The sequence below is a fragment of the Indicator indicator genome, chromosome Z (assembly GCF_027791375.1).
Source record: "Indicator indicator isolate 239-I01 chromosome Z, UM_Iind_1.1, whole genome shotgun sequence".
In the NCBI taxonomy this organism is placed as follows: Eukaryota; Metazoa; Chordata; class Aves; order Piciformes; family Indicatoridae; genus Indicator; species Indicator indicator.
In genome coordinates this window covers 33,151,863-33,273,758 of record NC_072053.1, presented here as the reverse complement: position 1 = coordinate 33,273,758, position 121,896 = coordinate 33,151,863, and the positions used below count along the sequence as shown (strand labels likewise).

The 121,896-nt window shown below is 40.4% G+C and overlaps 2 protein-coding genes across 3 annotated transcripts; both read left to right on the top strand.

Moving 5' to 3' along the window:
• The first annotated feature begins 3,140 nt into the window (after positions 1 to 3,140).
• Positions 3,141 to 37,373, top strand: TENT2 (terminal nucleotidyltransferase 2). Of its 2 annotated transcripts, XM_054397251.1 has the most exons (14): positions 3,141 to 3,292; positions 3,910 to 4,035; positions 6,201 to 6,420; positions 7,388 to 7,502; positions 7,603 to 7,691; positions 8,447 to 8,513; positions 13,660 to 13,729; positions 16,331 to 16,407; positions 18,841 to 18,969; positions 21,972 to 22,015; positions 25,311 to 25,447; positions 32,089 to 32,180; positions 35,320 to 35,399; positions 37,299 to 37,373. In XM_054397251.1, the coding sequence occupies exons 1-14, from the start codon at positions 3,141 to 3,143 to the stop codon at positions 37,371 to 37,373; spliced, it is 1,473 nt and encodes a 490-aa protein (XP_054253226.1). The 2 variants fall into 2 exon arrangements, with proteins under 2 accessions (XP_054253226.1, XP_054253227.1); XM_054397252.1 differs by lacking the exon at positions 3,910 to 4,035.
• A 5,325-nt stretch (positions 37,374 to 42,698) lies between these two features.
• On the top strand, positions 42,699 to 93,173 carry CMYA5 (cardiomyopathy associated 5). Its single transcript, XM_054397312.1, has 15 exons — positions 42,699 to 42,967; positions 49,495 to 51,593; positions 51,924 to 52,573; positions 52,640 to 60,772; positions 64,169 to 64,264; positions 64,922 to 65,155; positions 67,331 to 67,353; positions 69,091 to 69,212; positions 73,575 to 73,724; positions 74,726 to 74,872; positions 78,223 to 78,367; positions 86,230 to 86,363; positions 89,455 to 89,548; positions 91,435 to 91,611; positions 92,420 to 93,173. Exons 1-15 carry the CDS (start codon positions 42,795 to 42,797, stop codon positions 92,670 to 92,672), a joined length of 12,630 nt encoding a protein of 4,209 aa, XP_054253287.1. The 5' UTR covers positions 42,699 to 42,794; the 3' UTR covers positions 92,673 to 93,173.
• Positions 93,174 to 121,896: the final 28,723 nt, after the last annotated feature.

The following is a 121,896-nucleotide window of genomic DNA, read 5'->3' as shown; positions in this document are numbered from 1 at the left end:
TAGTGTGCACCACCGAAGAGCTTGGTCCCCTCCACTTGACACCCACCCCTCAAATATTTACAGACATTAATGAGATCCCCTCTTAGTCTTCTCAAGACAGCCCCAGAGCTCTCAGTCTCTCTTCATAGGGGAGATGCTCAAGTCCCCTAATCATCCTCGTGGCTCTCTATTGGATTCTCTCCAGATCCTAACTTGTTCAAATACTATCTTTCTGACACACTTCTTAACAGTAGTACTACAGAAATAATTAAACTACAATTGGCCAATAACTTTAGAAAGCAAAATATGTTTACTGTCTTGTCTATCTCCAGAACCAGTGCTGAGCATAGCACAGTGATGTATAACCTTTGCCTCTCATTCCATTATCAGCACAGGCCACCAGATGTTCGTCAGTCAAGCCACCTGCGAATCATGACACCCGGGGACAGAGAATAGGCCGTTAAGGCCAGGCTTCCGCTTTCCGCCTTCCCTGCGACGCGATGCTATTGCAGCCACAGCGTATCTCCGTGGCCTGACAGAGCTGCCCAGGAGCGCGGCGGCCGCAAGCCACCACCTCAGAGCTCCAACCCCGCAGCGCGTGGCGCCACCCGCGCCTCTCCGCACCCCAGCTCCTCGGCCCCAGGTCTGCTGGCCGCCGGGTGGTCACGCATTCCGCCAGCCTGGCGGTGAGTTGGCTGCCGTGACCGAAGGCCCGCCAGAAATGGCTAGCCCCACGGCGACCCGGCCCTACAGCCACGCTGCCCCTCCACCACTGGCACCCCGCCGCCCCGCTAGGGGCGCGGAAGCGAGTAAAAGGCGTAAGGCAGGCGGAGCCTCCACTTCCGGCTGGCGTCTCTGCATCCGGGTGAGAGGGCACCGCCCACCTGGAGGAGCCGCGGTTTTCTTGGGCCTCGAGCTGGCGTGAGCCTGCGGTTCGGTTGTTACCTGCGGGACCCGCTCCCCCTGCCCCAGCTGCAGCCTAGCGTGAGTCTGCCGGTGCCGTGTGGGGATTTGCTGTTGCTGTGGGGAGAGGCGTCGGGACCCGAGGGGTCGGGGGCGTCCTCGGCCTCTTGCCAGTGGGCCACCGGGCGCTGAGGTTGGGATATAGCGGGGCTCCCGTCCCTGGGCGCGGCGTGTGCACTTGGCCTCGTCTGCATGGGAGGTGTTCTGGCACTGACTTGCGTGCTTCCCCCCAAAGTAGACGTTTATTTGGAAATAATGCCACTGAGACAAGTGTGCCTGAATTATAACGATAATGAAACTCTTTTTGCAAGGCCTGGCAGTTTCTGCCAAAATAATCTTTACCGAAAGTCACAATAAATGCCGTCCCAGCTACTGTGAGATAGTGTTATTATACCGTTTTGGTTTGGGAAGGTGGCACCTTTCTTACAACTTCTCCTTACGGTATTTACAACTTCAAAGACTAAATGCAGTCTTGCAACTGAGTCTTGAATTCAGATGCACGATTCCGTTACTGATAAAGTACATCCGTAAATTGCTAAAGTATACTACACGTGTTGCTGCTCCTGCCTGGGCTGCTTAATGATGAGCGAGGTCTGCTAACAGTTGTTCCACTGTTTGTCCGTATTAGAAATGTAAAAGTTTAGATGGCATGTAATCATTCATATTGCTTGTGTGAGATGACTTCATTGCCATACAGTTCAGTTTTGTTTCTTCAGCAGAACTGAAAATAAGCATCCCTAAAATAACTTTAAACACGTAGTAGTTCTCTTTCCTGCCTCAAAATAACCCCCCCCAACCCTAGCAGCAAACAAGTAGATAAAAAACTGTGAAGGCGTTCATCTTGACAGCTTTTTTGTTGGATCTAGAAAAGCACTCTCCATGTAGGTAGTACCAGGTTTTCAGTGGTGTGGGTTGTCATCACAGGAGGTAAAGAACGAGGGCAAACCTAAGAAAATAAACTCCTTGGGATTAATTTGCCTGTGTTCCATGATAGTGATGCTTGTAGCAACTATCAGAGCTGTCTGATGTTAAAAGATGACAACCGTTCATAGTGTGAGGATAAAGAGGACTTCAGCTCTGATAAGTGTGATTTTACTACAGTAAAGTTAGCAATAACTGATCTATTGAAGTATATGATAGAATGCCTCCTAATGTAAGTGTTACATTATGTTACTTATATTACTTATATATGTTTAGTTTGATTATTGAGAGAACCTAGAAGTGTTACTTTAATTTTATTCCAAACTTATCCTGCTCTGTGGTGGTAGGATTTCCATGCTCAGGCATACACCTGTTAGCACTTTTTCCATTTGTGTTACTTTAGGATTGGATTGATAAAATGTTTTTTATGTAATAGGGAAATAATGCCTTTGCTTTTATGACTTCTAAATATCCAAGTTAAAATTTGTTTGAAAAAACTTGTTTTGCAAAATAGATGCAATGCACTGTTTAGCCTGTTGTAGAAGCAAAGATTTTAATTTTCATTCAAGCTTCCTGCTAATGTGTAATACATGTAGTGATGGAAGATCAAAGGGCAGTCAGTTGTGCCAGATACAATTTCAAATTGAAAAAATAGTAAGCTGGAATTTCTCTATGAGAAAATCCATTCAGTAGGCACAAACGTAAAATGAAACTGTAGGTAAGATATTCTTAAAGCATGAGTAGATAACTTTGCAATTACTGTTGTGATTTGGCTGCTTGTTTGCATGTCATGTCCTGAAAAAAAATTTACTTTGATTTCATGATTGGCTGCATTTTCATATTCTTGTGATATAGCAAATTGTTTATTCCCCTATATTGTGAACCTCATTGTGGAACATTGGAAACAAGGAGCATATTTCTTTGTAATATGCTACTTTCCCTTGAGGTGAAAACACTTGTGTCTTATGTCATGTAATTTTTCTGGTATTAAACATAAAGTGGAGGTAAGCAAATGAAAATTCATTTTAAAACATAAATAGCTCAGTAATTGTGAAACTTGAGTGTTTTTATTTAGTGTCATACTGTGAAAAGAGGTGAAATGAGGACAGTATCAAAATTCTTTTGACCAGTTTCTGGAAGTATATTCTAGGTTATTTAAATTTTCAAACCAAGAGTTTAAAAGGTAGCTGGAATTTCTTACTGCCTAATTTTGACTTTTTAAATTTTTTCTTTAATACAGGTGAAAGGTTACATGCTTGCTTCACATGGAAAGGAGCATGTTCCGAAACCCCTCCAGCTTGGGTTGTTTGCCCTTACCACCAAACCAGCAACAACAGAACAAAGTCTTCAGTAATGTTCCTCTAAATATGCCATCTGTTCTCTCTCAACAGCAAATTATTAGTGTTCAGCTTAGTTTTCAGAGTGCAGTGTAAGTATGGTGATATTTGATAGCGGGGATTATCTTGAAAAAGAGCATAAATGGTCTTCTGAGAGGAGTGTTTCTGTTCATGGAGGATGTTTTCCACTAATATTAAACTGCATTAACTTTAATAAAAAGACAGGAAGGTGTCATGTATAAAGCAGCTGTATCATTCCTGTTGTTGACCTGCAAGTTTTAATAGTCTCCTGCATTGTACATATTATGCCCAAGCTGTCACTGCACTGATTAGAGTTAGTAATCTGGAGCTCAATTTTAAAGATTTTCAGTTCTATTTGTTTGCTGGGGAAAACACGGAGTCGATAAGAAGGGGAAGAAACATTTCTTCTTGGGAATTGGAAGATGTCAAAGTGTTCATTAGGCTTTTAATTTTAACTGTACTTGAAGTTAATTTGTTTGGTAACCTCTTAGATGTATGAAGAATGACTGTCATCTTTTTTTTTAATCAAAAATATGCATTGAAATATATCTTCACTTTGAATAGAAAAAAAAAAAGTATTGTATCTCAGAAAAAATTACAGTATATGCTGTGTTAAATATTCAGTTAAAAATTGCTAATCCATAAAAAGCATCTTAGTTTTCATAGGAATAACAATTAGGTACTGTAGTCTTTCCAGGTGTCCTTTGAGTAGGAACCCTGCAATTGTGCCACCTGTTACACCACAGCCAATGACTTACAGAAATGGAAGCTCAGTATGTATATCTGAAGCCCGCATCACATTACAAAGAAGAAAGTAAGTTCTTCAATCATGTGTGATTAATTCTAGTTGTAATGTACCTGTGGTGAATCTTGACTAATACAAAGTTCTTGTGCAACTTAAATTTTGTTCGAAATTGCAACACAAAATAACATTTTTGATGAAACAAGGCTATGTTGTAGCTTTTCAAAGCATTCTTGTACCTGCTTTTGAGAATTTTGGAGCTCATCAGCGTTCAGTATTTGTAGTTTCTCTCTTTAAAGAGCTGTAGCTTTACATGACCGTGATTTTTTTTTTTTTTTTTGTGTGTGTGTGTTTTAATTTAATGCTGTAAGAGACTGTAGTCTGTGTGTGCTTGACTGTTGGAGGGTTTGTGTCAGTAAGTGTTCTCTTCCTGTCAGTTTGTCAGGTTAAGAGTAAGACCACCCTAAATGTTTCGGGGGATTGTGATGTTTTTCTGGTGACACTTTGGATTTTTCTTTTGATTTTCCTAATTATGCGATGCTTTTGTTTTCACATACAAAGTGCTAAATTCAAGCACAAGTTCTCTGTGTTTTAAGAGGAATTGTACAGAAACGCAGTTTTCCTACTTTTCGGGAAACTAAACTCAAAATAATATAAATTCCTTTATTACTTTAGTTGTAACAGAAAGGAATTTCAGATGAATATGATTTCATTTTCTTTTAGTATTCTAGAAAAAAATCCTTTTCAGTTCAGAAATAATCAATATGTGTTTGTAATAATTATGTGAATCAGCTCATAGGGAGGAATCTGTCTTCAAAACAATTTTTTGTGTGCTACTTATTTTCAAGATTAAGCAGATGAAAAAATAAGTCCCATTAATACATGAAATTGTTGTAGCTGAGTATATAGTTTTCACATGAACTAAAGAAGTTCCTGATTGCATGCTACATGCATGTTTTCCTCCTCATCAGTCTGGTTGATGGAAAGCTATGCTGTGTTAGGAGATTTGCAGTTAACAAGTTATCTTTTGATCTTGAGTCAGCTCTTACAAGGTATTTTTGCTGAACATGGGTTCATGCAAACTCTTCTCAGACGAAAAAGTATGAAACAGTTGCTTTTAAGACTGTGGGTAGGCAGTGTTAGGAGAACTTTTTTCAGCCTTGAAAACTGAAATGGTGGCTTGAGATCATTTCAGGTTTTATAAAATTTTTAATAATACTGTATATCCATGTCCCCAAACTATTTTGATGCTAGCTTTTCTGACTACAAGAAGTGACTGCAGTTTTATTAATGGTTAATTCATTGATACATATGAACATTTGATTTCATGCTTTTTAATGAAAAAGTAGTCAGTATCCTCACACTGCTTAAATTTGTGCAACACTTGATACGTAAACAAAACATGAAATGTCCTCTCTTAGCGTAAAGAATAAGTGGAGCACAGTATTCAATCAGTGGACAGCTTTCTGTACAACTTTTTCTTAATGAGGAGTTCAGCTGCCAAGAGGCTGTCTGTAAGATCACTATCTCCTCACGTGTTTTAATTGTAACAAATGACTTAACGTGGAGATACAGACTAGTGTTTGAAAATGAAACAATGTCATGTGTAGACTAGTACAATCATCATTTTGATTTGTCAATTAAATAGGGAGTTTTGCCCAAATTACACAATTTACTGTCTGTATAATCTAAGACACAGACAAAGGCTATGTTTTAAACGACTATTGTGATAGTTTTTTTTCTCTCCGCCTCACTACTGAATTGATTTTATTCATTGCTGGATACTCAGAACTCACAAAACTTCATGCTGCACCTTATGTTAACTTATAAGTACCTATATGTAGTCTGTATGCATCTTTCAAAAGAGCCCCCCCAAAAGCAACAAAAACAAACAAAAAAAATTAGTATGTTATCACCAAACTAGTCTGACAGCTTCCTGAGCTGTCCTGCTTAACCAAACTTGCTACTTAGGTTTCAATTGGTTAATACAGACATTCTTCTAAAGTGGTCCCATCAGTTCACCTCAAGGGTATCCACACTTTTCCAGGTTTATCTTACCTGGTGTCTAGGATGGGTATGCATTTTGTTCTGTAGAATACTGGTTTTTAGTGAAGTAGTCACATAATTCAGCATTTGTACCTTGTAAGAACAGTCTTTTAATCAGAGGTTGGGTCTTGCAAACTAGAGGAATTGCTGTGTGTCTCTCTGTTTTAAATAAACACTTTTTTTTTTTTTAGGAGACTAAGTGAAGAAAATACTCTACAGAATGATAAACGGCAGCGTTTGCATACACATTATTATGAAACAACTGTAGATAACCGAGCAGTGCCTTTACAAGAAAAGCATAGATACTCCTTCCCAGAACCAGTTAAATCTCTGTTGTTCTGTGCTCCTCCAGTGCAAGATATTTTGTTCCTGTACCCCAGAGAAACCACCTTCCCTGTGGCCAAAGATAAGGTAGTATCTTTCTGTGCTTGTTCTCTACATTTGCTGCTTTGTACACAGAGCCCAAAGGTGCTATGGGAAACCACAAAAATTTCTTCACAGTTCTTGACAATGTCTGTCAGCTCTATTACTGAGCTGTCAGAAGGAATATAAATGTAGCTCACACTATGATCCTATATAGCCTCCTTGTATATATTTGGGTTTGGAGCAATTTTTTGGGTGTAGGAATCTTGTTTGCTTGTGTTGATTTCTGTCGTAATGTCGGGAAACCTTCTTGACAGCTCCTGGAAGTAGAAATTAGTTACAATCTCTTTGTCGCATGACTGTGGGCAGGAAGTGTCCTGATGAAAAAACCCTCAATGCTCAAGTACTGAGTGAAGCCTGTTCTGAGTGAATATAGTGGTGGACCTGAAAAGACGTCATGTCTCTTTAATTAAAAAAAAAAAGCTTTATGACTTATTAGTCTTGATACTGTATTTTTTTATGCCTGATGAGCATAGTGTACAACCGTGTTATCAAAGAGAAACAGTTACTACCTCCTTCAAACAAAGATCTGACTACTTGTTTAATAGTTTGTGTAGGATAAAAAAAGAAAACTAATTTAAACCAGTTTTAATATTAATTTTTCTCCGTATTATTGGTAGGCAAACTATTCATGTTTAAGTTAGCAGGAGGTATTTCTCCACATTCACTGCTTATTCCCTGAAATTCTGTAGATACTAATCAGGCAGAAATTATTTTCTGTGGATAGACATTTTATAACAGATTGAAGAAATTTAAATTTAAATACTTTGCATAAATTTAGGGGAGTTCAGTATGAATTCAGTATGGTAAATCTCTAGACAATGCATTAGAAATTGTCAGATGATGCTGGATTTGGCTTTTTTATGCATTCTTCTGTTTCATGTAATTGCATCTCTCGCAAGAAAGAATGTTCACTTTTCTGTATCTTTATTTTTTTGTAAATGTTTGTGTCAAGTTAAGTCATCAGGTTTTGGAGTGGTTTCAAGCATGTCAGCAGCAGATCTGTGATTTGAACAGCAAAGAGCTCTGCAGAGCTGAACTCCAGAGAGAAATTAGGAAAATTTTTCCACGTATGTTTCCAATTTGATTACTTATTACCAGTTTGGATGTTCTTCAGGCTTGTGTTTCTTTCTTCCTCTTAAACTGTAATACATGAATCTTCTGTTACAGGGAGCAGACTCTTTTTGGTTGGGTCCACAATGAATGGTTTTGGCACTCACAGCAGTGATGGTGACTTGTGCCTGGTGCTTAAAGAACCAGTAAGTAATTTAAAACATACATAGTTAGTCTATTTTTGAAAATGTGTGTTCTTTTATAAGGCCAGATTATAAAGTGACAAACAAATGGTCAAATCCTTTTGATTTAATGACATATTTTTGTGCTCATAACACCTATGATCTGTGGGCCAAATCATGTTGCAAATGTGAGTGTAACCCTATAAACACTTAACAAAAGATTTTAAAAATAAGCATTATCTTTACTTCGGAAGTGAAAAAGCACAACAAAGTACAAGTAAATTGCCTAGATAGAATCATGGAGAAAATTGTTTAGAGAACTCTAACTCAATTTAGGTGCAGGAACAACTTTAAATCTATACTATTTTCGTATTTCATTATTTACATTTATTTCCACTGATTTTGATGGGCAAGTATAAGAAGGAATTTGATATGCAGAATCACTATTTTTGGTTGTCAAAAGTGTTTGAGTAGAATTTAGATTGAGAGAAAAGATTTAATATCAAAGAAGTATAAGTAGAGCATAATTTTGAAGGAAGTGAAGCATCATTGAAAAGGAAGGAAAGGACATTTTGGGGCTAGGTTTTCATTGTGAATGGTTGATAGTTACATCATATATCGAATATGAATTGTTCTGCCTAGCTTTTACTGCACTAAATGTATATGTAGGCTGTGGAATGTGTTGTATCATTTCTTATTCTGAGAATTAGTAAAGTGTGCTTATATGGAACATCTAACTGAGAGATACCAACTTCTTTTGTTTTAATATCATATTATAGGTTAATCAGAAGACTGAAGCAATGTATATACTCAGCTTAATCCAAAAGCACTTCGCTACTGAACTTTGTAAGTTCCCAGCTACTTTTAGGTGGTAAGACTGCTGGTAGTTCTAGAAGTGGTATTGGTGCACAGCTGTAACTAATTTGTGTAACTGCATCATGTCTAGCTGCTAATCACAGTTTGCTAATCATTGTTTGAAGAAAAGGTGTATTTAGTAATGATGGATAGTTACTAGCAAAACATAACAATTGCCTTGCAAACTCACAGACTTGGAGAGTGGATAGCATCTAAAAAGACTTTTGCATTGTGGAACACAGTTCCTGAGGCAAGGGTTGGAGGACACAGGGAATACTTCTGTTTGGGAAACCTCTGTTACTGAACTCTAACTATTCTTTTAGATTGCAGTGCTTATGTGGGAACAGTAATGTAATGAATTTGTAAAATAGGGCGTCACTTACAGTAGACTGTGTAGAATTGGTTTACTGGGAGAGGGACATTGGTACCAGTAACAAAATGAACTTAGTGAAGAACATATTTAATGTTAGTACCTGCACATCTAGGAGAAAGAGTAGTTCCTGTAAGTTGCTGTTTAGATGCCCTTCAGATGAAGAATTCACACGGGCAGTTCTTCACTTAAAAAGGAAAGCCTCCTACTTCAAGAAGGCTTTTGTACCGTCTTTTGAATTATAAAAGACCCTGTCATTTATTGATACCAATGACTCTCCTGCTACTTCTCAGAATTGTGATACGTTCTTCAATGCCGTTCCTTGTATAGGCATTCTGAACAATCCTGAAATGTTAGAAAGAACAAAGCATAAATTTAAATGCAAACATAAAAATTTTTTCATTGATGAATGTGCATGCCCAAATTTCAATAGCTGACTTCAAAAGAGACTCAATAGATCTATCGTAACATAGGCTTGTTACTATTGTATGTTGATTTTTGTATAAGGAATCTGGAACTCAGTATGGATTTGCTTAGGATGCATGTCTTTCTGGAGCTTTTTGAGAAGTACAGTGTTGTGTTTCCATGGATCAGAAAGGGGGCATCTAAATAAACTATCACCTTCTTCTTTGTTCAAGACGTTGAGCTCTGTGACAGAGCTTTAGACAAAATCAAGTTTGTTTGCCAGGGAGTACAAGTATCAGAAACACACAATGGTCACACAAGAACAATCATTGAAGATTTTTGTTTGTGCCATTCCTCATTTTTGATGCTTTCTCTAATCCTCTGTTGTTTTACAAATGCCTTTGGTATCTTCATTTAATCAAAATGTTCTTTGGAAGGTGAGGCAGGACAAAACATTCCTGATATTACTGCTGCTGTCAGACTCCTAGTTGTGCTACTAAGATGTCTTAGGTAATATCTTCATAATCTTGACGTCACGATGAGCATGAATTTCTATGTGTAGCCATCAGTCCTATGTATGGATGTTCTGTAGAAATTTTCACCTGAAAAGGCTTTGCTATGTGGGTCTTTCCATTTAGATTGAGTTCATTTACAAACTGGAGCTCAGCTATGTTAAGGTTCAGTACTTCTGAAACAACAGATGTTCTCCTAATATCTTCCTCCTTTTCTTGTACTCTCAGATATTCTTGTACATTCCATAATAGAGGCTATAAGGAGAAGGTGATCGTCTGTTTATTTCACCTTAATTCTGTGATTAACTTGTAAAGTAGGAAGCATCCCAAGAGTGGTGGTCAGGCATTGGAATAGGTTTCCCAGGGAAGTTGTGGAGTCAGTGTCCCTGGAGGTGCTCAAGAAACGTGTAGACATGACACTTTGGGACGTGGTCATGGTGGTGTTAGGTTGATGGTTGGACTCGATCTTAGAGGTCTTTTTCAACCAAAACAATTCTATGATTCTATCATCCGTGTTTCTTTCAGGTAAATCATCTTCAGAACTTTATGTGCCATCTCTCATATGCTTTATGTTAGTGTTGTTGTTAGTTGTTGTTAGTGTTTCATTCTAGGAGGTTAAGAAAATGGATTCAAAATTTGTCAAAGTTCCAGCGTACTTCAGTTTCAGGCTTGCAAAAGGTAACATGTGGGCAAGAAATTTGACCCCATCAGATTAAAAGTATTTTTTGTGTCGTCATTCTGCATCTAGGATACTTACTGAAATGAGGATGTGTTCTGTTGTTGAACAAAGTAGGAATAAGCTGCTGAGGTTTATTCACTGGTTTTGTGGGACATGTTAATCTTGTTGTGTCTCTCCTAGAGGAAAAAGATGAAGAATAGCAGTCATATATCTTCTGTTTCAGAGACTAGCAGAGTACGTGTAACTTTTCATCTTATTTGCTTAGATACCTGGGCATACCTCTTTTTTACAGTATCATCTAATATTCCCATAACTGTATGTTAAAGCTGGTATCTTTTAGAAATGTGAAACATGGATTTTGGGGTGATAACTGGTACGACATATTGATGAGAGTATAATCCAGACCACTGACAGTAAATGTCCAAACTGGTTGCTCTCCTTGTGATTTGTGTAGTCAGGATTAATTTGAAAAACAGCTTTTGTGGTGCTGGGTGGATTGTGTTTACTATCTGAATAAAGAACAAAGAGTTCATTTTCTCTTAGTTATACAAAGAGGTACAGTAGTGTGGAGACTAGGATATCAGTGGAATCCACTTCATGGTTGTCTAGTGGAGAATGTGCAACACCCAGAACAGGCAAGGGAGATAGAATTCAAGTGAATGCCCCTGAAGGACTCTACAGGTGTGTGGGTAAATATCAAACATCAATGAATAATTCATCCTGTGCTGGTTTGTACTTTCTTGAGTCTTTCATGGCTCTGAATTAAGACTCCTGTGTCATCCAGTTTCTCTTTCTATAGTATAACCTTATCAGCGAAAGCCAGCTGCATGTGCAGGATGCCAAAGATCTTTTCGATATGCACCTTGTTGGGAAGAAATGCTTTGTACAATTGCTTGATCTTTTATTCTGTAGAAGAAAATGGGGGTTTAGGCTGTTTAATTTGAAATTTTTCATAAATAAGTTACAAAACAGTGTTTAGTCTTTTTTGGAATGGGTATATACTTCTTCACTACAGCTGAAGTGGCATTTGTGACTTCTTTGTAGACGTGCCCAAAACCGTGGAACAGGAATATGGAATTCTTTGTGTATGTTTGTGTAGGTCCTTTGTTCGTATCCTCAAGGTCAGATAGTCAGTTTGCTAAGGCACTTAGTCAACCTGTAAGCATTTCAGAATTCCACCTGCTGTGTATGTCTTTTTTTTTTTTCTCTCATAGCTATGACAATTTAATGCACAATAGAGATTCTGTGACACAAGAAAAAATACCAGCAGCCAGCTGGTACTTCATCTGTGCTTTGTTTCACCCTGGAAACAGATTTGGGTTATGTTTTGTTGTGGGTTTTTGGGGTTTTTTGTTTGTTTGTTTTCAGCCAACTAATTTGGCACAAGCATCCATCAAGTGCTGAGTGACGTTTACAGACAAAGATGTGTTTGGAAAGGGATTGCCCCCAGAATGAGTTCAGTTAATTTCTGAAGGGCGCTTAAGAGTGGTCATAATAAGGAAAGCTGAATTCCTATGGCTTACATATAGAAACCTACCATGGGCTTCTGTGTGCTAATGTACTGGGCTTCGTTGTCTTAAATATGACAGCGAGAGGGAAGGAGGAAGAGATTTATAGCTTCACTTTAAAAGTGTTACGGAATGTTTGAGGAGGGGTACTTGAATGTGTCTGCAGGTGCCACTATAAAGAGGGAAACCTGTTTAAGTTGTGCTAGAGCATGTTTAAGTGACGATGGATTGGAGTTCTGTAAGATTTTCCCCTTAAAATTAATAAATTAGTAAGATTACCCTTTTTCTTAAGTGCAAATCTGTGTTTTGCTGAGAATCATACAATGCATTCAAATTCAGATAGAGGATTTCCTCAGGTCAAATCTGTCTAAACATGCGTAACCATAAAAGGCTTTCACGAAGTCTCAGGAAAACAAATGTAAAATCTGTAGGGTGTTACCAAACCTGAAGCTGCCATCCAGATTCAGTGGTGGTTACAGTTTGATCATGGCTGCCATTCAATCGGATAGAGATACGTCCTTTTCAATTTTCTTTTCCCTCCTCAAAAATGATCCAGATTTATTTAAGGTTATTCTTAGTCTGCTTTACTTATAGTTTTGTCATACTTGTTTATGGTGCTTTGAGGTTGATTTATAGAGTTATGGGGGTAGTGTATGATATTAGATATGAGCAAATTCAACAGATTTTTCAACAAAAGAAATTACTAAAATCATGGCTTTTGACCAAATTCATATTATGTGAGCTATGGGCTCTGCCTTTCTTTGTCTTCTACGTTACTTTCTTAGATGTATTTCATATTTAGGTTTATGGGCAACTACCAAACACAGCCTGAGATACTACCAAGAACAGGGGAATTGTAGATTCCCTGTGATTCGTTATCTGGGGAAACTGAGTACAGACGTGGTTTTGATTGCTGTGTATGAGTCTTGCAGAGCTTAGAATTGTTGAGTTTGGATAATCTGTCATTGAGCCTCTGCGTGGACAATGATGTGAGAGCCAGTCTTGTGATTGTATATTGCATGTCCTATCACCCTTACAGCAAAAGGCAGATAAACCTTATCCTTTCTTTGAAGCAAAGTAATGTCCTGTTTTCAGGACAATGCAGTAGGGAATTTATTTCTTGGTATGTACTTTTATCAGTGAGGTAAAACATCTCTAAAGCATAATCGGTGCATAATGAAGATAATTATGTTAATTTATTTTTTTATTAGTAAAATAGATAATTTTAACTGTAAGCAAACTAGACATGATGAAAAATTATGCAGTTGATCATGTGCCTGTGTAGTGGAAGGCTTAAGTGTCTGGCCATCCTGGATGAATTATGTTCTTGCTCCTGTTCAGGGTTTCTATCACAAGTACTGCTCACTGAGGGCATTGTAGAACTGCATCCTTTATGTTCAAATTTCTTGAGGATACTTCCCACAGGAAAATCTAAATGTTCAGAGTGGGTTTTTTTTTTTTTTTTGCTCCACGTCCTTTCTTAGATTGCATTTGTGCTGCAGTCGCTGAAGGTTACTTTAGTTTAGCACAACTGTTCTGAGAATATTTTTGCGAAGTTTTAGAAGCTACTGTTTGCTAATCATCAATATGACTCAGCTTCAGAGTCTTTTTTTTAAGATCAGCGTTTAACATGAAACTTAATTGCATTTTTTCTCCCATTCAGCAAGGTACATTGAGCGACCTCAGCTGATTCGAGCGAAAGTGCCAATAGTGAAGTTCAGGGATAAAGTCAGGCAAGTATTCTGTCTATCATCATTTTTTCAGACTGTGGCACAGGAAAATTTTTTGATGTGTGGTGTCCATATGAGTAGTTCTGCTGAAGTCATGGTCTGGTTTTGTGTCATATTGTACTGCAGATTATGTACAGATTTGTACTGAAGTGGCATTCTTCATCACTGTCCTGAAGCACATCTTGTTGTTGAGGTGTTCATTTTTTTGGTGATGTGAATTAGTAGCAGTCTGTCACATACTCCTGTGGGTTATTTGTACATACTTGACTCCTGTTGACAAGAGGAGAAACAGTGGTAGGAAGAAAACAGTTAGGAAAGATAATTTTATATGCTGTGCAAACATAACTATTGAGCTGCTTGAGGACTAACCCACAGTGTTCACGCTATACAAACAATGTTAAACCAAGCTTTAGTTTATCATGACATTGCTTTTGTCATTAATAAAAATTGTTCATTTTAGAAGAGTATATTTTGCTATCTTCTACAGAGGTATTGTGGATTTAAAAAAGTGGTATAACATATTCTATTCACAGTGTTAAGTACTAATTTAATGGCTTTTTTTTTTGTTTTAGAGGGGGAAGTAGTTGGAGAGCTGTATTTTCTGTTACCGTATTTATTGTATGTTCATTATCAAGACACAAAAATAAATAATTGAAGGATGCACTGGAACAGAGGGCAATGCATTTCTTGTGGTGAAATTACCTGACAGAGGGGGAAATTGTGCAAAGCTCTAAAATTGGTTGAGAATCTGAGTATTGTTTAAATCTTGTGTATCACCTTTATGAAATTACAAAGAACAGTCAAATTATCTTAACAGGACTTTGAATAACTCCCTTGTATCTGACTATCTCATCCTGCCTATATGCTTCTAAAAATTTTGACACTGTCTTTGAATAACAAAGCAGCTCACTTCTTCGGACTTCGTTTATAAAACCATAACACAAAATGCTTTAATCACAGTATATCTTTATCAGGACAGGAACCCTGTTGTGGTAAAATTGAATCTGTCATGCTTAAAATTTGAACTAATAAATATTATCTATTTAAGCCTTGTTTACATCTTTTCTTTTACAACTAGTGATTATTTCAGAAGGTTGAAGTCTTTTTGTAAGTGTTCATAGTGTATACTGTGGTCACTTAAAAAAAAAAAAGGTCAGTCATGATAATCATATTAATTTTTTTTGTACTAAAATCAAACTATAATCTTAGACTAGAAGCTGTCCTTTATGTTTTTTTCAGAGGAAAACAGTACGGTTCACCATCTATTTTCCTGTGTTTTTTTTGAAAATGGGAGTGATGTGGAACGGCGTGATTTTGGGTTGTGCTGGATTTTTTTGCTTGTTTAGGGTTTTGGGTTTTTTTTTCCTTTTCTAGTTATCTATCTCTTATGTAACCTGTCACATCCACCCATGTTTTCTGTCCTAAGTATCTGTTTCAGATCTCTTGCTGGCCTCGTCTTTTGTAGACTCATACATCATACACATGTATGCACACTCATTCACTTTTTTTTTCACAGAGGTCTTGAAAAATTGATTAAATATTCTGTACCCAGGGCATTAAGCTTAAAACAAGCTTCCTGTGAAAGTGAGTTTTCTTGATGCCCAGTTTTCCTGATGCTCTTTCAACATCTAAAAAGTCATGCTTGATAATAACCCAGATTTAAAATTAATAATTTTGATGCAAAGATTATTTAAATGTAATTAATGATGTAAAAAAATCAAATTCCTGTGTTCTTATCCATTTTAATAAATTCCAGATCTTGTTCCCTTTACAATAATCTAAAAAAATCCGAAGGAATATTCAGGCAGACAAATGCCATGTTAATGAGACTTTGGCATGTAAAATGGAAACAGCTGTACATTGCAGATAGTTATTTCTTCATCAATAATAGGATCTTTCTGATTGAGAGTTATTGGCTACAAATTTGATATAGTTCTTGAGTACTGTGAACATTTAAGCTCTAATCATTGAACGACCCTCAAACATTGAGGTGGAGTGTGATACAAATAAAGCAGGTAGTGCGTATTTGCCTTGTTCTTATTTGCTGTTAATAGCATGCAACAGTTGCTAAAACTGTTTTGTCACAAAACATGCAATTATTAAAACATGCAGTTACTAAAGCTGAATAAACAATTTTCATTTCAGAGCACTACGAATTATATCTGACCATCCTTGCAGAAGAGATTCTTACCTTTTGATCTCTTCCAATGCTTCTTCTCTGTTCATTGGCATGATTTCCTAAACTAATAGCCCAGAAAATCCTTATTGGAATCAAAAGTTGTTCATAATAAATCATGTAGTGTATGCCTAGTTGGCAGAAAGATTTGTTAACTCGATATCAGGTATATTTTATTTTTATCCTAAGGTGTTGGATCTATATGTATTCTCTTTTTAAGCACAATTGCCTTTTTATAGTCAATTTTTACAAGTCAATCAATTCAAGTACTGTAAAGAAAACTAGAGTAGAAATCACAGCATCAAAACTCTGTTTGAAGAAAGTTTCTGGAGTATTATCATAAATTTTTCCACCTCTGTCATTAAGTAGGTACTAAGTATTCTGAAATGTAATACCATGGCTTGATTCTTTTCCCTTCCTCCCAATAGCTCTGTGGAGTTTGACTTGAATGTAAACAATGTTGTAGGAATACGAAATACATTCCTTCTGAGAACCTATGCATGCGGTAAGTTTTTAACGTGTTGTTTTATTTCTATAAACTTTGCTTTTTGAGTTTTTGGTTTCGTATAGATAGACTGTTCAAATTTGGTTGTGTCTTATGTTACTATATATATAATTACCTAATCAGCTGCATTCGATAGCTTTAAGATAAACTTTTGTTGCTTGCTATTATATATGGAGCAAGCTGGTATATCAGCTTAGGTATGTTTATAATTGCATATTATAATATTCAAAAGATAACAAAGGTCCTTCATATCCACAAATCTACTACAAGGCCTGCTTCATGATTGTGCAGATAACAAGATCGTTATACTAATTACAACCTTGGTGGTATAATCTCCAGTTTCTTTTATTTCCATAGAAATAAAATAGAATGTGTGGTTGATAGGTAGCTGTGACTGCATGCTGTCACACAGATTCCCTCAGAAAATCCAACATACGCTTCAGTTTTTATAGTAAACCCAAACCACAACTGGCTTGTCTCCTTAGGAGATTGCATTTTAGGGAGAGATTGTGAAATAGACCTTTGAAAGGCAGGTAATAACAACAGTACTTTGCGCTTAAATGTTTTTTGCACTTGTCACCACCATGTCATTTGGCAGATACATGCAAAAGGAATGGACCTCAGGCTGATTATTCTAGGCCCTTTGTGGTTCTTACTTTACCACATTACTCTGTTTTTCCATACAGGTGTTCCTTTCTATTTAGTGTAGGAAGTTATCAGTGAAACTTAACTAGTTAATTTGTACTAGTATTTCAGTCAAAGTAGTTTCAGTGATCCATATTTACGTTACTAGGATTGTCTGCAACTTGTTCTGAGTCAGCGGGTTAACTCTGTTTCTGCAGACATCAAGGAAGACATATGCACGGAGAAAGATGCCTTCCAAGCTTAAAAAAGCTAGGGAAATAATCTTTGTTGTTCATGGCTACATCAGAGGGTTCACTTCAAGTCTAATGTTGATACAGATGATCCTAGCATCTGCTACAGCTTTCCCTTATTTCTCTCAGCAAATCACCATAGAAAGGAGTCCAGATGAGAAAAAGGTAGTTGAAATGGTCCTAGTATCCCCACTTTATCTTGTCTGCCTTGATGCCTCCTCTTAAAATGTCCACAGAAAAGCAGATAGATTAAGCAGAACTTATGTAACTTTGGTATATACTAGTTACAGGCAATAGACAAAAAAAATCGCAGAATAAGGTCAACTCAAGAGATCTTTTCTGCTGTGACACACAGAGTCATGTTTAGAATTGGAGCTTATTTGCATTTTTCTCTCATGGAATAATCCTTTTTCAGTTAATACATTTCGTGTGATGTTTGTAATGTAATCCTTCTGCATCTCACAATCTACTAATTAGTCTTTTTTTTTTTTTAATTCAGTGACTGGTGAATAATGTCAGGAATGAGGTGACTTGTCATAAGGAATTTTGTTGTTTCTAAGAAGTCTTCCATATCTAGGACATGCATTCTGGTAAAAAAAGTACCAGTTAGGCATGTGTGCTGAGGTGCTCTGAACAAAAAAATAATGTTTGATAGGATTTTCAGAATAAGAGGTTGCATCCCAGCAGGTGCTGTTGTGGGATGCCTGTTGCCCTGGATTAATATATTCCTGCTCTGATGGCCAGAATACAAAATTCTGCACATTAGGTTAGAAAAGATGCTCCAGAACATACATGATATAGTAAAGCTGTAGTGGGAGACTTAACTGAGCTGATGATCAGCTTCTACATGCCTGCAAATAACAAGTATGCTGCAAATTCCCCAGGAGGTTGTGGTTGGACACCTACCTGTAACAGATTTTGGCCTTAGTTTGGCAGCTGTCTGTATGCCCCAGAGATTCGGAAGATCATACCTTGATTATGACTGTATTTATATCTTTCCTCATAAAAAGTGTATGTCTTGATTTAATGAGTTACTGTATCTAACACCTCATCTACATTAAAAGTATGGAGGACACAACAGATTTTAAAGTAATGTTTATATACAGGGATTACTGCTTTCATGGATCCTGAGAAAAACTTAAGAATGAGCTGTGGGTCTTCCAACCAGGAAAATTCTTTTCCCTACTCTCAAAGATAATATAAAAGTTTGTGTTTAATTTAAAAAAAAATATATATGTGATCTGTGCTGACAGCAAGCTAATTGAGGGAAAATTAGTAAACTAAACTGGAGAGATCTTAACAGTAGAATGTGACACTGCTACATTGTCTGGTGCATCCAATCTTATCTGCCGGTTACCTGGTATACCCTTTGTAGTGTGTTTCTAGATCTTACCAGTCAAAAGATTGTTTTCAAATGCAATTTTTTTCAGTTGTAGAATAACAAAGTAAATTGTATTAAATGGTTGCAATAGTATCATGTAGATAAGTAGGAACAAATGTTGATTGCTTGCTGTCTAATTATATGTGCTTTTTTGAGATATGTTTATTTTACTTGCAGTTGAAAACCGAGTTCGTCCATTAGTAGTTGTTGTTAAGAAGTGGGCGAGTTTCCATGAAATAAACGATGCCAGTCGTGGTACTTTAAACAGCTATAGTCTTGTACTGATGGTTTTACACTACTTACAGAGTGAGTATTTGTTTAATTTTTTATGTGTTAAAACTGTCTATTTTCATATTTGTGTAGTTTTCCTCTTAAATTGATACACCAGCAGGAATAATCTTCCACACAGAAAAATCAGAAAATAAAGTGGGTTTTAATCTGTTGCCTTAGTGTGGCGTTTTTCTTTGGGAAGTGGATCCCTTCTCTGAAGGCAGAGTTACTGGCTTTAAAAAGGTGAAAAAATTAATTAAAAAAAAAAAACAACAAATCAATTTGCCTGCAGGACTCTGTAACTATAAAATAAACTCAAGCACTAGTTAATAAAAATCTGCCTTTTAACAAAGGGAAAAGCCTAAATATAAAAATTCAGTCGCTTTTGGTTTGAGTTTATTTGGGGTTATTTTGTTGTTCATGGTCGGGGGGTTTTCTTTCTTCCCCTCCCCCCCCCTGCCCCCAATCTGAGAACTTCCAAAAAATTCAAAGGAGCAACATACACTGTGAGATGATTATTCTGTTGTCTAAGCAAAGGACTCAATGTGGGGGATGCACTGCCACATGGTTAAATTTTTCACTGAATACTGTCTTCTGTAAGGTGACATGTTGAGGACAATTAGCAGTTGGGATATTTGACTTCCAGTGACATTTCTTGTAACTTCATTCTGAAATACTGAAGATCTGCATGGAGCTGGAGAGCTTTACTAAGGATCCTGTTGAGAATTCAGGAAACCCAGGGAGTCCAGAAATGCTTTTGAGTAATATATTGAGCTTATCCTCCTATTTGTGAAATGCCAGTGAATTTAACAATACCAAAGTGATTGTTAGATACATGATTGAAAATGTTGGGAAGTACGGGATATGAAGATTGCTATGCAATGACAGGAAAGGAGCAAAATACCTTTACATGGTCCAGCAATTAGTGAACTTCTGAACTGTGTCTTAGTAAGCATTTAGTGTTACGCTTTTAATGGAAACAGGCCTTTTCACTTGGAATGTAAACTCCAGTTCTCTCTTCACTGTATCACAGTTACACTAGAGATTATTTGGTGTTGTGTGCAGTCATGGATAGTCAATTACTGAGCTGTGTGTAAGAGTAACACACAGAGGAGAAGAGAGTAGGAGTTACAAGGAAGTATGTAGGCTTGCCACAATGTTAACAGCCTTGCAGGCATGAGGGCATTTGTTACAGTCATCTGTGGCAGCTAAGCTACCACAGCTGTCTATGGAAAGGGAAAAAAAAGTTCAAATAATCCTTTTCAGGCAAAACTATCATCAGTCAGCTTCCTGTGAAGGATCACAAGTCTGCTAACCAAAGGGAAGCCTTTAACCTGTGCGCCATCAGCCTTTTCTGCCAAAAAAGGCTGAAGTGTGGCTCCAGACATGTATCTAGATAGCTGTTTAGATTCTGGTGTTTCATGCATGCAGATTTTGAATGTGGTTTGTTTTTTGTTTGGTTGTGTTTTTTTTATCTGCTATGTGCATGTGATGCTACAGAAAGTAGTTTGTGACCTAGTCATAGGTATTGTAGCTTTTTTGATGTTATTGGGGGTGGAAAAAAAAGCTTTCTTTTGCAATAAATAACGTCCACATGTTTGCTAGACAAATTTATTTTCTTTACTACTTAACCCACTTCAGTATTCTTATACTGATGTGGATCTCTTTGAACCTAAGGTTAGTGTGGCTTGAGTTTATTTTGTAGATACATCAGTATCTTCTACATGAACTTTCCTCCAGGTAACAGGTCCAACTATCTTGTAGAGTAAGAAAAGGCAAAGTTATATGGCAAATTATAATGGTAAGTGATAACTTCTCGTAATTCTAGCATTGTAGTACAGCGTACAGATCCAGATGAAATATTTTTATTGCTTGTATTGCTCAGACGTTGTTGCCTTTTACTTTAGTGTGATGCAAACCTGGAAATTATCCAAGATGTTGCGGAAATAAGATGCACTTGTGTATTTCTAAACACCCACAAATAAAACTAAAGTATAATTGAAGCAACTGTGATCATATTCTGAGCAGTCCTGATAGTTAATATAGTTAATATATATCTGTGAAGATATTCCCAGCACATTCTGAGAATTCTGCTCTTTTGATTCTTCATCCCTATGGGAAAAAAAAAGAATTCTATACCATTTTTGCTCCTGTAAAACCTTGTCTGAAGGGTACAGTAAGTCCCAAGTCAAAGTCCTATGTGCCAAACTTAAACCCAGCATGTTTAAAAAAATGCATGCTGAAGACATGATGTTAGTGCTTTAGTATGAGGAGGACTCTTAACAATTCTGTAGATGCTCTAGCTCGAGTGGGATTTGAATACTTGGGAATTTTTTTTTTCTATTTGTAGGACCACATAACCTGGGAGAAATTTTTTCCCTGATACATGTAATGTGCAGTTGATGCTTTCCCCATCCATAACTTCTGTAAAAGTTACAACAGTTTAGTTCATTTTGTTTGTTACTATTGTTCTTGTCTGTGTCATTTTTATAACCTATTTATCATTTAGAAAAGCGGCTAACAGCATTAGACTCTATTTAAAGGGGATTTTTATAGTAATGCCTAGTAAGTGTATTTGAAATTTTATCCTTTAAGATACTTTTGGAAACTCAGTATATAATACTTCTCAGATGAAGCATGTGTCTTCTGCAGTATCTGGAGACTTCTTACAGAATCTGTTGTAGTAGATGTGGGAAAAAATGAATCAAGTTCTGATTTTTCCTTTAGGGAATCAGATGAGTTTCTTACAGCCATGAATTAACATTAATTTTAAAAGTTTAAATGCTATTCTGGAATTTGTCTTCTACAAATACTAATCTCTTAGTAACAGCTTCCCTTAGCTGAATTAACTCCTTATACTACTATATACAAAATCTAGTAGGGGAAAGATTTGCTGAATAACTTTTATTTTACAAAAAGCATGAAACTTCACATATTTTTAAGGTGGAATTTTAGTCCAGCTCTTTGATGTAGTTGATATGATATTGTTTCCTGTGAACAGCATGAATCACAGCAGTTTTAAAACTTTTTTTTTGTAGCCCTACCTGAACCCATCCTTCCATCCCTCCAAAAAAATTACCCGGTAAGTGTTTCTTGTGAATTTACTACATGACATACGTGTATAAAGCTGGTTATCTAAAATACATTAATTCTTTAAAATCTCTAATGGATTAAGTTAAATAGAGTCTGTAAGCCTGGTCATTGATACACTAAACATAAATGTGAAAAGAGTTATGTATTTCGGTGGAAAATGTTACATATGATAATATTTCACATGCAGTTGGAACCAATTCTCTTCATGCTGTTTTTTCCAAGCCACCTGTGCATGTTTCAGAATTCCATACCCTCTGGCTGTTGAATTGCCTGGTATTTCCGGTGCAGAAAGTGAATGACAAATGTTTACTAAGGAGACTTTTGAGACCTCACAGAAGTGAGCTTACATCCAACAAGAAAACACCTTTGATTGCTCAGGTCATTACGGCTTCTGCTTGGTGCCTATGTTTTCCAGAGGTGAACATTAGGTCTTTTCCACCTGGAACAATTCTATGATTGCTGCAACTGGAACTCAGGAGGATTCTCCGATGACCCAAAGTAGCCTTTATCAGTAGTTTAAATATGGATGGAGACAGGTCTCATTTAGTACTCAATATTATGAACTTCCTGGACTCTAAAATGAGCACATTTTGGTTACTGCTGCCTGAGCTTCACAAGCAGCCCTGTCTTGCAAAAGATGGGACAGAAGATGAATAGTGCCTTTTGTAGCTCCTTTATGCATGGAATTTGAATCACTGAGTTGAATTTTTATCCTTTTAAAAGTATAAACATGAGTTAAATGTTCATTTGTAAGACTGGTGAAGAGACCTTTGTGTGTGAATGCATACACCTGTCAAAAATGGCAAGATACTGATGTAACTACTGTAAACTTTTTTGAAGACTGACTCTTGTACAGTCAGGCTTAAGCTCATTATACAAGATAGTAAAACACAGATTTTTTTTTTGATGAATGCTTCAGCTTAATTCCAGTGTGGAAGTGGAATGGTGTGTAAGCATCATGTAGCTTGAGCATGAAGCATGTTGCTGAATGCTAGTGTTTCCTTGAAGTCATCCAACCAATCTAAGGTAAAGATTAGAGATGTAATGGAAAAGGAGAAAAGACTCTGAGGTCCCTTTTTCTGGGATCTTTTGAAGTGGTGGATAACTCAATCAGATCCTGAATTTCTTTTCCATATCTTAAGACAACATGAGGCAAAGACACAGCAAGCTAGTTAGGGGCTAGTTTTAAAAGAAGCTGATTTTTTTGCCTTCTAGAGCAAGTTATTGAGATAAAGCATATGGGGAAGGTCTACATGAAACTAATCTAGTCTCTAGAGGAAGCAAAGTACTGTCCTTGTTTTACAATAGGTGAAAGGAGGTGGGTTGAGGCTAATGAATTTTCATGAGTTGTCTATGTCAAAGGAGAAAGTTTGCTGAATACTTAGTGATTACTTGAAGAGGGAACCTTAAAAAAAGGACATTCTTAGTTATTGTTATATTGAATATTGGTATATTTTGACTTATTTTTTTCATATTCAAATTATGTGCAAACACTAGTAAAGTAATTGTGGTCAATATATAAAATGTACTTATCAACAAGATTGGTAAGAAAACCAGCATCCTCTCTAAACTTGTAATAGTACTAAAGAAAATAGCTTATTTGTTATTGTGAAACATAACATCCCAAAGTATTTATCTTCTTAGCTGCTCAGTGCCAGCCTTGCTGTGTTGCCAGATTTTTCTTGCAGTTGAGAAGTTCTTAAGGATTTGAACAGCTGTTCCCCTTTTACTTCTTTATATGTTCATACCTCAGTTCAGGTGAAGCCAGCTCATTGCAGGGTACCTTACCCAGCTTCTGCTCATATCATAGAATTGTCATCTAGTTCCAACCCCCCTGCCATGAGCAGGCATGCCTCACACTAGGTCAGGTCACCCAGAGCCACATCCGGCCTGGCCTTGAAAACCTCCAGAGATGGAGGGTTCTACCACCTCCCTGGGCAACCTGTTCCAGTGTCTCACCACCCTCATGGTGAAGAACTTCTTCCTAACATCTAATCTAAATCTCCGCTCCTCTAGCTTGGATCCATTCCGCCTAGTCTATCACTACCCAACATCCTAAAACGTCCCTTACCAGCTTTCTTTTAGGCCCCCTTTAAGATCCTGGAAGGCCACAATAAGGTCATGTCAGAGCCTTCTCTTCTCCAAACTGAACAACCCCAACTCTCTCAGCCTGTCTTCATAGGAGAGGTGCTCCAGCCCTCTGATCATGTGTATCACAGAATCACAGAATATATCTGGTTTGACGAGACGTCTAAAGATCATCTAGTCTAATGCTCAACCCAGCACTGAAGGGTTAACACTAAACCATGTCCCCAAGTGCCAGGTCCACACACAGTGTGAACACCCCTGGGGATGATGACTCCACTGCCCTGGGATGACCCTTCAGTATTTAATAACTCTGTGAAGAAATATTTCCTAATATCCAGCATAAACCTCCCCTGGCACAGCTTGAAACCATCTCCTCTACTCCTGTCACTTGGCACCAAGGAAAAGAGGCTGGCCCCCTCCTCATTCCAGCCTCCCTTCAGGTATTTGTAGAACAATAGGGTCTCCCCTCAGCATCCTCTTTGGAGTGAACAACCCCAGTTCCCTCAAACTCTCCTTATAGGCCATGGGCTCCAGAGCCTTCACAAACCTCATTGCGCTTCTCTGGACATGCTCCAGCACCTCACAGTGTCCTTCTTGTAGTGAGGGCCCCAGAAGTGAACAAAATATTTGAGGTATGGCCTCACCAGTGCCAAGTACCAGGGGGATGATCACCTCCCTGTTCCTGCTGGCCACAGTGTTTCTTATACAAGCCAGGATGCCATTGGCTTTCTCCGCCGACTGAGCACACTGCTGACTCATGTTCAGTTGACTATCAACCAGTACCCCCAGGCCCCTCTCTGAGTCGCATCTTTCCACCCAGAGATCCCGAAGTCTGTAGCTTACTGTGGGGTTGTTGTGACCCAGTTGCAGGACCTGGCACTTGACATTTGGGTTTACTATCACATAAATGCAATTCTAGTTCAAAGATTCTCCCATATTAAAATTCTTTAGCACACAGAAGGTTGGTTTCACATGCTCATGTGAAAGATGATTCTACCTGACTTCAGAGGCAGTAACTAGTATACACACAAGTATGACCACAAGAGAAATAGAGTCCTTTACTTAAAAGTTGACCTTGAACTTTTAATAAGCAAAAGTTAGGCAGCCTTTTTATTGTGAAAAATATATGGACCTAGATTAAGGCTCTGTATGTATGTGTGTGTGTGTATATATACTGTATGATTTTATTTTGACAGGAATCTTTTGATCCCGCTTTGGACTTGTATCTTGTTCATCAACTTCCATGTACCATTCCTCCTTACATCTCAAAGAATGGATCAAGTCTTGGAGATTTGCTAATAGGCTTCCTCAAATACTATGCCACAGAATTTGAGTAAGTAATAAGCTCATCTCAGTGTTGTAGAATATGCAAAACTTTGATTCCTTCTATTCAGTGTATCAACACTTCATAATCCTTGAAGAGAAAGAATAGTACTAATTCAGGAATGTTAACAGAAAGGAAGTGGGTGACGAGACTGAAGGACAAATGGAATGCTGACAGAGTGTTTGGGCTTTTTTTGCTTAGCCAAGCATTCTACCCTGCCAGAATAGCTGCCAGAAATTAGAGAGCTTTGTCCTTTATATTACAGTAAAACTGCCTATCTGTGTGTGTGAGGAAGATCTGGTCTTGGATGTAGTTTAAGGTATTGATTGTGATAGGAATTATTTGGTCCTTAATAGCTGTGTTTATCTTCTGTCATCCTGAGTCAATGAAGTTAGTTAACCAGGTGGTTCCTTTGACTATCACTGTAGGTGACAGCTAATGAAGTGGCTGAAGAATTGGCAACTAGCTTTGCTGGCTTGCTGGAATCTAAGTTTAATTTTGTATCTGGACTATTGTAGAAGAGAAGGAGAAGCTAATGTGAGGGTACCTAAGAAAGCTGCGTATTATGAACATTTCCCCAAATTGTATTTCTTAGACAAAGTTTTTGTCCATATAAAATGTTTGTATTTTAGTAAGATTAAAGATCTTCTAAAGAACTTGTTGCTGAGGCAGTTGGTTCATACATGTTACTGTCCTATCTATGTGCATCACACCCGTTTCCTGGAAGAAGAACAGAATGTGTAACTGCTGGTTACTCCTTATATTTTTACTTAAGTGTAAGTGAATAATCAAAAAATCCTTACAAAAAAACATCACTGGGGTGTGCATCACATGGGGAATATGTAAACTAAATCCATAGGACCTGTGGCAGTTGATGAACATTCCATTTTGTGCATGCTGAAGCCAGGGGATTTTCACATACGGGATTTTCCTTCAACACTCTCTGTAGATAATGGTATGATCTTTTGTTCTAAAGGCTTCTCCTCAATACCTGTCTTTTCAGCTGGCAAGGTGCTGTTTGCTGATGTAAGCAGGTAAATGAGAAGACACAGATGGAGGATATCCTCAAGTTCCTAGTTTGTGGGATTCTAGATGCATCTTTTACTACCTGTCTATATAACAAGCTATTAATCTGCTCATATGTGAAATTAAATGTACTTTCTACTAAGCAAAAAGCTTTTGGTTTGCCTGTGCAAATTAGCAGAGATCTAGCAGAGATCTTGCCCAGATGCAGGAAAACTACCGAATTTGACTTCTGTGGTGTTGGTGCTTGTGAACATAGTCAAGAGCAGGTTTCTGCATAAGTCAGTCACTGATCTAGCAATAGTTTTTTTATGATCTCTGCTAGACATGCAGGATATACCCAGAAGTATGAAGACTGAAAATGCTGCAGCGTCAGTTCTCAAACTGGTAGTAATCCCACAATACTATCTTTTGTGATGATTATAAATGAGGAAAAAAATTTAGGCAGAGAGGCACAGGGGAGCTTATGGTTAAAACATGGCTTGAAAATTTGAACAATGAAGATAAGATAGTTGCTGCTGGCAGAGGAAGGAAAGCTTTTTTAAGAACAACCAACCAAGAAAAGAGTATTTGGCTGTTTTTTCCAGTGTTAAGTACCTGTTAAGTAGTTAACCATTTGACAGGCAATCTTCTGTAAGTAACAAAACAAAACCCACAAACAAACCATTAAAAAATAGCCATTAGAATTCCTGTGTTGTAAATGTTAAGTAGCTGAGAAGACTTAGGAAATGAAGCATCTAATGCAGCAAACTGTATTTCAGCTACAGAAACAAAACTTTCTCACATGTACTGTTTACTTGAATATCTGTGTATCCCTGACAACTGTAAGTCCTGTATGAGAGGAGCAGAACATATGTCTCATAAAACCTGGTAATTGGCTGCAGAAGAGAAACCCAAATTTGCCCATGTAGGAGAAAAGATGAGCAGAACATGGTCTTGAAGATATTTTGTGTGCTTGATAGCAAGCCAGTGAGAACAAGTGCAGTGTCATACTGTATTTAGTATCTGTTTGTTTTGTGATTGCTCATGGAAACAACAGAGGTGGGAATGACTGTGAGAGTTAAGCACACACAGCACAGGGCTCTGTTAGTGCTGCCTTTCTTGGAGGAACTAATATTTCCTCCAGAATGTGGTGAACGTTTTCATTCCTATAATCAGTATTGTTTTCAGTGTTTGCTTTCCCTGTCAAACATTTACTAGTGTTTTTATGCACAGAAATTTTGAGATTGTTTCAGATACTGTGACTGTTAAGCTAGATTGAGTTTAAATGACCTGTCCTTTACTTTTCCTACTGAACTGTAATGTGTTTGATGAAGAGATTACTGGAGAGAATTTTACTTCAATTTTCATAAAATCGACTTTTGTAGATTCTTGTCTATCGAGTAGGATACATTGTTTTAATCTTCCCTCTCAGTACAGCAAAGGCCAGTAGGTATTCAGTTAAAATCTGTTTCATTTTATTTGATGTAAATGATACTGTAAATAATTAAGGGCAGAATGCACCCAAAGTCTAGGGAACAAAGGGTAGAATGAGCAGCACAAAGGAAGAAACAGGATTATTCTATGCTGTGCAGCTATGAATAAATTCATCTCTTTGTGCTGTGTTGGTGGTTTTTTTTTTTTTTTTGGTCCCTTGTGGTTTTAATCTGCTTTCCTTAATTAGCCTCTAAAACTGCTTCAGAAGATTGATGATTACCATGTGTTTCTACCATGACTGTTCTACAGTCCTACTCTGGGATTTTCAGTGTGCCCATAAGAAGTAATTTTTGGCCTCTTCATAAATTACCATAAATATTCTTTGGGAATTGCTGCATATATTTTACTTACACATGTTGTATGGCAAAGCTCGATTTGCCAACATGGTTGTGTAATTACCTTGCATTAAGAGTTCAAGTCTGCACGATGTTTCTCATTATACAGTTGAGTAGACTAGTATGCTTATAACTCCATTTTAACTTTTTAAGTATTTCAACATGTCAAAGTTCCAGTGATCACAAAATGAATGTGACTGAGTAAATGTATGGAAGTATTCTCAAAATAAAGTATTTGGAAACTGGTCTGTGTTTACTAGGCCCTGTGAAGGGAGTATTTGATTTCATTTCTGCATCTGAAGTGAGTGGAGGCAGCAGGTTTTCTCTTGGCTGTCTCTTCACAAAGCAAGACCTTAAAGCAAAATCTTGCTCTTCTGAAGGTACTGCTAGGCAATCTAGAGATTGTTCTTCAGGACTGTAAGGTAGAATTGGATGGGTAATAAAGCATATCCTTGCAAGTTGTACCCATCTTAATGTGTTTATGCAAATGGCTTTGGCTTATAGGAGTGCTCTTCAAAAGAAAAGTTTTCCAGTCTGTTGGTAGGGCATTCAAATACACACCTGGAAATACCTGGTCTTTTTCTTTAAAATTCTTGCCTTCTCCATGAGGAACACATACCTAATGTGAGCAGTGACACTGCAAATAATTGATAATAGCTGGTTAAATTTTTAGCTTACAGATTGAAAGTGTGTGCACGGAAAATATTTGCTTTGTGTTGGCAAAAATTAAGATACTGTGTGCAAGCCCAAATGTTAAAATTAATGCACAAATCATTTGATCTTGGCAATTAATTTCTAATTTAGGCTCATTTTGGTACCAAGGCAGTGTTAGTGAAGGCTTGATGAGGGTATTAGAAAAAGTAATAGTTTACAAGTTTCAATAAAAAGCTGTTTAAATAGCAAGAATTTACACTTTATTGTTGCTTTTTGCTAAATCAATGTATTATAAACATCAATTTTTTTTTCCCCTGAGGAATCAAGACAAGCACAAACTAGAAAAATAAAAGTCAAGAGAAGAATTGTTTGAAGTGAAACATTATTCCCTGTTTTAACCAAACACAGATCAACTATTGTGTTGCATGACTTTTTTCCTACTGGTCTGGATTGGTATCTCTGATTTTAAATAAATTTTTAGAAAAAGCAGAATCATAGAATTGTTTGAGTTGGAAGGGATCTTATGATTCATCTAGTTCCAACCTTCCTGCCATGGGCAGAGGCATCTTCTGCTAGACTCCAGAAGACTTGAACTCTCTGCTTCTGCTCATGACCAATGTTCTGAAGCTGCAGTTTTAAGCTGCTTGGATGCTCTAGTCACATGCTTTTTCTCTTTTTGCCTTTTTTTATGTGGGTGTTTTTTTAATTCATCCGAATTTCTTGTTAAGCTTGTGCTGATGATTATTTAAAAAGGCATTATAGGAGGTATTTGGTGCTTTACAATATTTCTCATTCTTGCAAAAGGAGTTTACTGCAGGCATTAAGGAGAGTGAGTAATGGGTTGTAATGAAAGCTTTACTTTGCATTGAATGCTAGAAATTAGCATGAAGTATACTAATTTTATAAAGAAAATATAAAATCTAAATTAACTCAGTGGGTGTATAAGTAATTTGAGGTATCATAAACCACGCTTCATATGCTGAGTCCTGCACCTTTTAGAAACAGACTCCCTTCATATTCTCATGAAGAAGAATACTCTACATGATCTACCAAAGCACAGTAACTCAAGCAGCTGACTGTCGTAATTGGTTTTAATCATGACTTGTAGCCAAGAGAATTTGTAGAATCAGGGGCACAGATTTTTAGCTGGTGTGAACTGTCTAATCACCAGTGACTTAATGGAGTTACGACAGCTGCTGTATGGCCTAAAGAGCACAGAGTTCTTCCAAATTTAACTGATCAGTTACAGGCTATATTTTGATTTACAACTGATAGTTACATATTCAGTGCAGGTGGCTGATGCACCCAGCCAACCTCCTCTTTCTTTGCATTGTCAAAAGACTGATGTGGTCAGGAGATCACATCAGGTATATGTGGTATCAGTAGATCTAGTAGCATGATACCCAGCTATTTCTAAGCCCTGTTGTTTAGTCAGGACTTAGGGTGGTTTTGCTCATGTCATAGTTCTTTGGTTTATTTAAGAGTAGATGAAAACTGGCTTGTTAGATAAAAACATAAAGTTGCAAGTGCTTGCTTTGGCTCCCAGTATGTTTGGCATATTGCATCATAAAAATCATAAAGGTGCTTGGCACATCATAAAGATTACCCTGTAAACTGATTGCTGTTTCTGCTTTAGTGTGATAATTTCCTATGTTTTTCTTGGGTGCAGAAAGTGATAGAATATCTTCAAATGCATATTTGAGTTGTTGCTCTGTTGATGCACTTGTAGGAGATTTAAAATTCAGCATATAGAAGGTGTTAGTGCTTTCTAATAATAGGTTCCTTGCAGTAGGAATGTGGGCCTGTAACTAAGCTATCTTCATGTATCTTTATACTGTTGCATATTTATTTTAATCGAATGCAGTATGTGACTTTACACTTAAACTAGTTGGAGGCCTGTAACTGGTGGAGTCCTTCAGGGGTCAATACTGGGACCCATGCTATTCAATATATTCATCGACGACCTGGATGAGGGCAAAGAGTGCATTGTCAGCAAGTTTGTTGATGACACAACTGGGTGGAAGTGGCTGACACACCAGAAGGCTGTGCTGCCTTCTATTGACTATTAGGCTGCAGAATTGGGCAGGGAGAAATTTAATGAAGTGCAGCAAGCGCAAGTGTAGAGTCTTGCACCTGGAAAAGAACGACCACAGGTATTAGTATAGGTTGGGCGCTGACCTGCTGGAGAGCAGTGAAGGGGAAAAGGACCTGGGAATCCTAGTGGGTGGAAGGTTGACCATGAGCCAGCAGTGTGCTCTTGTGGCCAAGGCAACTAATGCCATTCTGAGGTGTATTAGAAACAGTGTAGTTAGTAGGTCGAGAGAGGTTCTCCTCCCCCTTTACTCTGCCCTGGTAAGGCCGTATTTAGAATATTGTGTCCAGTTCTAGGCCTCTCAGTTCAAGAGGGACTGGAAGGTACTAAGAGTCCAGCACAGAGGCCACAAAGATGATTAGGGGAGAGACTGAGGGAGCTGGGTCTGTTTAGCTTGGAGAAGATGAGACTAAGGGGTGACCTCATTGATGTTTATAAATATCCAAAGGGTGAGTGTCAAGAGGATGGAATCAGGCTCTTCCCCATGATGCCCAATGACAGAACAAGGGGCAACGGGTGGAAGTTGAGGCATAGGAAGTTCCATGGAAACAAGAGGAAAAAGTTTTTCACTGTGAGGGTGACAGAACGCTGGAACAGGCTGCCCAGGGAGTTATGGAGTCTCTCTGGAGATATATCGAGACTTGTCTGGATGCATTCCAGGGTGATCTGTTATAGGTGATCCTGCTCTGGCAGAGGGATTAGACTAGACGATCTTTCAAGGTCCCTTCCAGCCCCTAACAATCTGTGATTCTGTGATTAAACTTCTTGCATTCATTCTCTGCACAGAAAATTCTGAAGGACAGATTTGAGGCTGTAACTTCTAGTGTGAATATATGTACTCATGGATACCCATGATGTTCTGTTCTATGTTCGTGTAAAGTTTTTCCTGTTTCCTACCCATTGTTCCTTACTCTTCTTTAGTGAATTACAAAGATCAGACTGTAATAGTAAACTATTATAAAGCACTGGTTATGACACAGCAATTTGACTTTTTGTTTTTAATATAAACTGATACAGTTAATTTAGAATCAAGAGCTAAAAGTTCTGCAAATTGTTTTCCTTTTCTGCAGTTGGAGACGACAAATTATTTCAGTTCGTGAGGCCAAAGCTATACCAAGACCTGATGATACTGAATGGAGAAACAAATTTATTTGTATAGAAGGTAAAATGTAAAGCTACATTTTCATTTTTAACTAATAAGGCATTAAATACATAAATCTGTCAACTGGACTTTACCGTGATTATGTTTTAATAATACACATGTGAAATATATTTACTTAGAAAATTAAGTTTAACAAACAGAAATAGTTTTGAAAACAGCCATGCCAAAAACATTTGAGAAGGAAGCTTTAAGTTCTGTAGTGTTTAAAAATAGGTCTCCTGACCTTTTCTCTAAGAGCACTCATTGCACTGTTACTTTTGGAACCAGGACTGGGATTTTGGCAAGGAATGGCCTTATGACAGTAGTGTGTGTTTTTCTGCTCTGCAAAAATGTCTGTCAGATTTGCCACGATTGAGCCTCTGAAATAACACAACAGGCATACATTCACATTACTTTTTAACAGTATTCTTTGTTGTAGAAATGTCATCCCAAGTCCTTTTGTCATACCAAGTCCTAGCAGTGAATAGATTATGCATGTTGATCCCTTTATGGCTACTGTTACCAACTATGTTGTGAATATACAATTTCTTCATGGACTGTGTGATCCTCTCCAGGTCTGCACGGTCGTAAACCCAGGCTACCTTTTGGAGTTGCAGGTCTTAGCCTTCTTAGTGCAGGCTGAATGGGCAGTAGCACTGTACAGGGAGACTGCTTCATGTGCCTTTGACTTTCAGCAGCTGTGATCTACATGGAGAAGATGAACTGATTGCATGTGTAGGAGATGAAGCCTGAACCAAGGAAAGAGAAGACAATAGAACAAGAAAAAGATTGAGATGTTAGGGGAATGAAAATTTAAGCAGGGAAGTGTCCTATTTCAACTCAGAATAGATGTCAAGATTGTAACAGATTGTTAAACTGAACTAGTTTTAAAGAAGTAGATAAACTTTTATATATATACTTTGAGAAGAACATGTTCTCATTTCTCAAGTCAACATGTTCTTATTTCCAAGTCTTTGTCAGATTTTCTAGTTAGACTAAAATTGCAGTTACTGGTGTTGTGACTATTTCATTAATATTGAAAATATATTTGTTGATATAAGTCTGTGCCTGCAAATTGCTGTAATTCTGCGTGTAGTGCTATATTTAGGCTTGCTCAAAGAAAAAGATGTGTTACGTAACTTTTTATTTTAATTGCCTTAGGACTAATTTTCACTTGTATTTCTGCTGTTAGAGACACAAATATAGTAGAGATGCACTTTTCAGACAGCTTAAAATTTGGGAGGCTTTTACTATTATGGGGATATAGAAAGCCTTTCTTTTATGTTTGTGAACATTCCTTGTCAGAAACTCTAAACTGCTAGTGACTGTTCGGGTTTCAGTTTAAATCTTGCCTATATCAGATAGTATCATTACGCTTTGCTGTTGAAAAAAGACAGCATTTGAGAAGCTAGCAACGTGGCAATTTTATGACACAGCTAAATTGATAGTCATTTAGGGAAACTGGATTAGAAGCCATCTAAGCTGCATGTGATTCATGTTTGTACTTTTAAATCTTTCAGATCCAAAGCTTGGTTTGAAGCAGTTCTGAAGTTTTGTGATTTTTTGTATTTTCATTTGGAAAGAAATAGCCTTCAGCCTTTCACTCAATTATCTCTTCAGTTATGAATGTTGAAGATGTATTACTTTTTTTGTTTTAATATTCTCAACTCTGTGTATGAACAAAATAACTTAGGATGCACTCTCACTGTGTTGGTGGTTAGAAAATGCGCTGCTATAAGTTGTAGCTGATTGCAAAATTATTCTTGCTGCGCTCCAGGGAATGAGTTTGTCTTTTGACAGCCAGTAAATACACAGAAAGAGTACAGGGAAGATGTGAGTCAGTTTTTGTGGCTGGAGCATGTACTTGATTCAACATAAAGTATATAGAATTCCTCGCTTTGAAAACAGTTAACATCACATTTAAGACACACAAAAGAAATGCTGTATAGCTTCACATATTAAGGGACATAGAATTCTTAGTGGCAGTAGGTCACTGTGTCAAATTAGACAACTGAGTTTTGAGGAGTATTTGCCTTTGTATTTGCTGGTGTTTTTGTTCCAATATAAATGTATGACATTTTAAAGTAAAAAGTATACCTGCCTGTAAACATCCACTGAAAACTTAGCAGGTAGTTTGAAGAAAAACTCCTTAGAAACCTACCAAATATGAAATTTATTGCATTAAACCTTTTTTTGTGGATTTAAATAGATTACAGGAATAAAAACTTAATGTCACGGAGCATATTCCAGGTTTAAAGTCCCATAATCTACATAATGACATAAACCTTTCTGATGTCTGTTTAATGCTCTACTTGCTGTATGTGCCTATCTAAATAAAAACAATTTGTAACTAACTGAACAAAAAAAGCTACCTCATCTGGCACATATTTCTGTGGTTCTATGGCCTTTAAGGACTTTGATGCATTCTGCCAATGTAAAATATACCATGTTGCTTAAACAGTCCCATGGTAAGGCAAAAAGGACCATAAAATCTTTTGTAGCATATTGTAATGTATAGTCATAATTTTTTAGTATCTGTTGCTTTAATGTTGGAAACTCTAAGAGTACTTTTTAAATCCTTCAGTCAAAAAAAACCAAACACAAAACAACCAAACAACAACAAAATAAAAACAACCAAACAAAAACCCCACAGTAACAGCAACAAACTCCCAAAGTATTAAATAAATTAGCGTGGGGAGGGGGAAAGGCGGGGGATAAGGTGGGAACCCTGAATGAAAGTAACTTAAAATGAACATGTCCCCAGAGGCAAATGTGTACTGAGTTTCAAAACATTTTAATACGGAGAATCATATTCTGATGTTATTGCATTAAGAATGTTATCATATTAAGAAGTAACAAATAATTACTGATGCATGAATTTAGCACAGTGATAGTGTGCTTAAATAGATACAGTAAGTTGGCTTTACTATGGATTGTGCATATCATTGCAGCATTCAGGGTTTGCGACTTTTTTGTGGATGAATGTTATGTAGAAATAAAGACTGAGAAGCAAAGTGGAATCAGTCACTCAAAACACACTTGGGAAGCAAGAATACGTTGACCTTTCTGGGTTTTGTCTGATTACTTGCTCAGTGAAGACAGCTTAGCTCTAGGGTTGGGGTTTTTTTAATATTTCTAATGTTTGTGTTTGATTTTGCAGAACCCTTTGATGGGACGAACACTGCCAGGGCTGTACACGAAAAACAGAAGTTTAATATCATCAGAAGTGAATTTCTGGAGGTAAAAAATATATCTCATTTAATGTCTGTAGTCATTTTGATTTTCAAGCTGGTTATACAAATGCTGGTCATTGAGCCAGCCTGTTTCTGATACTTGTGTTAAGAATATTTTTATGCTTTGTACTGCTGAATAATAGAAATATATTTTAAAAATAATTTGTTGAAAATTATTTACTGTGAGTGCCACTAAACACCAGGCTTAAGGTGAACTGGATTCTTGAAATAGTAAAACCTTTGCATTAGATTTTCTTGGTTAATAGATTTAAAATTGCAACTTTATCTTCATTATTTCTTCCTACATGAATTTGACGGATAATAAATTATTCTTTATGATTCTTGTCCTTTTTTAATAAGTGTTGCCACCAACGGCTCCCTGCTGTTTTCTGACAACTGTATTAAATCAGAACTTTTCTTCAGGTAAACCACACTCAAAATTGTGGAACACGAGTAGTTCAAACTGGAGGCAAGGACACTTTGAAGCAAGCAAAGAGTTTGGACTTGGTTAAACATGCTTTTCTAATGTAGTTATGAGCGGGGATCAATATGCAGAACTGTCTCCCAGCTTTAACCAGCTAGTCTCCCCTGTCATGCTGTCATTGGAGGCTCCTGTTTACTCCAGCTGAACAAGTCATTAAGTATCTCAACAGCTTCTCTAGCAAAATAGAAAATCGGTTCCAGATTCTTTTAGTGGAACAGGTGCTATGTTTTGCCTTAGAAAACTTTTGCCTTGCAATTCTTTTCAGAACAGTCAGTTTTCTTCTATTTAACCATGTTAGCACACAAAGTACTGAACTGTTCATGTACTTTTACATAAAATACTTGATGTTGTGATTTTGCTAAGCAGTGGTTTGCAAAGCAGTCTGTCATCTCTCACTGTTCTGCAGAATTGAAATTAATTTCTCTTTTCAGAGTTTTCAATTTAAAAATTGTTTTCAGACCTATATGGTTTTCTTAAAAAAAAAAAAAAAAAAAAGCCTAAACAAACAACAAAATAGTAAAAGGAGTTGTTTGATCCTAGCTGTCTGGACGCCTGTATACTAGAGTATTATGACCCTGAAAAAATTGCCTCTTTACTAGGAACCATAAAGAATACAGTTGCTTAGAACTATAAGTACCTAAAAAATAAGGAAGTGCAAAGAATGTTTGTTTCATTGCTTTCTTGCTGTGATTTTTATTACATGTTGTGGTTGAAATGAATTTTCCTGAAGATAGTGACTGCAGTTATTTGCATGTTTATGGCCAGATACATCCAGGAATTCACAGAACATTGGGGGTTGGAAGGGCCTTGAAAGATCATCTAGGCCAGCCCCCCTGCCAGGGTAGGATCATCTAGAGTAGGTCACACAGCAACACATCTAGGTGGGTTTTGAATGTCTCCAGAGAAGGAGACTCCACAATCTCTCTGGGCAGCCTCACAGTAAAAAGTTTTTCCTTATGTTCACATGGAACCTCCTGTGCTCCAGCTTGCACCCATTGCCCCTTGTCCTATCATTGGATGCAGTAGAACTCAGAAGAAAATGGAAATAACTTACTTCAAAGACACAGTTAAGTTCTGGAAATGTCAGAGTATAGCAGTTGGAATGAGGAACTTTGACATGTGTGGACTTGCAACAATTACTTGCAGTCAGAATATCAGTGTAATGCTTAAGTAGCGTTAACATCTCTGTCTCCACAAATACACTCTCTTCTTGAAAGGCTGTACGTTCTTTAATAATAAGCACTTCATTGCATTTTGTGTCCCTTCCATACTTTTTTCTTACCATTAAAAAACAAAAAACAGTTGTGGGGGGAAGAATATCTACCTTATTTTTCTGGATCTGTAATGCTTACAGCTTACAGTGGTATTTAAATATTAATAGCAAGTATTTAACCTTTTGAAACCTTGTACTTTTTTCCCCAGTCTTGGAAGGTATTGCGAGACAAGAAAGACCTGAACTATATATTACCTTTAGAAGCAGTCCTACAGAAAAGATGACCAACTTCTTGTACTTTCCTCATATTGGATCCTGCTGAAATAGAGAACAGTATCAAAACCAAGAGCCTGTTGCCCCATGGAAACTTTTGTTAAAGAAACATTTATAAGGAAGATTGCTTATTTTATTACCAACTTTTGTTAACCCATCTGTTCACTGAAATATGTTTTCTGTAAGTGCTTGCAGTGTTCACTTTTAGAAGAAATGCAGACTGCGTACCACAAGAATAAATCCTATTTAAGAAACAAAATGAAATGATGAAGTAAAGATCTGCAAAGCTCAATGACATGCAAGTCTGGCCTTATCCTGAAGTCGCTGTGCACAGTACCCACTTCTTGAACACACAACCTGTGCTTCACATCTGCTTAACTGCTTAACTGCACTTTTGCTCAACTCGGCACTTCTGCTCAACTTGGCACTTTACAGTTTTATTTCCCTTTTAAATGGAATAAGAAGCAACAACTTGTGAAAATTAAGATGGATTATGCCTGGTAGTATTCTGGATATCAAGAACTGTAAACTGGATTTTTTAAGCAACAGTTCTATTACAGAGAATTTGAAATAGGACAATGCGATGTCCTATTGTAGGCAATATACATTTTCGTGCTTCCCTTTAAACATTTGAAGTAGTAGTAACACCTGCTTTGGGGGGTAAAAAGAGAACAAACCAAAAAAACCCAACCCAACACTAACAAGCAAACAAACCTCAAAGTAAACAAACCAACCCCACCAAAAATCGCACACATCCCACCAAAAAAACCCAAACAAACAAAAAAACCCCTCATAACCCTACCACTGCTGCAATAAGCTGGGCTTTTGTTCTAATTTCATGTAAATATTTGTAAATTGGTCAGCAACTGTAAATTGAAATGGAATTAATAATCTTTAAAATTTAAGCTTTTTGAAAAAACTTCTGACTCCTCTTTCAGACTTTCTGTAGCACAATTTGTGCCTCCCATGTATTTGTTGTTGAAGACCAAGCCATTGTCACTGTGGTTAACATCAATGTCAAATTAATATTTTCATTTTTTAAAGTTTAGCACTTTATGGTGTCCAGTAGAATGAAGTTTTTACACAGAGGATGCAGCTTATTTTTCCAGTTTATATAATTTTGTACTACATATTTTAAACATTTCGTATGATTAAGTAGAAAAAAATGCCTGTAAAGGTAAGGCCCCTGCTGCAAATAATAAACTTCTAGGTGGGTATTCTGTGTGATGACTGTACAGGTAGAAGTTTCATCTATTGCTGTCTTGCAAATGTGTAAAATAACAAGCATTCTCTCTTCTTGTGCAAACTTTAAAGTTCTACTTTATTTCAAGTTTTTCAGTTGAGAAGTTCCAGAAACTGTAAACTGTTTGCCTACTGTGAGGTTATTTACTACACGCTTTGTCATGATCTTGTATGTGTAAGATTTTGGCTTGCTTCTTATAACAGTCTCCTTCTGCTATTTTAAATAGTCTTGCAGTTTTAATCTGACTAGCAAATCCACTGCAATGTTCTTCTCTCAGGTGTATGTTTCCCTTAACTGCCTGTTCCCTTTACAAGGTGGTGGACTTGCTCTCAGTGGTCCCAGTCACTTTCACCTGCTTAACATAAACTGAAGGCACAAGTCTTTATTACAGGATGGTGTCTGGATTCAAAGCTGCTGTACAAGCACCTAGATGGATCCGGAGGGAGGTAGGAGGGCTGTTCCTCTTTTAAAAATGTCCTGACTACCTTTCTGTAGAAAATGTGAAATTTTCCCAGTGTGGGATAATTAGGTTCAAACTTGGCAAAGATGTAATTTGTGTGAGCTGGATGTGAAACACAAAACTCTGTGTGTCTATGTGTATGTTAGGAGTTTTCATTGCATCACCTATGTGTCAATGTACCTCCTGAAATTACTGCCTTATCTTTGAAATTTTCTTCTTGACTATTTTCAAACAGACTTAAAACTCTGCAACTCTAAAAACTGGCTCACCTTTCAGATGATCTTTTTAATATAAGCCAAGATCTGTAACCACAATGGGCTGTGTCTTTCAGAAGAATCCTTTTGCTTTTTTTTTCCCAATTATAATCAGAAAAAGCAAGACTAGCTGGTAATTTTCCCCAATTGTTTAGCAGCAAGCCAGTCTGTTACTTCCTCTCTGTCAAGAGAAAACTCCCCAGTAATTTACTGTATTAGCTAACCAAGGCTCAAGGTAGTGTAAATTGGTTTAGCTTATAGTGAAAGAAGCTAGTGAATAATCTGGTGAGAGCGTGGAAAGTGGCAGTGGTAATCACATACTGAAAAATTACTTAAAAGGTCTGGAAAACAGGTTTTACCAATGTCACATTCTTTTGTCAAGGCAAACAAGCAGCACCATTTTCTGTAATTGAACATAGTGTTTCATGAATGGTGGCATCTTCAGATAAAATACCACAGAAGCAGTGGTTTGGCGATAGTGAGTTAGAGCTGAACTTCGACTAACTCTGGAGTCAGTTCTGCATAGTCTGAAGTAGTTTGGAGTTTTAATGACCTGGGTTTTCACCTGCCCAGGGTAAGTATTCAGAATGAGAAATCTGTGAATGGCTATCATAAATCTTAGTGTTAGTGTGTGGTTTTCCCTTCTCCTCAACATAAGCACCTTCACATGTTCTATCCCTTGGTGTATACCTTAGCAGGAGTATTTTTTCTAGGAAGTATTTGGTAAAATATACTTTTCACAGCTGACCAAGGTTTCAATGTGTCTGCAAGATGTTAACTTTGAGGCATTCTTACTACCTTGAAATAAAAACAGTTCAGCTGTGTTTGTTATTTTAAGACTAGTTTTGACTGCTAATTTTGTTGTTGGGTTTGCCAGTCATTTGTCACCTTACATAATGTGAGAAACTACTAGAGTTTCACCTAGGATTTTAGGAACTCTCTAGTCCTCTGGCATGCTTTTAATTAACATGCTCAGATGTGAATGTTTACTAGAGAATCCATTCTGTAGCTATAGTGGTAGAATTGGCATGGGCTGGGTACTGTGAAACTTGAGATTTCTTTTCCAGCTCTCTTGCCCTCACTTCTCCTAAAATGTTGTTTAAGTGTAGTTTCTGTACCTTCAGGTGTTCTGACACTATGAGAGGTTATTTTAAAGAAATCCTTTACAAATGATACAAATCAGTTTTAAGACTCAAAGAGTGACAGGGCTATTTGGGAGAAATGGAAAGCCACAATTAAAAGCATGTAAGATGATTTGTAAATGACTTGCAGTCAGCATTTGTGAATACTGTCCAAATAATTTATTTGGAACCAATGCTTTGCTTGAATTTACTGGACTCCAATTATAGTGTATTTGGTGTTAAGCCTAAGTCCTTCACTGAATGTCACTCTTGATTTAATGGCCTGTACTTGCTTTTGTTTACAAGTGAGATAATTTGTGGTGTATGGTTTTGTTATATATTTGTCTTGTATTCTCTAATTCTTCTGATACAAATCTTTCCCAGGTTGACTTTACAGAGTAACATGCTTGTAGGAAGAGCATGAAAGAATATACTATTTTGGACAATTTACTGATCAAATTAAGTTGTGATAGCTGTGTAAGAAATAGCTCTGGGTCTGGAAATAATTTTAGGTGTTTCTGGCAAAAGGGTATTCACCTTCCTTGGCTGTGCTGAAGACTGAATCAAAACTTGTGCAGTTTCTAGTTTCTCTGAGATGGTAATGCTCTTGTCTTTCATGCATATGAAATGTGAAGTCATCTTCCTTGAACTTCATTGTGATGTGTACACTGTGGTCTTGATAAAATGGGAGTTTAAATTAGTATGTATTTCAAGTACATTTCTTCAAGAAATTATGTTCTGAACTTGTAAATTGTGTACCTCAGGGGATAGGTCAAGGAAGCAAATAGGTTTTATCTGTATCCACTGTTTAGAAAATATTTTACTTCAAATGAATAGGTCAGTAGGATTTTAAGGTAGCAGTGCAGAGAAAGCTTGTACTCAGAAATACCTGATTGTATTTTTTCTGTACTTAAAACACATGGAAGAATTTGCTGCCTGATTTATAACCAGCTATGTATTGGAAGGAAAAGAGAAGAAATAAAAAAAGAGGATTAATTACAATGTGTATACACTGTTTAATATCTGAATTAATGACAAGTTTTTTGGTTAGAATCCAAGTTCCAGTGCAACTGCCCTTCTTCTAAAAACGTATTTTTAAAGAGCTATTACCTTGACTAGTACACATTGGAAATACTTCCATTTTGTCTGTGTAGAGCACTGCGTTTCCTGTGAAATCGAGCATAATAAAGGGTAAATATGGTAGCACAGTTTGCCTTTGCTTTACATTAAAATTACTTCAAGTCTATTCAGAGAGGAAATTTGGTGTGTCTTGTGATTTAACACATCAACAGATTTGGAGGTTCAGGTAATAAGGGCAAAGAACTGCTTGAAAGAGTCCAGTGCAGAGCCACAAAGATGATTAAGGGAGTGGATCATCTCCGTTAGGAGGGAAGGCTGAGCGAGCTGGGTCTTTAGCTTGAAGGAGACCGAGAGGTGACCTCATTAATATTTATAAATATGTGAAGAGAAATTGTTGGGAGAAAGGAGACAGACTCTTCTCAGTGACACCCAATGATAGGACAGGTTGCAGTGGGTACAAGCTGGAGCATGGGAGGTTCCATGTGAACATACAGAAAAACCTTTTTCACTGTGAGGGTGACTGAGCACTGGAACAGGCTGCCCAGAAAGGCTGTGGAGGCTTCCTCTCTGGTGGCTTTCAAAACCAGCCTGGATGCATGCCTGTGTGAACTACTGTAGATGATTTTGCCCTGGCAGGGGTTGGATTTGATGACCTTTCAGGTCCCTACTGACCCCTAATATTCTGTGGTATATTCCTGTATGTTGTTAAAAACTGTAGTGCATCTAATAGCTCTTCCAGGACGGTATTAATTGTTAAAGGTATGTGTCCTAGGCTCATCACTAGTAATTGTATTTGACCATTCCAGTTCAAGTTTCAGGCATTCTGGGTGTGCTCAGGGATGGAACTCACTTTTTAACATACTAAATGGTTTTGTTTTTTTTTTAATCAGAGCCACAAGGAATCTCCTGCTTCATCTGTGCAATCCACCCCAAATTTTCTTGAGGTGGCTTGGGAAGGTCTGTCAGGGCTGGAACCCCTTTCTCCCAACCACTGCCTGGCTGCCACATCTCTGCTATGAAAATGCTTCAGCAGCAGTGGTGGGCAGGTGAAGGGGGCGAGCCAGATTTTGCATGTGTCCTGGCACCCGATTGGTGCTAGGACGCAGGGTAGGACCAGCAGTGACTCGATGCTGTAACTTTGCTGCCTTCTATTTAAAGACTGCCCTGAGTCAGGAGAAGTGAGAGCTGCTGGGGATGACAGTTGCTTCAGGCAACCCTGGGGAGGACAGGGTCGGAGGTAAAAATCACCGTCAAGAGCCTGAGCTGGAAAGGACATGGAGGGGTACCATGGTGCTGAGTGTGACAGGGCATCTGAGACATCGTCCTTTGTAGAGGAAGAAGAAGAAGAGGAGGAGGAAGAAGAGGAGGAAGAGGAGGAGGAGGAAGAAGAGGAGGAGGATGAGGAGGCAGCTGTGGGCCCAGAAGAAGCAGAAGAGCTGACTAATAGGTACTGCCTTCCCCTGGGGACACAAAATCTCTTTGGGACATAGCAGCTGCATCCCAAAGCACCAGTCCAGGGGGATGTCAGGGGGGCCCAGTTCTGGTTTTAGTGCCTTTAACCCCTGTGTTCCCCAGCTGCCATAGATAGAAGCAGGGAGGGAGGGTCTGTTAATGGTGGGGTTTTCAAATGGGTATGACTGTGATTAAGTTTTGTGCCATAAGTGCCTGCCCTGAGTTCCCTGAGAGCTTTTCTATTTAAAGATCCTCTGGCATGCCAGCTCAAGTGGCATCTCGCTCTGCTTCTCCCTTTCTGGCTGACGCTTCATCACATATCGTTCTTAAATGCTCTGCAGATTTGCTTCTCAGGGAGAGAATGGTCAAGGGTTATTACAGCACATTTAAATTTGTCCCATCTTATGGCCCTTTCTTCTTTCCCACTTGTCCCTCCCACTCCAGTCCCTTCTTCCCCCAAAAAGGAAAAACTTGTACATGCTTTCTACTGCCAGTCACAAATTATGTGGCTGATTTTTGGGATGAAATGAGGAATATTTTATCACTTGAGTTTTTTTGGTTTGTTTTGTTTTTCTTAATAACTTTTGCACAGAAACAGTTTATGATTCTAACATTGCGCTCCAACTTCAGGAGAATAACAAGTGAGACAGTGGCCTGTTGCCCAGCACATGGTCCTGGTCCTACGCAGGATGCAGAGGCGTCTGCAACCTGATCCATATGGACAAGCTCCTCCAACCCTGCCAGCGCTGCTGGTTTGAAAAACAGACCATGAGGCCTGAGGGTCACCTGGCCATCACAGGTTGCAAGATTTCTTCCTTGCCTTGAGCAAAGCCTGTTTGACTTGAGGGGATACTGTAGGAAGAACCAAATACCTTCATGTTGACAATTTAAGGTATTTCTAGAAATAAGTTCAAGTAATTTGGGTCATGCAGTTCCTAATACCTCAGTGCTGTGGAGCTGTCCTGTGTTCACAAACCACTCTGGCTTTATGGTTCAAAGCACTTTCTGACGTTGCTGATGGTTACTGGGAAAGGAAAGGATGGTGGAAGAGAGGTGATGTGGCTCTGGGCAGCTTAGCCCACCCCTAGTGATGTGAGAATGAAAATCAAACAGCAAAACGTAGCCCAGAACTGTAGAAAAATCTTGCAGAGGGAATGGAGAGTTTTTCAAAGAAGTGAGGAAAGATTCCCAAAGTGTAGTGCTGCTTTTCTTCCATGGGATGTGTTGACTCTTCAGTCACATACTGGCAGAGAGGGAAGGCCTGTGCTGATAAACACTGCTTGCACATGCATGCCACCCTCTTAGAAAACCAGCTGAAGTAGTTGGAATGGAGCTACTCACTGCAGACAGATAAAATACAACTAACAGGATATTTTTGGAGGAATCTGAAATTAAATGGCTTGACAATAAAGCTCAACTTGTAAAATACAAGTGGGAGTGGGTAACTTTAAAGGAAAAGTGATGGAAATCCATGCAGCCTTGCAGTTGTTTACTACTTGTGCTGGGAGGATGGCCCCTCCATGCGTGCCCGTTAGGACCTCCCTGCAGGTGGGTCTTGCTTCTGTCTGGCAGCCTTCACAATGCAAACCTGGGCACTGCATCTTACCAATTAATTAAAACACAGAAACTGTTCCATTTAGCTCTCAGTTATAAAAAGCACTGCAGAGTTTATCTGTCCTTAGCCATCTCCATAATTAGAGAGGTTGGAGCCTACTGGAGAGAATTTTAACAGCTGTGTTCTGTAGTAACTGAGTATAACTAAATGCATTTGATTATTTTAATTAGGTGAAAGGAGACATAACATTTTGAAATTGGCACAGGTATGGTAACTGCAGCAAGTGTTCAGCAATAGCTTAGTAAAGTTAAATAAAACTGACTCTATAACTGCTTAATTTTTGTTGCAAATGTCAGCCTAGTGGTTGACCTTAAGGCCTTCTCCTGTGCTGAGTGCCTGGGTAGAACTCAGGGCTCTGGCTAAGCAAGAGCAGCCAGGCTGAACCTCTGGGACATACTTACTCAGGCTGCAAGCTAATTATTTGTCGGCGAATAGGTTTTCAAGCCCCTATTGCAGAACAGATTTTTATGTGTGTGTGTTTTGCAAACGTAGCTTAGAAGGTGGTGTAACCAATATGCAAACTTGGCTGAAGGCAGCCTGTTCTGGACCCTGCTGTCATGCATTTATTTTTAGCAACCCCAAGATCTCTGTTGCTTTTGTCTTCCTCCTCTGCATGTAGTTGAACAGCACCTGGCTGTGCAATGTTGCAGTCAGTCGGATAATCCCCATTGGCTCTTATTTCGACCTTTCAAGCATGCTAAAGACCCTCATGCCTACTTTATAAAAGAGTTATTCCGCAAGACGGCTGGCCCAAGGTCAGCAAGCGCCTGTGTGAAAAAAGCAGAACCCTGGCATTCCTCTGGGGCACCAAGCCTGAGCCTTGACCAACACATTCCACTTCTATACACTTTGGCATAAAATTACAAAACCTGCATCAGAGCTTATGACATGTCCTAGAATTATGATGCATGCACCAAAAAAAGCAGAAAAATGTGGGGTTCACATCTTATTACACTTTTTAATGTAATCTTTAAATCATGTGGTTTCCTTAATGCAGAAGTAATGAGGCTAACATTGAGTGTCAGAACCTATTATGAAAATGCATCATATTCTTGTGGCACTGATCTTCAGGGAACTGGTGCAGTATTTTCTTGCCTTTAGATGGTTTGCAATCTGAGACAGATGGATTGTGGCACTTGTCTTTTGTTTCCAGTTCCATCGTGAAGTAATCATCTAAACAGGGAAAATGTTTTGATAATGTTTTATGGCAAAAATTAGTATGTAGTTAATAACTTTTAATTTTTGTGTTGGTAAGATTTAGAATTAAGTCTACCTGTTATTGGTTAACTGGTTTACATAGCTGTAATACCTGTATTTCTTAACAACTACAGAATCACAGCATTGTAGGGGTTGGAAGGGACCTCTGGAGATCATCTAGTCCAACTGCCCTGCTAGAGCAGGTTCACCTAGAGCAGATTGCACAGGATGACATGCAGGCACATTTTTGAAGTCTCCAGGGATGGTTGAGCTTCTCTGACACACTTCTTTTTGTTGGACACTTCCTGGCCAATTTCCTTCTGCAGTTTGTAGGTCTCTGGATGTGTCTGTGTGTGCAGGGTTCCATAAAAATGTCTCTGAAGCCAATTTATATGTATTTTCAGGTAGCTCATTTGCCTAAAATGAGTATGGCATTCATTTAATCTATTCATTTAGTAGTGACTTAAGACCAGTAAATGGGGAGGAAGTCCCAGAGTTTTTTAAAAAAATCTAAGTACACAGTCCTTCCAGCAGAAGATCAAATTTATAGAACCTTTACAACCAAGTCTAGCTTAGAATGATTCATGAAACGTATGAAGGGGTAAGCAGAGCAGAGAAGGGGGCTGTCTGTCACACAGGGGGTGCTACAGCACCCAGGAGTGCAAAGAAGTAGATTGATAGTGAATGTGGTAGTCAGAAAGAAGGGATGGGGAGTGCTGAGGATTTGTCTTCTTAAGGAAAATTTGCCGTATCCTCCTCAAAGCAGAGACACATGGTGAATAAGTGCGTGGTTTTAGTTTCCTGGATGAAGGAGCACCAGCCTTCAACCTGAGTGGAAGGGGCTGGCAGGGCCATTCGTCTGCTGCTGGCTGCAGCTATATGCATGGGGAAGGCAAGATGGTGGCAGGGCATCAGAAGGCTCGAGTGAAAGGGCACCAGAAGCAGTTGAATAGGATGAAACGTTGAGGTGGGGACATATGCACAGGGAACAGAGCATCTGATAATGGCCCCACCGCCAATCTGGCCCCTGATGGCAGCTGCAACTGGACACTGTGTTTTGTTCCTTTTCAGACTTTTAGACAATATTAAGCGGGTCCTCAATAAAGGTCTGCATAGCAGTTTGGCTCTAAAATAATGCTGAGGCTTCAGGAAGGCTTCCCCATTAGGTATCAACAAAGTGATTAAATCACTGTGTAAGGGAAGTCTCCCACCCAGACCAAAGTGTTTGTTCAAGATCTATGCTCTGTCCCCATGCAATCCTGAATGCAAGAGGAAGGCAGATTTCTGGGGAATGGAGGTACTGTGATTTCTCAAGCAGCATCTGAAGCTGCAACAAGGAATGCCATCTGGCCATATGGCAACCTGAAGTCTGGAAAAGAGACCAGCACCACAGCAGGTTGTGTCCCTTACTAGACATTTGCAAGTCTTGGGAATGGAATAAAATGTATGAGATGGGCCCAGCTCCTGGCTCCTTGTTTTGTCTTGATAAAAATCAGCTTTTTAGAGGAGCAAGCAGCTGTCCTATTGCTTTTGGATAATTATTCTTTTGAATTTGGAAAGATACTTGAGCCACCTTTATTGCCAGAGGGAGCATCATTAGCAATGCAGGAAGTTAGCAGTGGGTTAACAACGGAAAGATCAGTTTAAAACAGTGACTTCCTGTAGCTCCTAATTCTCTTATCCTGAAGAGAGAGATGGATGTGTTATAGCCCTAGCAACTGCAGAGCAATAGGTGCTGGACAGCAAACTCATGGTAAGCTAAGGCAAACACTGCTAGTATCAGGATCAACATTTTGTTTTGCTGAGTGCCCTACACAAAACCCTTATATTTGAGAAAATTTGCTTGATGGAGAGATTATGATTTTGCTCAGGATTTTCTCCTCTCCTTCCCTGAAGACCTTTGCCTTCTGCCAGCTACTTGAGACACTCCAGAGCAATACCAACCACTCTTCAAACATCTGAATCCTGCAGGTGTCTCTGGTACCTGCATGGTGCTGAGTTGCAGCCTGTGGCAGTATCACTGAATATGTGGTTGGAAGAGACTGCAAAGATCATCCAGTCTAAGGTTCAAACCAACACTGAAGGGCTGACAGTAAACCATGACCCTAAGTGCTAGGTCCACATAGCACTTAAACACTCCCAGGGATGGTGACTTCACCACTGTCCTGGGCAGACCATTCCAATGTTTGAGAACCCTTTCAGTGAAGAAATATTTCCTAACCTTCAGCCTAAACCTTCCCTGGTGCAGCTTGAAACCATTTCACCTAGACCTGTTGCTTGACACCAAAGAGAAGAGGCTGCACCTTCCTCACTCCAGCCTACCTTTAGGTAGTTGTAGAGTGGTAAGGTCTCCCCTCAGCCTCCTCTTCTCTAGACTGAACAACCCCAGCTCTCTCAGACTGTCCTCATATGCCATGTGCTCCAGCCATTCAGGAGCCTCTGCTCTTCTCTGGACACATTCCAGTGCCTCAATATCCTTCCTATAGTGAGGGTTCCAGAACTGAACACAATACTCGAGGCGTGGCCTCACCAGTGCTGATTACAGGGGGATGATCACCTCCCTTTTTCTGCTGGCCAGTAGGTCAAGTGGGTTTTGCTTCCCCAATCCCATGGCCAGCAGCCAGATTTCTTCACTCTTGCTAAAGAAGTGCTTTATCCTAATTATCTTGGAAGTGACCCTTTGCCCTGTTCAGTGGAAGTATGGCTAAAGACATTGTATGGCTAAAGGTTTGCATCCTTCTATGAGAGTGACAGCGATTTCACTACTTCGGCTCTACTGAGGCTTCTGCCTTTGCTGGCAGATACTCTGCCTTTCTTTCCATCAGCTACTAATATGACTCTTCTAAACGAACTATTGTCTACTCAAGACATACTGAGTTTGAGTGTTTTGATTACTTTTTTCTATGGTTACTTTGGAATAACTATCTCAACACTAAAAATACTTTCTTGAAGAAAATAATGTCCTTTAATTGCTTCTTTTTTATCTCTACACTCTTATTTCTAAGACTGGTTGTTATTTTTTTTTTCTAAAGCTTCCCCAGACTTTTTTTTTTAACTGAGAGATGATTTGATTGCAGCATATGATAGAGTACTGATTACATATTATAAGGTTAAAGTTAGCTTTATAAAACATCGTTATTACAGCTGAGAAGAGCTCGAGTATATTTTGATTGTTGAATGTATTCCAAATTACTTTGTTAAATATGTAGAGTGCTTAGAGGATGAACCACATGAGAAGAAGGTAACAAACTAGTGAATAGATTTCCTGCTCCTCTGAGCGTTGTGTAATCATTTACATTTGGGCAAAGCAATTTTGGATGCTATTAAAATGCTGACAGTTATCTTGTAAGTGTTTAATGCAAGGTTGAAATTATGTTGTGAGATAACCACACACTGGAGGATGACCCCACACTGGCAAAGAAAGGTCAGATCAAAGACTGGTTTTCCTGCATTGTCAAGAGCATGTAAACACCTCCCCTTCACTAAACTAACCTTACAACATGCAGCTTTACCAAATAAAACACATTTTTCAGATAAAACATGACCTTGCTTATCCTTGTGTTTTGAAATGTATGCACATGCAGTATTTTTACAACTTTGAAAAGTACTTTTTCTTTGATGCAAAAATTTAGATTTTTAAACTGCAATAATTTAATTGGTTCGGTGTTTTTATAGCTTTTTTCTTTTTTGTTTGTTTGTTTTGGTTTTAGTTTAAAAGACCTTATCCAAAGTGAAGATGTGAAACCCAAGCTGCAGTACATCATGACTAACCCTTCCTTTTCCATGGTAACAGTTCAAAGTGAAGACAGTGGGATAACCTGGGAAACCAGCTCAAGTAGATGTTCTACACCCTGGGCGTCAGAAACTAGTACAACTTCTGATCTTTACAGCATGGAAAGTTCACCGGTAGGTTCTCCTCCAGGAAAAGTACTCTTTATTATGGATGAAGGCAAGATTGTTCGGAAAAGGAAGCACAAACTTTCAAATAGGGTACCGCTGGCTACAAGCCTGAAGGGAGGTCAGGGCAATAAAAAACGAGACTCCTCTGGCATGCAGAGGCAAGAACCAAGAACTGTTCTAGGAGATGTGCAGGCCTCCGTGTTGAATGTTGAACAGGTGGAAGCACGAGACCCAGATGAAGAAATGTTGGATGACGAAGATCTAGAGAACATCACAGAAGAGCCAGTAAAACGTGCTCCTATAAGATCAATATTTAGAGAAAGCAGGCTGAGAAAAGTAGGGCCAATCCTTGGAGGACCAGTACAAGCTAGAATCCAGCTGTTTAACTCAATTTTTGGAGGGACTGAGCCAACCCCTGAAACATTGGACAAAAACAAAATCCAGAGAAGTAGCTCAGTTTCAGGAGATTCTGAACAGTTCCTTGAAACATCAGTAAAAGAAAGATTGCAAAAGTTCAATTCACTTTCACAAGCAATGCACCTAAAGTCTTTCCCAAAAGCAACAAGTAGAAATCTTGAAACACCATCACAGAGAAGAAGACAGCAAAGACAATCCACAGCCCATGCAAATCAAAGCTATTCTTCACCAACACCACCTCTTGAAAAATGGCTTATGAATAAGGGTGATGCTTCATCTAAAAATATTAAACCCATGAAAACAAAAGATAAACCACATACATTTTTAAGCTTAGGTGCAGAAACAACTCTTCAACATGAAGAAGAAAAAGACAGACTCTCTCTCTTGGAGAATCCAAATCAGGTGTCAGGACATTCGCTGAAGTCCTGTCCCCCTGAGGAAGCCAGGAAACAGCAAAGTTATTCACCTGTGGCCAAAACATCAGTAACAGAGCAAAAACTGCCAATTTCATTAGAGTCTGATGATAAATCAGAGAAGCAACTGCCACTTCCCTCAGCTGAAAATTCAAACAAGAAACGAGATGAATCCCAACTGACATCACTGGATCATCTCAATGAACCAAAGGAGCAGGAAATGCAGCCCAAATCTCCACCACAGTCTATTTCAGCAGATTTTGTTAATGAATTAGATAAACAAAGTGTCCCAACTAGTTTGCCTAGAGCATCCATGGCAGAACATCCTGAGAGGGCTGTACAAAAGTCAGCAGTTCAGTCTTCCTTACCTAGTACTCCATCAGCTAAATCCAAATATTCCACTCTGTCTGAAGCAAGACAGGAGGATATTCTTCCTCAAGCATCAGAAACTGCACAATCTGAGTCTGAACATCTGCATTTACCACATTCTGTAGATGAAACAGAGAAGCAACAAACTGAGTGTCACTCATCAAATGCACTGACAGAAACTGACCATTCAGATCTATTCCATTCTTCAAAAAAAGAGAGTCAAAAGACCTTACCTCGGGAAACCCCAAATGTTCACTTAGAGAAGCAAACAAAGTCCAAACAAGACTTGTCTTCCTCATTTCAGGAAACAGAGGAGCAAGGTATTAAGCTAAATTCATCTATCCCTGGAAAGACAGATTCTAAATATTTTGGCATTTCCTATCCCACCCACATAGAAACAGAAGAAACTCAGACAACTTCAGCTACAAATAAAACTGTAGATTTGGATCACTCTGGTCTTTCCAATGAAAAAAATAAGCAAACAGAGAATGCACAAATGGAGATAGAGAACCCAGATTTCTCATATTCCAGCAAAGAAATTGGGCAGTCAGAAAGAACACAGCTAGACATAGAGCATCCAGACTTCTCGTTTTTCAAGGATGAAACAGAGGAATTGGAGAGTATACAGATGGAGATGGAGCATCCAGACTTTTCTTTTTCCAGGGGAGAAATGGAGGAGCCAGAAAGTGAACAGCTAGACACAGAACATCCGGATTCCTTATATGCCAGGAAAGAAATGGAGGCATTGGAGAGTACCCATCTGGAGACAGAGCAGCCAGATTTCTTATATTCCAGGGAAGAAATGGAGGAATTGGAGAGTTTACAACTAGAGAAAGAATATCCAGAACTGCTTTTTTCCATGAAAGAAACAGAAGAATTGGAGAGTACCCAACTGGAGACAGAGCAGTCAGATTTCTTGTATTCCATGGAAGAAAAAGAGCTATCAGAGAGTTCACAACAGGAGAAAGAACATCCAGAACTGCATTCTTCCACAGAAGAAAGAGGGGAACTGGAGGATGCCCAAACGGAGACAGAGCAGTCAGACTTCTCACATTCTGTGGAAGAAACAGAAGTATCAGGGAGTTCACAACTAGAGAAAGAACATCCAGAACTGCTTTTTTCCACAAAAGAAAGAGAAGAATTGGAGAGTGCCCAGCTGGAGACAGAGCAGTCAGATTTCTCATATTCCTTGGAAGAAACAGAAGCATCAGAGAGTTCGCAACTGGAGAAAGAACATCCAGAACTGCTTTTTTCCACAAAAGAAAGAGAAGAATTGGAGAGTGCCCAGCTGGAGACAGAGCAGTCAGATTTCTCATATTCCTTGGAAGAAACAGAAGCATCAGAGAGTTCGCAATTGGAGAAAGAACATCCAGAACTGCTTTTTTCCACAAAAGAAAGAGAAGAATTGGAGAGTGCCCAGCTGGAGGCAGAGCAGTCAGATTTCTCATATTCCATGGAAGAAACAGAAGCATCAGAGAGTTCACAACTGGAGAAAGAACATCCAGAACTGCTTTTTTCCACAAAAGAAAGAGAAGAATTGGAGAGTGCCCAGCTGGAGGCAGAGCAGTCAGATTTCTCATATTCCATGGAAGAAACAGAAGCATCAGAGAGTTCACAACTGGAGAAAGAACATCCAGAACTGCTTTTTTCCACAAAAGAAAGAGAAGAATTGGAGAGTGCCCAGCTGGAGGCAGAGCAGTCAGATTTCTCATATTCCATGGAAGAAACAGAAGCATCAGAGAGTTCACAACTGGAGAAAGAACATCCAGAACTGCTTTTTTCCACAAAAGAAAGAGAAAAACAAAAATATGGTCCTTTTGAACTGGAACAGTCAGAGTATTATTCCCCTGAAGAAACTGAGAAAAGAGAAACAGCAGAACCTGCTAGAGTTCCTTCAGATTTATCATATTTGATAGAAGCAGAAAAAGAAAACACTACAGGACTCCCTTTGGCCTGTCCAGATACATTTGTTTCTACCAGAAGAGATGAGACACAGCAAACCGGGTATATGGAAACAGCACATTCAGATTTACCATATCTCACAGATAAAAGAAAACAGCAAGAAATGGCACAACCAGATCTGGAAAATTCCCTTACATCATGTTTTGGTGACAACGGAGAACAGCTACAGCCTGTACAGCAGGATTCACAACATGGAGATAAGCTGTATTCCCGTGTGAAGTGTGTGCAAGAAGAAACTACTCAGATGCAGTTAGAGCATCCGTTTTTGTCACATTTTACTAGAAAAGAACAGCAACATGAAACCTCACAGAGGAAAGCAGAACAGCCAGAGCCATCATACTCCGCCGGAGAAACTGAACAACAGGAAATACTGAAACCTAAGTTGGAACAAACAGACTCACCATATTCCCAGGAAGAGACAGCACAAGAAGCTGTACAGAGAGACTTAGAAGTTCCAGAGCTATCACATTTTGTTAGTGAAGCAGAGCAACATGAGCATGTACAACTAGCTTCAGAAAATAGAGATGTCTCATTTACCACTGAAGAAGTAATGCAAGGAGTAGAGTCAGGGTTATTGGGGTCCTCACATGCAATTGACAGAGCAAAGCCCTGGGAAATGGTACAAATGGAACAAGAGCAGTTGCTTCCCTCTTCTGCTGCTGGTAGTCAGCAACAGGAAACACCATCACTGGATGTGGTCAAACCAGGTGTATCATATTCCTTTGGCAGAATGGGACAACAAGATACAGTACAAAGAGAATTGGAACAGGAACAGCAAGAAACAAACCAACAAAAAGCTATGCAAATGGAGTGTTCAGATTTGTCAGAAACATGGGGGGAAGAAGAGCCACGGATCACAGACCAAGTTAATTTGGCACAGCAAGAAATAGCTCAACCAGGGTTAGTGCATCTGTCTTTGCCATGTTCTTTCAGTGGTCAAATGCAAGAAGAAATGCAAACAGAGCCAGCGTATGTAGAACAGGCATTTTATGTAAGTACAGAAATGCAGGAGGAAATGATACATTGTGAATCAGAGCAACCCTTTCTTTCACGTCTTATCGACAAAACAGAACAACAGGAAAGAGTGCATTCAGAGTTGGAGCAAACAGTTTTGTCTTCCAGTGGAAGAGAAGCTCCACTGGAAATGAAAACGAGTTCAGAAGCTGAACAACAACATCCAACCTTACCATTTCTTTTGAAGGAAGAAGAGACTACACCACTGGTAATGGAACAACCAGATTTTCCATGGAACAGTGGTGAAGCAAAACCAGGTGACATTGTAGAGCAGGAGTCAGGACATACAGAACTTTCATACTCCATGGGAGAAACACAACAACAATCAGAACACTTGGATTCACCAGAAGCCGTGGGTGAAGAAGCACAACATGAAAGTATGGAGGTGGAATCTAACTACTTGCGTTTGTCATGGTCAGATGGCCAGAGAAACCAACAAGAAACTTCACAACTGGATTCAAAATATCCAGGTTTATCATTTTCTTTTAGTAAAGATGAAGAACAAGCAACTCAAATTTTTGAGTCTAAACATCAAGAACTACCTAAAGTGCCCAGAAAAAGAGCATCTCCAGCAACCGCACAAACAGAATTAAACCATCCAGATTTGACATATTCCCCCAGCAAAGCAAATGAAACAGAAGTTGCAACAAGGGAAATGAAGTATCCTGATTTGTCACATTCCACTAATGTGTCAAACCAACAAGAAATAGTATTGTTGGATCAGAAATACAGAAAAATTTCTGTTGGTGGAGAAAAGCAGCAGCAAGCCACAAAACAGACGTTAGAGCATGGAAAGTTACCATATTCTCCTAGTAAAACAGTGCAATTAAAACATGCCCAGGAGGCCTTCGAACCACCAGACTTAGCAGTTTCCAGTGACAGGCCAGATGATGAAAGGGCCCCATCAGAGGCAGGGCATACTGTTGTGATACATCCGCTGAACGACACAGAGGTGCAACAAAGAGTGCAAGACAACAGAGAGCAAACCTACCCATTTGGAAAAGTAGAACAGAAAACAGTTCAGCCAGAAGTGGAAAGGCCACATTTGGCCCATTCTCTGGGCACAGCAGCAGCAGCAGAAATGGCAGAAGCAGGGCAGGGACATACCGATGTGCTTGTGCAAACTGCACAGCTGAAATCCGAACACTCCGGTCCAGCATGTCCAGTCACCAAAGTGCAGGAAAATAGCCAGCAGGTGTTGGAAGAGCCAGATACATTGTATGTTTGTGACAAAAAGCAAATCCCACTTCCCCATCAGGAGGTAGGCCAAGCAGGTGTGGCTTTCCCCACCAATAAAGCGGAGCAGCAAGGGATGGAGCGCACAGCCTTGAGACATGCTAATGAAGAAAAGCCTGTCAACAGAACAGAGCATCCACAAGCTGCAAAAGAGAAACTAGAAGCACCAGATGCATCATCTCATAGTGGAAAATCAAAGCAAAGAGAAATAGCAAAACCAGAACCGAAGCAACCTGATTCTTTGTCTTTCATTGATAAAACACAAGAAACTAGGCAACTGGTGTTAGGAAAACCGGATACATCTTCCTGGCCTGGCAAAACAGAACAAGCAAAAACTGCTCAAGACAAGCAGCTGGGCTTCTTACATTCTTCCAAAAAAGCTGTGCAAAGTGAGAAAGCACAGCCAAAATTGGGACATTCACAGTTATCTTCTTCTGTTAGTGAGGCAGAAGAAGAAACTGCATATGCACATATGAAATCAAAGCATTCAGATTTATCTGCTGGCAGATTAGAGCATCAGGAAATCATAAAATCAGAGGCAGAAATAATGCATTTATCATGTTCAATTGATGAAACGCAGCATCCACAAACTGCTGAAGTGGATTTGGAGTATCCAGATTCATTGCACTCCACCAGCATGATACAGCAACAAGAAAAAATTCAAACAGAGCAGGAACATCCAGGTGACTTTTTGTCATCTCTCAGCAAAGAGGAGCAATGGGAAAGTACAGGAATGCAAGCAGAACACCCTGAGCTGCAGTGCTCTATGGGGAAAACAGAAGGACTACAAAATTCCCGAGCAAAATCAGAACATGCGTGTTTGTCATTCTCTGTTGGCACAGCAGAACCTCCTAAGTCAGCACAGCCAGAGCTGGAAGAACATGACGTGTTTCATTTTCCTGTCAAAACGAAGCCATCATGGACTGCCTCACTGGAGTCTGAGCATACAGATGATGCCATGGGCAATGTACCACGCTCTAATTTGTCGTCTTCTGTTAGTGAACTAAAACAAAGTGCACAACTGGAGGTCAGACAAGAGAGAGGAAGCTATACGTTACACCCGGAGGAAACAGTACACCTGAAATTGGGACAGCCGTTGTTTTCAAGCTCTTGTGGCACAGAAGAACTAAAGAAAGCCCTGCTAGAAGCAGAATTCCAAGGCAAAAAAGAGGAAGAAGAAATGGGAAAACAAGAGTCAAAGCATTCAGATTTATCATATTCTACTGTTAAAACACAGCAACAAGAAACAACACAAGCTGGGCTAGGCCGAACAGATTTATCATCTTACCCTGGGAAAACAGAGCAACCACAAACTGTTCAACTGCATCAGGACTTGGAGAATTTCACTGGCAAAACAGAATGCCAAAAAACAGCACAACCAGAGACTGAGCATCCTGAGAAAGAACTTTGCAGTTCATCGTATTCCATTTGCAGAGCAATGTCACAAGAAACAACACAAACAGACTTAGAGCAACAAGATTTAACATACGCCCTTGGTAAACCAGATGAAATAAAAACTGTGCAAGCTGAACTGAAACATTCAAGTTTGCTTTCTTCTGGCAAAAAAGAACAAGAAATGGTATTGTCAGAATTGCAACATCTGCAGGCATCTTACTCTGCTAAAGAATTAGAAGAGGAAGCTACGCATCAGAAATCAAGCTATGCAGATTTGTCATGTTCTACTGGTCAACAAGAATACCATAAAACTGAACAAGCAGAAGTGGAGGAAATGGGTTTATCCTACCCAGCTGACCAATCAGAGCACTTACAACCTGTCAAAGAACAGCAACCAGAGCTTTTGGAATCCTTTGGCAAACTGAAGGACTCCGTTGCTGAAACAGAGCAATCAGAAACACATTCTCTGTCGTATACCTTTGGCAAGACAGAAATGCAGGGAAGTGCAAAGCTGGAGTTTGAACAAGCAGATTTATTAAGTCCTACTGACAAAGCAGAAAAGCATCAAATCGCCCCACTGAGAGCAGGACATTCAGAGAAAGAAGACACTGGAGTTGCTTCATCTCTAACTGCTCAGCTGGAAACTGAACAAGATTTATCCTTTTCCACTGAGGAAGCAAGGAGCCAAAAAATTCAAGCATATTCACCTCTTACTGAACTGACAGTGTCTTTACCTTTGGGTGTTTCCCATTCTGTCTCTGAAACAAAACCAAAAGAAAGTCCGAAGTCTGGAGGCCCATCCCCCAAGCACGTAGATTTAACTTACACTGCTCAAGCTGAGTCAGATTTCTTTTTTTCAAGTAAAGAAGCAGAGAATACAGAAGATAATTTGTATTTGCCTGTGGCTGCACAGTCAGAGGCTGAACATGTAATTTTACCTGAAAGAGAGAGAGAACAGACTCCATGTTACTTCCACAGAGCTACAGAATTAGGGTCTGAACAATTAAATTTATCATATTCTACAGATGAAGAAAATCTAGAAAGTCAAGATTATTTAGCTGTACCTTTGAAACTGGAGTCTGAACCTTCAATTCCATTTTATTCAGCTGATAAAACATCTCAGGAAGGAACTGCACCTTATTCAAAGCTGGCCTCTGAGTATTTGGTTCCCATACAGTCCCTTGCTGAACAAGAAAAGCAAAGCATGCAGTCACTTATTCCCCAGTCTCCACAACCAGAAAGTAAACACATAATTCCACCATATGATGAAAAAGAATTGCAAAAAATTCAGCTCTATTCACCTAAACCAGCAAGCTTGAAGACAGTAGAGTTGGAGAGTGTGTCTCTAAAGCACACACAAAACCAAGACAAGCAACAAGATCAAAATAATTTGTTGGACCAGCTAAGAAGTCCCTCCAGATTCACTACTAATCAGAGTAAGCGAGAAATGCAACCTGATGTGCAAGCAGTGCCAAGTTTGGTGACTACAGAGTCAAGCATGACTGCTGTAGCAGACCAGCAAGCAGCAGCATCAGATTCATTTACAACTGAAAAGTCAGTATCAGCGGTTTCCACTGGTTATGAAGAAAACCAAACTATCCCACCATCTTATTCTGATGTAGTAGGGATGCTTGGAAAGCAATCTAATATATTTTCAAGTGTTTATACTGAACGAGAGGAGAAACATGAAATGCAACAATCTTTTGCAGACCAAAAGCATATAGCCTTAGAGCATCCAGGAGCTGTGTCAACAGATCCATTTTATGAAACTGCAACACACAAAACTCAGCATTATTCTGGTGACTGGGAGAGCCCTTCTTCAGAGGAAATGAAGCCCATTAGCTCTAGTTCTGATGAAAAACATAATCCAGATATTCCATCTTTTGGGATAGCAAGCTGGCTGGCAGAAGAGGTAAAGTCTCAATCAATTAGTCCAGCAAGAGCTGCAGAGGTAGACAAGCAAGAAATCCATCTGTCTCCAAATGAAACTTCTGATTTTGAATCAAAGCAAATACCAGTAGCCCACTGCACAGAACTTACAGTTCATGGTGCTACAAAAAATAAAGGGCATGTGTTTAGTGTTTCTCATTCCGTGTCAAGTAAAATTTCCCATGGAATACCCTTAGACACTACTCACAGAACTCAAAGATATGATCTACCATCTCAGGCAAGAGATAATGAAGGTCCAGACAAAGCTCCAGAGTATGAGACTAGAATTGTAACCCATACAAATATAGAAGCAATACAAGATCCAGAGGTAGACAAAGTCTCTGAAGTGCCTGCACATTACTTCAGAGGAGAGAAGAAAGAAAAGGATCATGCGAGCACTATGGAAGACAATCAGCATGCTCCAGAGACTACTGAACAGAAAGATCTATTTAATATCATTTCAGAAGGTTATGAAATACTCAATATTCATGCTCCTAAATATATTTCTTCTGTTGATCAAGAAGAAAGTAAACACATGCCAGATAAACTGGAATACTTAGAAACAAATCTTTCATCTAATAGAAAATTAGCTGATGATGGTTGTAGAGCCCTAGCTGAAAGTTCTGAAAGTTCAGTCTTAGGAAAGCCTGCAAGCCATGAAATAAAAGAATTGGTTAAAAATGATGATGTTGAGGAACTTGGAGAAACGCAACAAGAAAATCCCATGTTGCCAGAAGACAATGACAATGCAGAGTTGGATCCTAATAATGGTATGGCTGATATGGATTATTTTGAAAAATATACATTGATTGATGACAAATCCCCAATTAAGCCACATTTTGAAAGACCACACTCATTGTTTCCAGTGGTAGAAAATCCCAATGAACCTGTGGAAGAAGCCATGTCTTTAAAAGAAAGCATTGAAGTAGATACTTTGGAAGAGGAGTTTTCCTTTCTTGAGGATGTGGATGAAGTCTTCTATGGTACTGTGAAAGGAGAAAGCAAAATGCAGTCCTATGTAGATGTTCCAAAACCTTTACCTCTGCAGAAATCAATTGATACTAGCAGTAAAAAGGTTACAAATGTAGAAGACGAACGGAAGTCACCAGGGACCCCACTTTTTGATACAGAAGAAGGAGTACTGGAACGATCTCTGCTGTTCCCTACCACTGTTGCTGCAGTTAATCCAGAGCTTCTAGAGGAGCCACCTGCTCTGTCATTTTTATACAAGGACCTCTATGCAGAAGCAGTAGGAGAAAAGACTAAGGATGAGACTCCTTCTGATGAGGAAAGTGGTAAATCTAATGCATCTTTCCCAAGCAGAAATTCAGACACAGATGATGGAACAGGAATATATTTCGAAAAATACATTCTCAAAGATGAAATTCCAAGTAAGGCCACAGGGCCTCTGAAGGATGAGATACCAGACGATGAGTCATTTAGTGGAGAAATTTCAGTTCAGAGTTCAGAAGACAAACACAAGCAGGGGTCTGGTGATGTTCAGCATGTCAGAACTGAGGTTCTACCAGAAAGAAGAGTTATGGAGAGAGAGAAAGTCCAGGCTGACAGTGACATTCAAGCAACAATTTGTAAACCAACACATGCCATTCCTTTTGGAAGCAAAGTAATTCTTTCAGGTGTAAGAACTGATACCACTGAACAAAGAGAAGAAGAAAATGTACCTGAAGAAAGTACTGAGGAGTTGCCAGAGCAATCGAGTCATGAAGCATATAGTCAACCAGTGGAATATCAGGGAGCCACATATCAAGAAGTTGATAATAATCAGGAAGAATGGTATGACACAACAGCTGTTCTTCAAACGGAAAAATATGTCCCATATGTCAGGACCCCTGTTGAAGACACTGAAGATGATCAGTATGCTCATGAAAATCTTTCCTGTATCCCTGCCATTCAGCAAACAGAGAAGCTAGACTTGCAAAGAGAGGAGCAGCATCCTGATGTTTATGAAGATCTCGCTGAATCAATGGACTATGATGTGATTACACAAGAAGAACTTTTGCAAGATGAAATATCGTCTCAATTAACACATGAGGAGCTGTTGTTTGAAGACAGGGACTCTTTTGATCATGCTGGTGATAGTTATGAATTAGTTAATGAGCCAGGGCAAAAGACACCTGTTGAGCTTGAAGATTCAGGCTTTGTGGTGGTGTATCCTGAAAAATCAGCAACGAACATTCCTCAGACTGAGAGCCCACAAAGAGAATTAAAGAAAGCACAAGCAGACACATATTGTTACCACTGCAAATGCCCAATATCGGCTATTGACAAACTTTTTGGAGAACATAAAGACCATGAAGTCACAACACTGGATGATGCTGCAACAAAGATGAAGGTAAGAATTAATTCAGGTGAGAGAGAAGCTACTGAGGCTAATTTCTCCAAAACCTCCTGTGTTGTCAGAGAAGAAGCTTTTCAGAAAGCTGTCTAAAGTCTAAGTTGCAGTATCTATAAAATAAATGCCTGTTAGAGACCCTGAGGGGAGGTTGTCCTATTAAGGCTTGCTAAACTGATGCTTTTATTTTTTCAGAATTTGAATGACCTTGTCTATATACAGGTGTAACTAGTCTTTATAACTTTTGGCCTTCTTGTTTGTGTAAATTTGTTCCAGTTTACAATCGTAGAATCAGGGAATGCATCGGGTTGGAAGGGACCTTTGAAGGTCACCTTGTCCAACTTCTCTGCAGTGAGCAGGGACATCTTAACTAGATCTCGTTGCTCAGGGTCTCATCAAGTTTGACCTTGAATGTCTCCAGGGATTGGCCTTCTACCACCTCTCTGGGCAACCTATTCCAGTATTTCACTACTCTCACTGTGAAGAGCTTCTTCTTAATGCCCAGTCTAAATCTACCCTGCTCTAGTTTAAAACCGTTGTCCCTTGTTCTGTCACTACATGTCCTTTTCAACAGTCCTTCCCCGGCTTTCTTGTAGATACCCCTCAGATATTGAAATGCTGCTATAGGGTTTCCAGGCTGAACAACCCTAACTCTCTCAGCCTGTCTTTGTAGGAGAGGTGCTCCAACCCTCTGATCATCTTCGTGGCTCTGCTGTAGACCTAGTCCATGAGGTCCACGTCCTTCCTCTGTTGAGAACTCCAGAGCTGGACACAGGGCTCTGGGTGAGGTCTCACCAGAGCAGATTAGAGTGGCAGAATCATCTCGTACCTGCTGGCCACATTTCTTTTGATGCAGCCCAGGATATGATTTGTGTTCTCAATCTCATCGTCCCCCAGCCTGTATTGGTATGGAGGACTGCCCTGACCCAGGTACAGGACCTTGCACCTGGCCTTGTTGATACTCATGAAATTCACCTGAGTCTGCTTCTCCAGCCTGTGTAGGAGTCCCTCTGGATGTGTTTTGTATGTGTAGAGGAGAAATGGGAAGGGTGTTGTTTCTTTGAAAAGAGGATTCTCATAACAGGAGCTCATTCCACATGACATGGTACAGAAACCTGCATGTGTGGGAAACAGTATAATCACAAAGTGTTCCCTGTCCCAGTTACATGTATTGGTTTTTGAAGATAAGTTGCACAGTTTTACAGTAGTTTTGTTGAAATCCCATTTTTGTTTTCTGTTCAGTTCACATTGATCTGTGTCAATACTGTTTTAGCTGTAGTGCAGGTCAGAGGTTAGCAAGTCCTTCTTCTGTCTAAAAGACAGATAAAAGTGCTCTCCATTTCAGCAGTTCTGTCCTTTGCTATCAATACTAGTGTAAATGCTTGCATTTCTGTAGAAGTTATTGTGAATATGAGCCAGCAATGTGCCCAGGTGGCCAACAGCATCCTGCCCTCTACCAGGAATACTGTGACCAGCAGAACTAGTGAAGTGAATGTCCCCTTGCACTCAGCATTGGTGAGGCCATACCTTGAGTACTGTGTTAAATTTTGGGGCCTTCACTACATGAAGGACACGGAGGTGCTGGAGCAGGTACAGAAAAGAGCAATGAAGCTGATGAAGGATCTGGAGAAAAGGTCTTATGAGGAGCAGCGGAGGGACCTGGGGTTGTTTATTTGGAGAAGAGAGGGCTGAGGGGAGACCTTATTGCTCTCTACAACTATGTGAAAGGCAGTTGTCAGGAGGTGGGTGTTGACATCTACTCCCTGGTAATAAGTGATAGGATGAGAGAGAATGGCCTTAAGTTGCATCAGGGTAAGTTTAGATTGGATATTAGAAGAAACTTCTTCACTGAAAGGGTTATCAAACACTGGAACGGGATCCCCAGGGAAATGGTTGAATCACAGAATCACGAAGGGAAGCTAGAATGTACCTTGAAATACTGAGTCCAACCTGCCTGCCAGAGCAGGATCACCTAGAGTAGGTCACACAGAAATGCACCCATCCTTGGAGGTCTTTGAAGGATGCATATATGTGCTGCTAAGGGGCATGGTTTAGCACCAGACTTGGATGAATTACATAATGGTTGGACTTGATGATCTTGATCGTCAAGGTGGCAGTTTCAAATACCATTTTTTTGCAAACTGGTGCAGGTGTATGACACCAGTTGCTTTTGGCCATTCATGCTTGACTTGAAAGTGATAATTAGCCATGAGAAAATCAGTAATAAAGTCACAGACTCCAGCCATCTCTTGAATGTACCTGCATTGCACAAGTCAAGTTAAGCTATAAATAAACGTCCCATGATATCACTCCCTAGCTGTGGATCATGGACACGAAGCTAATGTTATATCTGGCTACCACACAGGCTTGCCTTCATGTAATTTTTAGCACTCAGGGCTCAGGTTACTCTGAGGTAGCATTTGCATGTTTTTTTGTTATTTCTGTATAATTACTGAGAAAATATTAAGACAGAAAAACACTTGTCACCTGAATTTTAATTGTAGGAACATAACTTCACAGTAAATTAAAAGAGCTATGGATGGCATCTATCAGAATTTATAGGTTATCTTGACAAACAGAAGTTTGCATGTGAATCTTGGTGATTTGTGCTAAATATTTATGAAGAGAACTTTCAGTTGTAGAGTCCAATGTGACATTTATAATTAATGGAAAGTCATATGCTAGTTTGCAACAGATCTAGCTGCAGAAGTTTGCCATAATAGGAAGCTGTTACCAAAATATGTCAACTGTCCTTTTAGATTTGTGCCAGCTGATTGAAACTATTTTTACAAATTATAAATTGCACCTGAGCAGATGGCCAGCTTTTGTTCACAAAACATCAAGAACTATGAAAAAGTTCTTGAGTTCTTTCTAATGCCTGTTGTCCCATGAACTTCTTTTGTTTCCACATCTAGTTCAGGCAGTGATTTTGATGAATTCTGGTCTATAGGAAGTATATTTAAAATTCTAATTAAAAAATCATGGCATTGCAACATCTACCAACCTCATAAATACCTACATTATCTTTCTTTTTTTTTTTTAATGGGCTTATTCCTATGATCTCTTGAGGACCCTGATGAGGCTCTTAGCACCCTCAGCCTCTAGCACAGCTGTACTGGAATTTGTAACATTCAGCAACTTACACGAACACTCAGCACTGTGTCAAACTAAGCTCACTTCTTTTGATTTGGAAACAGTTTTGTGGCTGTTCAAGTTGCTATTTCTGTGCTTGTATTTGTATCCAGGGTGATACTTGAGCTTAATTTAGCAGTTGTTCCAATGGTATCTCATGGAAAAAAAACCAAAGCAAAACAAAAAAACACCACCTAAATTAAGTTGTGTGTAAAAACTTTAGAAAATGATGTGCTTATGTGACTGAAATACTTTGAATTTCAGGATAAGTTAAGTGAAATGCTAAAAGCAGTAGAAGAAAAGTCAATAAAGATTGAAGATTTTGTGAGTGATATTGAATCACTATTTAACTCTGTTGAGGTAAGTACAGTGTTTCATCACACTAGTTTTCTTCCCCTCTAGAAAATTACTTTTTAGTATATGCTAAAATTACTTCTAATATATGGTTGCCTGGTTTTGTAGTTTTGTTGCTTCCACTAAAATGGGCTGTTTCTGTAGTCCTCAAATTGTCTTCTTTCACTGGAAGGTAGTAAGTCTAGGGAAATAAAAAGATTGCTTTTTTTTTTTTTTTTTTGCATATTATTGCAAAGTGGAATATATGACTGTCAAGCACTGGAGGAAAAGGTTCCCTGACTTGTTTATGCTTATAAAATGCTTACAGTGTTTATGTCTTTATTTAGAATCGTGTGTGAAGCATTTAAACGTATCCCCAGTTCTTATTGCCTAGGTTCTTAAGCTTTGAGGACTGTATTTCAGCTGAAAGTAGGCATTTTTAGCTATTTTGTACTGAGACTTCCCATCTTAGTTTACAGAAGTTTAATTTTAAACACTAACATTAAAAAAAAAAAAAGAAAAGAAAGAAAAAGGCAAAACCCAGCGAAACAAACACAAAACCTGCAAAGGAAAAAAAAAAAACAAAAAAACCCCAACCCCTAACCTTTTAGTGCATTTCTGTGTATTCATTAAATGTCATAATTTTATTCTGCAGATCAGTTTATATCAGTTTTGAATTTACAGGAAAACTGTAAGAAAAATGCAGAGTTATTGGAAAAGCAGAATGAAGAGATGCTTAAGAAAGTGGTAGCACAATATGATGAGAAATCAGAGAACTTTGAAGAAGTAAAGATGAAGAAAATGGAGTACCTGTATGAGCAAATGGTGAACTTCCAGCAGACTGTTGATTTGGCGAAGGACACTCTGGATGCAACAGTAAAAGAAATGGAAGAAATTGATGGATTCGTTTTCCTAAATGTAAGCAAGAACAGTTTTCATACTCTAACTTTTATTTCCTAGTTAGGAAAGCACTTACACTTTATCTAGGCCTTTTTTTTTTTTTTTTTAAAGAAAGCTGAATCTGACAAGCTCAACTATTCCATTCTGAAACTACTAGATCATTTGCTTTTGTCATGTGAATGCTCAGAGAGAATTGCAAAGACTATTCACAGGATGAAAATGTAACTTAAACTATTGAGATTATTCTGTTTATTTTGTGAAAATAAGGCTAAGAGTTTGATAATTTATCTGGAATTAATTTATCCACTGAGAATTTGTAGAGGAAAAGGCACTTTATAGTATGAAAAAGAAAAATGAAACAAGAAGGTGTAACTGAAAATTATTCAAAGCAGAGCTGTTGTTGGATTTTGGCAATTTTCTGATTTGTTTGGGATTTTTTTTTTTGTGGCTGGTTTGTTGTTTGTTTTGGGGTTTTTTTGGGTTTTTTTTAGTTTATTTGGGGGGGTGGGGATTATTTTAAATGAGCAGACGCAGACAGTAGTTATGAATTCAAATTACTGAGACTGTGATAAATATTTATTGCTGAAAGATAGTGAGTTGCTGTGTGGTGCTTAATTGCTGGTTGGGGTTAAATCACAACAATGAGCTAGGTTTGGGAGTGTACATGTGAGATGCATGTCTGTAATTCTACTTTCTGGATGCAAAAACCTCCCTTATGAATTTGCATTATTGCAGTTACCTAGTGGTTGGTAGTAAAAAACTACACTGGTGGATCATAAACTGGTTTCAGAGGGTCTTGCAGCTTAATCACTAACAGCCTGGGTCCGTCAGGATTGTTCTTGTGCTGCAAGATTGTTCTTACACCGCTCATAAGTGAGCTGTAGTACTTTCTCCTCTGTAGAAGTAGATTGGCAGGCTTGAAGGGGCTGGGACGTGCAGACTGATGTACGTAGTCTGGAATTTGCAGAGCAACTATACTAGGATGCAAGAAATGAAAAGTAAAAATTACTTTCTCAAGTCTGATCATTCATACAAAACATCTTCCCAAACACAAGCCTTGCAGCCCATACACCAGCAGCTACAGAAACAATGGAGCAGTAATTTGGCTTTCTCCCATGCTCAAGCTATGGAATCACAGAATCAGAATGTTAGAGGTTGGAAGGGACCTCCAGAGATCATCGAGTCCAACCCCCCTGCCAGAGCAGGATCACTTAGGGTAGTCAGCACAGGAACACATCCAGGTGGGTTTTGAAAGTCTCCAGGGAAGGAGACTCCACAACCCCCCTGGGCAGCCTGTTCCCGTGCTCTGTCACCCTCACTGTAAAGAAGTTTCTCCTCAAGTTGCAGTGAAACCTTCTGTGTTCAAGTTTGAACCCATTGTTCCTTGTCTCATCACAGTGAACCACTGAAAAGAACCTGGCCCCCTCCCCCTGACACCCACCCCTCAGATATTTGTGCACATTGATGAGATCCCCTCTCAGTCTTCTCAAGACTGAACAGCCCCTGTCTTTGTATCCTGTAACCAAGTGAATGCTGTATTAGACTGGCTATTTTGGGATGGAAGAAATATATAGCTTATTTTCCTGAGCTTATTTATTGAGGTACCGGACCACTGCTTTGGCAAAAAGCTAACTTTGCACTCTGAACTTTTTCTTGTGGAATGTGATTATTAGATTCCCTGCCTCTTTCTGTTAGTGATAAAGGATACAAACTTTTCTGTCCACAACCCAGAAAATGACACCTGAAGATTTATGGAGCATGATAGGAACTCTCTTTCCATGAGTACAAATCTCTCCCAGCTTCTAGTAATAAGAAGTTGATAATGAGATTTCTGACAGAACTTGGATTTTAGTGTTCTTAGTGTGCAGGTGATTTATTTCTGTGAAAGTCTTAGTTTAAGAAAAATATTTGGCTGTGCTTCAGTCTTTAAAACTGTTATTGAATACTGACCCCTTAGGATCATAAAACCAGACTTAGACTCTAATATCTTGCTGAGCCAGAGCTTTGGAGTGGAATATTCTTGAGGAACCAAATTCTCTGCTGGAGTGAATATGCAGCATCCCAGACGATTTCATGTCAGTAAAGCTGCATGTATTTTGTGCCTGTGGAGAGCAACAAGATTCTTAGATAAGCAGTTCTTCAACATTTCCAGGGTTTTTCCAAACTGTTAACACATTTTTCCCCCTCTTCTAGTCATCTAAAGAATTGAATAAAAGGTAAATGTGTATGGGTTAAGTACACAGTTGTGAGTACCAGGCATGCTGGATGCTTCATTTAGTATTAGCAAGCTTTTGAAAACACACTACTAATATTCATAGCTACTTTTATAAACCTCACAGATAATGAAATTTAGAAAAGAGGTTTTACACTTGTTGCCATAACTGACTGGTTTTGAAGTGTTTTGCACGTGTTCTGTAATACATCAATTAAATAAGTAGCATTTTAAAATGTCCACTCAATTTTAAATTGTAAAACAGATGCTCCTTTAGTTACTTTTTACACATATACACTAAAAAACATTTTGACCATGCTTCCATCTCTTAGACATCACTGATAGGTTCTTTTCTGAGTAGTCTGGTTATGTATTATCAGACCTTTGGAAGGTTATAATGCGAGTATCACTCACATGGCTTGGGATGTTGAACTACATTTCTGAGCACAACTCCAGAAATAAAAGTGAGATAAGCAGTTTTCAAAAGCTTACCAAGAGACTATGGGCCTCTTCACTAGCACTGCCTGATTCAGGGTATGTCATTAGGCTGGTGCCTTATCACATCTGCATCCTGCCCTGCCTGCACATACCAGTAAATACATACAGTTGCAAGCAGTTCTCTGCCATGTTTGATTTCCTGAAGGGTGTGATTTTGGTAAGACCCATTCTTTGTGAGAAAGGTATTTGATTACAGGCCTGTATTCCTCAATTTTCCATGGTGAACTACAAATGCTGCCTCAGGCTGTCTGCAGGCTCCTCCCGCCAGCCTTGCCCTTACCACCAATGACTTTTCTCAAGGGGCCTGAGCATTGCGCAGTGCTCCTCATACTCTTCTCACTGCTGACGCAGCTATCATAGACATATGCATGCTGACATGGGCTGGGGTATAACAAAGACATGAGAGTTCCACTTTGTCATTAAATTACAACCCCAGGGGAGTGGTCTGAAAAGAATGTGCCAAACAGGAAACTTTCATGATTCTTAATAATCTGCAGAATTAGGACTGTAAATTTGGAGTCAGCTGTTCTAAGTCAAAATGTGAGAGTCCAGCCACATACCTTATTGTAGTTTATTGCATAAGAATAGAGCAGGTAGAATGGGACAAAACAGTTTCCCAAGTCATTTGCTTACACACTAAACTTCTGGTTTGTGCATGTGTTGGGTTATTAATTTACTTTGATAATACCTGACTTGCTGAAATGTTTAAGAACAAGCCTATATAACAATGCATGTTTTTTTTTTTTAAAAAAAGGGTATATTTTACATTTGTTCTGCCTTGTTAAGCTTAGACATAATTAACTACTTTGGTGGCTGAAAAAAAAAATAAGAGGAGAAAGGTAAAATTCAGTCACCTTGAAAAAAAATTCTTCAACTTCCTTGAAGCTGCTTCTGCCTTAGAGTTAAAAATACCATCTAAGTAGAGTCTATCTTCCTTCAGCTGCATTACATTATGTTTCTGGAACCAGCTGCTACAGTTCAGTGCTACAGTTCAGCTCTAAGGTTTGTCAACTTTAAAGGCACTGTATTAGTAAGTCTTAAACCCCACCCCGTATCACAGGGGTTTATTGCATTATGCACTAAATATCCATAATCAGGGAAACAGCCTCTTGCCTGTGGTCGTCAAGTTCATGGGAAACATTTAGAGAGATGTACACTGCATGGTATTTGCTTCTGGCCTTTGGAAAACTATGTGATACCACGAGAAATGTATATGAACTGCTTTGTGTTTTCTTCCAAATAGATTACTTTCTGCAATGGATACTACTCTCACTTTAGAAAAGGTGCCCAGTGCTTTTTCACTATTTGAGCACTATGCAGACAGCCCAGGACAAAGCAACCAACACTCCTTAAAACAAGCGGCTGGTAAGAATCTCTCAACCGTCATCTTTACAAAACTTAACAGTTTGGCAATGGTTTAGAAATTTTAGGAAGCCAAAAGCAGAAACTCTTTAACAAGTATACATTTACAAACCATGTAATTAGCAATCAGAGTTGAATTAAAAAGAAAAAACCCAACGTTTAATTGTGCACAAATGTTTGGCTTACAGTAGGACACTAAGATGAGCCACAAAAGAAAAGTGGGGGATTCTTTTCTTTTCAGATAGCTGTACCACAGTCTGGCAGTAGATCTCTATCTGTACATCTCCCAGAGTTGAAGAAATTGCTCTTCTCTTGCAGGCAGGGACAGAAAAAGACAATCAAAGAGTTTCCTGAGTTCCCCTCTTCTGAGAGGGGCATTCCTAGGGAGAAGAACAGGGTCTGGGTAATCGCTGAGGTCCCTCAGCTTGTGCCAAGTGAACAGAGGCACCTGAAACCCCCAAAGGATGTGAAGAGAGTTAACTGCAGCTAGAAACAGCTGCTGCTATAGAGGGCAACAGTGAAAAATGTATGTGATCCTTTATCATATTTATTCATCTCTGTCTGATTTGTGTCTTGTAAAATCCTGCCATGTGGGCTTTCTGCACCGTCTGCACATGCTCCTAGAGAAATTACATGGATCTGGACAACCGTGAATGAACCAATTTGTGGATTCATTTTCCTCATGCTGGGCTCTCATTCCACTCTTTCTTTCTCAAAAGAAGTTTCTTTAGGGATCTTGGATCTTCCTGTTGTGCTTTGTGACCTCTCCTCCCACTCACTGTCACACACCACTGCTGTTGTAGTCACTCTGTGGCTTTTCAAGCAAAGCTTCTTTTTCATGTTTGGTCCTTAAGTACTGAAAGAAGAGCATTGATTTTCTTTAGGTGCTTTGTTTGCTGTCTGGATTTTCATGTACCTAATGGGACACTGGAGAGTGCCATCCTGTGGAGACTCTCCATAGTCTAATCTGAGTGCGCTCAGTAGTGTCACTATGGGAAAATTGTCTCTTTTCCACACCATTACTTTTATTGGAGCTAGAAGAACTGAGTATCTCTGAAACCTTAACTTCCTTGTCAGATTTGCATGGCTGTGGCATTCAGAGCTTTTTAGGTGAAGCTGGACAGTCAGTCAGAGTTAACTTAGTGGTGCAGCTGTGCTAGGTGTCTTCATTTAGTTTCGAAACTTCCTTTTGCAATTCCATGAGTGGAACCATTCTTTTCTCCTGCCTGTTACTTACTGGCAAGGTCATCTGGGAGGACAGACCCATTTTGTCATGCTGTATTTCCTTTTCCCACAAGCCATTCAAGCGTGTGTTTTCCTGAACTGTCAAGATCCACTTTTCAGCTGGATTTGTATTAGCTGCTGTGTCTGCTGAACATAAACAGCTTCAGACCAGTTTGCTTTGACAAACTGGAAATTAATTAATTCCTTCTCTTTCTAAAATGGCTGGGTTTCATTTTTCACTTCCACTACCAAGTATCTAAATTGATAATGTGATTTTAACTATAGGAAGGAAGGAAGGGAGGAGGGAAGGGAAAAGGAAGGAAGGAAGGGAGGGAGGGAGGGAGGGAGGGAGGGAGGAAGAAAATACAAAGCTAAAATGGTGTTTGGTTGTTTTTTTTCAAGATTACACCTCTCCTGAAAGAAAATAGAGATATATGTCTACATGGATGCGTTGAGTACATAATTTATGACATATTGGAGGCAGATGTCACTCAGATTTTTATGACTGGAGTAATTTAATTAAATACTTCTGATTTTGACATTTGTCTCCAATCCATATATTTTTTCTTCAGAAAGTATAGTCTTTTACTGAATAATTTCATATTTCAATTTTATTTTCACCACTTCAGAAACATCTTTCCTTCAAAACACCCTCCATTTCCAAAGAGAGCTGGAGCACCTCTCCTATGAAGACAGACTGAGAGAGCTTGGGCTGTTCAGTCTGGAGAGTGGAAGGTTCTGAGACGACCTTATTGTGGCCTTCCAGTATCTTGAGGGGGCCTGCAAGAAAGCTGGGGAGGGACTTTTTAGGATGTTGGGTAGTGATAGGACTAGGGAGAATGGAGTAAAACTAGAAATGGGTAGATTCAGATTGCATGTTAGGAGGAAGTTATTCACCATGAGAGTGGGAAGACACTGGAACGGATTGCCCAGGGAGATGGTAGAAGCCTCATCCCTGGAGGTTTTTAAGGCCAGGCAGGATGTGGCTCTGAGCAACCTGATCTAGTGTAAGGTGTCTCTGCCCATGGCAGGGGGGTTAGAACTACATGATCCTTGAGCTCCCTTCCAATCTTGACAATTCTATGATTCTAAATATACATTATTATTTTTCTTATCTCCTGGGGGCTGAGGAGATCAGGTAACACAAAGGAAAAACTTCCTCATACCACAGTACTTCAGTGAAAACTGAACAAATGAGAAAATGTCACCCTTTTCTTTGAAAAATATTATTTAGTCAAACTTGTGGTACAAATATCTCATATATTTTACTAAAATTCATTTTAAAAGGGACCAGTGCTTTGATAACACACAAATGTTCTGTTCCTAAAGAGAATAGTTCAACTTTTTGAAATCACTTCCTTTCAAAACTTTCTTTGGTATTATGCAAAAGGAAATTAGAAATCAAATGTTTCTCAATGTTACCAAAGTGAATTGTAATCTATAAATTCCCCCCCTCACCCCCCCCCCCAAATTTATTGAGATAGCTTCTGTTCAGATTTGACATAATAATACATCTTGCTGCTGAGGAGTTTCTGTGATCATAGATAGTGGTTTCTAGGCAACTTGACACACACACGCACAAAAAGCTGTTTTCCCCAGTGATCCCCTAAAAGGAATTCTTTTCCTAAAGATGATCAATTTCTCTAGATGCAATCAACAGACAAAATGTGGATTGTTTTTAGCAATGAGAAGGATAATTTTTTTTCTTCAACGGAAAGCAGATGTAATCGTACTGTACTGGTAGTTCTCTGTATAAATCGTAAGGAAACAGCTAGCATCTGCATTTGCATTGTTCATGCCACAAGGGATCATCAAAATTACTGTGAAGATAACTGAAATAAAAAGCAAAAGCTTTCTGCTGAGACTCTAAGACAATTTATGCAATATGGAAATTTACTGAGTGCAGAAGTAGAACCCCGTATTTTCATCCCACATTAACAATGAGCACCTTTTGGAGCTTTTTGCTTCTTTCTTTCTCTTCCCTCTCTTTTAAGCCATAATCATAGAGGGGAAAAATATCTCATCAGGGATGGATCTGTGTGGATCAGGAGACAAAGTTTATATGAAATATGGGTGACCTTGGAGGGCTTCGAAGCACTCTTTGTGAGGGATGATTCCGATTGTCCCATGGGGTTCAGGTGTTTTGGTAGAGCACCAAGGATTCTCTGTCCCTGGGTCTTTGGGAAAATGACTGCACTAGATAGAAGCACCTAGATGTGTACTGGGAGTAGGAGCCTTCTGCTCCCCAGAGCCTTCCTTTGCCTAAAGTGCTCTGAGCGCCGGTGGAGATAAGACACTGCATGAATCCCTTCCTGGTGTGGCACGTCATTTCACCTGCCCACTATTCTGGGAGAAGCTACATAAACTTGTCTCTGGCAGAGGTTTTCTCCTTCCCCTCCTCATCAGTCAGCTGTCTCATGTTGTTTGCTAAAAACACATGCTCTCCTTTCCCACTTTCACGGGCACTCTCTTCATAGAGCGCCCCCTCTTGTGGTGTGTGCACTGCTAATGGAGAAGCAGGTTATCCAGATGAACCTGTGTTAGGCTTCAGGGTCTTCTGACCTTTCTTAGGAGGTGGCCAGAAGTTATTAGGCGTCTCCTGGGGTTTTATCAGCATGTGTGCCTCAAAGTGGAGAGCAGAACTGAAGAGCTGTATCTGTGAAGTCTCTTGGGAACAGGATAGGGATCACTGGAGCTATAAGACAGCTCTGTGTGTCCAGGACTGCCACAGTCCTGAGAGGTGCCCTGCTGGAGGTCAGAAATGAACAGCCATGCTATGACTTACCTGAATAATGAACCTGCCTCATGGGTAAGGACCTCAAGAGCTGTGCAGAGAATGGCACATGCTTTGCACCGGGTTCAGCTGCTCTTGCTACTAGTACTGGATCTTGTTTTTTCCAGTCTGTGAGTGAAATGGACAGATGCCCATGCCAAGCAATTACTTCTTTCCTGTTGCTCATTTAGGAGGACCTATTGCTCTAGAACTGCACCAGTACTCCACACTTCATGTACATGCTGATCTTGTTCTGTGGAAATAAGCAACCTAAGTGAAAATAAAGCAACCAAGGTGCCTCACAAAACTGTAGGTAATCTGGCTGAAAATACAGGACTGTGAGTAACAACAGGAGACTTTCTTCTCAGTCCCACAGACACCAACTGTCATACCTCAGGAACCAAATTCAGCCACCAGCACCTCCATTGCCATCTACTGGGCTGTGAATGAAGGGGATGCCATTGACTGCTTCCAGGTCTACTGTATGGAAGAGCCTCAGGCCAGCAAAGATGCAGGGGGTACGTAAGGTCTTGCCTTCGTGATGACAGGATTTTGGTCTGGAGTCAACAGAGGGGAGGCCATGCTGCAGGGGAGTGCACGGGGTACAGAAACAATAGGGGCTATGATGATTACCTGTTCTTAGCCCTGTGCAGGTTATAGTGAAGGAGAATGTGAGGTAGACGCTGTTCCTTCTGCTCCCCTTCATCTCCCAGCATGAAAGATAAATATCATAGTCTATGAAGTACAGGACAATTGTTTTCAGAGAAGCAGCAGTATCACTGTTGAGGTGGTGTTCTGTGAAGTGGCCTGACCTTCAGAAAGAATGTGTCCACGCTGCCCCGTGGATACTCCTGGGAGCTATAGACAGAGCTCCCAAAAAGATGGGCTTCATTAGATCTATAGGGCTGTGCACATAACTCAGAAATGTCTCCTAATAAAAAAAAAAATATAATGCTTCCACATGTAGGCAAAGTTCTTTTTTCCAAAATCACATTAAAATATTTTAAAAGTTAAATATGGAATTGAGGGGGAAAAAAAACCTAAAATTTTCATTCATTAAAAAGCTTTGACTGTTCATAAAGTCACTTTAAACAGCTGGATTCTGCACAAATCCATATGTGCTTGTGTGTGCATGCTAAAGGATGCTAAGAGGTTTTTATAATTGCTAATTCATAGCTAAGGGCTATAAAGTCCATTATGAGAAACTGTTACATTATAGAGTGAAACTATATATAGTTTCACCCTAGGTGAAACCAGGGTTGAAAACTTAGAGTCTGGTCCTCAGCAGGACTGAGGACCATAATCTCCCCTAGCCATCAATGGGATTTGAGTGCACTCAACTCAAGGGCACATCAGAAACTTTGCCATAGTTGAGTCAGAGTGAAATATGGAGAACTTAGCTAGTGACACTTTCTAGATTTTTCTTTCAGTTGACTATTTTATATATGTTCACTGAGAGGCACCTATCTCTGTGCAACCCCTGAGTGTGATGTCTTGAATGTGTGTGTGTTCCTCTTAGCTTTGGTGGAAGAGTACAGAGTGACGGTGAAGGAGAGCCACTGCGTTCTGGAGGACCTGGAGCCAGATCACTGCTACAGTGTGTGGGTCATGGCTGTGAATGGCACAGGCTGTGGGTTACCCAGTGAAAAAGCCATTTTTAAAACAGGTATGTACCTATTTTGGCACGTGATTATCATAAGCTTAGAGCTTAGGCCAATTATAGTCCATCATGTTACTGAAACAGGAGAAACTGCTTCCTTTAGCCCACCTGGCAGACAGCAGGCAGCTCAGGGTTCTTTCAGCCCTTTCTACAAAGAGGCAGTGGCTTGGGAGAAAAATTTAAGGCATTTGGATTTGGAGACGTTTCCAGCTTGAGCCTCGTGACTGTGGCATTGAGGTGGCTCATTATGGATGTATCTTCCAAGTGTGTTGCAATGCTCCAGAGAAGCTCTGGGAAAGCTGCCTGAATGTTGGATGCTACTGCTTCTCCTGTGGAAAATGGAGGCAACACCTGCTGCATTTTTTTTGCCTCTCTACCATCCTCCTAAATACATCTACTTTGTGCTGATTTAAATTACTAACTTCAAGAGAAGGCCTGTTTTACTGAGTTTACATGCTGCGTCTAGTTCAGTGAGACACAAATCTCAGGTGTGGCTGAGAGGGTCTGCTGCTGTTTAAGTGGCATAAATAAGCAATTAGACAGGTATTGTTTATTGTTTAATCAGGTTGACTGATTAATTTTCCTGAGCTTTAATTTCTTTAATAATTTGCATTGACAGAACTATTGCTTCTTGAGTTACAGGCAAGGTGAAGCATCTTGTGTCTGAGGACCTCTTGTCAGACAATGTTTTTAGTGTTAGAGGATAAAAACAATCATTATGTTCTTGGAATCACAAAATACAGTATTTAACAATGTTGTAATTAAATAAGTCTGTGCAGCACTGAGTGTATTGTTGAGAACACTTGGCAACAACCACAGCTTCAAGCCTTTTTACTTAATCTGCGAGACTTCAAAATTGTTGTTTCAGATTTTTAGTTAATATTATTTTCCAGAGAATTCAGTGTAGAGATTCCAATGTTTTGGCCTCAACAATTAATTGTTGACATGGAGCAGCATTCCTGTAAAATGGTAAAATATTAATGAATTATTACTAGCTAATAATTTATAATTTTAAAAAGTGTTTTCACCTCTCTGAAGTTGTTATTTTTAAGAACTGTCTTTGCCTTTTGGCATCAGGCCTACCATTGTTTGGTTCTGGTTTTGTTTGGTTTTTCACAAAACCGAAGCCTTCTGAAGGAGTTCATTTGCTCTAATATTTGAGGCCTTCTTTGGGGCCTATTTCTTTAAGAATTTGGGGCCTATTTCTTTAAGAATTTGGGGCCTATTTCTTTAAGAAAACCAATAAACTACATCAAACAAAAGCTCAGTAAACACCTTCCCTCCAGCTGAGGTGAACTCCCTCTGGATGGCACTGAATGCCAGATGGACATGCAGGGACACTGCTGAGCGCTGACTGACGCAAAAGCACTGCATCCCCTTAATGCCAAGGGTGGAAAAATAAGCACCAGTAATGGAAGCCACTTCTTGAATCTGAAGAGCCAAACTACTCTAACATGAAACTAGAACACTTAGATTCTTCAAGTAACCTAATGAACTCAGAAGCAAGAATTTGAAGTTTAATTTTAATAATTCGGATACAAATTTGGCACATACAAGACAGTAACCTGCTGGTATATGCAGTAACAGGAACATGTGCATTAACAGTGGATCAAATCTGTGCCTCTTACAGATGCTAGGAACCCTTAGAAGGTTTCTCTGTTGGGATTGCACCTATGGAGGTGGCAGTGGGCCTGGGGAGTTGTGAGGAAAACAGGCGCTACTGCAGCATTCGCCCAGCACCTCCTGTTTCCTGCTCCTCCACCTCACAAGCCTAGAGTTTTTCCTTTCCTTTCCCTGGGGAACAAGCTGTTTCCAAGCAGTATTTTTTGTAAAGGAACAATGCCGAAGGTAGCAAGTATCCCTCTACCCCTGCTCCTTCCTGTCTGTGTCAAACTGATCTTTGGATGAAGGCTCTTTGCAATCCTAAAGACACAGAAGTGAATGCACCTTTTTCTGTCCTTCAAAACCTGTATGATTCTCATCCTGTATCTGAGGGACAGAGTAAAAGCTTACCCTTTTTGCTTTGTTGTCTCTTATAAGATTGCTTATAAGATTGTTGGAATATTACAGGTATTCTAAGTACAGTTAATTTGTTTTTAAAAAATCTCAGAAGCACAGCACCAACTTCTTTTTTCCTGGTATGCTCACTTCATTCTGATAATTTCAAATAAAATAAAAAAGTTGATACCTTGTGACAAAATATTTGCAGATACATAAATGTGGATATGTGTCAGTTGCTGAATGCAGGCATTAGGGCATTTAGCTATTAATTTTCCATTCTTTAAGAACAGATGCATTTAAAAACAGACAATAAAGCTAGAATAAGCTAGATTGGCTGTTACAGTAGTAAAATGATAAGTACGTCTTGTCCTGAATTGCTAACCTCCTGATTTTCACTAAACCAGGAAACTGATATATACTTGTGGGTGGTTTTCTTTCCTTTTCTACTAATAACAAGTTATTTTTTGTACAAAACAGAATGCCTGTGGAATGTTTGTTGAAGTTCTATAACGTGATCTTGTCATAAAATTACGTATTTCAATTTTTGTTTTAGGCCTCGTATTTTAGAACCTGACCTCTTTAAAAGCAAAATAACTTCCTAGGTCCTTTCTAAAATTAATAACCTTTCTTTTGAGGATTAGTATTAAGAGTATTTATGAGTTTCAACAGCAGGTTGTAAAGGTTCCTTTATGTTGCTGTTCCCTGGAAAAGGAAAGAGCAAATGAATACAACTAAGCCGTTTTCAAATTCTGATGTTTGATGTGCAATTTCACACAATAACTTTTGATTACTTGCATTCAGTGCACTGTTCTACATTCCATTTTCTGTCTTGCAGTAGAGCTTGTAGTTCTTAAACTGAGGCTCTAAAAAAGAGAGAGAAATTACAACATCAAATATTAGCATTGCAAAAATAAACAGGACATAAGCAGAATGTCAGCATTTCCCTGTCAGCTCTGCAGCAGCACATTTGCTTCTGATGCAGCTCATGCAGGGACATCTGAGGACAGGATGGAGGTGATGCAGGGTGAGCTGTAGGCAGTACTGCCTCTGATTCTTGAAGATTGGCAGAAATGAAGAAAATGTTCTTGAGGGAAGGCATAAAAATCTACATGGGCGTTCTATGGGTGTGCAGAAATGCACAACTATTTAGTGACTTTCCCAACGCCTTTCCCTGTGTGGGTTTTTCCACCTATGGTGTAGTTCTCTGCCACTGAAATACTAAGCAGATCACTGCTGAATGGACAAACTGACATAGGTTTTTGGGGAAAGGACTCTTCTTTTCCCTTGTGATCATCCCCCCCTTCAGCCACTGGCACCCTCCTGATGTGATGAATAACATGTCTCTGTACCCCCAGCACCTGCCATCCCCACCATCAGAGCTGAGGACTGTACGGTGTGTTGGGACACGGCCACGGTCCGGTGGCAGGCCAGCTCAGCGTCAGTGGAGTCCTTCAGCCTGGAGTACTGCCGACAGCACTCACCAGAAGGAGAGGGTCTGAGGTCAGTGCCATGATTGCAAATGCTGCTTGGTCAAATTCACTAGCTGCTAATGAGTGTCCCCCAGACCATGGGTTGTTACACAAGAAATTATACTGCCTTCAACTGCACAATGAAGCAATCTGCTCCTGCATGCTGAGGAGCTTCAGGATGGACGCTAATCTATGAGATTAGGATGAGACATAAAAAGGCTTCCTTTTTATTCTGTTTAATCAACCAATCACTTTTATTTGGCCCTGAAATCCTGGAGATATAGTGCTGTCTGCAATCAATGAGGAGATGCAGGGAAGCATCTGACTATCCTACATCTGCAGTAGCACTGGGCAGAGCAGGGGAGGGGAGGGCAACTGAGCTCTATGGGAAGGAGTGTCATGGAGAAGCCTGGCCCAGTTTGCTCTTTGTTATGTGGTGAACAAGATAGGAGCTGGCTTTGGAGCATGGCGAGGGTGATAAAAGTCCCAGTACTATTGATGGTCCATCTGCACTGCCTGGATGCATGAGCAGATGCCTCCCAAAGCAAAGCTGAGCTCAGTGCTGCCCAGCTATGCAGGCATGCTTCAGAGGTCAAAGAGCAACCCAAAGAGTAGCTTTGAAATCAGGGGTGGTGTCTGCTTATGCCAGACCTTCTCTGTTTTCCCCTGTCTGCATAGAGGAGAGGGTGAGAAGGGATGTAAGCACCACTGAGCCATGAAAGTATGCACCATGTTGAAATGCATAAGAAATTATCTGGTGCCTTTTTTGTCCTCAGGACTTGGGGTTGTGTGTGTGTATGTGTGTTTCTTTTTTAAAAACAATTACAACAATATTCCAGAAAAATACAGTTGCAAAGATCTGAGAAGCTTTGGCAAGTGAGTGACTTGCTATGTAGGACCCTGTGGAAGAGCTTCAGCTTCTTGAGTTTGTCTGCTTCACCTTCTAGTGGTCTTCACCCAGGAGCTAGTTCACATATTTGTCATGGAGATGTGGCAGAGAGGGAAGAGCTCACCTCCCTGCAGTCAGAATTAGTTAAGTGGACTAAAGGGTTCACAAGTTTCTAGTGGACAAGTGCAACAGTAGAACTGTACATGTCCTGCTCCTTACAAAAGTAGGATAAAATTTGAAATTAAAATTTTGCAGGGTTGGAAGTATTTTTTTTTTTCACTCAGTACCAGCATGTTGCAACTAAGGAGAGGTCTCTTGCCCAGCTCTCCTGCCTCTCTCCTGTTTCATGCATATCTCATGACACCATCAGGTTTCTGTCAACATGCCAAAATCACTATTGGTCAGGGATAATGTAGCTGTTTCCAAAGCCTGTGCTGTGTGTTTGCCCTCAAGTTTCTTTGCTGTTAACTGAAATTTCCCCTTTCCAAAACTGAAGTAGAGAAGTGTGTTGGTTTCTGTAATCTGCAACTGAGCTGTTGATAACAAGAAGCAGTTTGCATGTATGGGATAACTGAGGCAAAAAAGATTCCAGAGCCAACCCATTCCCTTTCTCAAACGACTCTGTGTAAAATCCAGCACATTTTTAATTATACTGAGTCACATTTGGCTTTTTGACCTCCCTGTGAGCAGAAGCTGGCCTTTAACTGTGACAAGTGTGAAAAATTCATAGAGGAAAAGAATCATGCATTTTTCTCAGAATTGCTGTAGTTTAAATGTCTTTATTTGTAGAAGAGCTCTGACCTATTTTTACATCTTTTTACAATGTCAAAACCCATCTTTTGCCGCTTACTTGCCATCAAAGCAATGCTCCTTTCCTTTTCCAAAAGCAACCCCCAGAGCTTAACCTGGAAAGCTCCTGTGATGGCACAAGATGTTTAAGTGATGGAGACTTTTTTTTTTTCCTTAAAAACCCAACAACTTTTTTTTTCTTTTGCATAAAAGGCAGAGAAAAGAGAGATCACTGGTAGATGGAGCATACTGCCCATATTGCTTCCATCCAAGATCCCCAAGGTGCAAGTTAGGACTGAAAATCAATTCCTTATGAGATGTGTTCTGGAAGTTGTGCATTCAATTATCTATATCAGGTGGAATAAAACTGTCTTTTATGCACATGTAGTATTTGGTCCTGGAAATGATGTAGTTTTTCTGGTTGCTTTCTTTGAGAGCTTACAGTTCATCTGTCACAGGTTTCCTGAGCCATACCCTTCTTGGGGATCAGCCAAATGTGGAGCCCTTTGACAGAGAGACTGGGCCTCTCATGGTTGTGGTGGCCCTGAAACTGAACAATTTCCTGCTGCACAGGTGGGAGTTCAAACACGTTTCTCAGCAACCCTGGAAAGTTCATAGAGCTGCTTCTGGGGGCACAGCATGAAACAATAGGTCAAGGAAGAACATCAAAGGGAAGTCCTGGAGAAAGCAGAATGGTCTCATCACACAAGGTTGCTTTCACAGGTGTCACTCTGGGAGCTCACACAAGGCAAGAGACATTGCCAAGGGAGAAATACTCCCACTGAACAGCCAGAGATCAGTGTGGCACTCCTGGTCTGGGCTGGCCCTCGGTAGCCTTTGGCATGTCACAGAATCACAGGAGGGTTAAGTTTGGAAGACACCTTTAGAGATCTCCTGATCCAACGCTCCGGCTTAAGCAGGGCCACACAGAGCCAGTCACCCAGGCAGCTTTTGACTATCTCCAAGGAAGTCCTTGGAACTGTTCTGGAAAAGTTCCAGCTCCCCAGGGAGAGAATTTCAGGCACATCTGGGAATAAATCCTGATTAAAAGTTTCCTTCTGAATAACACTTTAAAAATTACTTGTTTTCCCCTCTGAGTTCTCTTTGCCAGCTTTCTGCTTGAGGGATATGGTTTCATATGAAACCATCTTAAATTTTCTGCAACAATGAGTCCCTGGGTTGATTCTTTTTTCCAAAATCCTTATGAGGCTCTGAAATATTTCTTTCAGTTTCTATAGCTCTTCTATTTTCTTGATGTTCAGCCTCTTTGTGTTGAGAAGTCAGTGGAGCTGTGGGTGGAAGATGGAAAACTGTGAGAAATGTAGTCCAGGGATTAGGTATGTGGGCTGTTCAGATGGAAACCATATATCACATCATGAGAAATCTGTAAGACACAGGGAGGCAGAAATTAGTACAGTGTGTGGTGACTTTGTAAAAGTGGAAATGATTGAATGTCATCCTCTCCACCAATGCAAGATCAGCACAGCTAGCAACCTAAATTTTCTACTTACAATGTTGGAAAAAGGAAAGCAAGCCTTCACCCTGTTGCCCTGCCACCGCCACCTCAAGAACCAAGATGTGGAAGACAGATAATATTTCTGTCCTCTGTGGCTGTGCTGGGCTTGCCATTTCAGATAGCAGCAAGAATCATTGCACGTGTGCTTTAGTGATCTAATCCCAAAACAGCCAGAGCAGGGAAAGGCAAGGAAACATGTGGCTCAGCTGAGAGCAAACTCAGAGCTATTTGTTGCTTATTTTCAACTTCAAGAGCATTTTGTTGTTGTTGTGGTTGTTCATGGTGCACCCCGTTGTGTGCTTCTACTAAGAAACTTGCATACTTTCAGCTGTAAATTCATGATGGTGCCAGCACAGATCTGGAAGTCCTGTTTCAGTGGGATCTTGGGGGTGGAAATGACAATCACAGCACAGAGGGTGTTCTGAATCACTGCAAGGCATGTCATTTGATGGGTTCCTGCTATATTAAAAAAATTTCTTTAAGGCATTGTTTCCTTGAGATAAATGAGAATGCTGATGAGAGAAAAACACACACCAAAACACAGCATCAGATGTCCCTAAAACCAGGGAAATCACAAATTTAACGGACAACTGCTACTACAACATTCCCTGGCAATTTAAAGGTGAAGAAATGTGTAACTCCCTTCCATTATGCTTTGAATAGCATGTACCTGAAATTCGGAGACTGGATTTTGAGATGTAAAGATCCCTCTTATAAAGAGAGGGATTAAAAGGAGATGCTTAGAATATTTAATTTAAACTGTTTCTTGAAGTTCTGTGCACTAAGTTTTGTGTAATGATACCAAGACATCATGAAAGCAGTGCAAATATGATCACATTTAGGCTAAAGGCCAGGATGCCTCACACTTTTGTCGTAACATTATTACATTTGTAATCATCTGTTAAATGGATGGGTGTTTTAAAAGTAGAAAATAGCTGACATTAGAAATGTTGCAGTTGGGCTTTTCTTTCTGTCATGACCAAAATCACACAGTTCAGTACTTAACACGATCTTGAGAAAGATCTAGCTACAAAGATTGTTACAAGAACCTGGGAATGAAACAGACTTTCCCCACCATAATCAGGATGCATTTTTGCTTTCCTTCTACACATGACTTCTCCTCATCTTTGTTATTGCACTTATTGCAAGGTCAGCCTGAGACATGACAAATTACAGTGATTGCTGGGGAGCCCTGAGTATTCGTTTTCTCCCTTCATCCTATCTTTGTGAGACATATTTCTCTTTTGCATGCAGCCTCTTGTGAGCTGGGACCTGGCTCAGAGTGCTGCAAATGAAATTCCTTCTTGTTGGCATATTCCATTAGTTGGCAGCAGTGGAACTGTTTCATAAGCCTTTATCTCAGCTAAAATTCATGGGCTCTTATTCTTAGATTTTAGGCAGTTTGAATCTGGCTAAAATAGATTACCAAGCAGAGAATACCATTAAAAAAACCTTATCACTGTTTTATTGACCAGATCTGCTTAAAATCCAGCATTTTCTGTCCCACTATTACAACTGAAAAGAAGCGTGCTATTTCTCTCAGATTTAAACATGCAGCCAAATTCTAATTAGGAGAATTTCAGTTTTGAAAGAAACACAAATTTGAACTTTGATGGCTGAACTTATTCTGTAATTGGACCTAAACTCTTGTCCAAACACCCAGGCTCTGGGATCCAGGCTCCAGAAGACAAATACCACAGACCTACTCATTACACCAGAATATACCTGTCCACTTAGATTAAGAAACAATTTTGTATTTTATTTACTAATCATTAGAGTACATAATGAAAAAGGCATTCTACTTTGTAAGGACTTTGACTTACATGGCATTTTCATAGAATAATTTAGGTTGAAAAAGACCTTCAAGATCATCACGTTTAACCATTAACCCTACTCTACCAAGCCTACTGCTAAGCTATACGCCCAAGTACCACATCTGCCACTGACTTTTCTTTTGGCATATGGTGACAGCCTGTTCCTGCACATTTAAGACCTAATTCTTGAGATATGTCCAGCCTTCCTGGACTCCATTACCCTTCAGGACAGCCTCCCAAGGGACTTTTGTCAATTAGTTTCCTGAACAGGCCAAAGTCTACGCTATGGAAGTCCAAGGTGGCCGTTTTATTGACCCTTGTCCTTACTTCCCCAAGAATGGAAAATTCGGTCATTTTGTGATCACTATGCTCTACATGGCCTCCAGCTGTTACTTTCACAAGTCCTTTTCTTCTCACAAGCCATAGGTTAAGGAGAGCACTTTCCCTAGCTGGCTTCCTCACCAGCTGCATCAGGAAGTTATCTTACACACACTCCAGGAACCTAGGGAACTGTTCTCTGCTGTATTGCATTTCCAGCAGACATCTGGGAAGTTGAAGTCCCCCACGAGAACAAGGGGCAGCAATGTTGGCAGCTCTCCCAGCTGCTTGTAGAATATTTCATCCACTTCTTCATCTGCCTCTTCATCCTTTTCCGGAAGGAGGAGCCACCACACAAGGCATCACTGAGTTTAAGGTATGTCTATCCACACGTTGCCACAAACAGGTTCTGACAAATAGTTTAGTGCATCCTTCCTTCATCTCATGTGTAACTGACTTGCTCAAAACTTTTTTTTTTTCTCCTGATAGTCTGTGCTTCAGATTCATGTCAAAGATGTCAGGATGCTGCTTTTATTGTACAGATTGGGTGAGACTTGTCTAGGAAGCCTGGAAAATTTTTTTCAAATGGCAGGTGCCCACTTCTTTTCCTCTGCCTCTGGTTCCACCCTGACTTTCCCTTCTCTATCTTCATTTACATTTATTTCCTTGATCAGTTTCCATCCTGTATTTTTATTCATCTCATCATCTTTCTCTTGTCTTCTATACTTAGACGAGCCTTTTCCTCTTTCAAGCCTCAAGATTTCAGGTTTTTACCAGGCAACTCTTCAGGCTGCACCTCTTCCCTGAACATTTCAGTAAGAACTGACCAGACTGACCAACTCCTCATGCCTTGCTGAAGTGCTCTCATGGTCAGGGCTTCAGTTAGTCACAGAGATGAAGCAAACCATGCAATTGCTACCGTATTTGAGCAACCCACTTCTGTTCCAGTACTAATGTAACACACCAGCTGAGGATGGCATGGCCCCATGCTGATCAAACTCACTGACATTATTTCAGATTGGAAAAATAAATATTACAGGAGCACCCACTGCTTTTTGTCAGTGCTTTCAATGACAGCTGTCAAATACCTGTTGCAGACCAACAACAACGATGCACCAGTCGTTCCCCAGAATGCCATCCTCCCTAACACAGAGCTCTGTGTGTGTGTAATTTAGTGAGTGTAAGGCTGTGGGATTTTACCTTTCTGTGATAAAAGCAGGAGAATCAGGCAGGTGAAAAATCTTGGTGGATGAGCACTGATTTTTCTTCAGATTGTACTGCTCTCTGGTGGGACATCTGTAGAAAAGCAGTCTCTACAAATGAATAGCAACAACATGATTTGACTGCTGGCTTGCCTGCTTTACTTCCTCTGGGGTCACAGTAATTAGTGCTGCAAAAGGCGATTTTTTTTTTTTTTTTTTTTTTAAATCTAGCTTCCCACAGAGCCATTACCCACAGGAAGGAGACCATACTGGGATCCACTCTCAAGCCTGAGGTGGAAGGAAAAATGCCTTGCATGCTCTCCAAAGGCACATCTCCTGTTCAAGAATTTAAATACTTGCCTGAAGAGTCCTATAAGCATTTCTAGGAGAAAATTATCTGCTTTATACAGCTAAACAGTCATCTGCAGACATATGATGCTGTCAGTGTATACTGTCTGGCTTTGCTGTTATCATACAATCTAAAAAAGATAAAAATCATGGTCCAGTGTGTCAGAATTTAAGCCAATCTTTCATACTCTTGACAATATGCAAAATAAACCTGACATCTTTCTAGACATCCACAATGCTTTCACTGGAACTTCAAAGCACCAGTGAAACAGACTGAGCAGATGCTATCTCTTGGCTAGTGTGTCAAGGCACCAGCAGCTGAGTTTTAGGGGTGCCACAAAAAGGGAACTGAGTCGAGTCAGGGCACTGTGCAAAGGCAGTTTTGCTGCTGCCTCTTGCAAAGCCAGCCTGTTAGAATGCACAGCACCATGAGGGATATGGAACCAAGACTTTGTTGATGGACAGTTTGTGAGCAGGACATTCATATTAAGAAGTGTATGGTCTCAGATATGGGTATGCACTCTTTAGGATCTGGAACACGTGCCCAGACAGCACAAACACAAGTGCGTTCATTGTCATGCAACTGAATTAAGTATAAGAATTTTTTTCTTCAGAGGCTTTTGTGTTTTGTAAAGCAGGCTCTTCACAGAAGGCAGGTGAGAATTTGATTCCACACTGCTTTTTTATGTGATGACTTACACTGCAAAATAAATGTAAAGTGAGTATTACACCAAATGACTGCACTGAGTGAGATGAACAGGAACAAAGGCCTGAAAATTTGTGAGACAAAGTAAGGAGGATCCTTTCAGAGAAATGAAAAGGATCCTTTCAATGAAGCTTCTACATAATTCAGCTGCTTGTGAAAACCATGTTTGCCTTTCCAGTTTGGAGTTTCTCTTGCTTGTTGTTTCATATTCAACAATACTGTTAAGTGGCTTGGCTGTTTGCATAGATTAGTCTTTCCGTTTTAAATATCTTGCATACATTTTCATGTGTGAAAATCTTCAAAATTTGCAGATCTTTTACTGGTATACAGAGACCTGAACTGAAAGTATCCCTGGAGCCCAATGTGAACTATTTCTTCTACTTGAGGGCTGTCAACTCATTTGGGACAAGTGAACAAAGTGAAGCAGCTCTCATCTCAACTAAAGGTAGACCACCATTTTCTGATGTCAAAATAATGGGATGGAGGGGGAAAAGAGCCAAAGATGGTGTTTTCCTCCATAAATCATGCCTGAATACTATGTTACAGGAGTGAGCAAGTTATTAGATAAATTGAACAGTTTTTTTTTTGTTTGTTTAAAATGAACATAATCAGGGACTATTGCACTTGAAGTTTGCAACTTATGCCAGCGTAAAACTGATGTGACCTCAGAAGCAAAAATGTTAAATTCTGTCAGTGATATGAAATTATTAAATATTCTTCAAGGACCTCAGTTTGCTAGAGTTTGGCAGAGTAGAGTCTCATAAAAGATGCCATTACCTTAAAAAAAGAACTCACAATGAAAACCTTACTGGCTTTGGGTTTCAGGGATGAGGGATATAGTATAGAGCAGTTTTAAAATGTGATGGATGATTTAAACTTCGAGGTTTCCAGCTAAATATTTTTCGATCATGTACAGTTCTTCCAAACCAGACTCCAAACTCAAATTTGCTACTTTGAAAAAGCAAGTAATTGAAAATTATAGACCACTCAATCAAGATGATGAAACTGATGAAGTAGCCCATAAGCAGCTGGGAAAGGTTTCACGATTATTACCTCTTGTTATCATGTGGGACTGCAGCTTCCTAGAGGTGTGCTGGGAATATAATGCAGCAGAGAGGGAACAGTCCCAGAGTTTCTTGGAATGTTTGTAAGTTCACTTCCTGATGCAGCTGGTGAAAGGAGCCAATCAGAGAAGGTGCCCTCTTTGATGTGCTGCTTGTTAACAGATAACTGTAGGAGATGTAACACTCAGAAGCTATCTTGGGCTTAGTGATCATGAAATAAAAGAGTTTTCAATTCTTGGAGAGGTAAAGGAAGTAGCAGAAATGCCACCTTGGACTTCCGTAGGGCAGACTTTGGCCCTTTGGCTCAGTTCAGGAGACTGATTGGAGGCTGTCCTGATGGACGACAGACTCCAGGAAGGCTGGGTGGGATTCTTCAAGAAGAAAATCTTAAAAGAGCAGGAGCAGGCTCTTTTGTTCTCATGTCCTGAAAGATGGACTGGGAGGGAAGAAGGCCAGCCTGGATGAATAGAGAATTTTGGTTGAAGCTCAGGAAAAAAGGGAGAGTTTATGGCCTTTGGAAAAGGGGACAGATCTCTTAGGAGGACTACAAAGACACACTGAATCTATGCAGGGAGAAAACTAGAATGGCCAAAGCCTAACTAGAACTCAATCTAGCTATTACCATAAAAGATAATAAAACTGCTTCTTTAAAGGTGTTGACGAAAGGAGGACTGAGGAGAATCTCCTCCTTTCTTGGAATCAGGGGCAAACACAACCACTGAGGATGAAGAAAAGGCTGAGATACTTAATGCCTTCTTTGCCTCAGTCTTTAATAACAGGATTAGTTTGCTGGGTAGCCAGCTCCACTGAGCTGGAAAACAGGGATGACGAACAGAAGAAGATCTCCATAGTCCAAATGGTGAGTGTCCTGCTGAACCACCTAGAAATACAAAAACACACTGAACAAAGCCACTTCTCTCAGTGTTCCTTCATATGACAGGGTTTCCCTTCCTCTGATCGTTCCTCTGGCCCTTCTCTGGACCCTTTCCAGTCTGCCCGCATCTTTCTTGTATAGTGGGGACCAAAACTGTACGCAGCACTGAAGGTGGACCCTGACCAGTGCTGAGTAGAGTTGGAGAATGACATCTTTATCCCTGCTTGTGATACCCTTACTAATGCAACTCGGCATCCTGTTGGCTTTCCTTGCCACTGCGGCGCACTGTTCACTCATGTTAAGCCTTTTGTCCACCAGGTCCCTCTCCACAGTGCTGGTCTCAAGCCAGGTGGCTCCCAATCTGAGCTGCATTCCTGGGTTATGTGTTCGCAGGTGCAAGACCCTACAACTCTACACTTGGCCTCATTAAAACTTCATATAGTTCCTCCTTGTCCACTCAAACACTCTGTCAAGATCTTCTAGGAGGGTGGCTCTCCCCTATTGGGGATGTCAACTTCCCTGCATATTTGTGTGTCATCAGCAAACTTCATCAGGATACTCTTAATTCCAATATCTGAATAATTCCAATATCTAAATCACTAATGAAGATATTAAACAGCGTTGGGCCCAGTATTGATCCCTGGCAGACCCCACTAGTGACAGGTTGCCAGTCTGAGAAAGAGCTATTTATTACCACCCTCTGGGTATGGCCTGTGTTATTCTGCTTGACGATAGGAAGGCTCTTCAGAGAGACCTGGACAGGGTGGATTGATGGTCTGTGGCAAATCACATGGGCTTCAACATGGCCAAGTGCTATGTCCTGCACTTGGGCCACAACCCTGTGCAATGCTACAGGCTGAGTGGCTGGAAGGCTGCTCAGCAGAGAGGGACGTGGGGGTGTTGGTTGACAGCTGGCTGAGCATGAGCTAGCAGTGTACTCAAGTGGCCAAGAAGGCCAGCAGCATTCTGGCCTGCATCACAAATAGTGTGGCCCACAAGATCAGAGAGGTGATTGTCCCACTGTACTCATCACTGGTGAGGCCACACCTTGAGTACTGTGTGTAAGTACGGTACAGAGGCACACTGTGGTGCTGGAGTGCGTCCAGAGAAGGGCAATGAAGCTGGTGAAGGGTCTTGAGAACAAGTTTTATGTGAAGAAGCTGATTGAGCTGGGTTTGTTTAGTCTGAAGTAAAGGAGGCTGAGAGAAGGGTTATTACTGTCTACAACTACATGAAAGGAGTTTGTAAGCGAGGTGGGTGTTGATCTCTTCTCACAAGTCACAACTGACAGGACAGAAGAAATATCATCAAGTTATGCCAGGGGAGGTTTAGGCTAGACATTAGGAAAAACTTCTGTACAAAAATGGTTATCAAAGGCTGGAACAGGCTGCCCAGTCAAGAGGTTGAACCACCATCCCTGGATGTATTTAAAAGTCATCTCTATATGGTACTCAAGGATATGGTGTAGTAATTGCCCCTGGTAGAGTTAAGTAATAGTTGGACTTCGTGATCTTAAAGGTCTTTTCCAACTATAGTGATTCTGTGTGGTTCTGTGTAATGTTGCTAGACTGGTCTTTCTTTGTCATGAATTGTGCCAGGAACTCGATTTCGCCTGCTGAGCAACACAGCCCATCCTGCTCTGCAGATCTCCTCCAACGTGATCCGCCTGCCTGAGAAAACCAAGTTCACTGGGTAGGTAGCATCACGGCAAGCACAACCTCATTCTGCAAGGTTCAGAATGAGTTCCTCCATCTTATTTTTGCCTCATGACATGCTGCTAACTAATTTTGTAGGACAACTGAATTGTTTCAGGCATGCAGACCCTGAGCTCGGTGTGACTGACCCCCCTTTCAAGCACTGCAATATCTTAATAAAACCTGTTGCAGCATTGATATAAGTGCTGGGAAGAGCTCTGTGTCACACTGAAGATCTGCCAGAAGCTCAATGGCAGTAGTTCCTAATGAGACTGATGAGTTTACCTAAATCTATAGTCACTGCTTAATCCCTCAGGGCATTCTAGTCTTAAAACAATTTGCTGCCCCAAGAAGGCCAGATTTGTGGCCTGTGGTGGGCTGAAAATTCCCCCCAACACAAAATTGCCAGACCAGCTCAGTTGGAAGCAAATGAAGCTGTATTTGCAAGCAAAACTACAATCTAGAGATGAAATGCAATGAATATGTACAAAATATACAATATTTACAATTTATAAACAGCACAAGAACCCCCCCGGCAAAAACCAGGGGGCTACTAGTAGCTTCCCCACTCCCTGCTCCCTACCCCTCTGTATGCAATAGAGGAAAAGAGCAGAGAGTTGTTTGTTAGTACTTAGCCACAACAAAGCAGTGCAGCCAAAGTCAGCAAAAGCCATCAGAAGCACCAGCCAGAGCAGAGGGAGTGAAAAGAGAGAAAGTTAGTATACACAACTAGCTTATGTCTGTTATCTATCCAATGGGATTATTTAGAATTTATCATTGTTTTCCTTTTCACACCCAATGGCAATTTATTCTACTGCTTTCTGTTCAAGATCTGTGGAAAATTTTCCAGGCACAGCCTGAAGCTACCACAGTGGACTTACACTTTTTTATATCTTTTGGCTAGAAGTGATCCATCTTATATAGGTTTCTCCTCTACTGAAGACATTGTTGGTAACATTTTCCAAAGCATCTGTGGCTTTGGAAGTGCTCCTGGGATATGCCATGCCAGACTAGCTCCATCCATTGCAAAAATGATTTTTTTTTTATCGGTCCCATCTCAAGTTTAGATCCATTTGTGTTAAGTTGTGCTTATATAGTTTCTTAAAAGGTAATGAGGCATTACTGATTGTTGTGGATTAAGGAATAGCTGTCCCACCTTAGAGAGATCCTCCCAGGGAACTGGACAGTCCGTACAGGGGGATGGCACCAGAAATTACGTTATTCCATCCCATAACATTGCATCCTTATTTTCTATATAAACAGGCTGCATAGTCAGTTTGGGCCCTTTTCTCCTCCCTCTCTTTTCCCAGCGCAGGCGGACTCTTGCCTCTCTGGTTTGCAGGGAGTATGGTCTCCTGCGGGCAAGCTGATTTTCTGGCTGTGCAATGTGGCCTTGGGTAGTAGGGGGAGGCCTTGGGGCTTTGAGGCCTGTTTGGGGGGCAGATTTTGGCCTAGTGATGTTTTGGAGAAGCCCAGGCTGGAGAGCTGGGCCGAGGCTGAGTATGAGTTGTGGGATGTTTTTGCAGGTTTTTGTATCGTTGTATATATTTGTGAATAGCCATACTTTATAATTGGAACAAACCTTCTAAATTTGAGTTCCATTTTTTATTTCCAAAGTCACTTTTTCCACCTTTTGTTATTTTCATCCAATGTTTTGTAAAGATGCAGAGTTTTTACTCCTTAGGATGAGTCCCTCTCAGTGCAAAGATGAAATGGCTCCCAGTGACGGCACTCAAATGTTTGGTATGACTCTGCAGGTAGAAGAACAGAGTGCTAATCCATTAGTAATTTTAGACACTGTTACATTACATGACTGTAGGAAATACCACAGTAATGTTGGTCTAACACTACATGCACTTTACTGTACACCTCTTCTATTAACAGGATTCCTTCAGTCCTGGGTGAGCAGTTGCCTGCCCGGGGACGTCATTACTGGGAAATCGTTGTCTCTGCCTGCAGAAGCTACAGGATTGGGATTTGCTATGCGGCAGTATCACAGAGTAGTGTCCTGGGGTTAAATCATGCCTCCTGGTGCATGCAGTGCTGTCCTACACAAACCAGGTAAAGCTGAGTCACTCCAGTTGGTTGGCAAGTCACTTGTCCCTCATGTTAATTAAAGCTGCTTCAGGAATCATGAGGTCAGAGAGAATCTGTCTGCATGCTTTCTGCAAATCTGATCAATAAGAAGACAACTACGAAGGAGTGCTAGTCTTCCTCTTGGTGAAAAAAAAACAAAACCAACCTATCAAAACCCCCCAAACCCACAATGCTTACAACGCAAACAAACAGACCAGTTTACCACCCTTCACCCAGCCAGTGAATAAAACTTGAAAAACTTATTTGCCACTGCTTTTTCATTCCAGGCTCATATCATGAACTGCTCCACAAAATCCCATCAAGTGTATTTATTTCCACAAACGTTTTCTTTTTAGTATCTATTTCCTTTTGCAGGAGATATCAAAGCTCCACAGGGAACATCTTCTCCTGCCTTGTTCTTTAGTGTGAAATCATATAGATGTGTAAACATAACTAGCTAAACGAAACATCTGAGATGAAAAGGGTTTGCCAAAGTAGACCTCATGCTTAAATCCCCACAAAGACATGTAGTAAGAAAGATGTAGATGAATATGATTACAGCAAGTCTGCTTTTATCCAAAGATGCCAAGTGAAAGGGTTCATCAGCATTGCTAGGTAGGGCTTTGAAGTGATGCCACATTCACTTCAGTTACATACTGAGTGAAATGCACTTGCCACATGACATGCTGCAGTATGTGGCCACCTGTCAATAGGTGGAAATTAAGCTGTAAGTTATTTCTGCTAAATTAGTATAAGGGGGCTCACTGTATTCTGGTTTCCTTTTTTTCCACAGCTTTCTTTACAGGTTTCTTCACACTGGTGTGATGAGCGATGTCCACGTGACAGAACAGCCAGCCAGGATTGGCATCCTGTTGGATTACAGTGGCAGCAGACTGTTGTTCTTCAATGCAGAGAAAGGACTGGTGCTGTTTGCCATTAGGCACAAATTCACTGATGCAGCTCACCCAGCCTTTGCCCTGGAGAAGGCTGGGGTGCTTACCCTCCGCACAGGAATGGAGCTGCCAGAGTTCGTGAAGAACAGCTAATCCCGATTCACAGTCTCAGGGAAACTGACAATTTAGAGTATATGGGGATAGGGAGGGGAAAGGAGGTGTCACCAAGGGATGCCTAATCTTCAGTGAATGCCATGCACACAGCTCTCCCGCACATCATCAGCAACCGTAGTTAGTGCTCAGTCACGCAGCCACCCTGAGCCCAGGCACAAGAAAATCGACTCCTTCAGATAGAGTGTGCACCTAGTGATATACACAGAAGTCCTTTTGAGGGGGAAAAAAAGTTTTGTTAGATAGGAAGATTAAGGGGGGGAGGAGGGAAATGTACTTTCTCTCTGGAAATAATGACAACACTAGTTGTCTTTTTAAAGTTGATGATGAGCCTGTGTACAAAATAAATTCCTCTCTCACTGCAATACACGAAAGCCATCATTTCGTCATTTGCCAGGACAGCTGAAGCCCAAATCTAAGATGATTATGTTTGAAAAATATGCAGAAGTTTCAAAAACTGAACAATTCTGCAAGTTAATAAATCCTGTGCTCTTGTTTGCCATCTCTTTTCTTTAAATGCACAAATTAAGAAAATTTGGAAACTTAGAAATCTGTATGGTTGCAAAATGAGTGAGTATTCATCATATCAGTCATGTAAAGTTTAACTATGAAACACCCATCTGCCCTGCTCACAGCAGACTACCAGATGGCTACCTCACCGTGTCACTAAATATCTGTGCCTGTAAGGAGGTACTCATGAGACATGAGTGAAGAAACTTGAAAGTAAATGTCTTCCCTATCTTTTTGATACTCGGTTTGTTCATGCTGAAGGGAAAATTGCCCCTTGGCACTGTAGAGAAGTGTCACATTGCTAGTGACCTTCTTGTGATCACCTCTTTTCCATTACTGCTTTTTACCTTTGCACTTACTGATTTGATATCCTTGACTTCATAATTGTGGACATTTTCCTGTCTCTGTCCCGTTTCCTCCTGCTTTCTACATTAGCACCAGCATCACACCAGCAAGGCACAATGTTACACTGCCATTGACACAGGCAGGCTAGAAATGGCTGGTGCCAGCAAAGGAACAGAATGCTTATTTTACCCCTTGGCTTTTCCAAACGGTTTTTCCAAGCACTTCATACATCAGTGGTATGTCTACTTGCCCTGCCACAAGGGCGTAAGTGCCAGTAGTGCTGAACTCCAACGAATGCTGGGGGTAAATTAATCTTAAGGCAGGCAGGCAGGCAATGCTTTTCCTGCTGTGCCTGTTCTGGAGATTTCTGCTGCAGGGGCTACGCTGCCAGCTGAAGAGGTGTGCTACCTGAAGTAAAGCAGATTTCAGGCATCTGTCTGAGAGGGTTTGCTTCTGCAGAGAGGACTTACATGAAATTACATTGAAGCTTCTGCTTTTTATGCTCAGAATAGGTGCCTGCTGATGATGTTTTATTTATGATTTAACATCACCAAAGCATGTGCTTGCTGCTTTATTCTGCTGTATGTTTGGTGTCCCAGAGGAGCCACACTCCACACTGTCATAGCAGACTCAGGCAGGGTGGTTGAGGCAACATAGACACGATTCTGTGACTATATTTCAAGCCAGAACTCTTGTCATTTCAATTAAAGAGTATTGCTTTGGAGTCGCTGCTGAGAAGACAGGGGAATGTAAAAGCAAAAGAGTGCCCCCCACTGGCTTAACCAGGGGTTTTGAGTTGGTGTGGGGATGGCAAGAAAATAGTCCCAGGTGAACTGGGAAAGGGAAAGAGTAACCAGTGTAGTGTTACCTTAAAGTCAGAGGAGGCAAGAGGCAGGATGCAAACTCAGAGTGAATGGTGATAAACTAAGAGGCTGGTCAGTAGTGCCAGCAGGGTGCACTCCTCAGGTTCTTGCAGCTAGTGAGCTCGCTGGAGGTCTGGCTATCTCCAGAACATAATGTTATGATTCAAATTAAGTCTGAAAAAGATCCCAACATGGAGGTAATTTAACCTATGTTCCAGGCCTGGTTGCTGGCATCACAAATGGGGGACTGCTTCATGGACACCAATGTGATGTATTGCCAAGGGGACAGGCAGTGACAAGGAGAGCAAAATGGCATGAAATTATGTGAGTTGTTGTTCCAGTGAAGGCAAGAAGCAATTGCCTTGTTGCAGGCAACTGCATATTAGTAAAGAGCAGATTTAACATGAAAAGCAAAAGCCTTGTCTATTGCGATGAATTATTACTCAAGCATTACCACAACATTTGATCTTGCCAAAATGTTTTTACTAGAGGCATCTCCTTCTCAAAAATATTTGATTCATTTTGAAAAACTGTCTGATTCTGTTTTCTTGCTTATTTTTTTATAAGGTTCCACTTTTAGATTGGGCAGTATCAAAAAGTGTGTTTTCTGTTTATGTGGAAGCTGGATAAAATATTTCAAATTGAAAATGTCACTGTAAGAGCCTAAACAGTACTAATTTGAATGTCTAAATCTGGTCTGCTTTAAACTATGCCAGATGAAGACATGCCTAGAGAGAATACCCTGTTCAGAGAGATGGAACAAAGTACACAGCAAACTTGGCTGATACACCTGAAGGCTGTGTGGCTATTCAGTGAGACTTGGACAGACTGGAGAGCTGGGCAGAGAGGAACCTAATGAGGTTCAACAAGGATAAGTGCGGAGTCCTGCATCTGGGAAGGAATAAGAAACTGCACCAGTATAGGTTAGGAGGTGATATGCTAGTGAGCAGCACCATGAAGAAGGACCTGGGAGTCCTCGTGGATAACAGCAATGTGACAGCAATGTGCCCTTGTGGCCAAGAGGGCAAATGGGATCCTGGGGTGCATTAAAAAGAATGTCCAGCAGATCAAGAGAGGCTCTTCTCCCCCTCTACTCTGCCCTAGTGAGACCTCACCTGGAATACTGCATCCAGTTCTGGGCTCCCCAGTTCAAGAGGGACAGGGATCTACTCAAGAGAGTCCAATGGAGGGCTACAAGGATGATTAATGGATTGAAGCATGTGCCCTATGAGGAGAGGCTGAGAGACCTGGGGCTTTTTAGTCTGGTGAGAAGACTGAGAGAGAATCTAATAAATATATATAAATATATGAGGCTGGGTGTCAAGGAAGGGACAGCCTCTTCTCACTTGCACCCTGTGATCGGACATGGGGCAATGGATACAAACTACAGCACAGGAAGTTCCACCACTGGAACAGCCTCCTCAGAGAAGTTGTGGAGTCTCCTCTGAAGACTTTCAAGACCCATCTAGATGCGTTCCTGTGTGACCTACACTAGATTCTATGGTCCTGCTCTAGCAGGGGGGTTGGGCTCAAAGATCTCCAGAGGTTCCTTCCAACCCCTGACATCCTGTGATTAGGGAGGAAAGCACAACTAAACTGCTAGGACTTATAATAATACACGGTGCTATCTCTCCTGCCCTTGGAAAGCCTAGCTGCATGCCTGCTGTGATCTTTGACTTGACTGATGGGTGTGATGGCACCAAGTTCAAGACTTCCTGGAAGGCAGCTGTGGACAGGCATTTGAATGTGTGGTCCAGTCCATGTGACTTAACATTTGGATAAACAGAGATTTTTGAGACTTGCTGCATCCGTTTTTTATGACCATTATAGTTTTTAACCATGTACTAGACAAAAAACTCCCAGTCACTTCAGTGGGTTCTAGATTAGGCTTGTAAACCCTTGTGCACTGAGATGATATTATGGGCCTGACTGACTGTACAAGAAGGAACATTAATTCCTACTGTCAAATAGTGCTGAACTGGAATATTGCTAGTATCTGCAGTATTGATCCACAAACCTTCCTTAGGTCTTTCTGCTCCAGAGAGCAATTAATGCTTACATGCAATGTCAGATGGAGAAACTTGGGAATGCATCTGCAAACCACAGCACACACAGTGCATGTGCATGCAGGCATAACTTGGCTTTTGTGCTATCTCTTTTTAAAACAGGGAAATGTCACCGAAATATAACTGTTTGTACTGGAAATGTTCTACTGATGCCTCATTTTAGAAAGACATGCATTAATCACCACCACTACTATTGTGGAACTTAATTACGTGTTATTACTAAGCCTATGTTGTAAGACATAGACCCAACTAAGGCACAGTACCAGTAAACTATTGCCAAATCCACAGTACTGAGATACTTCCTGTGACACGTATGTGAAATACCATATCAGCACTGCAGAGTTTTCAATAGGTATGTAAACACAGATTTAAGAATAATATGAAATTATTATCTTCTTTAGTCATCCTTATTTTGCAATAATAAATAGGACTTCTGCCATGTGAAGACTTAAACTGGATTTGAATAATCACATTCTGTGGTAGAATCACAATTGCATTACTGTTATTTTGCTGATGGATTTATTATCTGTCAAGATTTCATTATGCTCAGATATTCACACAATCAGCAGGGAAGTGAGAGCATCTCTTCCAGCTACATGCTGTGAAAGAGGGACTGAACTAGAAAAATGCCTTCTTTTTTATTTTCATGTTGAATTCTTCCAATTTTCTGCCATAGTGGAAAGCATCATTTGCTGACCAGAGACCACTCTGCAGCACAGTTGCTACAGGAGCACAACCTGGAAAGAAACATTAACAGATCTTGCAATAATTTTGTCAACAGTGAAAAAATTAGTAATTTCAAGTGCAGGTCCACTCTGGAAAATATCTGTGCAGAAATAATACCTTCTTTTCCAGCACTTGTGTTACAGAAACACTCTATTTCTGATACATGCTCTTCCCAACCCTGAAGTGCTGCAAGCAGAGATGGAGTCACTCACAGCACTGTTAAGGCAGTGGTCTGCTGAATTTTTACCTGCTAGGCCATTACCATGCTACTAAGGAATGAAGGATGGAGAGCTGGGCCCCAGCCACAACAGGTGCAGGGGACAGCTGGCTTCTACTGAGCAAGCATGAAGCCTGTGTGGCTTTTAGTGCTGGGCTGGCAAAAGGAGACCTTTATCTGATCATCACTTTATATAGCCCAGCCCATCACTATATAGCCCAGCTTTCTGAAGCTGCCTATCTCACACTGCTTTATGAGTCCAGCTCATAAGGCATGGTCCCACAATCTTATTTTTATATTCACCACAAAGAAACCTACGTCTTAAAGTAAAATTAACTGAGATTATTTCACCTAATTCTGTAACTGTGTTTTAGATATGTGTCTGTCCACTTTATGCTCTCTTTTTAAAAAGGAAGAAAGAAAAAAAAAATTGAAAAATTGTACTTGCAGAATGAAGCACAGCTTTCAGAAAAAAAAAAAGGAGTAAGAAATACAAATAAACTCTAAATACTTTGCAATGAGAGATGCGCTTCATAAGGTGCTCCAATAGCATACACTGTTGTCCCACACTGGCTACGAGTAGCAATTGCTTTACCTATGATAGTTTTTCCCCTTAAATTCATATTATCAAAAATACTAGGTGGATGATATACAACTATCAGTGTAAATACCAATAGTTATGACTGCTAGCACTTAGGAAGTAATCCATATCAATATTTAATGTACCAAGTGAGGACTTCCTTTTCAAAGCAAAGAATATGTGTTGAGATTAGTAAAGAGTTTTATATGTGTTGAGATTAGTAAAGAGTTTTCTGTGGTTCAGTCATAGCAGATTTACACAGGAGCACATACTAATAGCCTGCTCAGGTACAGAAAGGGCATTACTCTCTGGCGTATAAACGCAGATTTTGGATGTTAAACTGGAGCATTTCTTGGGGGCTAAAAAAACCCAATCCCATTATGTCACTGAGCCCAAATTTAAAATTATACTTTTTTTAGCTCAGGACCATACATTTCTACTATATGCTTCTCCTGCAGAAACTGGTGCTACATTTTGTGATTGCAATGCAGCAAGACTCAGCTTTGCCGCATGGCACTGCAGTTATTTTTGCACACATTCAGTAAGTTCAGTGAAGCCTGAATAGATTAGGCTTGCTGATCACATGTGGCTCATCTGAGCAATTAGAGAGAGCAATAAATCAGACAGTTACTTGAAAGGTGGGATTCCCAGGACACCTGCATATCCATGGTGGAAAAATGCCATCAGTTTTTCTTCCAGTTATTCTTCCACAGCTGCTGGACCACAGAAATCCTCACAGGAGGAGCACAGCAGTTAGAGTGCATTTGAATAGTATATCTGCTGCAAGAAATTTCATGCAGGAAGGGATTACTTTGGCCTTAATCATACCTGTGGTGCATTTTCTCCTTGAGTTAACAGAACAAAGGTACGTAGGTCACATTACATTTACCAGGAGGAAAAGAAAAGCAGGGGAAAAAAAATAGTCCTCATTGACTATGAGGGGGGTGTGACCCCTTGTAAAGAAAAGAAGTATTCATTGTTCTGATTCTGAATGCTCACTTTCCAACAGCTTTGTAGTGTATTCCTTACCTTTAAAACTCCAGTATCTCTGCTAACAGCAAAATGATTTACAAGGAATCCCAAGAAGTCATACAGCTTGCAAGTAACAATATCAGGTCTTTACATTAGTAAAACTCTTCCCTTAAGTAACATAATTATTACCTTGAGTTAAACAGGTTGGCTTTACCTTTCTGAGCTTAAGATAATTACCTGCGTTTTATGGATAAGTATCTGGCTTTTAAGGTGGTACACGTGCTCACTTCATCTACCATCTTGAAACTGTAAGGTAGTTCTGTCATTTGCAGTGTAGTGGTTATGGAGGACATTAAAGATTATGAAATAATGAGTTAAAGGAAAAGGCATTGTGGCTTGAGAAGATGCTAACGAAGCAGAAAATCCATGACTTGTACCATCCATGTGTGGACAGCTGGATGTTAGTACTGGGAAGGGAAAGCTTGGAGATGTTATAGAGTTGTAACCCAGGGAAGATACAAATGCTAACAGAGGTGAGTAGGTAGAGAAACAGGATGCTAGGACCAGGGGCTTAATTTTGTCAACCTGTAAGAGCAATGTAACAGCATGTCTAACTCTTCATTTTAATGTACAATTCATTAGTCTGTATATGAACCAAATGGATCACCTATGTATGTACACACTGAAAAGCAAACATTTTGTCAGACTCACAGCACTGAAATGAATCCAGAGTGACAGTTCCCACACTGTGGCTTGACGTAGTCTGGTTCCTTGGATACCCTCACAGCTGAGAACTGTGAAGCAGCCATCCTTGGTTCACTGCCTGCTTCAGCTGAGCTTTCAAGTCTAGTTTGTAATTACAAGAGGTTAAAACTGCAGGAATGAGGCTAACAGTGAGAAGAAAGACGCATGCTGCCAGCAGTGCCTGCTTCCTCAGGACTGCCACCAAGGGTGACACCAAAAAGAACCATGATGCTGGAGTGTAGTTGTGCTTTCTTAGCCCTGCAGGGATGCAGCAGGGTAAACTGTTCATAGAATCATAAAATGGTTTGAGTTGGAAGAGACCTTCAAGATTGTGTAGTTCCAAACTCCTTGCCATTGGCAGGGATATTTTCCACTAGACCAGGTTTCTCAGAGCCCCCTCCAAACTGACCTTGAAGGGTCAAGAGGATGATCAGAGGGCTGGAGCACCTCTCCTATGGAGATGGACTGAGAGCTTGGGCTGTTCAGTCTAGAGAGGAGAAGGCTCCAAGGAGACCTTATTGTGGCCTTCCAGTATCTTAAGGGGGCTTACAAGAAAGCTGGTGAAGGATTTTTTAGGATGTTGGGTAGTGATAGGACTAGGGGCAATGGAGTAAAACTAGAAATGGGTAGATTCAGACTGGATGTTAGGAAGAAATTCTTCACAATGAGGGTGATAAGACACTGGCACAGGTTGCCCAGGGAGGTGGTAGAAGCCTCATCCCTGGAGGTTTTGAAGGCCAGGCTGGATGTGGCTCTGAGCAACCTGACCTAGTACGAGGTGTCTCTGCCCATGGCAGGGGGGTTAGAACTAGATGGTCCTTGAGGTCCCTTCCTACCCTGACAATTCTATGATTCTATGAACACTTTCAAGCAGGCGGAATCCACAGCTTCTCTGGGCTATATGTTCCAGTGTATCACTACTCTCACAGTAAATAATTTCTTCCTAATATCTAATCTAAATCTACCCTCTTTCAGTTTCCAACCCCTACCCCTCATCCTATCACACTTCCTGACAGAGTTCTCCCATCTTTTCCTGTAGGTCCCCTCTAAGTACTTGAGGACTGCTATAAGGTTTTTGTGAAGCTTTCTCCTCTCTAGGCTTAGGAATCCCAGCTTTCTGGGTCTTTCTTCATAGGAGAGATGCTCCAGCTCTCTGGTGGTCTTCATGGCCTTCCTCTGGACCCACTTAACCAGGTCCACATCTTTCTTACAGTGGGGGCCCCAGAGCTGATCACAGTACTCCAGGTAGGATCTCACAAGAGTGGAGTAGAAGGGGAGCATCACCTCCCTTGACCTAATAGTCACATTATTTTGATATAGTCCAGGATATTATCAGCTTTCTCAGCTGTGAGTGTACATTGCCCATATGGAGCTTCTTGTAAACCAACACCCTTGTTACATCATCTCTCTCAGCTTCTGGCTTCTACACTTAGGGAAAATCGAAAAACAAGAACGAGAGAATGACAATTTTCAAATCAAATGGCAGAAAAAGTACTGGCACATGAAACAGCTGGAATTCACAAAGAAACAGCTCTTAACCACTGCTGAAAATGCTAGCTAAGTATGATATGCACTCAGCTTATAGTAATTTCACAGCTAAGTCTCTCTTGCTGTAATTCTGAAAGAGTGCAATTACTGTTCTAAAAAAAATCACTAAATTTTTAAAGTCCAGTTTTGATAAACAGGCATTAAAAAACAAAAAGGAAAGAAAAGAAACACTGCTTCATAAGGAAATTCTTGTCTTGCCATGTGTAACTAGCACACATACTGCATGTCATCACTGCTGAATGATGCAGCTTAGCTAGCAAAGACTGCTTGGCTGGCTCACCAGTGTGCTAAGCATACTAACAGTCATGTAATAGCTTGTTTAATCATAGAATCATAGCATAGTTTGGTTTGGAAGGGATTTCAGAGGTCACTTATTCCAAATCCTCTGCAGTAAGCAAGGACATCTTAACTACCTTAGGTTACTCAGAGGTTATTCAACGTGGCCTTTAATGTTTCCAGGGATGAGGCAACCACTACCTCTCAGAACAACCTGTGCCAGTGTTTCAACACCCTCCCTTGAAAAAAAACCCAGCTTCTTTATGTGTATAGTCTAAATCTACCCTCTTTATTCTCTTTTAAAACTATTACCTCTTGTTCCTCATTCCCAGTCTTACCTATCTTCCATGGATTAGCCAGTACATCATTGTTTTTAAAAGTATTACTTTTAAAATGTTCATACCCTGCTTGTAGTATCCTTGCACTCACCAAAACTAATATCTATGACTAACTTCACTAAGTAAGCAAACCAGCAGCCAAAGCAAGTATCACATCTTCTCATTTCTTCTGCAACCTGTAGGGCCAGCACTGATTTCTGTTTCCACAAGTGTTTCATTCAGTGACTGCAGCAGTGTGACAAGCACTCTCCCTTTTTTCCTATTTCAGTCTATACAGCCAAATATACGTGTGTGGGAATACATGCATGTGTGGGTGTACATGAAAGAAGGGCTTCACAAGAAGGACTGACAAATTTTTCAAACACTGTTTTTTTCTGATCTTGGAATGACCCTAATGAGTGTTTGGGCTGGTTTATGCCAGCATACCAGTTCTTGTAATTGAGGCTGAGAGAAGAGGAAGAGCATTTAATTGTCAGAAGAAATTGTCTGCGTGGAATTTTCAGAGAGAACAGCAGAAGACAGGGTAATGTTTCTGAGCCACGTAATTCCAAGTTACTCAATAACTCATGTGAGATGGGCCTTTATCTTTCATTGTATATGCTGCTTTGGAAAAGAGCATGTTGTGGTTTAGACTCATCCAGCTCCACAGCCGTGGGACCCCGTGTCACAGCTCTTAAAGATAGGTAGCCTAGCAAACGCTTAGGGGCCCTGCTCCATTCATTGTTTGAAAGTGAGAGATGGCAGAGGCTAGAAGGCATTCCCTGCAGTAGCTTTTGCTTTTGTTTTGAAATAAATACGCTGACAAAAGCTTCTGAACCTTTATTTCCCCAAACATCAATTCAAGGAAGGTCAAACAGTTCCTTGCAAGATGCCAGGCACGGTCCTCTGCTGAGGGGTAGACCACGTACTGCTGGTAACCGTCGTCCACCCTCACCGTGTGCTGGACGCGGTGAAAAGGCTGTCTGCAGAGCGGGCATAAGGGTTTCCTGGCTGCCCATCGCCGGCTGCGGCTGAAGCAGAAGGTGCAGAAGCAGCTGTCACCACTGCAGGCTGCGCTCTCCATCTCACCCAGGCAGATGGCGCAGAGGCTACCTGCCGCTGCTTCCCGCTACCCTGCCGGCTGCAGCCCAGCCGCTCTGCTCCGTAGCTGAAGCCATATCCTTCCAAGAGATGTTCAAAGTGCCCGAGTTTTCCTGGCGTAGGAACGGAAAAGCAAAGAAAGCCCCAGAAAGCGGTGGGAGAGGGCAGGCGAGGGCATTGAAGGGTCTGAAAAGCGCAAGCAGAAGGAGCCCCCAAGGGCTGTCCTCCCCACCAGTATGTCTCCCTCAGCTCCCCACAAAAACACTACCCCCAGTCTAAGAACCCCCATGCCCTCTGCTCACACAACCAGCACCACTAGAACTATCACAGGGGACCTGAAGGAGATAGTAAGAGAAAGCAAAGGAACTGGCTGCAGCGCAGGACTTGCAGCACCCCTGCCAGCCAAGATGTTCACAGATCTGATGGACCACCAGGATTCCGAAACCCTTTTCTGTATTGCCTTACAGTCAATCAGTCACCAGCATACACTGGTGCTTGCTCCTCCCCAGGAGCAGGACGTTGCAATTTCCTTTGTTTAGTTTTCTTTTACCTCCAAACTTTGAAGGTCACTCTGGGTGGCAACCTGACCTCTAAAAAATCAGCTACTCCTCCAAAGTTTTGTGTAGACAGAAAATTCACTGAGAGTACACTCTGCTTCATTGTCTAATTAATTATAAAGATGTGGAAGAATATTTGACCCAGTATTGAGCCCTGGGGTAAATTACTAGTTACCAGCTTCCAAGTGCTCTTCATACCATTGATTGGCAGGCTGAAACTACTTGTCCAAACTTTCAACAAAATCTTGTCTCTAACCTATTATATATATACCTAGTATATATGTATACACACACACAAATACACACACACACACACATATATATATGTTGCAATAAAATTAGCACTATATAGGAAGCTTCATGTAATTACATTTCAGCAGGTTTGAAATTTGCCATGACACTCTGGTGAGGCAGATCCCCAAGATTTTGTGGAGGCCTAATGACCACAGATCACGTAGTTACTGCTTAGCAACCAAGAACTTCAGGAGAAAGCGAATCCTTTGCAGCCTAGGAGTTGGTTGCTGTGACTTCCACCCAGGAAGGTGGGAGAGCTGAAATAAATGAAAAAGCTTTCAGTATGCAGAAGCTTTTAAATATTATTTGGCCTCTGCTCAATTTTTCTTATCTTAAATCTAATTTTTATTCTATTTTCTCAGAAATTATATTTTCTACACCTCTGAACAGTGACTTCTTCTCTGGATGCTCTCCAGCTGTCTGCTCATTTTCCCCTGACATGTACTGCCTAATACAAAAAGAGGAGCTATCTAGTACTGAATCAAGAAAAGCTTTTTTCCTTAAGCCTTACTTATGTTTATGCACTCTGATTAATTATTTGCCTTTTGCCCAATAGCATAATACTGATCACCTTATGCTCCATTGAAATCTACACATCACTCCCGAAAGACTGGTGAAAAAGATATATTGTTCCCATCCTACATATGTGTAATTATATATTCTTACACAAGTTCCATGTGTTTGTTCTTGTGCTTCAGAATTTTTCACCCTTTTCCCTGTTGTTAGGGTCACTTTGGGCTCTGCTTCTATCCTCCAGCAGCCTGGTCTCACCACAGCTGTTACCAAATTGTCATTAGAGTTGCTCAGGAACAGCAGAGGACTCACAACAACTCTCCTGGCCTCCATTTCCTGCTTCTTGCAGTAATTCTTCTCCCATTTGGAGATGAGAAGAATGCATTTTCCAGTATTTTGTAAATAGTAGCATTGGGGTGTTTGGTTTGGTTTGGTTTTTCCAAGAAATCTGGTTTGCTGCTGTTTCTGATCACCTGCTGTCCATAAGGGGGCAATATACAGCAAGAAGAACTGAACTGTTAACTGCACAGAAGTGTTGTCCAGACCCCAGCTTAGGTGTACCTTTGCTTTTCCCAAGGCAGTGTCTCTGTTTTTATTCATCTGAGAAGGAATTTCAAGGATCTCAGCCCTGTGGCGTTACTGTTCTCAAAAACAGTATTGCATCTAATGGCTGTTGAGGATCTCATTTTGTTTCACACAAACTTGGTCTTTAGTTAGGACATCTGTCCTGTATTTATATTTTGCTTTCTTGTAGAAGGTGTAAGAAAACAGGGCAATGCTGGTTTTTTTTTTTTCTTTTCTGGTATGTTGTGTAAAGAACTAGTACAAAAATATTGTTCAGCTGGAGCTACACAGTTTTGGAAACAGAGGTTTGTTACAAATGAATGACATTACAGGAGAATATTGTCTCAGTGATACTGAAAGTGAAATCTAGATCAGCTCACTGGTGGCTCATCCACCTTTATGCTCTCACAACAGTGCTTAGCATAGAATTGGGAGGGGGAAAGATAATATCCTGGCTTATACATGACTTCACCCTTCTAGGACCAGCCTCATTCTTTACAAAATGTAAAGGCTTGTGGCCAGCTACCATCAATAGCTAATAGTTGGGATTAACCATAAGATGATGTTCCTACCATATCCTATTTTCTTTATGTGTGTTACAGTCTTGGAGTGGGATACAGCAGTGCATTGGCAACAGCACTCTTTTCTTTGTGGCACTTAGGGCATTTACCTGTGCTAGACATGGCTTGTAATTTCTTTTGTGTTGAGGAAGTGGCAGTGTGGTCTTGTGTCTCTCACAGTGATATGCACTTACACAATGAGTTTCTGTTGTTCTCTGACAGAAACAGCAGTGATTGTGCCCTGTCCTGAAAAGTATGTGGTATGTGATATACAAGAAAAAAAGAGTGTGATAGTTCCAGAAGGAAAATCATGCAGAGAAGACCCCAGCAGTCTCACCCTCTCTTCTGTTTGACAGAAAACTGAAGATTTGAGAAATAAAAGAGTATCCAGATCCACTTAGCCAAGGACAGTGTTTGTGAACTTGAGGCCAGGAATTGCTCCAGTCCAGGGACCGGACCATCTCTCTTATGAGACGAGACTGAGACCTGTTCAGCTTAGAGAAGACTGAGAGGGTATCTAATCAATGTTTATATCTCCCATAACATCCTCCTCTGTTTATGTCTCCCATAACATCCTCATAGAAAAGCTCAGGAGATGTGGCATAGATGGCTGGTCAGTGAAGTGGATTGCAAACTGGCTCCACAACAGAGTTCAGAGGGTCATCGCCAGTGGCACAGAGTCAACTTGGAGGCCTGTGGCCAGTGGTGTCCCCCAGGGATCGGTACATGGTCCAGATTTGTTCAATATCTTTATCAATGACCTGGATGAGGGCATTGAGAGTACCCTCAGCAAGTTCACTGATGATACAAAACTGGGGGGGTTGGCTCACACCTGTCAGGCTTTGCAGCCATCCAATGTGACCTGGACAGGCTGGAGAGCTGGGTGCAGGCAAACCTCATGAAGTTTGACAAGGACAAGTGCAGGGTCCTACATCTGGGGAGGAATAACAACAGACACCAGTGCAGGTTAGGGGCTGCCCTGCTGGAAAGCAGCTGCACAGAGAAAGACCTTGGAGTGCTGGTGGACAGCAAGTTCTCCATGGAACAACAATGTGCTCTTGTGGCCAAGAGAGCCAATGGCTGTGTCAAGGGTTAACACAGAAGTGTGGGAAAGTGACACAAAAACACTCTAGGTTGAGATAAAGACATTAGATAAGGAGTTTTAATGAGCAAAATGAGTTAACAATGCGCAATGACCGAAGCCCATTTTCAGAAAAAGCATAGCAAAATGCAGAAAGCAGCAACAGAAGCCAGCAAGCTAACAAACTCCCACCCCTCCCCATCCCCACCCTTTCCAGTGGAAGAGAACAGCCCTAAATCCAGAACCTGAAAGCAGCAAACAGAACAGGAAACCTCTCATGTTACAATCTGAACTTCAAGTCCCATAATACTTTGCTCCAGCCAACACTTTCATTTCGAAGCTGGCACGGCACAACATGGTTTTGAATATCAGCAGCAGATTCAACTCAACCCATGACAGGCTGCAGCCATCTAATGATAATCTTTCCAGTCAGCAGTCAGAATATCTTCTTTGGAGGTCTACCTCCCTGTCTCAGAGATATTATAACTACATCCATTCCAGAAGATATGACTTTCTCAGGAGCTGGCCTGAGACCCTGGAAGACGCTCTTCAGCCCTGCTGGGAGTTAGGAAGCATCTCAAGGCTTTACCCAAAGTTTGAAGAACATTTTCAGAATTTGCCTCCTCCAATGTGAATGCATAACAAAGTCAAAGCTAAACACACTTCTCTAAACAGGCCTCAAGAGCTCACCAGACCATGTCATGATCATACAAGCCTCTCCTTTTGGTAGAGAAGATGACATCATGAACAATATATATATATATGAACTTGAACTGCTAATTCTACTTTTTATCAGTTCTGTGTTTGCATGTCAGAACAATAGACAACAGGCTCAGACACAATATTAAGTCTATCTCAGCTCCTTAGAGGAATGAGATGAGATTTCTGCAAACATTCATTTCACAGTTACTTGCTATTTGTTTTGACATTTAAGTAATGAATATACTCTTGAAGGAACTTGAACAGCCTCACTTGAACACCTGTCTTACTGGGGATGTGGACTTGGGCTTGTGCTGTCACATGTTTAATCATCTGGCTGAGAGAATAAGGCTGGTAATACACATGCTTTTAGACTAACTAAAAGCATCAGGAGGAAACTGCAGAGGACAAGCTGGCCCAGCTGAAAGCTGAATCATCTCAGATGCCATCTTTTTTCACTCACCCCACACGTGTTTTGGACAAACAGACAGGCATCTCAATCAAGTGTGCCTTGCGTCATCCATACAGCTCTGTACAAACAGTACAGTAGTGATGTATTCAGGCACACACCTGTAAGTGCTTGTCATCAGGCTTTGTGATCAGCACCACTAATGTGTGGCCAAATCTTAACCATTAGCATGCATTGAATCTACCAGATACAAGTCAGTATATTATTTTGCTAAAAATCTCCTGACTTGTTGACAAACCTTCCCTATGATCTCCTCAGACGAACACAGGTTAAGTATATACAAATTACTTTAAAATAAGAACCTTAGAAAGGAAGGAAAATTGAGTCTGTGTTACTGTGGTACAATGTATATTCAGCAGCGCTGAATGCAAGCAGAAAGCTCCTTGCTGTGGGAGGCACAGCATTATAGCAGGTCCTTGCCTTTCACATATGAACAACACACAAGGAAGGAAAGCTCCAGCACAAGACATGAGACAAGGCACTCTCTTGTGTGTCACGTCTCTGTCCTGAGCCCAGAGGCTACAGGACTGTACTTCAGATTTGAGAGAACTGCAGCACAAGGGCTGAGGAGGTCTAGGGCACTTTCTGAAGTAGTAGAGCAAACAAAGGTTGCAAAATGTCCCAAAGATTGAATCAGAGCATCCAGTTCAGGAGCTTCACTCTCTGCTGAACTGACAGCAAACTCAAAAGCAGAAGCCTATCTTTAATCTGGGTGAACGTACTTCCTGACATGTCCCTGTATTTCTAGAATGCCCATTTCATATACAAACGTGCCTTTTTTTTTTTTTCTGTCTCATGCTGTTTGATCTCTAGAGGATGGAAAGTCAGTGAGACTCACATCAGCTATTTCCCTCCCTGTGGATATGTATGGTATGACATTCATAGATATAAGCTATTATGTGCACACTTACGTGGATGGGAAGTTGGTGGCTAGGCTGAGACACACCTGGAACTGTGTCCTTATTCTGAATTAATTTTCTGCCTACATACATTTTCTTTTTTGGTTCTCCCTCAATGATTTAAATCCAGTACTATTTTGGGGTTTGGATGTCTTTTCGCTTCTTCCATCCACTCGTTTCCTTTTAATTCACCTGTTTCTTCTCTAAGCTTCCCAAATACTTTTGTTTTCCACGCAGAGGATGCAGCATAAGGGGTTGCTTGTCTATTTTTATTTCCTCTTTGATTTTTCTTCCCCCCACCCCACCCCCCCTCTTCAGTATGTGTTTTCCTTCTTTTAGTTCCCCCTTCTGAATCACTTTTCTGTTTTGGTCTTTGCAGAACCATTATCCTCTGAATTGGCTTTGCTCTTGACTATTCAACACCCTCTCAGCTGACTCAGCCCAGGCTGTGTGGGAACTGATTGGGAGTGAATCAGCAGCTCAGTGCTCAGAAGGGAATTAACAATCTATTTACTCTCAGATGATTCCTGCCTCTCCACCTCCATCTCCAGTGACCATTTTCCAAATAAAACTATTTATAATCCTCAGATACATGAACAAGCAGAGTGCTAGAGAGAGGTTGGAAAAGCTGCGTTAAGGCAGTAGGTGGATTAAACCATTAAAAGTTTCAAGTGGCAATAGCTAAAATTAGTCCAAATGGAGAAAGATTATTAGCTTGGAGACTTAAGGGTCCTACGCAGCAGGTGGTCTGTTTCCAGAAATCAAAATGTTCCAAACCCCAGCAAATATCTTTCACATTCATTATTTTTGTTCAATGCTAGTTACAAAAATGGCTTTCCTCACAAAGCAGTAACAGAAATGAGCACTTATACAGGGTGTGAACTTCTGCAGTGTACAAAAACTTTTTGTGATTATGTTTTGAAGTACAGTTTCTGAATACTTGGTTTCCAGCACAAGGGACCTTTTCAGACATATACTTGGAACAGCCAGTGAATGAAAACCACAAATCACACAGAAGCTATTTTTCAGCAAAGTCAGATTCCTATACCTCTGTCTCTGGGTTAAAGGAATGCTTCCTAATTACTTTTTATACTTTCCTGCTCTTCCTACTACACTGGGTGCATCAACATGCAAGAATATACTCTCTGTTGTTGACAAGGGAATAAAGCAGGAGTTAGTCTTTTGAAATCAAGGTATAAATGGGATATAAGAGATGGAAGATTGTTTCTGCAGAGGAGAAAGTTTCTGAATGGCTATTTTTGTAATGGCCGCGGTGTGAATTTTACAGATACCTCTCTAGGTGAAACTATGAAGTCCTTGTCCTATTTGTAATGTGATTGCAATGATCGTGTTCTGTTTCGTTACCCTTTAAAATTACTGTTATCAGTGGCTCAGAGAAATTAGAAAAAGCACAGCCTTGTCATTTCTCTGAGGTTTTAGGTTAGGGAACAGGATGGCCATCCATGAAAAACATCTTGAATATTCAACAAGACTTTTTCTTCACTTGCTGTACTTTGCCTCAGTTGAACATATGTCCATATGTCCATGGTTGGTCTGTAATTGCAGTATTGCCCAATGAAACTATTTGAAGGGCTACCATATAGCATAACAGCAAAGCTGAAATAGAAAGCGATCCAAGGAAGTATCCTTTGATTTGTAAGATGAACGGTTCAAACCATTTTTTTAAGAGGAAATACCTCAAAATACTCTCCTTTCAGCATCTGGTGAACATTAGGCTTTTAACCAGTTCATTTTGAAATAGACTTTGAATGCTAGTTTCAGAAGCAGCTTTCCTTCTAAATACACTGTCACAGGCCCACCACATAAGAGTGGCAAGAGACCAAGCCAGCATAAATTGCTAATAACCCAATTACGTGAAACAAAGTGTACCACAAGAGAGAGATGTGAATACAGAAGGAAGAAAAAAACCCAACAAACAAAAATCCCACACAAACCCCCCAAAAAAACAAACAAAAAAGCAAACAAACAAACCCCCCCACACACACACAAAAAAAACCCCAAACCCACAATCTGGTTTGGGCTTGTAACAACTTTTGTGGAGCTCACCAAGGCAGGTAACACACTGACTTCATTAAAAGCTCAGCAGGGAGTTGAAGGAATTACTGGTCCTTCAATTAGAGGGGAAAAAACAGAAACTGGGCTTTGCAATCAGATAAATAATTTCTTAAAGGTCAAAACAATTTCAATGGGTTTTACATTATGGAAGCTAAGGTTTTCGTTAACAACTGAGATTTACAGAGCAATCTCTGGAGAAGGGCAATTCAGCTATTTATAACTACACTGACTTGCTAAGCAAATGTCTGGAGGGCAGGAGATAGAATGTATTTTAGTATTGAGAAAATAGGAGATCTTACTCTTTGCCTCTTCTTCACTACTTGAGGAACAATCTTGTGCAAATATATTGTTAATGAAAATGTAACCCAAGAGGGCCAGCTAAAATGAAAAGAAGGAACTCTGAATTAAACAAAAACAAAACGGAGAGCTGCTTTTGCTGTAGATAGAACCAATAAGACATGGACATTTCCTTTCAACAGTATAATCAAGCACATTACCTCACGATCCCCGTGCAGTTTGTGCAGGTTACAAACTCATTCTACATTCCTTTCTTCTGTCTGAACTTTTTTATTTTGGAGGAGTGGAAAAAAAATTAAATAAATCATAAAGTCTGTTCTGCATATTAAATTCCTAAAAGACAAGTATTTCCAGTCTTAGAATTTAAATCACTTTACCTCCCTCTTCCATTTTATTAATCTTCTTGTTATCTCTAATTTTAAAGACACCTTTGGTGTTAGAAGTCAGAAAGTATGCTGACATAAGGATTTGTGTGGCCCATTAGGGAGACAGTTTACACTTGGACATTAAGCATACACCTTCAGATCTGAGTCCTTTAGTGCTCATTCTGCTTTAGGTTGCTGTGGCCATAGGAGAGGTCACACGTTGTGTTCCTCAGGGCTCAGTGTCAGGAACACTTCTGTTTAACATCTTTATTGGTGACCTTGATGAAGACATAGAGTGTGTCATCAGTAAGTTTGCAGATGTCACCAAGTTAGGTGGGAGTGTTGATCTGCACGAGAGTAGGGAGGCTTTACAGCGGGACTTGGATAGATTGAATCAAAGGGCTAATGTTAATGGGATGAGCTTCAACAAGGCCAAATGCCAGGTCCTGCATTTGGGTCACAACAACCCCAAACAACACTACAGGCTTGGGGAAGTGTGGCTGGAAAGCTGTCTGGCAGAAAGGGACCTGGGGATTATAACTGATAACCAACTGAATATGAGCAAGCAGTGTGCCCACGTGATTGAGAAAGCCAATAACATCCTGGCTTGTATCAAAAATGCTATGTCCAGCAGGAGTAGGGAGGTCATTGTCCCCTTGTACTCAGCTCTGGTGAGGCCACAGCTTGAGTATTGTGTCCAGTTTTGGGCACTTCAATACAGGAGAGATGTGGAGGTGCTGGAGCGAGTACAGAGGCAACGAAACTGGGGAAGGGCCTGGAGAATAAATCTTATGAAGAGTGACTGAAGGAGCTGGGGCTGTTCAGTTTGGAAAAGAGGAGGCTGGGGGGAGACCTCATTGCTCTCTACAACTACCTGAAAGGATGCTGTGGGGAGGCTGATGCTGCTCTCTTCTCACAGGTAATTAGTGATAGAACAAGAGGGAATGGCTTCAAGCTGCAACTGGGTAGGTTTAGACTGGATATTAGGAAAAAAATTTCATGGCAAGAGTGGTCAGGCTCCAGGGAGGTGGTTGAGTCGCCAACCCTGGATATGTTTAAAGATTGTTTGGATGTGGTGCTTGGGGATATGGTTTAGGGGTGAACTTTGTAAAGTAGGGTTATCGGTTGGACTTGGTGATCCCGAGGGTCTTTTCCAACATGAACGTTTCTGTGATTGAAGCAAGTTCACAAAACAGTGTACACCGAGGTCCCCTGAGGCTCACCATCTCATACACTGGTTGGAGGCAAGGACATGAATGTACCTGTATGTGAAACCAATTAAGAAGGGGCAACTACCTGCATAGCAGTTTACTGGTACTGAAGTTTCATGACAGGCTGTACAAATATGAACCTACCATCTCTTCCCAAGGGCTCAACCTCTGCTTTACACTGAGCCTTGTCTGGATTTTCTGAGGCATTTAATGGCAAGTGGCATGAAAGTCAAGTGGAGAAATATATCAGAGCTTGACTGGTGGTGGCTGCTACTTCCTAGAAAAGAAGAACAGCACTATAAAAAAAAGTTCATGCAGAGGGGAAAGGATAGCAAAGTTCAACAAGAGTAAGTGTAGAGTCCTACGCAATGTATCAATACAACTGCTGGAACAGAGCTCCATGGAGAAAGACTTTGGAGTCCTGGTGGACAGTAAGATATCCTTGGGAGAGCAATGTCCCCTTGTGGCCAAGATCACCAATTCTGTCCTGGGGTGTATTAAGAAGAATGTGTTCAGCAGGTTCAAGAAGATTCTCCTCCCCCTCTACTCTACCCTAGTGAGAGTGCATCTGTAGTATTGTGTCCAGTTCCTGGCTCTCCAGTTCAAGTGCAACGGGGACTTTCTAGAGAGAGTCCAACGGAGAGCTGTGAGGATGATTACGGGACTGGAACATCTGTCTTACGAAGAAAGGCTGAGAGACCTGGGGCTGTTTAGTCTGGAGAAGAGAAAATTGAGAAGGGATCTTATTAATGTTTACAAATTGTTAGGAATTTATGAAAATTAACATGGCAAATATTAATAAAAATCTTAATAACTTTTTATTAATATGGAAAATTGCCAAAACCTATTAGATAGGTTTGATGTACAGTTGGAATATATATTTACCATGGGAATGTACAATATTTAGGCAAATATAATGAATTTTAACAATTTTAAGCAAACCAGGAGGAATAACAGGGAAAGAGAGAATTCCCTGGTGCAAAATGGTGCTTGACCACAGTGGGGGAAGACTTGACAAAAACCATAAATACAGAATTACTCACTGGATTCTACCCCAAGCAGGGGGGTGCTGCTACTATATTAGCTGTTGAGGCTTTGGGGAGCTCTCGTGTGCCAGGCAACACTGGTTGCCAGCAGGGAGAGCCACATGGTCTTGATGCTGGTCTGGCTCCAGCAGGATGGCTGGCTGTTTACAATGCTGTTACTGCAACGGGCTCTTGCTTTGTCCTGGGTAAACTGAGGCACAGCTTGAATTCTCATTGCAAGGGGAAGGGAGTCTTGGATCCTGAGGCTTGTGCCTTCTCTAGCTTGCAGTGCATAGGGCTCATGGCTTCTATCCCAGGTTTTGGACCAGTCAAATTGAGGCAAGATGACTCGAGGCAAGGCAAAGTAAAGCAAGGCAGATCCGAGCAGGCAGGGTGAGGCAAATACAAATCAGCCTGTATATATGTCTTGCCCAAGATTCAACTGGGCCAATAGGGCAACTGAAGCCAGCAAATAGTTACCCAATGAAAGGGGATTCTGCCAGGCTGTGGCTGTAAAAAGCAGAAACACAGGCTTGGTCTGGGAGAGGCAGTGGCCAGTACACGTGCTCTTACCCCCGGAGCAGGCTTGTTTACCCAGACGTATTGGGGTCTATTCTTTTATCCCCTTTCCTGTGCTACCCTGACTTCTGTAGGAGGGAGCGGGGAGAGGGGGACCATGTCTAGATACATCAGAGTCTGTCTGGGTTTGTGCTGGGCCCGTTTGACCCTACCATAACATAAATGTCTGAAGAGTGGGTGTCTAGAAGAAGGGGCCAGTCCCTTTTCAGTGGTGCCCTGTGATAGGAAAAGGGGCAACAGACTCAAACTAGAATGCAGGAAATTCCACCTCCACATGAGGAAAAACTTTGCTGTAAGGGTGATGGAGCACTGGAACAAGCTGCACAGAGAGGCTTCCCTAACAGACTTTCAAGACCCATCTGGATGCATTCCTGTGTGATCTGCCCTGTGTGATCCTGCTTTGGCAGGGGAGTTGGACTTGAAGATCTCCACAGGTCCCTTCCAACCCCTACCATTCTGTGAGTCTATGATCATGGAGACTGAAATATCTAGTGATCAGCAGGAGCAGGGAAGTCTTTGTGTCCCTGTACTCAGCAGTGCTGAGTATCTCAAATAGTGGGTTCGGGTTTGAGCCCCTCACTACAAGAAGGACATTGGGGTGCTGGAGTATGGTCCAGAAAAGAGCAAGGAAGATGGTGGCAGGCCTGGAGCCAAATCTTATGAGGAGTGGCTGAGGAAACTGGCATTGTTTAGTCCAGAGAAGAATAGGCTGAAGGAGGACCTCATTGCTCTCCAGAGCAATGGAGAGGAGGTTGTGGTGAGGTGGGGATCGATCTCTTCTCCCTAGTATGACGTGATAGAACATGAGGAAGTGACCTTAAATTGAGTCAGGGAAGGTTTAGATTGGATATTAGAAGAAATTTCTTTACTGAAAGAATAGTCAGGCATTGGAAGAGGCTGTCCAGGGAGGTAGTAGAGTCACTATCCCTGGAGGTGTTCAAATAATATGTAGACATGGCATTTTGGGACATGGTTTAACAGCCATGGTGGTGTTAGGTCAACAGTTGGACTTGATGATCTTAGAGGTCTTTTCCTACCAAACAATGCTGTGATTGTATCTTTTTATACACTTGCAGCGCTGGGACATAAAAGAATCAACTGCTGGATGGCCCACCCCAAGACTCAGAAGAACGTGCTGTACTCCATACCAACATCCTCAGCCCTGTGTAATGACAGAGTAATTGTGAGGTCATTCCTCACTCATACTGTATTTTGGCAAAAGGGTTAACTTGTTTTCCAAAGAGATGATGGGGACTCACTCAGACTGCCTGGTATTTGAATGATAGTGGGAAGCTGGCCTCTGGGGGAATTTAATCATTAGCACAGTGAAGGTATTTTTTGCTACTATTCCTAGCATACATTCCATACCTACAAAATACTCAAACAGTACAATTTGCTCAAAGTGGGCTTCCAGATAACAGCAAGTAGAACAAACTAAAACCTGTAAGAGACTTGCTAAACAGGTGCAGTTCACAGAATCACAGGGTCAGACAATGGTAGGGGTTTGAAGTGATTTCTGTCTATCATTCAGGCCAATCCACCTGCTAAAGCAGGTTCACATAGACCAGGCTGCAGAGGAATGTACCCAGGCAGTTTGAGAAAGTCTCCAGAGAAGGAGACTCTGCAGCCTCTCTGGGAAGCCTATTCCAGTGTTCCATCACCCACAAAGTAAAGAAGTGGGGTTTTTTATGATTAGGTGGAACTTCTTGTGCTCTAATTTGTGTCCATCCCTCATCCCATCCTCTTGACACCTGCCCTTATACCAGTCTGGTTAAGCAGAGAGCTTTAGCTACAACTCAGGAAGAAAAGGAAAGTCTACTGGATATGGAAGGAGTGGCAGGAAACTCAGGAAGAGCAGAAGACTCTTGCAAGGATATCACAGTATCACAGTATATCAGAGGTTGGAAGGGACCTCAAGAGATCATCAGGTCCAACCCCCACTGCCAAAGCAGGATCACGTAGGGTAGTCAGCACAGGAATGCATCCAGCTGGGTTTTGAAAATCTCCAGAGGAAGGAGAATCCACAACCTCCTTGGGCAGCCTGTTCCAGTGCTCTGTCAACTTCCCTGTAAAGAAGTTTCTCCTCATGTTGAGGTGAAATCTTCTATGTTCAAGTTTGAACCCATTGTTCCTTGTCTTACCACTGTGAACCACCAAAAAGAGCCTGGCCCCCTCCACTTGACACCCACCCCTCAGATATTTATAGACATTGATCAGATCCCCTCTCAGTCTTCTCAAGACTAAACAGCCCCAGGGCTCTCAGTCTCTCTTCATACGGGAGATGCTCAAGTCCCCTCATCATCCTTGTGGCTCTCCATTGGATTCTCTCCAGCAGGTCTCTGTCTCTCTTGAATTGGGGAGCCGAAAACTGGACACAGTATTCCAGGTGTGGTCTCACCAGGGCAGAGTAGAGAGTTAGAAGAACTTCCCTCAACCTGCTGGACACACCTTTCTGGATACATCCCAGGATCCCATTGGCTCTCTTGGCCACCAGAGCACATTGTTGTTCCATGGAGAACTTGCTGTCCACCAGCACTCCAAGGTCTTTCTCTGTGGAGCTGCTTTCCAGCAGGGCAGCCCCTAACCTGTACTGGTGCCTGCTGTTATTTCTCCCCAGATGTAGGACCCTGAACTTGTCCTTATTAAACTTCATGAGGTTTGCCTGCACCCAGCTCTCCAGCCTGTCCAGGTCACGTTGGATGGCTGCACAGCCTGACAGGTGTCAGCCAACCCCCCCAGTTTTGTATCATCAGCAACCTTGTTGAGGGTACTCTCAATGCCCTCATCCAGGTCATTGATAAAGATATTGAACAAATCTGGACCATGTACCGATCCCTGGGGGACACCACTGGCCACAGGCCTCCAAGTTGACTCTGTGCCACTGATGACAACCCTCTGAACTCTGTTGTGGAGCCAGTTTTCAATCCACTGTGGTTTACTAATAGATTGCTAATCCAGCTGATGAGAGGCAGTGAGTGTGTTAACTGTACTCTTCTCATTTCATCAGGATTAGGAGTCATGGTGGAAGAGGCATAGGAATGCTAGAAGCTTGGGCAAAGGGCTAGACTGGGAGGGTTCAAGCAGCACAGGTATATGCGTGCTTCAACTATGTCATCCCCATGAAGAGCAGCATTTTTCTGGAGGGCCTTCAAGGGCTTCTCAGCCCAGTGAGGGCCTAACGCATGACGAGCTCAGTGGTTCTTTATATCAGGTTTTGCTGGTTAAGTAAATAAAAAACTGTGCACAGTTTTAAGGGGACAAGAAAACCTTCTCTCCTCTCTCTTATGAAAATGACAGAGACAATAAAGAGTACCTTCAGCAGTAACAAAGAGAAAATCACTTTTGATCTTAGTCATCGCATTTTTACCACTTGGTAAGAACACCAGCTAAGTCTAGAATTCTCTAGTGGGTACAGTGGTGCAGTCAAATTCTCCTATCCTAAAAATATCAAAGTGAAGAAAAAGAGGCAACACAGACATGGCAAAAAGAAAGAGCTGGATAGGAGTTGTATCTTTTTTTTCCCCCTTTAGTAGGTACTACTTTTCATGGCCCTAAGAAAAGTATGTTTAAAATTAGTCATTTGGTCCAAAATGTGTTATTCTGCTCACATGAGGATTTCTCTCAAGTTTGGGGCTTTTAAAGCAGTGAATTTATTGTACTTCATTAACATTTAGTAGGTCACTTATTGCTACAATAAAGGACTGCCCCAAGAAATGGCAGTGTTATACAAGCAGGCAATAAAAACTTCCTGATACAGTAAATGTTACCTATCCTGAAATGTCTGCGGTTGAGTTTAGGATGAAACTTGCCAGAATGAATCAGTTCTGGGAGAAGATGAAATATTTAGTCTCTTCTCTCTTTTCGTGGAGAAAAAAAATAAGGAAAAGGAAAAAAAAAAGAGTAACACTTGCCTACTTCAGTCATTTTTTCACAAGTATGCATATGCAAGGTGGTACTGTTGTTTTTCTGTCTGAATCACTGTCTGCCTCCCTCCTTTTGGGGATGGGGATTCACAGGCTGCTAGTGTGGTAGTATAGAAACCCCATGCACCATTACACTGCTTCTGTCAGGACTGACGTCTGCAGACCCTGCTGTTGGTGGTGTTGATCTCTGCTGGGTCAGCTTCATAGCAGATGGCTCAACTTCATAGCAGCTGCCTCAGCCTGGCATTGACCAGAGTTATGACTGCCTCTATAGGTTCTGCTTAGCTGTGATTGTCATCTTCGTGGGCTGAATGCCTGAAACCTGAGAAGTATATCCTGCTTATCTCCAGATTCACAGAGAGCTCTTCGTAAAGTACTCTTGTCATGCCTTACTATGCTACAGGTTTAGGGCACTGCTTGCTTATCTTAGTCTGATACATGGATGACCCAGAGCCACAATGGTAGTGCAAGGCACTACAAGCAGACATGAAGCCTGGGCACATCTCTTCTGCCACGGTCGCCTTGCGTGGATTTTATTGCTGCTTAACGCCCTGTTCAAGGACTTGGCAGCCATTGTCCTCACCGCATTCCCCACAAGGCTGGTCTGGATTTACCTATCATTAACTAACAACACAGTAACGGAGACAGGAACAGAAAATGGAAGTATCTGTACCTTTTGAAAAAACTGTAAACAGTAGGAGGGCACATCAGCTGGAATTTTTCCTTGTTTCAGAGTGCCTTTGGTTTTATAGTTCTTATGTTGAACGTGACATATACTTCATAATTTGCATGGTTGAACACATGCTTAACTTCAGAGGATTGTTCACATAATTGAAGTTATGTCTATTTTTAAGTGTGTTGCTTAATCAGTGACCGAAGGCTAATGCAGAAACATTGATTCATTATATTTCAAAAAAATTGCTAGCACCTTAACACACCAATAAACTGCTAATTGGTTTCTGTCTGTTTGCACTGGTAGGATTTAAGACAAAACCAGTATAACTGCAAAAATGTTTGGTATCCTTATTAAGCAGAAATGAGTGCACTTGCCTTAACTCATTATGTTTTACTGGAAAAATTAAGTTTGCTTTTACTGATGGCATAAATAATTGTGTCCAGGTTAGGAGGATTTTTTTTAATATCAGTTAATGTCTCAATGCACTAAGAAAATATTGAAAGCAGTTTTTTTCCCAACAGTTTACTGTTTGGTGGCATGGTTTTGTTCTGTGTCTATGCTTGACAAATGTAGACCTGGAATTTTACTGGAGTTGTGTTTGGGTTTTGTTGGGGTTTTTTTGTTAGTTTTGGATTTTTGTTTTTTTTTTTAATTGATGTTTTTGTTTGGTTGTTGTTTTTCTAATGTTAAGCAGGAATAACAATAAACTGATTTTTTTTAAATATATATAGAGCTTTTTTATATATATATGTGCATATATATATATATATATATACACATATTGTTTCTGAAAACACTGATTTTTCTCTTCAAAATGAGACATCTGAAAAGCTGGGGGAGTGCAGGTACCATGAATAATTTAATAAGATTTCACCTTAACAGGAAAATACGTAGAGATCTCAAAAATATTGGGGGTAAAAATATACTCTTCAGGGGAATTAAGGAAAGTGTGGGAAGAGTCCAAGTTCAGACCTGTTGTCCACAAGTTTGGGATAGATACAGGGAATGTATCTATGGCCTAAGGTAATGCTTCATATTCCCCTGGAAAATAGAAGATTGGCTTCTGATATGTGCAGAACGTTTGATCCTCCTGCTACAGCCTACTACATAAACATGATAGATACATGAGGCTAGGTATGTAGTTACTCTGTGTCACATTGGATTTAAGAAGTCAAATAGAGTTTTATGGGAATTCTTGAAGGCAAAATATTTTCCTTCACTTTATTCACTGGTTAAAGTCTTAGGAGCTCAAGTACTTCCAAAGATCAGGATAAACAATAACAGAAAGCTGAGCTAAGCCTCCAAATCAGAACAGGGGGTGCTCTGTGGATTGGATTCTGACTTGAGGATTATGGTATTTGGAAAAAAAGCCTCAGCAAAACCCCTCTGTATACCTTCAGATAACATCCTCAGACAGGAATTGCATCTGGAGCTACAGTGCATCAGCTTTGAATAACCTTCCTTTTCCACATGCTGAACTCTCTAAAGTGGTGGTTTTGATGTGTCCCAGTATATCAGTTAAATTGCTGATGTACCCTTCTTCCAACACGACACTGATTCAAGTGGTAAGGCTCAAGTGGTGACTTCTGAACTGGTAGTATATACTATATACCCTTTACAAAAGGTCCCCTTCCAGTTCCAGAGAAACAGTTTTAACAACAACAAAACATGAAGAGAAAACAAAACCCAAACCAAACCAAACCAAAAAACCCAAAGTGAATCATCTCTCATGTATTTACTTATTTATTTATTGCTCTGCATTACACCAACATCACTTTTTTATGGAAGTATTGCCCAGACTGGGAACTTTTTAACACCCTACTTTCATTTACTGGGAAAAGTTTCTAATCAGAATACCTCCCAAGGGTGGATACTTGAGGTTGGTTTTATTTCTAGCAAAGAATGTTGCTTAATGGGCCAGGTTTAAAAGGGAACACCATGTGTTTATGGCTTTTGTTCATCTCCTGTTCCGGACAGTGCTTCAGATTCCTGATGGCTTCTGCTCTCTCCTTCTCTCCAGCTTGCCTTAACCTTGACACATGCAAAGTTCCTCTCTTGTGCATTTTGCACCTGCTATGAGTGCTTGAGCCACTAAATCAGTTACATATGATCAAGCAGAAAAGTCCTCATTCCCTGTCAGGCAGGGCCCTCTCATATCTTCACTTTTATTATGGAAGTTGGTGAAGCCAGAGACTGCTTAGAGGCTGTTTTTCTGAGAAGATCCAGCTCTAGTAATGCAAATAAGCACTGCCATCTTTCTGCACATTCTTTCCAGTGGGAGTGAGGATTTTCCTTTCAACCCCTACCATTCTACAACTCTATGAGTACAAAGTGCTGTGAGGAATCTGTGTGGGTTTGGAACAGTTTCTTCTTGCAGCATTTTAACCGTGAGTTCCAGATCTCCCACCAAGATAAGCCAGCTACCCCACAGCAGCCTGGATCACATTCTAATCCATCAGGCTAAACGGGGACAAAACAGCCTTTACTGGATTGGCTAAGCTTTCAATTAAAGTAGAAGGAATGCTAAAACACTACAAATACTGAAGCGTTAAAGTGAAGACAGGATAAAGATGAATAGTCTCAGAAACCAATAGAGATGAAAAGAGCTGTTAAAGAAAACCAAGAGCATAATATGCCACGTGTACCAGGGAGAAGAGAAATAAGCACTAAGAAAGGAAAACATATTATTTTAATGATAAAAGGTACTACACTAGAGTGATTGTCTGCAGATCCACTGTCAAAATTAGACTAAATAATTTCCTTTCCCAAAACTGTGGAAGAGCTGTTTCCTCCACATGAATAATGCCTTTACCAAATATTTTCTTGTGCTCTTCATTATTTAGCAATTGACGAAATGAGGTCTGATTTTATTTCTTGGAAGCCAGGACTTGCCAAAGTAACACTTGAGGCTTCCCATGAGACACCATGTACATTAGCAGAGAAATTTGGTGTTCGTAGTCTCTTAATCCTCCTGGCCTTGAAGAAAGCTACAAATTGTTTCCTCTTTGATGTGTTCCTAAATAACTGACTGAACCTAACAAGACAAAGTACACAGGTAGGCTTACTGTAAGCCACAAATTCATGTTGAGATGTAAAGGTGGATCCTCTGTGGCAGCATGTAGCAGCCTCACACAGCTGTCTTATTATAGTTTA

Excerpts from the sequence above, each read along its gene's own strand:
- CMYA5 (XM_054397312.1), top strand. The coding sequence starts at position 42,795 with ATGGAGGGGTACCATGGTGCTGAGTGTGACAGGGCATCTGAGACATCG. Across the intron at positions 69,213-73,574 it reads CTCCTTAAAACAAGCGGCTG|TCCCACAGACACCAACTGTC; the intron begins GTAAGAATCTCT and ends CTTTCTTCTCAG. Across the intron at positions 74,873-78,222 it reads AAAAGCCATTTTTAAAACAG|CACCTGCCATCCCCACCATC; the intron begins GTATGTACCTAT and ends CTGTACCCCCAG.
- TENT2 (XM_054397251.1), top strand. The coding sequence starts at position 3,141 with ATGTTCCGAAACCCCTCCAGCTTGGGTTGTTTGCCCTTACCACCAAAC. Across the intron at positions 3,293-3,909 it reads CTTAGTTTTCAGAGTGCAGT|TCTTTCCAGGTGTCCTTTGA; the intron begins GTAAGTATGGTG and ends TAGGTACTGTAG. Across the intron at positions 16,408-18,840 it reads TCTGAGAACCTATGCATGCG|TTGAAAACCGAGTTCGTCCA; the intron begins GTAAGTTTTTAA and ends TTTTACTTGCAG.